Genomic DNA, 124,336 nt, shown 5'->3' with positions numbered 1-124,336 from the left:
CTGCTGTTATCAATTTTCAACAATATCTTTTCAGATTTGTATTTATTTTGTAAAACCTCAAAAACCTCAAAAACACTCATAAACATTGATATACTAATTATAAACTACTTTATATATTAATTATAATATAAGATGTCAATTAATCAATCTAATCAAAAAAATTATAAATAAAATTAATCAAATATAAAGAATAAGAATATTTAATGTATTCACACATTTCATCAAAAATAATAAAAAATTTCTAACTTTCCATTCTAAAACAAAAACATTCCAACTTTAAGTGAGCGCATTACGTATGTTAAATGGTAAGTGTTTTTATGGGGAGGCATGGCACTTAGGTAATGAAATTTTATATCTAAATAACATATCCCATCCATCGTTGTTTTAGAAATAATAAATCTGCCACAATTACCAAACTGTCAAAAAGTACTTTTTATTGACAATTAAAAAGGAGACGGAAGAAGTTGTAGTGACGGAATCGATGGCACTGGCTATGATCAGGTGCAAATATTCGGCCATTTAGCTACTGTCATAGGACACTTTAATTATTGTTCTTGGTTAAGTTTAAAATGAAAAGGTGAGTTTAAGAAATCAGAAGAGGTTGCCCAGTTTTGGGAAACAAAATACTACGGTTTAACAAGGTTTTGGCTATGGAGGGGCCTAAACACACCTACATAACTAATTTGTTTGTGTTTCTAATAAATTAATATTCATTTGTAAATTTTTAACTAATTTATAAAAGTACATTTTGGTCCCTACATAGACAATGTAGTTTGAGAACTTCCCCTCCTCCCCACCCTACCAAAAACAAGTGCCATGTTATTTTTTCAGTTTTGTAGATCATTATAATTTTAAATTCAATCTATTAATAAATGTTTTATTGGACACGATTAAATTAGTTATAAAATTAAATAATTTCAGTTTAAATTATATATAATTGTAATAATAAATGTAATATAAAGAAGTTTGCATTCAGATTTGAAGATTACTGTGTTGTGCTATGTGGGGAAAAAGATAACATGACGATGGATCCATGTAATATGATTTGGAAATTGGTATTAAATTAAACACAATTTAATCCTAAAGTTTTCGATAGAAACATGATCATATGGCTAAATGCTAGTTCTGAATCAGTATGCATGCCATGTGTTTGATTGAATGCCTAAAAGATAGTGGTATGATGGAATGCAAACTATACAAGGCATGCTCAGAATGGAAAACATGCTCAGAATGGAAATCTAGTTAAGTATTCTTCTTCATAATAAAAGGAAAACATTAGCTGCAAAATGTTGAATATCTCCAAAAAAACCTGACTTATTCAGAAATGGAGTGAAATTAGGGTTTTCGCCAAGGCATAAGGAAGGATCAAATGATACTTCACCTCAGGGGTCCAGAGCAAATAGATGAGAATGTCAGGAGGGTAGCAAATGCCAGTGATCATAAGCAGAATGCGGAGGTAAGAATGGAGGAACCAGATTACAATGTTGCATCCATGGATAGATGCAAGGTAGATGTGTCCTCTAGTGCAGATGAAGAAGCCAAAGCTCTTACTTAGGCTGCAATCGTTGTGTAGAATAATTGGTGGTAACCCTAGTGGAGAGGTGATTGGATCATTTGTCAGATAAAATTGGAAATATGCGATTAATACAAGTTCCATAACCCGAACACTTATTTATTGTGGAATTTGGATTTGAATCAGAAAGGGATGCAGTTGTGAAACTTACCCATGGAAGTTCAAACACAATCTTATTTGCTTACATAAATGGGATTTTTATTTCAACCCTTGATTGAAATCCCCTAGGACAACGCTTGTTGGATACATCTGTATAATCTGTCATTCGAGCATTGGAATGGAGAATGCATCATTCAAATAGGTTCAAAATTAGGGTTAATGATGGGTTTCGATGGGGTGAATGATGATTCAACCTTCTAGGTCAGAATCATCTTCTATCTATCGACCCTATCCCCAAATCCGTTCACCCTCTATCTACAAGGGGTATTTGGGAACAACCTGTGTATGCCAACATGAGAAAATCTCTTTGCAACCTCCACCCCTATGAGTAACACCAACAACCAAAAAATAATAGTTTATTGATCCACATTCAAAAACAAAACTACCATGTCCTTATTTCCTGACTTTTGACTAACATCTAGATCCCTATTCGCACAAATCAAAGGAACTAAAATAGAGTTATTTTCCTCTCAAAATACAAAACAAAACCCTTTCTTATTCTGCTATGAAGCAAAAATATGAAAGAAGAGAGGACTCATTTTAGTGTAAATGAGCCACTGTAATCAAACTGTCAACGTAGAAAATTTTCCATAAGAAGTTGAATTTGAAAACATTAATCCACGAGATGTGGTCCATATTATGTGTTATGAACTTTCTGCCAAAGACTTTTCGGAACCATTTTTAGTGATGGTAATAATTTTGTAAAACCTAGAAAACAACACATCCACAATAGAGTTTATTCAAATTTCATACACACCAATTATGAAAATGGATGCCTTCAATGTTCCAGTGTGAGCTCTGATAACAGAGGGGCCATGGAGATCCACTGATCCATCTTCAAAAAATTCGTCCAATTGGTGAAGTTCCTCCATTGCCTTTGATTCCTTTGTTAACCAGTTACAATACAAAAGTGTTTATTTTTGATGAAATTTAGAATTGGGGTTTCTTTTCAGAGGATGGGGAGGGGTAGTCTAGTTTTGAAGATTGTCTATTCATAGCTATTAAACACAAATAGAATTGGTGTAGACTGTGGTGTAGAATTTATCACAGATCATTTTTGTTGGGCTTCGTTGAGAACAATTTTTTTTAAATGAGAAAACTTATGGAATAGATTCCTCTTATAATGGGAAAAAAGTATAAATAAGAAATGATTGAGATTTTTTTTTTAATGGATGGTTAAAGAAATGATTGAGAATTTTTTTTTTTTAATGGATGGTTAAGTGTTTTATTTTCGTAAGCATCATGTAGATCTAATTAATGTTAAGTATTGATTTTATTACTCATTTTAACACTAAAATAATAAAAACTAAATACAAATTAGAATAGACTGTTAACAATTAATTAGGACATACAACAACCGACATTACAATGCATTTTTTTTTTAATAAGATAAAACATTCATCATAATGTTTAGAGTTAAATTTTTATTTTTCAATATAAATTTAGAGATTGTGTATAATTAGTTTGTTTTATATAGTTAAGTAATTTGTTCTTGTTCATTTTTTATTTGCATTTTTGTCTATTATGTCTAGATGTAAGAGGTGCAGTAAGATATATCTAGAGTACACTTCAATCTATTAATGGAATGGATGAATTAAAAACCATATGGGTAATTTGTTAATGGAATGGATGGATTAAAAAACATATAGGTAATTTGTACATTTGTCCACATCCTCTACAAATTTTACTCAAAACCACAAAACTAGTACGTCCAATTGATTGACCTAAGAGAACTTAACTGTTATGTTTGAGAAATTTCTTGAAAGATGTTTGGACACATGACCTTGATAACTCAAAACACACATAAGGAAAAGGTGAATACACTTATGTCGCAAGAATCATTATTGGACATCAAATCAAGGTTATGAGACTAGACTTGAACTTGGCGGCTTGGACCTAACCATAATCATTTATAAGGCTATATTATGCCATGGGGCATCTTCTAGACTCAGAGTGTGAACTTATGTACCATCAAAAATGTATTTAGAATGACATAAACATATATTCTCTACTTGTTAAAGCTAAGTGCATTTGCCCTCTTATTTTAAATTCAATTCATGTCTATTCTCCTAGCTTTGATTTAATCTACATTAATTGTATTTTATTCTTTAAATTAATTTATAGTTTAGATTATTTATGCAAAAATTTAAAGTAATTTTATTTCTTTATATTTTTTGTGAACTTGCTATATACTTCAAATCAACCAAACATTTGAATTTAGGGTTTAGTTTTCATATTGAATAAGATTCAAATTTGTTAGGATTGTGATATTTAATTATAATCATATGTCCATGACAAATGGACTCAAAGGCCCTCTAACTCTTATGTAGATGACAAGTAGACTAAAAGGGTCCTCTAATTTGTCCTCACTAGTTAGTGCCAAAAGCTTACATAAGCAATCAAAGACCACACAAGTATAATTAAAGACAATGTATGGGGTGGGAGCTCATGTAAGGATTAGAGTGGAATGCCTTAAAAAATGACTTTTTTAATGAGTACTTTTCATATTTTCTTGGATTATGGTTTCCGTACGTGTGACATTGTAATACTACATTTTACGTGCCTAGTACTATTTACTATTTGTATTTGCATGAGGTGAGGGGTTGTAGTATGAGTTGATTATATACTTCTTGAGTACACCAAGGATTTTTTTTAATCAATGCATCTTTCTTTGAAATTTGGTCCTTACCAAGTAAATGTGGATACCATGTTTGTTGTTGTTTTGTAGTACTTCTCATCTTTTTCTTGGATCATGGTTTTGGTGCCCACGGTATTGTAATACTATATTTTTATGTGTTTAGCAATATTTGCATTAGCATGAGTTGAGGGTTTGTAATAGTGAGTTAATTAGATACCTCTTGAGTACACCAAGATTGTCAAAATGCTATTAAAATTAAGGTAGAAAGTACATTACATGTATATCTCATATTTAATATTGATAAATACTTGTGTCTCTCATTGATGGTGAAGTTTTTCATCAAATAATTTCTCCATATTCAATAAGTGTTAATATGTTTATTTATTATGATTTACTCATTTATGTTTCCCTACATATAATCTCTAAATAGATAACAAAATATTGTGTTAATAAATATCAAATATGCATATTATTTGAAGTGTTCACACATGTAATAGTTTACCTTATTTTATCAACAAAATTTAACTATTTTCACTCATTTATTCTTTGCTTCCAAATGTGATTGGAGTTTATTTCCTTTTTCCTCTTCATGCTCTATTGTTAAATTATACTCTATGGTTTATGATTCATGTTGCTTATACCAACTTTACCCATCCTTTTATAACATATAGAGTTTCATTTTCAATTATGATTTTAGCCTAATTGTATCAATTGCATTTTAGATTTCTCAATGGTTGCATCAACCTTTTTTCACGCAAATTTTGTAAACTTATTTCATACAAAACTTCATATAAATATACAAAGGAAAATGTACTCTTAACTTCTTTTTTCGTAAGCTTGTATTTCCTATTTCAACCATAAAACTCTTTGACAATATAAATTAGTTATAAAAGAATACAACATATTTCTAAGAAAACACATATAAATGTTTGGTGTACTATACTGTTGTAATGTGATTCTGTGTGAGATCATGGCCCTCTCACTGCCTACTTAATAAAAATATTGGCGTTGTCTAGGGATTACTTTTTCATTTAAAAGGTAGAGAACTTCAAACTCTTTGGTTCAAACTAGTGCTAGATTCATTGGGAAATAGTGTCGAAGAAAATAGAGATCAAGGAGTTACTTGCAAGGGGGTACAAGGGAGAAAATCAAAGCCACTAAGCTAAACCAAAGCAAACTAGGCATAATAAAACTTGGAAAGCCAAAATATAATTCACAAATATGTACAAATAGGAAAATTCTACCTTAAAGATGGGGCTAAGAGTGACTCGAATAAAACCATTCATTGGCTAGGAGAAGTATGTGCTACTGCAAACATCTTCAGTTTGTGGATGACACGTCTTGTATGGACTTGGCTCGTCTTTTTGAAGCTAAATCTTTCAAGCATGACTTGGATATCTACCTCATTGCTTCAATCTAAAAGATTAATGAGCATAAGTCTACCATCTTCTTCTTCTGTAGTAAACCCAACTGGTTATAACTTCAACAAGTACCAAATTCTTCTCTAATTCAATTGTTCAACATTTTGTCAAACCCTTTGCAAGCAAGCTCTGATACCAATGTAATATCCTCTTACAATGAACTAATATGAAAGTGCAATTCTTTTGGTATTATTAGTGCAAATACATGGAAACTAGATGCAAAACAATTGACATACAATAATGACTACAGTAATGCCAAAATTTTGATTTTGAATTATCACAACAAAATCATATGCTGATGAAGTACAATGATAATAATGATGCCCGAGAATGGAAATGAATCAAACACAAATACTACAACGTGGCATCGTGTATGTGTACTATAGCAGCCAAAATCTTTTCTCCAATTAAGCATAAATAGAAATCCTAAATTGAAGCTCTCCTAAATTCCAAATTCAATGGATATCTCACCACCTCAAATGGTTGCAACACTGAAGAGTTGACGTTCTCCAATGGCTGACTAAAATCAGGAACCTTAGTTTCTTCTCCCAACTTGATATCAAATGCAATTCACAAAATTAGATGATAAACAATGAAGCTCTCACCTCTATTTATACTTTTCCTTCACTCTTCTAGAAGGAAATAAAATATTTAATAATGCATTCTCTAGAAGTTTCTCCCTTCCAATAATTAATGCACTTGCTAGAAGCTTCTCTCTTGTAATACAATAATTAGATAAAATATTTAATAATTGCAATTACTAGAAGTTTCTCCCTTCCAATGATTAATGCACTCCTAATTAATTAAATTAATTAAATATAAAGTCGCCTTTTTATTTTAATTTATTTAATGACTTTGTAAGAAATTATTTTAATCAATTTCTTCTTATTTCTCTACTTAGCCTTCGGAGAATGTCAAGGCTAAGAACTCCACTGAGATGCTAAAAGGATGGGGACATTACAGTCCGCCCTCCTTGAAATTGCCTGTCCTCAAGTAACTTCAAGTCTGGATGCTATAAAATCTCCTCATTCTCCTGTGTCACATCCTCTACTAGCAGGTCCTTCCATTTCACCAAATACTCCCTTATAGTACGCCGCCTCAAGTTTCTTTCCCTGACATCAATGATAGCCTCTAGCACCAATATCAATTTTCCCTCTTCATCCAAGGGTGGGAGCACTATAAAAGGAACAATATGATGTCCTAGTGCCTTCTTGAGGCATGACACATGAAAAACATTGTGCACCTTGCTCTTAGCTGGAAAATCTAACTCATAAGCCACCTCTCCCACTTTCCTGATAATCTTGAATGGACCATAGTATCATGGCTTAAGTTTCTCGGCACCACTCTTCTTGAGAGTGCTTTGATGGTAAGGCTGCAAAATAAGATACACCATATCTCCAACCTCAAAAGTCCGCTCTGTCCTCTTCTGGTCTGCATACTGCTTCTACTAACTTTGTGCCTTGGTTATATTATCCTTGAGAATCTTAACAATGTCTTGACTCTCTTGTAACAAATCACCTGCACTAGGTACTCTACTGTCACTCAAAAGTAGATCCATAAAATTAGGTGCCTCATACCCATACAGGGCCATAAAGGGTGACATCTAAATAGACATGTGATAAGTGGTATTGTAGCAATACTCATAGAGATAAAACTACTTTACTCATGCCTTCTATTGCCTTGCTATATAATTTTTGAGATATCCCTCCACCCATTTATTTACTATCTCTATCTCTGTCTGACCGTCTGTCTGAGGGTGGTAGCTAGTACTTGAAGTGAGCTCTGTCGCACACAACCTAAATAGCTCCTGCCAAAAATGACTCATAAACCTGTTGTCTATATCACTCACAATGCTCTGAGGTAAGCCATGTAGGCTGAATATCTCCTTGAAGAATAACTTTGCCACCTGTGTAGCAGTGTATGTAGCAGTGATCAGAAAGAGGTGTGCAAACTTCGTAAGGCAATCCACAACCACATATATGCAATCCCTACCTTGGGCTCTAGGTAGTCCTAAGATGAAGTCCATAGATAAACACTCCCTCTTTCTATCAGGAATCAGAAGTGGCTAAAGTAAATTGCCTCGATAGGAATGTTCCTGCTTATTCTGCTAGCAGGTGGGACACTCCCTAATATACTAAAGTACTTCTGCTTTGAGCCCTTTCCATGTGAAGCACTCTCTAATCTGCTAGTATGCCTTGTAGAAACCAGGATGTCCTACCATAGGTGAATCATGAAAAGATTTCAGAACCATCCTCCTCACTGTTGAGCCTGGAACCAAAAATATCTGCCCTTTGTAAATGATGAGCTCATTCACAAGGGTGTATCTACTATCTTGAATAGTTCCATCTATGAATCTGACAGTCCACGCATCCTTTGCATACTTTGCAAGGATCAAGTGTCTCTAATCCTCTAGCTCAAATGGGGCCTACATGATAAAGCATCAACAACTACATTATGTGTCCCTTTAAAATATGTAATATCAAAGTCATAGGACTGTAACTTGCTCACCAACTTCTATTGCCTATCATTGAGATCTCATTGCCCCAAAAAGTGTTTTAGGCTATTATGGTTGATTTTGATACCAAATTTTCTACCTAGCAAATATTGCCTGAATTTAGCCAAAGCATGCATAATGGCTAACATCTCTTTATCATATATGTTGAAGCTCTAATCTGGCCCTCTTAGTTCCCTACTCTCATAAGCAATAGGGTGCTTCTCTTGCATAAGCACCGCTCCAATGCCCTCTGACTTCCTCTATGCTACTTTGACCTCAACTTCACCATGCTAGAAGTGGTGAATCAAACCAATGGAACCCATCCAATACATCATGTTGAACCTATCACCACTTGGATCCCAAAACAACCAAACCCCACATCCATTCGCCACATAGTGATAAAAATATCTAGGAGTGTCTATAACACAACATCTCTCTACAACTCCCGCTAAACTCCCATGGATGTGATAACTAACCAAACCATCATGCCAACTGACACCATAGTCATCTTGTAACCATGTACCCATAAGAAAACTTTGTGACATAGGAGTAGCAAACCTTGTTGGATAGATATCAACATGATGTATAACTGACAAATGTCCTTGCAAGTAATCTCCCACAAACAGTTGAGTTGGATGCTTGCAGCTGCTAATCCCATCTTCTGAAGATGGTGAATACCCCTCCCACAAAGGATGATATAATTCTAGAACCAATCCATATCAATGCATCATCAAGTTCTCCGTGCGTGGGTCAAAAGAAAAGTGATGGGCACTCCTCACTATATATTTGAGGTAAAATGCGCCAACCTCTGCCAATGGCTCATCACTAACAACACTTGAATCAAGCAGTTGATCCCTCTGAAAAACAACAAGTTGGCATCCAAAATCAGCCTCATGGAATGAAGTGACAGATTTTATTCTAGGAGATGGAAACAAATCAACATTAGAGCCATACTCCCAACCAAATGACACTTTGTGAATGCCCTATGTGGATGACAGAGTAGTGTCATGTACTACCACACAGCTCTTAGGAGAATCCACCATTGTCATAGAAGAGCTACCAGTAAATTGTCTTGTATCAACTGTCACGGTGCTAACCTCAGGAGAACTCGATACAACCAAGATACTCATCCCAACTGAAACTTTTGTACCTATATCTATGATAGATGTAACCACATCCCCACTACAACCCGTGGATATAAGATCCTTAGCAATTGCCTCTGCATGTAACTGTACTATATTTGCAACTGGTGGAGACTGTGCCAAACTCAACTCCTCTGTAAGCTTTTCAATCTATAATTGTAACTCTTGAAGGGCCAACTAGGCACTCTGCAATGAATCCATAGTCACCTCAAGCTCATGAGTGAGCTTATCAACCTTCTCCTCCTTTCCTTGCAATGCAACATAACAAATGCAATCCCGCTCAAGAAGAAAATCTCTATCTATAAGTAGTTGTAGGTAATTTTTTTTCATCATTCCAATCACTTCTCGGAGAGCATGTATCTCTGCAAGGGAAAAAACAATATCATGGTGCTCATCTTTCAAAGGAGTACTCCAACCATAGGTGGCCAACATTTGACAAGCAACATTAAAATGCTCAATAGTTGTGGTAATCATCCTATCATTAACCTTCAATTGGCTTGCTAAATGATGATCCCCTTGTGATGAAACATTTCCACCCAAATCTTCCAATTTGTCATCTGCACTATGATATGTGGTTGAATCAATGTCACTCACCATATGATAAGCAACATTGTGTATGCTATCATCTATGCACACCTCAATATCTAGGGTTTAGTTGCTATGCACCTCATAGGATGGCTCAACTAGCAAGGTAGAAGCTGCTGATATAATAGTATCTTCAAGCACTTCCACTTCCAAGGTGACTGCATGTCCATCCACATCATGATCTTAGGATTCATTGTCATCAAATGAATTTTTTGATTCATTTTCGAAGGTTTGATTTTTTCTCTTTATAAGGTCAGTTGTATGATGATCACTAACTCCTGGGAATTCATCATAGAGGCTTCTAGATACTATAGAGACCTCTTGTTCCTCTTTCTCTTTATTCTGTGATGTAGTCCTCTTAAAAATGGAAACCATATGTCATACCACTTTGTCTAGTTTTTCAGGATCTAAAATGAATTCATTCATCCTTTTATGATTTTCATCCAATATTTTCAAACTTTGTTTAAGCTTCTCCATATTCTTGTCGCATTGCTTCTTGGTACTTGAAGTAAACATGATTAACTAACTAATTCAATGTCCAATTTACCCAATAGGATGACAGGTCAATAGCTCTGATACCAATGTAGTATCCTCAACTAGTTATAACTTCTTCAAACACCAAAAATCTTTATACTTCAGTTGTTTGACATTTCATCAAACACTTTGCAAGCAAGCTCTAATACCAATATAGTAACCCCAACTGGTTATAACTTCAACAAGTACCAGATTCTTCTCTAGTTTAGTTGTTCAACAATTTGTCAAATGCTTTCCAAGCAAGCTTTGATACCAATGTACTATCCTCTTACAAGGAACTAATATGCAAGTGCAATTCTTTTGGTATTATCAGTGCAAATACATGGAAACTAGATGCAAAACAATTGAAATACAATAATGACTACAGTAATGCCAAAATTTTGATTTTGAATTATCACAGCAAAATCATATGTTGATGAAGTACAATGATAATAATGATGCTTGAGAATGGAAATGAATAAAAACACAGATACTATAGCATGGCATCGTACATGTGTACTGTAGCAGCCAAAATCTTTTCTCCAATTAAGCACAAATAGAACTCCTAATTGAAGCTCTCGTAAATTCCAAATTCAATGGATATTTCACCACCTCAAATGGTTGCAACATTGAAGAGTTGACGTTCTCCAATGGATGATTGAAATTAGAAACCTTAGTTTCTTCTCCCAACTTGATATCAAATGCAATTCACAAAATCGGATGATAAACAATGAAGCTCTCACTTCTATTTATACTTTTCCTTCACTCTTCTAGAAGGAAATAAAATATTTAATAATGCATTCTCTAGAAGTTTCTCCCTTCCAATAATTAATGCACTCGCTAGAAGCTTCTCTCTTGCAATACAATAATTAAATAAAATATTTAATAATTGCAATTACTAGAAGTTTTTCCCTTCCAATGATTAATGCACTCCTAATTAATTAACTTAATAAAATATAAAGTCAGCTTTTTATTTTAATTTATTTAATGACTTTGTAAGAAATTAATTTAATCAATTTCTCCTTATTTTTCCACTTAGCCTTCGGAGAATGTCAAGGCTAAGAACTCCACTGAGATGCTAAAAGGATGGGGACATTACATCTTCAATACCCCCCAACCATTTAGAGGCATATTGTTGTTGATGTTTTAAATTTTAGATTGAGTCTTTCCCCTTTTCTTTCTTGGGTATTCCTTTTACAATTGGTTGACATCATAGTTTCTCATGGTAGACTTTGCTTGGTAAGTTACAAGATAATTACTTGATACATCGTTGGTTATCTTTTGTTTCTTAACTCTTCCAAAGTTAGTTATTCAAGCTCTTCCTATTTATAGATGTGTTTTTTAGGTTTCCCCTATGCATTTTGTTTGAGAATTTGATGTCATTTCTCATCAATTTCTTTGGAATTAGAACTTATCGACTTCCTAAATAAGCCTTCTAAGTGGGAAACTATGTGTAGACCTAAGAAAGAGGGTGGCCTTGGTTATTTTTAATGGGAAAGTTCTTGTTGCTAAGGTATATTGGTGCCACTAGTCAACATCAACCGTAGGCTCGTATCCTCACCTCTAAGTATCTTAATGGAGTTACTGAGTTTGATGTTCCCCACTCTCCTCTGATGGGAAGAGATTCTATGATTTGAAATACTTTGAAATTTGGGGTTCAACTACTTCAAAAAGGACTCTTTTGGATTTTTCATTCTCGATCTCAAGCTCATTTTTTGATGGATTCTTGGGATGCTTTTCCTTCTATTCTTTCTACTCACCCCCACCTTCATGCCATTTATGATATCTTTACTATCATTGGTTGGTATTCAGTTAAGCATTATAGGATTGCATATAATAGTGGTTTGATAATTTTTTAGTGCTAGAAACTCGAATCTGAATAAACTCCAAGTGGATCTGTGAATGACAGACAAGAACAGGCCCAAATTCTAACATCTAGGGAGTGTCCTAACTTGGCTAGAAATGGTGTTCTCACTTGGGCTAGCAATTATTTGTCTTGCAAGTTTTTTGTTGATTTAAGTTATGTTGATTTAGTGTGGCAGATTATTGGGGACATTCAAGTTTTATTGTGGAAACATGCTTGGTGTAGGTTCTCTTGGCCCAAGTGAACCTTTTTCATGTGGCTGGTGGTCCAGAATCAGTGTCTTAGTTAGGATAATCTTTGTAGGTGTGGCTTTTAGGGCCCTTCACATTGTGTGTTGTCCTATAAAAGATTAGAAACATACTATCATCTCTTTTTTCAGTGCTCCTTCACTGGACATATTTGGCACCTTTAGTGGGATGTTTGGAATCAAGCTTTTTGGCATGTGCCTTCTTTGCACGAGTTTTTTGTTTGATGGGGTAAGGTTCATGTCAAAATTTATTTTGGCATGTACAGGTCTTCAAGTTTTTTGGATTCTTGGCCCTTCTATTATTAATTAGTGTATATGGTTGGAAAGGAATTGTAGGATATTTCAAGATGTGGTGTTGGAGGTTCACCACGTGTGGGTGAAAATGATACATTCCGTAAGAGAAACCATTTCGATTAATGTGATTTGTTTGAAGTTGTGGATCCTAGTGATGTTATTTATTATAATTGACTTCATATTCATTCGTAGAGCTCACTCAAGTAATAAATGTAAACACCCTCTTCAAAAAATTAATAGGGTGGGTAGATGGAGGTTGCCTCCATGAGGTATTTTTAAAATCAACACAAATAGGACTTCTCGGGGAAACCCTAGTCCTACAAGTATTGGTGGAGTTGGTAGAGATAGTTTGGGGATTGATTGGTTTATGTTCTCTATTTATAAAGGCCATCATACTAACAATTTGATGGAGACAACTATTATTTTGTATGTTGTGGAGTGTACCTCTATTCTAGGATGGAAAAGGATCATTTGTGAGATGAACTCACCAGTAGTGGTGCATATGTTAACTAGGCAACATTCTAAGAATTTTTGTTGGTAGTTAGCTTTGGTTGTTAATCAGATTCTTAACTTGTGCTTCTTTGGATTATGTTACTTTTACTTACATTCTAAGAGAGTGGAATGGTGTTGTGGATTGTCTTGTGAAATAGGCTACTAATCACATGTAAATTTGCAATATTGTGGATAAGAGACATTTACCTTTGGGTTTGTCTCATCATTTTGACCACTTGGTGGATATTGATAAGGTTGTTTGATGCCCTTTCTCTATATTTCTATTGATTTGAATAAATTTGAACCCCTCTTTTATTGTCTACTAGATACAAATATTTTTCCAATGAACTAAAATAACAATTAAAAAGTATAGTTAAAATATCTAATGCTCAAGTTATAAATTGTATAATTCTTATTCAAACTACTTAAATCTTTAATTAACATTATGGCTATATATAAAACTTCTCTACCAAAATAGGTGTTAGAAGTAGAAATCTACTAATTTCATTACTATCAATGAACATTAGATAGTGAGCAACACAAAGTGACATAAAATGTAAACATATTTCTTCCTTTCAAGATTTTTTTATGATAGATTTTTTTGTTATTGAGAAGTGCTACAATTAATAAATTTTTTATATATTCTAAAAAAATTTATTTATTGGTGGTTGTGCGCTGTTTGAAAAAGTACATAGTTGAATCCTAATAACAATATGTCAATTTGAATATTTTTAGTGTTGTTATGTTCTTAGTTGGCAAATGATTAATTGTGGATTTAATTTTCAAATGGTGGTCACTTTTTTGAATGAATATTAGATGGAATTGTCTCACATGTTAGATTACTTAATGAATAAAGACAAGGTTGGATAGTACTCTTTTTCTATTAGTATGTTGACTCTTCTTGCTTTGCATATCTCTATATTGACACTTCTGAAAGAAAAAAAAAAAACACAACTGATACATATGTTTTAAAAAAAAAAAAAATTGATGGAGGTTATCCATAAACAAGTTTTAGATACTTGATACAAACCCACACATGCCTGAAACCTCTTCAGCTAAGAGATAAGGACTAAGGAGCATCAACGCTGCCAAATTCGCCTAGGACATGATCCTGGCCTCATCCCTTATGATGTCTTCGAGCCTTGTACACCATACCTAATTATTATTGTATTTACTTTCCACTTCAACCTTTCTATATTGAATTAATATACTCTTTAACTTTGTTAATTCAACTCTACTTAAGAACTTGTCAAAGGGTAAAAGCACAAACCTGTGTCACCCTTTGTGATATCCTTTGGCGTTTCGGCTGTAAGGATTTCGGCTGAATTTTTTTTGACCGTAACTGTTTCGGTCGAACCTACGTGGCGGTTTCGCGCACCTACGTGGCTTGTACTGTTCCAGTTGAAACCCGTTCGGCCGAAACTATTACGGGTGAAACCCCAAGCTATAATAAAATTGTCGTAAACCTCTTGCGGCTATCATTTTCACTATTGCAGTTCATAGATTTTTGGAGAGTGGGTCAAGTGTTTTGGCCGTAACTGGTTAGTGGTTTTTTCCTCCCCACTTTTTAATAGTTTTTTAACGTGTTTTTTGATTAATAGATGTTAGTTGTACTTAAAGTAGTTGTTTTTTAGCTATTTTATGAGTGAAATACTTAAAATTGTTTATTTTTTAATATGTTTAAATTATTTTAGATTGTTTTAGAATGGTATTTAAATTAATTTGTTAGCAAAAATGTAGTTAAACATGAGATAAAAACGTAGAAAAACATTAGGTAAAAGTGTAGAAAAACATTAGGTTAAAATATATAAAAACATTAGGTTAAAATATAGAAAAACATTAGGTTAAAATGTCAAAAAAATTAGTTAAAAAATATAGAAAAACATGAGGTAAACATGTAGAAAAACATTAGTAAAAAATGTAGCAAACCTTTAGGGGACATTGTTCAGTTTCTAACATAACCTGATGGATCTAGAGGTGAAACAATAATATCTTATGGTGAAATTAATTTTGACATTAAATACACCTTCTAACATAACCCTATATTAACTACAATCATAATCCATACCACATTCTAACCATAACATAGGCCCTCTACTAACCGAATGAACCACACTTAGATATTGATGATGTTCATTTTAACAACTAGTTATTGTTAGGTAATAATGAGTCTTACATTACCAAAAAACACATTAAGATCAGTGAAATGATATGTTTTTAGGTACGTTATCCATGCATCTATGTCTTAAGGGGACAGAGGAGTCGTAATAGGTCATACTATTTTTTATAGGTTCTAATAAGTCTTAATATGTATTATTAGGATATAATAGGTCTTATTAGGTAATGATTATTCTTACATTACCAAATGACACATAACGACCTCATGATACATTTCTAGGTATTTTTATCCATATATATATGTTAAGGGGACCTAGGGACTACTACTAGGTCATTACGTCTGTTATAGGTTCTAATAGGTATTCATATGTTTACTAGCACATAATAGGTATTGTTAGGTAATAATGAGTCTTACATTACCAAACAACACATTAAGATCACTTATGTCAACTGTGTTTTTCAGTTCGTTATCCATACATGTGTGTCTTAAGGGGACATATGAGTCATAATAGGTTATACTATTTTTTATAGGTTCTAATAAGTCTTAATATGTATTATTAGGATATAATAGGTCTTATTAGGTAATGATGATTCTTATATTACCAAATGACACATAACAACCTCTTATGATACATTTCTAGGTATTTTTATCCATATATATGTTAAGGGGACCTAGGGACTCCTACTAGGTCATTACATCTGTTATAGGTTGTAATAGGTATTCATATGTTTACTAGCACATAATAGACTGACCTTACTATCAACCTTAATAAAACCATATCCCATTTACTTTATTAACATTCTTAACTCTAATTCAAACTACTAAATTAAGTCAAAAGTTTTAAATTGTAAACTAACATTTGCTAACTAAACTCATTTACTTATCTAGTAACAAATTTTTCTATCCCTATGTCCTAACTCTCATCTACACTCCCCATAATCATCAAAGCATTTACATCAAAATCTAGAATTTAGTCAAGAATTACATTTTTTTATTGCATGTATACATGTGTACACTTAGTTATCATTTAATCAAGAAATTTTATTTTATTTTTATTGCATATACATGTACATGTACCAATATTTATTTTTCACATTTGAATGAGCACGTTACAATGTACATTAGATATGGTCTCTAAGATAATTTGTTTTAAAATGCATGTGTATGTTACATGATTGAATTTAGCACCATACATTTAATGTTGTGTATTTATATGTACACGTGTTTCAAATTAAATTTAACTTTTAATTATTTTAATTTAAATACACTTGTATGTTTATATTTGTATATATATGCATGTGCAAATCTCTAGATATTTATCACTCTTGTAGCTTCACATTCATATCCTCATATTTATTTTCATATATACATTATGGCATCTGGTTCTGGGGATCATGCTCCTACATCCTCAGGGGATGCCAGTGTTCGTGGTGGGGGTCAGAGTGCTGAGTTCGATACAACATGTAGATTGACCTCCTCCACTCATGATAGATAGCAGTTATTTAGAGATATAGTGCGAGATTATCTCGTGCTATGCAGGTTTTGGATACCTCACTTTCCTCTTCTACCACCCTCCCTAATAGGGAGAAGGTCACATTGATGCGAGAGGAGTTATTTTGTATGATTCAGACAATTGAATCATACAACCCTTTTGATGATATGAGCATTGAGACATTTTATTCTTCTTTATCTCACAGTGTCACTGGCATTATGAAGTACACACAGATTGACACTAAGGTTTCCACTGGCATAGTGAAATCCATGTTTCCATCTTATACAGATCGTCGTAGAGTCAGAGGCTACTCTGCGATGAAGTGTACTGATCCACTCGTCGCACCATTGATGTATCCTCGTTGGTTGGCTACTCATCATAGATGGCCACAGAAGGATGAGTTCCCTCTATATTTCTGCAAACAATTGTTTGCAGAATTTCATTTACACTATGATGTTGACTATATAGATTATCCAGGGCATGTTGGCCAGGGTCAGGGGAGACTTTCTGACAGATTTAGATCTGTGAACACTCCTGCGCCCGTTAACAAATGGGCAATGGTGGGTCCAAACCTTTTGGGTTATGTTGAGAGGTCCATGGATGGCTACTATAGGTGAGAGTGTTCCTGATGACACAATTAGGACACAAATTTTTTCGAGCATCACCACCGTCGCCACACAGTTACACGAGATTTCTTTTGATCGATGTGGTAGATATATGCTATGGTCTCGAGGTACCGCTCCCACAACTACATCATCTAGCACACCTGTTGATGATGATTATGGAGTTGCAGACATACCTTCTCCTGTAGACATTTGCAGTCTTAGAGGTGGATGCATTGCATCATTTGGCATCATATTTAGCATCTGATCTTTTAGATGCATATCGAGCATTATCTACACTCTCAAGGATTCCACTAAGTGACATGAGCTCTCATATTAGACATATTTTGTCACGTACAACAGTTCCAGAGGATTCACAGAGGCAGGAGGACATTCCTACACCTTCTACTGCTACATAGGCCCAAGCTACAACACCAACCCCAGCTACTCAGGACCCTACAACACCCCCCCCCTACTCAAGATCTCAGTGCCAGACAGCCTGGTCTATTTACTTCCATGCTTTCAGATCAGGGCCACACTATTGACTTGGATGCTGATACTATTTTTTCATTACATGATTTAGATATCAGTCAGATCAGCAAAGCATTACATAATGCTACGGTAATTATCTAAGTGTAATTAACTATATAATTTTAATGGTCGATGTACATAAGAATATAACATATACATGTACATAAGAACATATAAAGACTATGATCACCTAGAAAGAATGCATGAACTATAACATTTAATTTTAATAAAAGTTAAAATACATATGCATATGTTTTCAATATTCATGTTTATACATACATGTTACTATTTTTAATGCCTTAATTTAAGTTTAATTAACTATACTTAATGACATGTCTTAATATAAGTATAATTAAGTATATTTAATGACATGCCTTAATTAACTATAATTAACTATATTTAATCTAATTATATTTAATGTCTTAATAGTTAACTCTATTTAATGACATGTATTAATTAACTATATTTAATCTAACTATAATTAACTATATTTAATGACATACATTCTTAATTAACTATAATTAACAACATTTAATTAATAAAATATAATGTATGTAATATGTAACATAGTTCATATAACATATACATGTAAGAACATATAAAGAGTATGACCTAAAGAATGCATGTTACAACATTTAATTAGTAAAAGTTAATACATGCAAGAACATAACGATTATATACAAACATAAAAAATGTATCATATAAGAACATATAAAGATTATATGTACATAAATACATAACAACATTAACAATCATATGTAAGAAAACATAAACAATGTACATATAAATACATACAAATACTAAAGGGGTTGTCTTAAGGGGAGGTCCTAAGAGACCTGGTCTTAAATGAGATATCCATGTCGAATTTAAATAAAAATAACAATACATGTCTAATTTTGCATATCCAAAATAAATGATCCAATGTACAAAAATTTATAAAACAAATATCCTGTCAATATTAAATATGAAAGTATAAGAGCTATACAGGCATAACTCAACTAGAGCTCCACAATAAGTACATAGGTAAACTAGAGCTCCACAAACAATGTATTGTTAGGATCCTCTCTACTTTTTATTATCTCTAGAAGTTTTTCATGTTCTTCAATAGGCAATTTCCACTTTTGATTTCCACGACGCCCTTTTCTTTGTACTACTTCAAATTGTAATTTGGTTGATATAACATGGTTACTGTAGTGTAAAACCTTTTCTCTAGGCTTGTATTCAATAAATTCAATACCACTATCAATTACCCTTGTTTGTTGATAACATGTTCCTTCAATAAAAACTAATCCAATTGGATATGACTGTTGATCAGCATCTATAGTTCCTTCTAGCAACTTGTGTTTTGCTTTTGTGCATCTTAAAAGATAATAGTCCACATTTTCCGCATTATTTGGTAAGGCTTGAACTGCAAAAATATCTCCTGCATGTATATAAAAATATAGATAAATATAAATTAATTTTAAAACAAATATACATGTATATTAATTTATATATATGTATATATGCACACAAACCTACCATAACTAAATCAGAAATGCGCTCATAATCAACTGAATATACAGGATCATGAATGTCAATGTCAGTGTCAACATCTTCAAGAGGAGGCTTTCTAACTCTCTCCTTCAAATCCCAATGTGAAACATATCCATTCCCAATATTTTCACATGCACTCACTAGATTGTCCTTAATGCAGTCATCACAAAAACATGTTTTTTCTCTTACTTTAATTACTGGAAGTTTATGGTTTCCTGTAGTCATCACTTGATGTAAAATTCTAATTCCAGGAATCGTTTGACAATTGTAAGGATTAGATCGATCTATATCTGTTACAAATACAAAAAATAATTGTCATATTTCAAAATAAATATTTAATTAAAAACTCAACTTGATTTGAAAAATACATTAAAAATAAATATAATTTAGTTCACCTTTCACCTCCCAAAAGTAATGCTTATTGTATTTAATATCTCGAGTAGCAAAATGAACTTTGCACCATTCAACAATTTGATTTGCGCTCTCTATCATATTCCCTGTATGTACATACAATATGCATGTATATATAAAATTTAAAATATATGCTAAGTACTAGAGTATTAAACATGCATGTTTTAAAAATGCATATATTTACCTGCAAGTTCATGTTGTCGAAGCGCACGTTTTATACATGCTTCTTCTCCATCATGCTCCCCTTTTTCGTGTCCACTTTCAAAGAAATTCCATAAAAATATTACATTGGTTCTAGCATGTTGCATTGCTAACCAATTAAATGCTTTTGTAGATTTGAATTGTCTTGTGAATATGAAACATGATAAGTATCTACAATTATCCATGTACATATATCAAATAGAAATAGACATGTCCAAATAAATATAAGTTAAAATAAAGTTAAATAAATGTGTAACTATTTCGTGTATACTAACTTGCACATCCATCAGACCAAATCTAGTGCTCTGAAACATTTATTCCACGGTTTTTGAGATCTTCAAAGAACATTGCAAAACAATGAGCCACATAACTCCTATCATGAACTCTATCATCACTAATATAGAAATGAACCTCTTTGATGATGATGCGTTCATTTTCATCCAATCTTTCTATCTGATCCACCTCAAATTGTGCATGTCTATAGGTCACTTGCACAAATATTGCAACTTGTTTAGAATGATAATATTCGCTTTGGAGCTCTGTATGAGGTGCAAATGTATAATTCTCAGAAAAATTTACAACTGAAAGTATACAACTAGGTGGAAAACAATTTTTGGAATCACGAAATTGTTTAGCTTGCCATCGTGCACCATGGCAATGTTGGATATGTGGATATATTAATGGACGAAACTTGACCATGAACTCATCATAATGCAATTCACTCTCCTTCAATACAATTTTTCTAGATTCATCTCCTCTATTATTTTGGTATGTCTCATATTCATATCTCATCCATGAAACTAGTGTGGATTCATTAATATTCTCAACTTGCATAATTTCAGAAAATTTGTGTAAATCTGCACAATCTTCACACTGGTTTTTGATGCATTGCACTTTGAATTCATCTGAATCATCTAATTTATCACATAATATGGACCTCAAAAATTGTGTTGTACTGCTAGGGATGACCAAATTAGGATCAAGTACTGCCATAAATTTTTTAAATGATTGCAAGTGTAGACCAAATTCAACATGATTTCTACAACAACAAGTTTCACGCATCTTATTTATGCGTACAAAGGAAGGACATAAACTCTCAAACATTCTCTAACATATTTTGACATTTGAAAATTCTTGTTTGAATGCTTCAAATAATTCACTTTGAGTTAAATCTATGAAATGTGTTGGATGTTCAATTTTGGCCCCTGTTTCTTGATCTTTAATTTGTATAGTATCATGCCTGATGGAAGAAACACGAGAATGTGTGGTCCAAAATTCAATAACTTATCTTTTTACTTATTCAGAAATCTTGTCTTTTCGAGGAACTCTACAAATATTCACCCAGTTATTCTCAATGTTATCATCTAGCATATTTCTCCTCTTGATGTATCTCTGGACAGTTCTTCTAGATATATGTAGTACATCAAAAATTGCACGTACCTATTTTCTATGTGTCAATTTTCTACTAGATATAGTAGTCATCAATGCTTTGCGTGCATTACTCAAATCACCTCCTCGAGTTGTGTTGTCAATTTTGTTATAAGCATTTTGCAAGTTTTCAACTATTGTTTTATTAATATTATGGGCATGGCTTTTCCTGTTATCAACACCCAACAACTCTAAAACAGGTCTCATATCTTTTCTCCTAAATAATTTGACAAATAATTGTGCCTGTCCAAATATACTTTTATCCTTGAAACACTCATCCCACATGTTCTGAAAATGCTTTTTGATAGTGTTATCATTTATCATATCTTTAGATGGAATTTGGTTAAAAAGTAGTTCTTCATCCAAATCCATCAATTTTTTTATGCTTTCTAATTTGTCTCTATCAATAGAACTACCAATTTCTTCCTCTTCATTACTTTCATTTTCTTCATGAATCTCATCCTGTTTAGGAATTTCAATAGGTTGGTTTTGATTATGTTTTGTATGGTCTTTCATTTTGTCATCTCTTTTTCTATCATATTTCCTTGATCTTTTCCTTTTACTACCCATTGAATATTTCAATCTATAGAAACAAAAATAAATAAATTTAGATTTAATTAAATATCAGCTAATGGTTCAATATATAATACATAAAAATAAAAATAATTAGATGAGAAAAAAAACACCTTCAAAATATTCGATCCTTTGCAATATTGATTAAATCCGCAGAACAGTTGTTGAAAATTGCTTCAAAATTAATTGTCTATTGAAAACCCTCTTCCAATTTTCAATGTCCATGTATATTTAATTTTTAAAAAAAGAAAAAATAATATTTTTTAATATCAAATAGTAACATTAACCGCTGGCGGTTTATTCTGCCGACAGGGGTTTCGGCCGTAACTGTTTCGGCCGAAACTGTTCTGGCCGAAACAGTTACGACCGAAACTGTCTATGTGGCAGCCAAACAAGCAAAAATCAGAACTTCTATAAACATCTCACTTTGAAGGCCAATTTGACCCACTAAATTGAAGTTTTTTTTTGAAACTAAAAATATACTTTTGTAGTTCTTAGAGTCACGATTACGATCATATAATTTTTTTAAAATTTTGATTATGAATAATATGTTATAATTTGAAAATATTACAAGTAGGTATCTTAAGATTCAGGAAGATGTCCATTAAAAAATAAGAAAAAAATAGTAAATCATGTTAAAAAATTAAATTTTTTTATGTTGCACTAGAGGAGAGAGTCTTCTTCAAGAATATGTAATTTTTTTTAAAAAAAATGTAGATTTGATGGAAAAAGTTTGACGGGAGAAAAAAACTGTCAATTTCTGATAACTTTGACTTTGACCAGTTATAACTTAAAAAATATTAGCCGAATTTCAATTTTTCTTTTTTGGTGCACTAGATATACATGTTAACTCTAACATATTCCAAAATCAAACCAAAAATATGAAAATTTGCATACATTTGTTTGACGGGAAAAAAACTCTATATTTTTAGTATTCTTAAAAAATTAAAAAATACACTTTAAAAATTCAAAAATAAATAAAAATTTCACTCAATTTAAAAAAAAAAAAATTATAGACATAAACTTCATCCAATTTTACACATTTCATTAGTTTACATCATCTTCAAATTCTAAGCACAAATGCCACTTTTATTTCGTTAAAGTTGAAGACTTAAATTCTAATATCACTTCTCCTTTATAAAAAGTGACACAGATTTGTGCTTTTACCCTAAAATATGTATATATATACACACACTCTATTCGATAAATAGAGGAAGCTACTAATAATCTAATTAATAGCTTTTATTTATATATATATATATATATATATATATATATATATATATATATATATATATATATATATATATATATATATATATATATATATATATATAATGCCGAGAGTCATCCTTCTCGAGGCACCTATTTTAATTTAAATCGTAATGGTTTTTTTTGTGTTGGATACGATTTGAATTAAAATAGATGCCTCAAGAAGGATGACTCTCGGCATTTTTTTTATATATAAGCTAGTAGCAATCGCCGCGGATATGGAAGATATGATAGTAATTTTAATATTATATATATATATATTCTAATTTTTTATTTTTGATAAAATTAGTATCGATTTATTTGTTTATATATATATATATATATATATATATATATATAAGAGTATATATAAGTATATATATCTAAGTTTAACCCTAACCCTAACTCTAACTCTAACTCTATCTCTAACTTTAATTCTCCCCCTAACCCTAACCTTAACCCTTTATAATCCTAAATCTAATGTTAATTCTAACCCTAACCCTAATTCTAGCCCTAACCCTAAGCCTTACTATAACTCTAATCCTAACTCTACTTCTAACTCTAAATCTAACCCTAATTTAAACCCATATTCTAACTCTAACTCCAACTCTATCTCTAACCCTAACCCTACCCCTACCCCTAACTCTAACTCTAACTCTAACTCTAACCATCACTATAATTATAACTCTAACTCTAATTGTAACCCTAACACTAACTCTAACCCTAATCATACTCATAATCCTAATCCTAACACTATATATAATGCTAATACTAACCTTAACACTATATGTAACTCTAACTCTAATCCTAACCCTAATTCTAATCGTAAACCTAATCCTAATTCTAACCCTAACTCTAACTCTAAACCTAAATCTAACCCTAAATCTAACCCTAACTCTAGCCCTAACCCTAAATCTAACCCTAACCCCAACTCTATCTCCAACTTTAACTCTAACTTGATCCCTAACTCTAACTCTAATTCTAACCCTAACCCTAACCCTAACCCTAGCCTCAATTCTAGCCCCAATTATAACCCTAACACTAACACTAAAACTAACACTAATTATAACCCTAACCCTAATGCTAACCCTAACTCTAACCATAACCCTTATGCTAACCATAATCCTAGCCCTAATTCTAACCCTACCTCTAACTCCAACTCTTGTTCTAATTCTAATTCTATCTCTAAATCTAGCCCAAATCCTACCTTTAAATCTAACCCTAACTTTATTTGTAACCCTAATTCTAGCCTTAACCCTAATTATTACCCTTACCCTAACTCTAGCTCTAACTCAATCTGTAACCCTAATTATATTTGTAACCCTAATTCTAACTCTAACTCTAATTGTAACTCTAATTCTACCCCTAATCTTAACCCAAACCTATATAACCCTAACTCTAACCCTAATTCTAACCCTAACCCCAATTCTAGCTCTAACCCTAACCTAATTCTAACCCTAACTATAACTCTGTTCCTAACTCTAACCCTGACTATAACTCTAACTCTAATTCTTACCCTAACCCTAACCCTAACCCTAATTCTAACCCTAGCTCTAACTCTAATGCTAATTCTAATCCTAACCCTAATTCTTACCCTAAATCTAACTCTAACTCTAACTCTAACTCCAACTCTAACTTTATCCTTGATTCTAACCCTACCCCTAATTCTAACCCTAACTCTAACTTTGACTCTTTTTGTAACCCTAACCCCAATATTAACCCTCACCCTAACTTTGACTATAAACCTACCCCTAATCCTAACCCTAACACTATATATAACTCTAACTCTAACACTAACCCTAATTCTAATCCTAATCCTAGCCCTAACTCTTACCCTAACCCTAAATCTAATAAGGTAACTTTAACCCTAACCCTAATCTAACCCTGATCACAATTCAATCTCTAACTTTAACTCTAACTCTAACTTGAACCCTAACTCTAACTCTAATTCTAACTCTAACTCTTATACTAACACTAACACTAACAATACCTCTAATTTTAACTCTTACTCTAATTGTAACCCTAACCCTAATGCTAATCCTAACCATAACCCTAACACTAACCCTAACCCTAACCCTAATGCTAACCCTAACCATAACCCTAACACTAACCATAACGCTAACTCTAGCACTAATTCTAATCCTAACCTTAATTCTAACCCTAAATATAACCCTAACTCTAACTCTAACTCTAACTCCAACCCTTATTCTAACTCTAGTTCTAACTCTATCTCTAACCCTAACCCTAACTCTTATTCTAACCCTAACACTAACCCTAACTATATTTGTAACCCTAATTCTTACCCTTACCCTAACCCTAACTCTATCTCTAATCCTAACTATATTTCTAACCCTAATTCTAACCCTAACCCTAATCCCAACTCTAACTCTAATCTTAAACCTAACCCTAACCCTAACCCTAACTCTCTTTGTGCCTACTCTCTAGATACACCTCATAATCTCTCTCTCTCTCTCTCTCTCTCTCTCTCTCTCTCTCTCTCTCTCTACATAAAACATGCTTCTATAAGAAACATAATATGAGCTCCTTCTTGTCTACATATATGCTCTCTCTCTCTCTCTCTCTCTCTCTCTCTCTCTCTCTCTGGGTGTGTGTATATACATATTATCACTTATAAAAAGAAATATTATTTCTAGATACTTGTACATATAGGGTTAGGCTAAGGTATATAATTTACTAAATGATTAGTACAATCATATATAGAGTAAGAGTTATAGTTAGGATCCAAGGTTTACAATTTCATTTATATGACACTTAGTGTTATGGTTAGGGTTAATAAGTGGTTAAATGTTACACTAAAATAAGGGATAGGGTTAAGGGAAGTATGAGATTTAGGTGTAGTGTTGGAGTATTTGGAGTACAACTATGGTCAAATTTGGGATATATGTTATACAAATGACTCAAATAGTGGAAAAATTAATTCATGAAATGGAAGTTATAAGTCCCAACACAACAATTGAGATGATGTTAAAAGTGTGAAAGAATATATAAGAGTCAATTTGATGAAAATTATTTCTCCATGATGATCCCTAACTCTAACCCTAACCCCAACCCCAACTCTATCTCCAACTTTAACTCTAACTTGATCCCTAACTCTAACTCTAATTCTAACCCTAACCCTAAACCTAACCCTAGACTCAATTCTAGTCCCAATTATAACCCTAACACTAACACTAACACTAACACTAAAACTTACACTAATTATAACCCTAACCCTAATGCTAACCCTAACTCTAACCATAACCCTTATGCTAACCATAATCCTAGCCCTAATTCTAACCGTACCTCTAACTCCAACTCTTGTTCTAATTCTAATTCTATCTCTAAATCTAACTCAAATCCTACCTCTAAATCTAACCCTAACCCTAACTTTATTTGTAACCCTAATTCTAGCCCTAACCCTAATTATTACCCTTACCCTAACTCTAGCTCTAACTCAATCTGTAACCCTAATTATATTTGTAACCCTAATTCTAACCCTAACCCTAATTCTAACTCTAACTCTAATTGTAACTGTAATTCTACCCCTAATCTTAACCCGAACCTATATAACCCTAACTCTAACCCTAATTCTAACCCTAACCCCAATTCTAGCTTTAACCCTAACTATAACCCTTACACTAACCATAACGCTAACTCTAACACTAATTCTAATCCTAACCTTAATTCTAACCCTAAATATAACCCTAACTCTAACTCTAACTCTAACTCCAAACCTTATTCTAACTCTAATTCTAACTCTATCTCTAACCCTAACCATAACTCTTATTCTAACCCTAACCCTAACCCTAACTATATTTGTAACCCTAATTCTAACCCTCGCCCTAATTCTTACCCTTACCCTAACCCTAACTCTATCTCTAATCCTAACTATATTTCTAACCCTAATTCTAACCCTAACCCTAATCCCAACTCTAACTCTAATTTTAAACCTAACCCTAACCCTAACTCTCTTTGTGCCTACTCTCTAGATACACTTCATAATCTCTCTCTCTCTCTACATAAAACATGCCTCTATAAGAAACATAATATGAGCTCCTTCTTGTCTACATATATGCTCTCTCTCTCTCTCTCTCTCTCTCTCTCTCTCTCTCTCTCTCTGGGTGTGTGTATATACATATTATCACTTATTAAAAAAAAATTATTTCTAGATACTTATACATATAGGGTTAGGCTAAGGTATATAATTTACTAAATGATTAGTACAATCATATATAGAGTAAGAGTTATAGTTAGGATCCAAGGTTTACAATTTCATTTATATGACACTCAGTGTTATGGTTAGGGTTAATAAGTGGTTAAATGTTACGTTAAAATAAGGGATAGGGTTAAGGGAAGTATGAGATTTAGGTGTAGTGTTGGAGTATTTGGAGTACAACTATGGTCAAATTTGGGATATATGTTATACAAATGACTCAAATAGTGGAAAAATTAATTCATGAAAGGGAAGTTATAAGTCCCAACACAACAATTTAGATGATGTTAAAAGTGTGAAAGAATATATAAGAGTCAATTTTATGAAAATTATTTCTCCATGATGATGTGAGAACATTATATATTGTTGAATTTTTAATAATGCTAATGCAATTTTTATTGCAATGATTAAGAATTGTAATCAATAAATCTCCCTATCATTAAGGAATCTATTTAGACTTATGATTTTCTTTCTTAATTAATATATTTAGTAGCCACATATATAATCTAATTAAATAATGACAATATAAACTAAATATATGATTCGTTTATTTTAAATTAATCACTAACTTTAATAAAATACAAGTTTTATTGATAAGGTGACCTTCTTGTCCGCATCAACGATTAAATTTAATTATGAAACATTAAAAATATAAATATTTTGAAACATGCAAATATAAAACTATTATGAAACATACAAATCTAAACATGGAAACCAAAAGTATTTTGAAATATGCAAATCTAAAACTAATGTAAAACATGCAAATGTAAAACTAAATTGAAACATGCACATTAAAAATCTAAATAAGAAATGTATTAGCAAATATCTAAATCAAAAAGTTTTTGAATCCTAAATCTAAATCAAACATACAAGGCTAAACTATATGAAACTTTAATCTACTCCTGTTAAAAAACTCTAATTGCTCCAATAATCTCCATCTCTTCCTCCTTGCAAAAACACAAAATGAAAATGAAAATGAAATGAGGAGCATTTGTTTTATAATTTATGAGAGAACCCTGATATCCCCCAATAGATGTCTTTTGACATTCCATGAATTTGTTTCAAATTCCCCCACTCCTCACAAAAAAAAAAGCATGAATGTCGATGCAAGAATATATTTAACAAAAAGAAAATGTTTTATATTTAAAATTTTAATTAAGTTATTTCAACCCTATTTTCTTGCGTTCTATTTTTTTGGCCTTATTTTTTCAGGTTCTATTATTTCAGCATCCATTTGGCTTAAATATTATTTTGGCTAGCTATTATTTTGAAAATTTTATTTTATTTTATAATTCAATAATGTTAAAATATATATTAAATATATGATTTATCTACTTTAAATAAATCATTAACTTTAATAAACTATAAATTGTATTGATATGGTGGCATTCTCATCCAGATTAATGATAAAATTATGCTTTGAAACATGAAAATATAAATACTTAGAAACATGCAAATGTAAAACTATTGTGAAACATTCAAATGTGAAACATGCAAACCAAAACTATTTTGAAATATGAAAATCTAAAACTATATGAAACATGCACTCTTAAAATATGTAAATGAAAAGTAATATAAAATATATAAATAAAATAGATTTTGAATACAAATCTAAATCTAAATCAAACATGCAAGACTAAACTATTAAATGCAATCCTAAATAGTTATGAACATAATTCTAAATCTAAATGAAATTAATTAAAATTGAAATCTAAATCAAAGTAGAATATTATAACTAATTTTGAATTTCAATTTACATCTACATTTAAATCTAAATTAAAATGTAAATAAAAAATAGAAATCTCACCTGCAAAAATGTTACTCCAAAACTTCAATCTGCTCCTATTCAAAAACTCCAATCTAATCCTCCAATAACCTCCACTTCTTCCTTCCTGCAAAAACATAAAATGAAAATGAAATGATGAGCCTTGGTTTTATAACTTCTGAGAGGCTCCTCATATCTCCCAACAAACGTCTCTTCACATTCCACGAATTTGTTTCAAATTCCCCCACTCTCCACAAAAAATAAGTATGAATGTGTATGCAAAATTATATTTAACAAAAAAAAAATCATATTGAAATTATTTTGCCCCTATTATTTCGGCTAGCTATTATTTCGGCCAGCTATTATTTCGTTTGTAACTCTCACCAAATCTTTTTTCCTTACACGAATTATTCCTTGAAATATTCTTTGTACTGGGAATTGTTTCTCCTATTATATATGCCTCTCGGCATAACAAAACTATTCTAAAATCTTTAAATATCCAAATCCTCCTTGAATCATCACAAAATAGAAAAAAATAATAATAAAGATGGTATCCATTAGGAAGAAGAGCACATAGAGAATGAACGGATTTTTCAGGAAAATAAATGCATTCGAGTATGTAGGAAATATACATAGTGAATTTTTTAAGATAATATCTTGTCAGTGAATCGTAGAGGTAAACATTCTTCTTGAAAGAACTGAAGAATGATATGTAATACCAAAATTTGATATGGTTGATCGAAGCAAAGTATTCGCAACGTAATGATGCCTGTTTACCAACAATTCTTACATGTCAAGACGACGGGTAGATATGAGAGAATCAATTCACCAAGCATATTCAACCTGAGATGAATAGTTTTGACCGTAGAATTACAAATTAAGAGAAAATAACAAGTTTAATTTTGTAGTTATATCGATAAAATAACGTTTCAACTGATACAGGGGAAGCAAGGTGTAGGTATGGTTTTTGAGATGGAATTTATCGTGTCAACCCATATAATCTTTAGCTATTCATCTGGCCTCTAGTAGAATTTTAGAGTTTGAGATGTCCGCTTACATGCTACTTACAGAATGTGCACTGTAGGGATTTTAACCCAGTTCATAAATGTGGAAAGCACATTCTAATAAGAAATTACAGAAGTAGAAGTGATAGAGCAGTACTTGTGGAACTCTCATAACATGAAGTTACTTTTTAGGTAGAATTTTCTGTGCTTGAAGGTGCAGTCTTTTTGTATTTGTAGCAGCTGGCTAAGGTAATGAACATGCCCAGGCCGAGGAGACTCAAAGAAGCTAGAAGCCAATAGAAGTAATCTAAATGAGCTTTGTTCAAGTTGTCTGCAAACCAGCATTGATCCTGCTTTCTGCAAGTAACATTCTCAATGACCAAAATTAGGATACTGCTCAAAAAACTACCAACTCCTATGACACCCAAATAGACAGCAATACCCAAGCTTTTCATTGTGTCCGGCATCTGATCATAAAAGTATTCTTGCATTCCTACCATTGTGAACACATCAGCTGTGCCAAAAAGTACATATTGTGGAAGTAACCAAAAAACATTTATGATAACATTATCCTTTGCTGCCTTGAGCCTTTTCATTTCTATCACTGCAGCAACAATCATTGAAAGTGCAGAAAAAAATATACCAGTGCCTATCCTTTGGAGCAATGTTATACCCCTCTCATTCCCTGATAATCTTCTTACAATTGGAACAAAGAAGCGGTCATAGACAGGGACCAATAGCATAATAGATATGCTAATAAAACACTGCATACTTGCAGAAGGGATCTCAAAATGCGTACCAATTTTTCTGTCCATTGTGTTACCCTGTTTTGTGAAGAATGTGGAGGACTGTGCAAAGACAACACCATACATCAAACATGCCATCCAAATAGGTAACATACCTAGAAGAAGTTTTACCTCTTCAACCTGTTGGACTGTGCAAAGTCTCCAATTGCGTGTTGCTTTGCACTCAAAGTCTAATTCATCTTCAACTGTTGCTTTGTCAAGAAACCTGAGAAAACAAGAGTAGGGCATTCATTGAAAAGAATCTTCAAAATATATAGTGCTAAAACAAACACAAATGAGAACTTGAAGAATTTGAACTAGCATTATTCCCAAATACTATTGCTGTCTACACTGACTTCCTTCAGAGAGGTCAACGAATTGCATCCAGCATCCCTTTTGATTTGACTCCAGCGTGCCCTGGAATGGAAACGTTGTGGACATCTTGAAAAAGACGAAACAATCTCTGTTGCAATCATTTGAGCCGGAACTCTGAAGTACCATTCTGCTTAAATACAATGGCACCGGATTTTGGGCAAATAGTATCATGGATTCCTTACCTGAACTTGTTTGTTTGCAAGAGTCGTCTTCTTGACTCTGTTCTAAGAACCTCTGCTTCTTGAATAAAAGCTGGTTGATTGTGTTCTCGGAAAGGAATAGGGGCATTACGTTTGTAGAATGCTGCAACAAACACATGGATGACCTGAGTGAGAGAGCTTCCACTAGGCAATTTGTTTCGGTAAAACCTAGTCCCACACAAGAACACAAGAAGTGACATTGCCATGGTAATGGCAGGCGTGCCAAATCCCACACCCCATCCAACATCATCTTGGATGTACGCAAGCACAGTGACCCCTCCAAGGGATCCCAAGCAAATACCAAAATACCACCAGTTAAAGAATGAACTTTTGTGCTGCTTCTCTTTTGGGTCCTCATCATCAAATTGGTCTGCCCCAAAGGCCTGTAGGCATGGCTTGTGACCTCCTTCCCCCAAAGCAACCAAGTATAGTGAGAAGTAAAAAAAACCAATCTTGAAATTTGACGCTCTGGAGCCAGACTCGGAATTATAACTGCTTGATGAGGACTGGAGACTCCTGAGAGAAGCTGATAGAGTTACCAAGATTAGCCCCTGTTACATTCCATTATATGACATGTTACTTGGATATAACAAACATGATTTAAACTACAAGAAAATGCAATTTTATTCAGCTATTTTGAAAGCAAATGAACTTGAATTCAATTTCCACTTTCCAACATTTGGACAGAATATGATTTTCAGTTTCCGTAATCACAAAAACTCCCAAATTTGTAGGTATGTGTCCTCAGCCAAAAGAGTAAACGAGGTCTTCAGCAAGGTACCCATTTTCCTTGTTATCTATTTAGACATGCAAATGTGGGTGCTGAACCAAAAGACCAATCTGAGTTTTTGAGCTCGGTATCATCTTCACTTGTTATCACTTCATAGTACACACATATAACATACATGGGTTTGTATTCAAAAGACCTAACTGAGATCTTTAGCAAGATACCCGCTTTTATTGTTCTACACATGAGCAGGTTCTTTGTCATCAGAGTAAACAAGGCTCTTGGGCAAGACGAATTGTTATTTGTTGATATAGATTCCAACAGACTACTAGGGTTTGTCATTTGTCCTGTATTGCTTGAACCCAGAGTATAGGTTCAGTGCTCTGTGACTATGACTCTCAGGCGGTGATGTCTTCTAATGTCACTCTATGCAATCCGTCTGTCTTCAATATGAGTGTCTCAGTAAACACGTGCATGGTAGAAAGCAGCCAAAACTTTCCACTCCTGATTAAATTAGTTCAAGTGGTTGTACCATGATATTAGAATCTTTGGGGGGTTTGTAATTTTGCTGTGTCCTAAGGAGCCGAGGTGTATCTCCCTCACCTGTAGTATATAAAATAGCTCCATGTTTTGGCTTTCAATTACAAACATCATAAAATAGAGTGACATTATACTGGCTGAGGAATTTGTTCAAATTTACTCTACTCATTGATAATTATGACAAAATTAAAGGATTTTGTCAAGGAAAAGAATACTAACAACCAAATAGACGAGTGAAGCAAAGAGGATTGTCCAGTACCGGCCCAAATATGAATCTGCAACAAAAGCTCCCAAAAAAGGCAACATGGAAGCCACCCCTGACCATATGTTCACATTGCTTGCAGCACTCGCAGTGCTTTCATTTAAAACACTTGTGAGATAAGTTATCAAATTTGAAGATATGCCAACATAAGCAAACCTTTCCGCAATCTCCACACCTGTGATAACAAATAAGATTAACAGCTGTAAATAGATGGATTCATGAAAAGCAAAAAAAACAGAAAAGGATTTCTCATGTCGATGGAACAATCTGCATTCTCTGAGCATACAAGGACTTTTAGCTCAGTGTCATAGATATAAAAGGGCACCAAATGGGAGGAAATTGGTATGGTTAATAATTGATTCCTTCAAAATTTATCAGCTCAAAAAGATTTTATTCAACAGTCTCAGAAAGAACAACCATAAAATAATATTTTTTTACGATACACATGCAGAAAGAAAACAACTGTGTTCTATTCCCTCTCATTCGCTGACTTTTGAAACTGATACTCAGACCCCTCTTTGAACAAATTTAAAAGAATATAAGAGTTGTTTTTCTGTCAAAATAAAAAATAATCTACAATATGAGAGAAGAAAGGGCTCATATTAGGTAGCTCAACTACTGTAATCCAAATTGTCACTGAACTCAATTTGATTCCAAATACGGCTGTTATCAATTTTCAACAATATCTTTTCAGATTTGTATTAATTTTTGTAAAACCTCAAAAACACCCACAAAAGAGGGCATATTCATAATTTCATACACACCAATTATGAAAAGGGATGCCTTCAATGTTCCAGTGTGAGCTCTCATAACAGACCGGCCATGGAGATCCACTGACCCATCCTTAACAAATTCGTCCGATGATTGAAGCTCCTCCATTGCCTTTGTTTACTTCATTAATCAGTCCCTAGTTAAGTAGGAATTGGATGTTTCTTCGGGACGGAAGAGCCTCTGCATGGCTTTGGGCTTTTGGAGATATTCTTTGATTCAGTCTATTTCAGTCTATATTGTTAGTCTGTCTTATTACATTAAAAGTCCAAGTACATCACAATCGATTCTTGTTAGTGGTAGGACACGGCCTGGCTAAATGGTCGAATATTTGCACCCGGTCATAGCCAGTGCCGTCAGTTCCGTCACTACAACTTCCGTCTCCTTTTCAATTGGAATATTTTTGTTTTAAAATGGGAAGTTAGAAAATTTTGATTATGCTTTGATGAAATGTATTAAATATTCTTATTCCTTATATTTGATTTTTTTTATTACATTGATTAATTGACATCTTATATTTGTTAGAGTAATTATTTGTTCTAACTTATTAATTAAATCACTTTGATTTAATTAATTAAATTGCTTATTACTCTAGTTTGCTTAAGCTATCTTGTAGGTGCATATAATTAATATTTTATTAATTATATTGTGCAACTTTAGCTTTTTTAAGCTTTAGTTTCTTTTTTCAGGTTTCGTGATTTCTTTATAAGGATTCACGTCTTTGTATTTTATTATTCACTTATTGGATTATATGAGATATTGCTCTTTGCATGTCCATAAGATGGATCTGGCTTTTTGGCCTCCATGATATTTCCTTGCCTTTGTTCTTTGCTTCATCCATGTGATAGGTTTATGCATGCAGGTGTTCTTGGGAGATTAGTTTTTCACCTAATCTAACATGGTATCAGAGCTAGCTTGCTGCTCGCTGTTCGTGGTTTGTTGAAGCGTTTTAGAAGCTGCGTTTTTCGGAGCAGTGGGAGGCCGTACAGACAACTTTTTTGATTTTTTTGGGGGCACTTTGGGCTCAAACGGATGCTTCCATTAGATCCGGAAGGCCGTTTGCAGTCAAAATCCATATAAAATTTGTCCATTTTGGACACCGTTGGTCTGGGAGGCAAAAAAATTTTGTCCGACCCCTTGCACGCAGTATGATGCGTCAAAAATTAAAAAAATTACAAAAAAATCATTTTGCGGCTTATTTTTTGCCGCCGCGGTTATCTAACCGCTAGCGGCTCCACTGCGGTTATCGCAATGGTCACCAATAGTGGCCCGCTTAGCGGCTTCGGCAGCGGCTCCGTCGGCAGTTCCCACCACGGCCTCGCCGCGCCCCGCCCGTGGCGGCCTTCGCCCTCCCACCACCCGGCCACCGCTCAACCGGCGGTGGGGTGGTGGTGGAAGTTTTGTTTTTTTTAATTATTATTTTTATTTTAAAAAAATAATTTTTTCTTGCATTCCGAAGGCCCTGGAGGTTTTTTCTCCGTAACTTGAGCATACAGACGTATTTTTTCGATCCGAAAAATGTTCTGGAAAGATGGTTCTGAGAAGGAGATGTTGGTATAGGTGTTTTTGGCTTTTGATGTAGTTTGGTTGCCTGTTTTGGCAGTCAAAGCAAGATGTTTTGTTTTGCACTCCGACAGGTGTATCTTGAGCTTCTGATCTTCGATTTTGGACTTCTTTATATCACTGGAAAGCTCTTTCTGTGCTCTTTCCAGTGATGCTGGTTGTTGTTCCAGATTCTATTCCAGGCACATCTTATTCAGTCTTTTGCATTTTAGCATTCTGGTGGATATCCTGTTTGTTTCAGGTCCGGAGATCGATTTTGTTGCTTCAGTTGCTTCGTTTTGGGCTCTACCTTCTGTTGTTTCAGCCTAAATTTTTGCTGATCATTGTTGATATTCATTGTAAGCATCTTTATGCAACGCACTGAGATAAAGTGCCACTCTTGCGTTTCGGGATCCTTTTCATCATTGTGATTCGTTGTACTCGCACTATTTTTATAAAGTGCCATGGGGGGGATAGTTGTTTGCCGCTTATAGACCCTCTTTCTCTATTTTCTCATGCAGTGTCGATGACACGTGCCTTTATTGGTATTTGTACCTCACTCTCGATGTGTTTGGCTCCTGTGTTGTAGGAGATTTTTGGCCTATCTTTTCAGCTGCCTGTCACCTCACCTGCCTTAAGGGGAGGTTATATTGTTGTTCTATGCTTCTTTAGTTGATGGTTTGTGCCTTCTATTTCCATGGAGGTTCTACAAATCAGCATTTTGACAGAGTTTTGCGGTTCTTCATGCTTCAATGATTCTTTTCTGATCTCTTTGTTCTTCAATGATTCTCTTCTGATCTCTTCTGAAACATTCTTTGCTATCTCTTTTTGGAGTAGGGTTTTTCCCATGTGGTTTTCTCTATTTCTCCACTTTATAGAGATTTTGTTGTGATTGGGTACCTGATCAAGCCTTGTTGCCGGGACCCAATTCTTCTTTCATAGCTGTGCTAGGTTAGCTTACCTCCTGAGCTTCGCTTAAGGGGGGGTGTTAGAGTAATTATTTGTTCTAACTTATTAATTAAATCACTTTGATTTAATTAATTAAGTTTCCTATTACTCTAGTTTGCTTAAGCTATCTTGTAGGTGCATATAATTAATATTTTATTAATTATATTGTGCAACCTTAGCTTTTTTAGGCTTTAGTTTCCTTTTTCGAATTTCGTGATTCCTTTATAAGGATTCACCTCTTTGTATTTTATTATTCACTTATTGGATTATATGAGATATTGCTCTTTGCATGTCCATAAGATGGATTTGGCTTTTTGGCCTCCATGATTTTTCCTTGCCTTTGTTTTTTGCTTCATCCATGTGACAAGTTTATGCATGCAGGTGTTCTTGGGAGATTAGTTTTTCACCTAATCTAACAATATTATAATAAATATATAAAATAATTTATAATTAGTATATCAATGTTTAATTTGGTCAATTTTTTTAAAAAAAATTATTATGCTTCTATTTTCAAATATTAAATTATTTGATTTGAATATTTATTTTTCTAATTTCAAATTAAAATAGAATTTAATATTAGTATTAGTTTGTTGAGCAATTTTAAATATTACAAGAAGAAAAATAAAATATAATGAAATTAGTTTTTTTTAATAAAAAATATAATGATTGTATTGAAAGAAATATATTTATAATAAATATGTTTTTAAATTTTTTATAAAAATATTTAAATATTTTAAAATAAAGAATAATTATTAGATCTCTTTTACAATTCAAATGTTTTGTTGATTTTATAGAAATATAGATTTGTTTATTGGTTAAGAATTTTAAATCTTATTTATTTTAATTTGTTTGATTTTTTGTTAGTTTCTAGATAAATTTAAAAAATATAACAATTAACTAAAATAATAGAAATAATATATTTATTAAATTACTATTATTGAAATATAAATCCCAATATCCACATAAGTAAATTTTTTGAGATAAAAATAGTATTGTTGAGATGAAAAATCTTATTTTTAAGATAAAGTTTTTTTCATATTATTACAAAGACACCTAAATGTTACATGATTACTCTCTTGCCCATAGTAAAAATACTTCCATACCAAACTCATCTTTGTCCTACGAAGACAACTTTATATCCATACAACCTCTACTCCTTTTGACAACACCACAATGCAAATGGCAATAAGGTTAGCCTTGTAGAGATAGATAATTCAATTTTAGAGATTGCCTTATACAAACTCCTTTTCTTACTCTTTAAATTTCTATAGATAATTGCATGTGGCTAATCTTGTGAAACACATTAGGACTTGAAAGATATTGCAATTATGTCTATAAGAATGTTTATCAAACAATTATAAAGAAAACAAAAAGAGAGATCTTTTGAAATCATTTATATTTGTTTATTATAAATTTAATAAATTTTTATGTTTATATATAAATGCCTAAATTTAATAAATTTTCTATTTATCTATATATAATTTAATTTTTTTTTTCTAAACTCTATTTCAATTTGAAATTAGAAAAAAATAAAATTCAAATCAAATAATACAAAAGAAACATAATCAAATATTAAAACAATTAATTAATAGACATTTTGATCAAATTAAACATTGATATACTAATTGGGTAAGTGCAGAAAGTTGTGGTGTCAAAAGGGGGGTATAAGTGGACACCTTTTTCCTGAAATCAGCAAATTCTGGACTTCAACAAGAATTTGAAGATAGTTACGCTCAAGATTTTAAGATATGACAAAAACAAAAGTCGTAGTCCTTTGAATCTAGTTTCTAAACTACTAATTTTTTTTTCAAAATGGTTTAGTTTTAGGTCCTCAAAAAAGGGGGCCACAGAAAGTGGTACTGTTTATTCCAAAAAAACATAACATAGTACAAAGTGTGGCCCCCCTAAAATTTTAACTTTTTTTTTGAAATTCTTTAATCGCTCCAGTCAAAAGTTACCTAACACTATGTAGTTTATCCCAGATTTTTCGAGTAATTTTATAATGTGTATTTTCTTTTAATGAATTTTTTAATTAGACCCATCCCAAAAATGTGAAATATCTGTGTGCTCCCCCTAGAAATGATTGAAAACTAATCTAAAATCAAAACTTCTTTTTTTCAAAGTGTGTAGAATGGAGTCTAGTTTCTAAAAAACTAAGTTGTTACAAAATTCGATGAATGAGCTAAAATCTACAGCCCAATTAGTACATGGTGGTTTTTGACAAAAAATGAACATACATTCAAAAGAAATTATAGATGAAAGACTTAAAATAGTTCAAATTAAAAATAAATTATATGGTTAGATAGCTAACACAGAGACCTATAATGTTATGTAACCTGATCTTATCGATACCCAACCACGAGGAATCTTGAAGGGGAGCACACAAGAAAAATCAATCATTTTTTGTATGTTTGTTGGAAAACACGTCTCAGACCTGTTTATAAACTCCAAACCTTTGGGTTGGATCTCCAAGGCAAAACCAAGCCTTAGGCTTGGTTTTAATGCAAAGCTTTGAATAGCGCGTGCGCCCTATAGCGTGCACACGCTATTAAAACGCTATTGAATTCGAGGTAGTGCACATGCGCTATAGTGCACACGCACTATTGAGACCTAAATTGCAAACCAAAACCAAGAGAGAGCTAGGGGGTGGGGCGAGGGAATGGCTATTTGTGTGTGTGAGAGAAATAGAGAGAAAGTAGGGGATGGGAGAGGGGAGAGAGGAAGTGAGAAAGAGTAGGGGTGACAGAGAGAGTATAGGATGGGAGATAGAGGAAATGTGAGAGAGTAGGGGTGGCAAAGAGAGTACAAGATGCAAGAGAGAGGAAGTGTGAGAGAGAGAGTACAGGATGGGGGAGAGAGATTGAAAGTAGGGGATGGGAGAGAGAGGAAGTGTGAGATAGAGTACAAGTTGGGAGAGAGAGATTGAGAGTAGGGGATGGGGGAGAGAGAGAGTAGGTGGTGGGAGATGGAGTGGGAGAGGAAGAGCAAGAGAGAGGAGGATGGGAGTGCATGTGTGTGAAATAGAGAGTAGGGAATGGGAGAGGGGGAAGATAGAGTAGCTTGAGAGAGAGTAGAGGATGGAAGAGAGAGTAGGCGATGGGAGAGGGAGTGGGAGAGGGAGAGAGAGAGGGGGGATGGAAATGTGTGTAAGAGAGAAAGAGAGAGAGTGTGAAAATGTGAGAGAGGGTAGGGGGTAGCAGAGAGAGAGTAGAGAGGGAGAGAGTGAGAGTGAGAGAGAGAGAGAGATTGAGAGAGAGTGAGAGTAGGCAGTGGGAGAGGGAGAGCAAGTGAGAGAAAAAGTAGAGGATGGGAGAGGAGAGAGGGGGGATGGGTGTGTGTGAAAGAGAGAGAATAGGGAATGAGAGAGGGGAGAGAGAGATAGAGAGAGTAGGGGATGGGATAGAAAGAGAGTAGGCAATGGCAGAGGGAGTGGGAGAGGGAGAGAGATGGTGGATGGAAGAGAAAGAGATTAGGCAATGGCAGAGGGAGTGGGAGAGGGAGAGAGAGGGGGGATGGAAGTGTGTGTAAGAGAGAAAGTAGGGGATGGGAGAGAGTGTGAGAGAGAGTAGGGGTGGCAAAGAGAGAGAGTGAGAGTAGGGGATGGGAGGGAGAGGGAGAGAGTGAGAGAGAGAGAGAGAGAGAGAGAGATAGTAGGCGATGGGAGAGGGAGTGGGAGGGAGAGAGAGAGGGGGAATGGAAGTGTGTAAGAGAGATAGAGTTGGGGATGGGAGAGAGTAGGCAATGGGAGAGGGAGTGAGAGAGAGAGAGAGGGGGGGAATGGGAATGTGTATAAGAGAGATAGAGTAGGGGATGGGAGAGAGTGTGAGAGTTTGAGAGAGAGTAGGGGGTAGTAGAGAGAGCTTGTACAGGATGGGGGTGAGAGAGAGAGAGAGAGAGAGAGAGTAGGGGATGGGAGAGAGTGTGAGAGAGAGTAGGAGATGGAAGAGAGAGAGTGAGAGTAGGGGATGGGAGAGAGAAAGTAAAGAGGGAAAGAGAGTACTTGAGAGAGAGAGATAGTAGGTGGTGCAAGAGGGAGTGGGAGAGGGAGAGAGAGGGGGGATGGGAGTGTGTGTGACAAATCTAGAGAGTAGGGGATGGGAGAGGAGAGAGAGAGGGGGGGATGGGAGTGTGTGTCTATGAAAGAGAGAGAGTAGGGGATGGGAGAGGGGAGAGAGAGTAGGGGATGGGGGAGAGAAAGTAGGCAGTGGGAGAGGGAGTGGGAGAGGGAGAGAGAGGGGGGGAATGGGAATGTGTGTAAAAGAGACAGAGTAGGGGATGGGAGAGAGTGTGAGAGAGAGTAGGTGGTGGCGGAGAGAGCTCGTACGGGATGGGAGAGAGAGAGTGAGATTAGGGGATGGGAGTGTGAGAGAGAGTAGGGGATGGGAGAGAGAGAGAGTGAGAGTAAGGGATGGGATGGGAGAGAGAGAGAGCGAGTAGAGAGGGAGAGAGAGAACTTGAGAGAGAGAGATCTAGTAGGTGGTAGGAGAGGGAGAGGGAGAGAGATAGGGGGGATGGGAGTGTGCATGACAGATGTAGAGAGTAGGGGATGGGAGAGAAGAGAGTGGGGGGATAAGAGTGTGTGTGTCTGTGAAACAGAGAGAGTAGGGGATGGGAGAGAGTGTGAGAGTGTGAGAGAGAGTAGGGGGTGGAACAGAGAGAGAGTACGGGATGGGAGAGACAGAGTGAAAGGATGGGAGAGATAGAGTGAAAGGATGGGAGAGACTGAGAGAGACAGTAGGGGGCGACAGAGAGAGAGAGAGAGAGAGTACGAGATGGGAGAGACAGAGTGAAAGGATGGGAGAGAGTGTGAGAGAGAGTAGGGGATGGGAGAGAGTGTGAGAGAGAGTTGGGAATGGGAGAGAGAGAGTAAGAGTAGGGGATGGGAGAGAGAGAGAGTAGAGAGGGAGAGAGAACTTGAGAGAGAGAGATAGTAGGTGACCTGGGAGAGGGAGTGGGAGAGGAGGAGAGAGAGGGATGGGAGTGCGTGTGACAAATCTAGAGAGTAGGGGATGGGAGAGAAGAGAGAGGGGGGATGGGAGTGTGAGTGTATGTCTGTGAAAGAGAGAGAGTAGGGGATAGGAGAGAGTGTGAGAGTGTGAGAGAGAGTAGGGGGTGGCAAAGAGAGAGTACGAGATGGGAGAGACAGAGTGAAAGGATGGGAAAGAGTGAGAGAGAGAGTAGGAGGTGGCAGAGAGAGAGAGTACGAGATGAGAGAGACAGAGTGAAAGGATGAGAGAGAGTGTCAGAGAGAGTAGGGGATGGGAGAGAGTGTGAGAGAGAGAGTTGGGGATTGGAGAGAGAGAGAGAGAGAGAGTAAGAGTAGGGGATGGGAGAGAGAGAGAGAGAGAGTAGAGAGGGAGAGAGAGAGAACTTGAGAGAGAGAGAGAGATAGTAGGTGGTGGAAGAGGGAGTGGGAGAGGAGGAGAGAGAGGGATGGGAGTGCGTGTGAGCGATCTAGAGAGTAAGGGATGGGAGAGGGGAGAGAGAGAGGGGGATGGGATTGTGTATCTGCAAAAGAGAGAGTTTAGGGGATGGGAGAGGGGAGAGAGAGAGTAGCCCGAGAGAGAGAGAGAGAGAGAGAGAGAGAGAGAGAGAGAGAGAGAGTAGCGGATGGGAGAGAGGGGCAGATGGGAGTGTGTGTAAGAGAGAGTAGGGGATGGGAGAGAGTGTGAGAGAGAGTAGGAGGTGGCAGAGAGAGAGAATGGGATGGGGGAGAGAGAGAGAGTGAGAGTAGGGGATGGGAGAGAGTGTGAGAGGGAGAGTAGGGGATGGGAGAGAGTGTGAGAGAGTAGGGAGAGGGAGATAGAGAGAGGGGGATAGGAGTGCATGTGACAAATCTAGAGAGTAGGAGATGGGAGAGAAGAGAGAGGGGGGATGGGAGTGTGTGTGTGTGTGTGTGTGTGTGTCTATGAAAGAGAGAGAGTAGGGGATGGGAGAGAGTGTGAGAGTGTGAGAGAGAGTAGGGGGTGGCAAAGAGAGAGTACGAGATGGGAGAGACAGAGTGAAAGGATGGGAAAGAGTGTGAGAGAGAGTAGGAGGTGGCAGAGAGAGAGAGAGAGAGTACGAGATGAGAGAGACAGAGTGAAAGGATGAGAGAGAGTGTGAGAGAGAGTTGGGGATGGGAGAGATTGTGAGAGAAAGTTGGGGATTGGAGAGAGAGAGAGAGAGTAAGAGTAGGGGATGGGAGAGAGAGAGTAGAGAGGGAGAGAGAGAGATAGTAGGTGGTGGGAGAGGGGAGAGAGAGAGAGAGAGCAGCCCAAGAGAGAGAGAGAGAGAGAGTAGCGGATGGGAGAGAGGGGCGGATGGGAGTGTGTGTAAGAGAGAGTAGGGGATGGAAGAGAGTGTGAGAGAGAGTAGGAGGTGGTAGAGAGAGAGAATGGGATGGGGGAGAGAGAGAGTGAGAGTAGGGGATGGGAGAGAGTGTGTGAGAGAGAGTAGGGGATGGGAGAGAGAGAGTAGAGAGTAGGGGATGGGAGAGGAGAGAGAGAGGGGGATGGGAGTGTGTATTTGTAAAAGAGAGAGTTTAGGGGATGGGAGAGAGAGAGTAGCAGATGTAAGAGTGTGAGAGAGAGTAGGGAGATGGGGGAGAGAGAGAGAGAGAGTAAGAAGTGGGAGAGGGAGGATGGGAGTGTGTGTCAGAGATCTAAAGAGTAGGGGATGGGAGAGGAGAGAGGGTGAGAGAGATAGAGAGAGTAGGCGGTGGGAGAGGGAGAGCGAGAGAGAGTAAAGGATGGGAGAGGGGGGAGAGAGAGAGTGTAGGGGATGGGAGAGGGGAGAGAGAGTAGGAAGAGAGAGAGAGTAGGGAGAGAGAGCGAGTAGGGAGGGTGGAGAGTGATGTGTTCTCACATAGTGCGTATGCGCTATAGCGTGTACGGGCTATGTGAAATCACCTAAAAACAGTCAAAAAGAAACTTTGGGGCCTGTTTCATTCATTCTCTGCTTTTGTTCTGTTCTGCACTCTGTTATCTCGACAGAAATCGCGGGTTTCAACACAACAAACACACTTTCAAGGTGGAAGACACTATTTCAAGCTAACAAACACTATTTCAAGGTGGCAAACACTTTTGAAAGCTAGCAAACACCAAATTCAATCATTGGATACACGATTTGAAGACTTTTTGAATATTCCTTGTATAGAAAAGGTTAGTGCAATCTATTTTAATATTGTTTGTTGATATATAGATACAAATTTGATTATAATTTGACATGTTGTTTAATATATAGTGAATTCATTGAAATTTGTATGTTTCAATGAAATCTTATTTCGAAATGGTTAGAAATTTGACAAGTTGTTATATATATATATATATATATTGTGTATACATTCAAATAATTATAATTTTTATATGTATTTGAATAATTTGTAATTTACACATTTTAAGTAATTCAAATGTTTGAATAATTTGACATGTAGAAATCATCATCATGCCAAGGAAGAAACCAAAAAATCAAACAAATGAAGATAGGAAGAGAGATTTGGCAATTAAAAGAGATAAAATGAAATTACTATGTGAGCAAAGAAAATTGCAAAGCAATAATGAAGAATTGACTTTCGAAGAGGATCAAGAACCACCGGTACCAAGAAACAAATAGGAATAATTGGAAAGACAAAGAGAACGAATGAGACTGTTACGATCAAGAAGACAATTGAATTGTGAAGCTACACCATCTTCTAATGTTGAAGTCATATCGTCCGCTACACCATCTTCCAATGTTGAAGTCATATCGTCCTCTCATGTTGAAGAGACACCAATTTGTAGATCCGATGATATACACACTCCATCATGTCATGTTGAAGGCACAACATCAACACATCAAGTAGGTGATATTCCATCTTTTGCATCTTATTGCCAAGGCACATCATCTTCGGTTCAAGGTACGCAATACACTCAACCTTATGTTGATGTTCAAAATGTTGAGAGAATTGAAGAGATTATAACACCTTCTAGAATTCGTTTTAGAAGACCAAAATATTTGATTGATATTGATAGTAACATTTTGAAATCAATGCCTGACAAGATTAGCAAGCGTACTTATCAAAGAAAAGTTAATCGTATGTGGAGATTATTTTTTGATGAATTAAATATTACAGGTCAATGCCAATTATTTGTTTAAATGATGAGGAATTTAAAATTTAGGCCTATCATGAAGATTCTTGGGCTAAGAACGATGGATGATTCAAATGAAAAAAAACATTGTAAAGAATTTAATGAATGCTTATGACAAAGTGGGTTCTAAATCACGCACCAAAGATAGTAATATCGCAAGACGAGTACTTACATCGACAATAGTAAGTAGCCAAATGAAGAAAGCTCGACTCATGAGAAAGACAAGCAAAACATTAAAAATTGGTAGAGGTACTCTAAGGAGAGCCATTCTAAGGCGTGAGAGATTGGAAGATCCAACAAAAAATGAGTTATGGACATTTAGCGGTAGACTATCGTGAAAGGATAAAGAAATTAGTGAAGCCTTGAAATCATTGATCGAAGATTTTTGAAAAAATAACACACGTGTTTCCCCTAATCAAAGAGATGTTGTAAGAAGGAGGATTGGTAGCCAAAATCGCAAGCCACATGCGAAACATTTTTTGGACTCAACTCAGACACAATTTTTTGCAAAATTTATTGGTATGTATCCTCAAATTTGAATAAGTCAAATATTTTTTGAGATGGGTAAACCTTTTTATGTGAAGATAAATCACACACGCACAACTTGTTGTTGTAGGATACATATTGAATTTTCTAACCATTTTGATGTTTTTAGGCATATATGCGTAATTTTGCATTCTCAGTTTGTTTTGCAGGATTGTGACATAAATGAGCCACCAAGATCTTCAAGGAAATTCATATCCAACATTTTATGTGAAATAAGGGACGGCCAACAATTTTACAAGACATCATGCTTGGATGGTACGTGCTTATTTTGTGGTTCTTTGCAACTTTTATCAACTTGTCAACATATGGATAGTACACATGCAATTGGAAATGAAATAGTAGATTACGAAAAATTTAAGACAGTGACATATGCTCTAAAAGATGGGAAACATGGTAAAAGATGTGATTTAGTCATTGAAAAGATTCCAGTGTATGAGTTCATGAAGATTTTTCGTGAAAACATTATTTACGAGTATGCAAGGCATACCCATAGAGCTCGATGGCTGGATTTGCAATTCAAGTTGTGCAAGGATACGTTTCCACTGGATACCATTGTTTTGGTTGTAGATTTCGTAGAGAACTACACACTACAACCACAAAATGAGGTACAAGCAAAGTATTATACTTCTCAACAGGTTTCCATAGTTGTTCACATAACATTCATGCATTCACCTACAAGTACAGAGGATGACAGGAAGATTTTGAGGGAGTACCATTTTTACATCATCGATGATCGATCACATTCTACGGAGTTTGTACATGGTTGTTTTCAACTATTTTATGGAGATTTGGCTAACAGGGGCATCACATATCGTCGGCACATTATTTGGTCAGACAATTGTGCATCTCAATTCAAGAATGCACGGATGTTCTATTGGTTGAGAAGGATGCACAAGTTGTGTAGAATTCAATACATGTGGAATTTCACAGAGGCTGGTCATAGAAAGGGAGAGCACGATGGTGCAGGCGCATGCATCAAAAGAGCCTTAGCTCGTGAAGAACTAAAGTACAAAGATGGAGCAATATTGATAGATGCAAAATCCATCGTCCAGTGGTGTAACGCTACAATGGGTCCAGGTAAGGAAGGTGAGTCTACGGTTCGTAGATTTTTTTGGTTGATAGATAATACTAACATTGCACCATATCAGAATTGTTGCACACTAACAGGATCCAGTGAGTTGCACTCTTTTAGAAGCTCTGATGCAGGTTCATGGAGTATCCACACATGAAAAATGGCATGCTATTGTCCATCATGTGCAGAGGAAAATTGGGATGACTGTGAGTCAACTGAATGGGTGGACAAATGGGATATACGGGTTTTGGACCCAATTGACACCTATCATCCCCCACAAGCATTGGAACTGGTACAGATGGAATCGTCTATTGACTTTGATCGCTTGTCTGATCTAGTGCAACTTGGTAATATATATATTTATATATCTTTGTAATTTCAATATGTAACTTTATAACTTTTACGCAAGTATTTTCTGAATTAATGTCTGCATTTTGTACATTTGTCACTGCAAGCCATGTTTTTGCTGTTATTGCACCTGAAGACAATGGAGAAGGGATAGATTATTATTTGTGTCATTGTGTTCAAGCCAAACAAAAATTGGATCACTCGGTTATAGATGGTGAAGGTTTAGAGTACCATGTCGGTGCAGTGGTTGTAACCGGCACATGGCTTAGACGATATTGTATGAAGAACCCTAACTTGTGGTTATTCGAGGATTGGCAAACAGAGAGGAAGATTCTTCATTATTCAAATCTTGTTGTCGCATCAAATCTCCACTTGATAAAATATGGTGGAAAACCACATAATAAGAATCTTTGGAAAGTTCGCGAGTCAGACCACGAGGCAATACTTGAGACATTAAAATGTCAAGCAAATCCAGTTGGTTCATTAGATTGAATACAGAGAGAGGGAGAGAGAGAAAGAGTGATCAGCTGGATCCAAATACATTGTTGCAACCTCTTCCCCAAGACCATCCACATGACTAAGGTGGACCGTATTGTTATGATGCGTAAGTGATAAGATTTAGTTTAAATCATAGATTTTATGTTTTGATTTGTTTAGAATCTAGATTTTATGTTTTGATGTCTCCAATTTTTTAAAGCTAGAACGATATTTTTCATATTTTCTTATTGTGACAATATTTTTCTTTCATTGCATGTTCTCTTGGATGACAGGAGGGAGAGAAGAAAAATAAGTAGATTTCCAAACAGCTAGCCACCCTTCTTCATGTAATTTATTCATTTAAGGTAAAAGTCCCATTTCCTTTGTTTGGCTTTGGTATTTGGTTATTTAAAGTCATTATTCTAGTTGGACCTTCGTATGTTTGAATTTGGGATTGTTTAGTGTCTATTTGTTATGATTATACTGAATTATTAATTCTATGATGTTTCTATTATTTAATTATTTAAAATAAATTAAAAATTTTTGTATAAAATTATTATTTTTTATTTCTATCTATTTGTTATGATTATTTCTATTATTTAAAATAAATTAATTCTATAATATCACTATGATGAACTATTTATATTTCTAAACTTTACATATTTTAAATTAGATATCTCTTGACTTAATTTACCAAAAAAATTAATTAAAATTTTAGGCATGCTAGTAGTACACCATGACCAACAATCAAACTATTATAACAATACAAATACATTTAAATAGTAATGTAAGAATGGTTTAGTTCACATAAAAAATAAGTCTATCTTAGATATTCTAAATACATCACAAAACTTTATCGCTTCAAAAAAATTGGAATTTCTCCCATCTACTTGAGTTCCCATCAATTGTCCATAAAATTGGGAAAGGGAATAGGTGCTATGCTCCCAATCCCAACATCCTCTTGTCCACTACTAGGAGATGTGTGTAATGTAGGATTCAACTCCATCAACTTAGTCATTTTTTTCACTAGTTGATTGGGACTCTCACCATTTGTTGCCAACTATGGTGACAATGCTTGGGGTTACACTTATTAAGTAAGAATATTTCCTAATCTAGGGATTAGAGCATTGAACATATCAGAATGTGATTTATGCTATGGGAGAAGAGGTATGTTGGGCATACTAATTGATTCTAGGGCTAGTGCAATTACATCTCCTTCCACTAGTGTTGTAAATATAATTTCTATAGTTGTTGAAGGTGCACCTCCAATATTTGGTCTATATCTCTTTCAAACATTTAGATTATCCTCTCTTTCTTTCCTCTTCTATTCCTTTAGTGCAACCTTCTCCGCAACTCATTTTCCCCTCTCTATAACATCTAAGATCTCATTTCTTGCAATCTTTTCCTCTCTCCCATCTTTCCTATCCCTGATCTTCTCCTTCATGTAAAGTGCATTAGCCTCAAATAACTTCTTAGTCTCTCTTGTTCCTTAGAATTTTGTATCCTTTTCTTTGGTAGCTATAGGAATCTACTGGGTAAACCACTATGTTGTTTTCTATCTAGTGGCATGTAACGTATAAAATCAACATCTCCATCATAGTCATTTTGGGCTTGGGTATCAAAAAATTGTTTACTATTTATTTCATCATGGTTGCCACCATTTGCAAAGCATTAGATGACGTCCTTGGGGTCAACATGTGGTGGGGATGGAATTAAAAGGGAAACATTTTCATCCCCACAAGTATTTGGTTACCCAAGGTTTGTGACAACCTCCTACAACCAATCTGGTTGTGAATCTTGCATTAGCAAGCTTAATCTAATATCAATGTTTGTTGTATGCTCAAGGTTTTATATCCTGTAATAGTCCACTGGCTGGTTTAGGTTTTCTGGTTGGGTATTTTTAGGTGCAATTGTACCTAGTCCCTTCATATTTTGTCCATAACTCCTCAACAAAGTGTTAATTGGTTGATCTAATAAGCCATTGATTTTTAGGAAGGATTCAATAGTGATTTCCTCCCCCTCGCTTTACAACTCATCAATATTTGCATCATCTACAGTAGTTGTTTCTTCTGATCCACTACTTGTGGGTTGTGGTTTAGATCCCTATTTTCCATCCTCATCAACAATGAAGCACTTTCTTGGGCCTATATCATTCACTAAAACCTCCCTATTCAAAGACCATATCCCTATCCTATGGAAACCACTCATTATATTATCGGGTGTAAGTGCCAAATTGGAGGCTTTGCTGGATAACATTCCTAACTCCTCACGACCAATATTGATTTGAGGGTTCCTAGCCAACCACACATTCCAAATATGTTTTAAGTAAGATTTTAATGGTGAGAAAAAACTAACATGCAATGATTGACACCTATAGATGGTATACGCTACAAGTGACACACAATCTATGCCCAACTTCTTTGCTTTATCAATTATTTTCCATTTCATATGGATTCCATGATCATCAAATACTAGAAGACACCTTTTTGAGAGAAACACCCCACATGGAATTGTTCTTACAAAGTGGTCTAGCCAATTCAAGAATAATTATTTCATCATCCATCCATGTACTTGGACTGCCATGCAGGCCTTGAGATCATAATTGAAAATGTAGTTTTTTTATATGTCTCTTAGCCTTGAACAAATAAAAATTGGAATTCTCTAACCAACAGTAATGTAAGGAGACCCACCCTGCTAGTTTAGGCCACTATGCCCAAACTAACCAATGACTTCTTCTGATCCTATAGGGTTTCTTCCTGACCCTATTCCCAAGAGGATATCTCCCAACTATCCCCTTCCCTAGGATCTATGCACACCAATTGACTATGTCAACTTCAATCACCCCAATATTCAAATGAAGGCATTTTCTCTCTACTAGGAAAAATTGGACACAAACCCCAATGCAATATCTAGGGTTATTATATGGTCCTCAACCTGATATTTCCAAACTCTCCTAATCATCACAAGACTCCACTCACCAACCCAAATCATAGATGTCCTTTTCTTTCTTACTTGACCTACTAGGTCTAGAGCCCTAATTAGGCCAAAATTTTCAAACTCACTAGGTGCTCTTGCACCATTCTCCCCATGTGACAAAGAACTCATGGTGGATAAATCTGAAGGAATTTCGTAGGAATACCTTTCTTTCCAAAATCACTCTCATCTATCCATGTTACTTCAGATTCTAGTTGATCCTTCCATTTGATAAGATGCTCCATATAGGTGCCATGACAAGTCTTCTTCTTGATTCTTGAATCCATAACCTTTTCAGCTTTTGGCTGAGATTATAATGGGATAGTGACTTCTTCAACCTTTGATTTTGTTTGTCCTTCTATGAATGTAGGCCCTTTATATTGAACTTAGTCCTTGACATTAAAGATAAGGTAAATTTCCAAGTTTGGTGGGAGTTCTATTTTGTCGGCATTAGAACCATAATTTGCAAGTACCTTACAAGGTCCTATCCTATGCATTTGTAGCTTGGTTGGAACACCCTATGCAAGTACCAGAACTTGTCCTTGGCATCATATCATGGCCTCAACACCTTGGATCATCTCAAAACATCTCATCTAACATGTTACAACTCCTTGCACACTCTCAACAACTCATCTCTTACACTTTCTCAATTTTGCCTCTTCTAGGCTTGTTCCAACTAGCCCTTGCCAGTCAGTAATTTGTTGTTTTCTCAAAAATTTTCCACAGAACTTCCTAAACTATTGAGTGATTAAAATACCCTTTTCCTCACTCTAAAACATACTCCAAAACCAACTACACTTGTTTTGTAAAATATCTCTCAAAATTGGCTATTTCAGTCTGCCAACTAGGCCTAGTTTGAGGTCATTTACAAAGAAACTCACAATCCCTTGACTTTTGGAACTCCCATGACCCAAAAAATTCTTAAGACATGACTCAAATGCAAGGATTCTTCTATTTTTTTGGTCTCATGATCAACTTTACAATGGTTTTTACAAAACCCTCCTTTCTAGCCCCTTTACCCTAGGGCTTTCTAGAACTCTTACTTTGCAATGTCTCTAGAACCCCAAAATGGTTCAAAAACCTTCACTTTGGTTATATTAGATGACTTCAAACATAAAATGCAACTCTTGTTTGGAGAAAACACTAAATCCACCTTGGGAGCAATCACATACCCCTTTTTATGCACTCAAATTTTAGGGAAAACTATGCAAATACTTCTTAAATGGTTTCAACACTCCACTTTTCAGATGGAAATGGTTATTATAGACTCAAACCAACAATAAAAATCCCAAACTTGAGGTTTCTCAACACTCAACAATCAAATTTGAAAACTGTTACCAGCACTTACTACTAGGACAATTTCTAGTTTTAACGGTCAAACTCCCAAACCATACAAAGGACCCCCCGCTGTTTTTTGCATTTTTAAACACTCTTTTTGGAGATGAACAATAACCTCTCTCACTTTTTGGAGATCACACTCCGTTTTCATTTTACGACTCCATCTCGGGTGATGCTGAAACTTGCAATGTCGGCTAGTACAAAGTTGTCAACTGCCAAATCTCTCTCACCTTTCCTTGTGGGATCGAACTGTCTGCTCCCTTAGCTCCGCATGGCTGGGTAAACCCTATCCCCAAACTCATTCTATCCCCTTCAGTGCTTGAACGTTCTCAGGCACGCCAATCCAGAATGTCCCCAAGGGTCACTAAATGCCATAGGGCTGCGATCTTTGACAGGGTATATCTTGGAGCTCGTGTGAGGTATGGATGTGATTCTAGTTCCTACAGGACCATGTTGCAGAGACCTACAATAACCTCTCTCACTTTTTGGAGATCACACTCCATTTTTGTTTTACAACGCCATCTCGGGTGATGCTGGAACTTGCAGTGTGGGCCAGTACAAAGTTGCCAACTGCCAAATCTCTCTCACCTTTCGTCGTGGGATCGAACTGTCTGCTCCGTTAGCTCCGGGTGGCTGGGTAAACCCTATCCCCAACCTCATCCTATCCCCTTCAGTGCTTGAACGTTCTCAGGCACGCCAATCCGGAATGTCCCCAAGGGTCACTAAATGCCATAGGGGTGCGATCTTTGACAGGGCATATCTCGGAGCTTGTGCAAGGTATAGATGCAATTCTAGTTCTTATAGGACCGTGTTGTAGAGATCTACAATAACCTCTCTCTCTTTTTGGAGATCACATTTTGTTTTCATTTTACAATGCCATCTCGGGTGATGCTGAAACTTGTAGTGTTGGTCAGTACAAAGTTGCCAACTGCCAAATCTCTCTCATCTTTCGTCGTGGGATCAAACTGTCTACTCCATTAGCTTCAGGTGGCTGGGTAAGCCCTATCCCCAACCTTGTCTTGTCCCCTTCAGTGCTCAAATGTTCTCAGGCATGCCGAACCAGAATGTCCCTAAGGGTCACTAAATGCCACAGGGCTGCGATCTTTGACGGGGCATATCTCGAAGCTCGTGCAAGATATGGATGAGATTCCAATTCCTACAGGATTGTGTTGCAGAGACCTACAATAACCTCTCTCAATTTTTGGAGATCACATTACGTTTTCATTCTACAATGCCATCTCGAGTGATGTTGAAACTTGTAGTGTTGGCCAGTACAAAGTTGCCAACTGCCAAATCTCTCTCATCTTTCGTCGTGGAATCAAACTGTCTACTCCATTAGCTCCGAGTGGCCAGGTAAACCCTATCCCCAACCTCTTCCTATCCCCTTCAATGCTCAAACGTTCTCAGGCACGCTGAACCAAAATGTCCCTAAGGGCCACTAAATGCCATAGGGCTGCGATCTTTGACGGGGCATATCTATGGACTGTCAATACTTCGACTATACTTTAAGTCAACGATTATCAATATGTGAAAAAATAGAACTCGTTGTATTTTGAAGTACTTAGAAGATGGCCTTGCCCTTCCCCAGGAGTTTCAGAAATGGGAGACATTAGGTAAGAGAGTGAAAATGTTACTATCGCTTCAACGCACATGACACAATTGGAAATGCAAATTTTGATGGTAATCATTTTGTGATAAGGGAGAGACTAGGGATGATCATTTTTACTATCTCTTTAGTAGTGGAATTTTGTTTGCTCTTGAATTTGGTGGTGGGGGATCAGTGGTAAGTCTCCTTGGATATTCCTTCTTATGATGTTAGTGACAAGTGTTGCTCTTTGAAAACACTTGTACAATCTTTTTTAAATTATTAGATAAAAAAAGAGAATTGTAAGTATTAAACATGATTAGCCTTTAGTTCCTAGAAGATCTTTATTTCCCCATCAATGCATTTAGAAAGTTAAGTTTTAAGAAGATCATAAATAGAAAAAATTAGAGAAGCGATTTAAATATTTATATTGATTGGAAACACGTGAGTCTTGAGTTTCCTCTACCTTTTAAAGAATGTTCCTTAGCTAGCAGACCTAATTCCACATTCCATAAGTCTGTCATTGCGCTAAAGATTTAGGAAACCAACTGCTCTAAGATAAAGCTTCCCGGTCAATAGTAATCTAGCCTATTGAGGTACATAATACTTCTCAATTAAACTTGTGTTAATTCAGTATTAATTTTGTAGTTAACTACAATTTCAGTATCTGTGTACAGGGGGTGACTGAGAAAACTATTTGACGTCCAATTTAAAAATATATTTGTAAGGATCTCGACCAAGGTTCACAACTTCGATGATTAATACATTCATTCAGGCCAGAACCTCACTACAAAAAAAAATATATAAAAAAGGTAGTGAATAACGTCATGTCTAGACCCAAATCAACCAATGAAAGTCAAATTAGCATAATGTGGAACAACAATATATGCATTGAGTGGGTTGTCATAAAAAAGCTTCATAATAAAATTCATGTCTAGAATTAAAAGACCTTAAAGAACATTTATGCTTGTAACACAAATGGCCATTCAAAACTGAATATGATTACAATATGTGAAATAGCATTACAAGAACTTGTAATGCTCTTGTGAACATCGTGTTAACTCTTGTAAGAATCCCTAAGATGCTTGTTATAGTCAAAATTTTGTTGAAATTGAATTAATTTTTATCCTGTCGGTTAATTGGCTTAGGGTGATATATGCTTCTTGGATGGAATAATGAGTTCGTGATTAACTCTGTATTAAGATTCATAGCATCTTCTAGTTATTTGCAAAGGAAATTTATATCTATAGTAGATACTACATGATGTTTTAACAAATAAAGTAATGCGTTAAAGACTATTATTTCCAAGGTATTATGTCATAGTATTTTAATTGTAATGATCTTAGACTAATGATATTCTTGAAGGTAACTTCGACATGTAGCAAGAAAGACAACCTACAACGAAGGCTATATTGTGCCTACAACCAAAGCCATAAATGCTCACAGCCAAAGCCACTAGTGCACATAGCCAAAGCCATGGATTCTTATAGCCAAAGTTACAAGTGTTCGAAGCCAAAGCCATGAGTACATGAAGTTGATGATCACAATTGTTTACAACTATTCACCAGAAACAACTTCTTTGCAGTTTTTGAGAAATACTAATAAAGCAAAAAAAAACATCTACTAGTTGGTAGACATAATGGCAACTCTCTAGCAATTGAATTTAATTTCATACATGCACATATCTAATTTAATGTCATACACGAACATATCTAATTTAACGTCATACATGAACAAACATATAATATAAAATGATAACCAATAATGTCATATACATTAACAAACACATAATATATTATGATAACCAATAATGTCGTATATGAACAAACATATCATATATTAACCAATAATGTCATACATCAAATATAGAATGTCATATGTACATCAAATGTGTATTGAATATGTCTCTCAGATGCCTATATATATACATGGGGAAGGAAACAAGTCTCTATATATATGTATCAAATATCTCAACTACATCTTTTCCTTCCCACGAGGGGAAGGAGACAAGTCTCTCGACATCCTCTACTGTCGTGTGGAGGGAGACAGTGGAGATGACGGGGCCCTCCTGACACGCTCACTTGACCTCTTGTTGAGGCTCTTCTCCAGGTCCAACTGATACAAAGAAAGTAGATATGAATCAATATTTATTATACGTTGAAATCAAATATATGTACTCACAAAATCAATTATTTTCTTACCGCCAACAAATAGTCACTCTGTAAGTCCACCTCAAATGCTCGTGGACGATCAGGCATGACAAGACCCTACAACAATTCAATAAATATAATCACTTATAAATAACATTATAAATTTTGAGATTAACTATTATAAACAACAACTAAAACGAAGAAAATTCTTTCATACCTCCGTCAGTGGCTGTGAGCTAGCCATAGCTGCGGCCACTCCACTATCAATAGACTGTCGCAAATGAGGAGGTGTGTCCGACATCATGAGCTACAGGTCATACAATACACGTTATATCTAACATGAAACATGGAATAAATATAATCAAATGAATTAAATTAACATGAAACAATTGTACCTGTGTGAAGCTCGTATGATGTCTCTGCTCTGCGTTTGTGGTAAAGGTTGAGGGTCCTGTGGAGAACTGATGCACATGCATATTTTTTTTGGTCAATCCTTAATATGATTACGTAATAAATATATGTATTAATTAAAATGATTAAATTGATACATACCTCAGGACTCATCGAAGTGACAAAAAATGGGCCTGGAGGATCGCTGCTAGGCCTAGGAACACTTTGACCCTAAATTTTGAACAATGTCAATAAATCCTAATTAATTAATCATTCACTATACGTATGAAATGTGATCAAATTAGTAATTTACCTGTGTGCCAATGCCAAATGTATCGTTTAGGAACTGATCGGTGACAAGCCCATCATCTACACCATCTCCGACATGAGTGCCAAATGTGCATAAGGATCCGCATGAAGTGCACATGTGACCACGATGTATAGAAGGCTCCCCCTCAACTAATGGGCTTGTGGAATGGATGAGGGTCTGCGTCAAAGCATTAATGGTCCATAGAGTGCTGGCCTCTACATGTTCCTTCACAACTGAAGGAATAATCACATGCTCGTGCTATGGATGGACCACGACTGCCCTAACTACATTAGGGTCACGACGTGCTCCTGGCCTCTCAAATGTTGACGCCCCACCTCTACCCTAGGAGTCTAACATATCAAAATAATTGGGGATCTCCCCAAGGACAAACTCACAATATAATTTCTTCAAAAAATACATGGGGACCTCGTGATTGTTGCAAGGAGGGGCATCAAAAACCATCCACCATCTATCCCAAAAATTATTTCTAATAGCATCATGTATGCACCAATGGATGGGGAATCGTTTAGTACCTTCTCTAACAGTATTTTGCTCACCAGGTTTTCTAAATAATGCACATATACTACCTTTTGGTATTTCTTTTTTTCTAACATCTTCATATGACAATTTATTTGCATAAAATCTTCTTTGTTCATCCCTCTTAGCCCGCCAAATATCTAACTGCCCACTAACTGAGGCTATTTGAGTGTTAATGGATTCGAGGGATGATGCCAATTGAGCCCTCATTGGATTGGTTTGTCCAGATTCTTTCAACCGAGCAATGATTCCTTCTAATTCAGTTTTGCCTCTCTCTATTTCATTTCTTATATTTTCTTGTGTGCCTGGTGGAGGTCTTGCAATTGGTTTGGGTTGTGAAATTTGTTCTTCTTCTTGAGGAGGGTTTTGGTTTTGGGGTTCTTGAGGGTTTTGATGTTCTTGTGGATTTTCTGGTTGATTATGAACATTTCCTGATAAAAAATCAATTGAAATTCAAATAAATAAACAAATCTAAATGAAATTTGTAAAAACCCTACAAAAGAATATAAAAAACTTACAAAACAATATGAAAAATATATCAAACAATGCAAAGTTAGGTTTATATCACTTACGGCGTCGTCGTGGGTGCGCTTGTGGTCTTGGATTTCATCGACGAGGAGGCATTTTGGCAAATGGTGGTGCAAATGGTGAGTCTTCAACTCGCGTACGCGCTGCTCGCTGTAGGAGTAGAAGAAAATGCTGATGAAAATGATGAGCTACGGGTTTGCAGCCCATCATATATACTTTTTATTTTTTTAAAGCACGCACTATAGTGCGTACGCGCTTTTTAAAATAGGAAAAAAAAATTTCCTTGTCACCTTTTTGGCACCACAACTCGGTGCATATGCCCAATTACAAATTACTTTATATATTGATTATTATATTAAATGTCAATTTAATCTAATAAAAAAAAAAATAATAGTAAAAATTTCTAATTTATCACACGTATACAAATGTAAAGAATAAGAATATTTACGTAAGTGAGCGCATTATATTAAATACAATCTTTATATTTGAAAAAAGAAACATAATAAAAAAAAATTCAAAAAATCTAATTGACAAATGTTTTGATCAAATTAAACATTGATATACTAATTATAAATTATTTTATATATTAATTATAATATAAGATGTCAATTAATCAATCTAATCAAAAAAATTTATAAATAAAATTAATCAAATATAAAGAATAATAATATTTAATGTATTCACACATTTCATCAAAAATAGTAAAAAGTTTTTGACTTTCCATTTTAAAACAAAAACATTCCAACTTTAAGTGAGCACATTACATATGTTAAATGGTAAGTGTTTTTACAGGGAGGTGTAGCACTTAGGTAATGAAATTTTATACTAGCACTTGCACCAGAAAGAGGTGCAAGAGGTATGTTGATAGGTATTTAATTTGAAAGTACAATTGAACTTTTGCATGGTAAAATATAGAAAGCAATCTACTAAATAGTAGTGTTAAATAGAGTTTGTGGCTCTTGTAGGTTAAAAGCACTATACTAAAATACATGGAAGAAAATTGTTTTGTTCCTAATTACAAATTGTCTCTATTTCAGAAGGTGAACTTTTATAATTCGTGAGTGAATATTTTTTATGAATTAAAGAAACAAAGTAATTTAACAATCAATACTTTAAAAGTGAGTGTAGAGCTCATTCTCTTAGTCTGACAAAATATTTAAATGTAAAATGCAAAATCAATGAGGAGTACAAGATCAATACTAAAACCAATCAATGCTTACCGAAATTGATCACATAAGGTTGCAAAACATAGAAAACTAAGCCCATGCGCAATAGATTTCAAGAGTTAAAAGATAGTATCATTTATTCTATTGAAAGAAATACTAATAATGATATAAAAAAAGCTTAATGAACTATTGGCATTGATGTATTTCTAATAACCTTGAAGTCTATAAAGGTTTCATCTATATAGGTTTCATCCACATACAAGTTTCTATCACAAATATGTCAATGTATAACCTCCCGATTTCAATTTATCATGCAATCTTTTTAAAAAAGGAATGTTGAACAATCTATTTTTTTAAGAAAGAGATTTGTGATGTAAACCACTCCATTATATGGAAATGATATTCCATCAAATCTAAGAAAAATTCCACCACAGGTGTGATGCACATGCATACATAGCTCAATAGAATACTGCAAAATGATAAAATTGCATCACTTCTACCTTAAAGATAGGAAACAAAATTAAACAAAAAGGTTTTTCTCTTGTATATTCTTCTCTTCCATAAAATTTTATATCACCAACAATGTGACTTCTTGAAATTTTTGATTTGGGTCATAAGAGGAAATGTGAGTTCTAGACCAATGCTCATAGAAGAAAGGTGTATACATTCTTTTACACCTAAAATTGTCCTTTTCACTAAGATATTGATTTTCTATGACCTCAAGGTTTATTGTCATAAATCCAAACTACATTTTATGCTTATTATTGAACGAGACTCTTGAAAGATGGAGACAAATCTAATTAATTATTTTTTGTTGATATAGGATGTGGACATTGTGATCCCTACTATGTTGAATAGAGGTGTAGATGTAAACAAAGATGTCCATCTACCTTAGTTTGAGCCCATTTATCTCACAAAGACTGAAATATATTTGATCATTTCTCAAAGTGATAATATTGCATATTAAACAAAAATAAATATCTAAGACAAGATGACTATTTTTTTTTACTAGCCTAATAGTGAATTTGTATCCATTGTGAATCTCTCCTAACTCCAATAGAAAAAAACTTTATTTAACCAAATGACACATAATTAAATACAATTTTAGTAAAAGATAAAGTGACTAAAAGTGGACAACCCTTCACGATGTTACTTCACTGAATTAGGGTCAAAAAATTAACAGGCTTGAAGTTGGTACTAGACCAAAGCTACTTCACACCCAATTTTATTAGCCATGGGTTTATCATAGAAAATAATATTTTATTAATTGTACAATTAAAATGTTCAAAATTCAGTATGAGTTAGCATGAAAAGATGCTAACCTTAACTAAGTTTATATTAGAGAATCCATATTAAGTCTTTGTGCTTCAAAATTTGTGTTATTTATTGAAATTCAACATTGATTTTTAGCAATATTGTATTAGTTTGTCAAGGTGTAATATGCCTTCCTTTGTTTGTTACTATGTCTGCCTTGAAGTGGTTTGTTAATATGTTTGAAAATATAAAAAATTACAGAGTTTGAAAAATAAGAAGATCTAGAGTCCTCTATTTTTGTTACTTTCTTAAAGAAGTATTTGGATGGAGGAGTTGGTCTCATGTCTACCACAAGAGCTTCATTTCTGCTCAAGAAGACTTCAACTTGATGCCTTGTAAGCTGTGATTTTTCTTAACTAGACTGGTGTGACTATTATGAATTGTAAAGGTTAGAAGATAGATCTAACTAGTGTTGAGATTTTTTTAACTAACTGTGGTTACTCTAAGAATATCTGAGAGACATATTTGCTAGAGTTCAAGATATTTTATGTAGACTAGTGAGCCTACTCTAAATTCTAAAGCTCAAAAGATTAATCTATCAAACATTTTTTACTTTCAAATATGTAATTGTTACAAGCTTTGTAGACATTTCCTTATTGTCTTCAAAATTTTGCAGTTATGAGATTCTTGGTTTTTCAATATTATTTGATTACAGTTCATAGTTCTATAATATTTTTAAGTTGGTGTTAAAAAGTTTTGAGATGTAGTTTCCAAGGCATTCCCAAAAATTTGAATAAAGTAATGGGATAGTGCCTCAAGGGGTAAAGGGAAGTGTGGGTAAGCGCACCAAGTTGTGGTGCCAAAAGGGGGGTATAAGTGGACACCTTTTTCTTGAAATCTACAAATTTTGAACTTCAACAAGAATTTGAAGATAGTTACACTCAAAATTTTAAGATATGACAAAAAAAAAAGTTGTAGTCCTTTGAATCTAGTTTCTAAACTACTATTTTTTTTTCAAAGTGGTTTAGTTTTAGGTCCTCAAAAAAGGGGGCCACAAAAAGTGGTACTGTTTATTCCAAAAAAACATAACACAGTACAAAGTGTGCCCCCCCTAAAATTTTAACTTTTTTTTTGAAATTCTTTAATTGCTCTGGTCAAAAGTTACTTAACACTATGTAGTTTATCCTAAATTTTTCTGGTAATTTTATAATTTGTATTTTTTTTTGAATGAATTTTTTAACTAGACACATCCCAAAAATGTGAAATATTTGTGTGCTCCCCCTAGAAATAATTGAAAACTAATCTAAAATCAAAACTTATTTTTTCAAAGTGTGTAGAATGGAGTCTAGTTTCTAAAAAACTAAGTTGTTGCAAAATTTGATGAATGAGCTAAAATCTATAGCCCAATTAGTACATGGTGGTTTTTGACAAAAAATGAACATACATTCAAAATAAATTATAGATGAAAGGCTTGAAATAGTTCAAATTAGAAATAAATTATATGGTTTAGATAGCTAACACAAAGACCTATAATGCTATGTAACCTGATCTTATCGATACCCAATCACGAGGAATCTTGAAGGGGAACACACAAGAAAAATCAATCATTTTTGGTATGTTTGCTGGAAAACATGTATCAAACCTATTTATAAACTCCAAACCTTTGGGTTGGATCTCCAAGGCAAAACCAAGCCTTAGGCTTGGGTTTAATGTAAAGCTTTCAATAGCGCGCATGCGCTATTGAAAGCATTAGATTCTTAGTAGCGTGTGTGTGCTATAGTGTGCATGCACTATTGAGGCCTAAATTGCAAACCAAGACCAAAAGAGAGCTAGGTGGGGTGGGGGGTGGGCGGTAGGGGAATGCCTATATGTGTGTGTGAGAGAGACAAAGAGATAGAGAGAGTAGGCGGTGGGAGACAAAGTGGGAGAGGAAGAGCAAGAGAGAGGAGGATGGGAGTGCATGTGTGTGAAAGAGAGAGAGTATGGAATAGGAGAGTGGGAAGACAAAGTAGCTCAAGAGTGAGTAGGGGATGGAAGAGAGAGTAGGTGATGGAAGAGGGAGTGGGAGAGGGAGAGAGAGTGTGGATAGAAATGTCTGTAAGAGAGAAAGAGAGAGAGAGAGTAGGGGATAGGAGAGAGTGTGAAAATGTAAGAGAGAGTAGGGGGTAGTAGAGATAGAGAGAGAGAGAGAGAGAGAGTAGGGGGTAGCAGAGATAGAGAGAGAGAGAGAGAGAGAGAGAGAGAGAGAGAGAGAGAGAGAGAGAGAGAGAGAGAGAGAGAGAGAGAGAGAGAGTAGGCAGTGGGAGAGGGAGTGGGAGAGGGAGAGCGAGTGACAGAAAAAGTAGGGGATGGGAGAGGAGAGAGAGGAGATGGGTGTGTGTGTGTGTGAAAGAGAGAGAGTAGGGAATGAGAGAGAGGAGAGAGAGATAGAGAGAGTAGGCAATGGCAAAGGGATGGGAGAGAGAGGGAGGAAGAGAGAGAGAGAGAGAGAGAGAGAGAGAGAGTAGGCATTGGGAGAGGGAGTGGGAGGGTGAGAGAGATGGAATGGAAGCATGTAAGAGAGATAGAGTAGGGGATGGGAGAGAGTAGGCAGTGGAGAGGGACTACAAGAGAGAGAGGGGGGGGGGGAACGGGAATGTGTATTTATTTATAGGAGAGATAAAGTAGGGGATGGGAGAGAGTGCGAGAGTTTTAGAGAGAGTAGGAGGTCGTAGAGAGAGCTCGTACGGGATGGGGGTGAGAGAGAGAGAGAGAGAGAGAGAGAGAGAGAGAGAGAGTAGGGGATGGGAGAGAATGTGAGAGAGAGTAAGAGATGGAAGAGAGAGAGTGAGAGTAGGGGATGGGAGAGAGAAAGTAGAGAGGGAGAGAGAGTACTTGAGAGAGAGAGATAGTAGGTGGTGCAAGAGGGAGTGGGAGAGGGAGAGAGAGGGGGGATGAGAGTGTGTGTGACAAATCTAGAGAGTAGGGGATGGGAGAGGAGAGAGAGGGTGGGATGGGAGTGTGTGTGTGTGTAAGAGCGACAGAGTAGGGGATGGGGGGAGAGAGAGAGAGAGAGAGAGAGAGAGAGAGAGAGAGAGAGAGAGAGAGTAAGGGATGGGAGAGAGAGAGTAGATAGGAAGAGAGAGAACTTGAGAGAGAGAGATAGTAGGAAATAGGAGAGGGAGTAGGAGAGGAAGAAGGAGAGAGATAGGGGGATGGGAGTGTGTGTGATAGATGTAGAGAGTAGGGGATGGGGGAGAAGAAGAGTGGGGGGATAAGAGTGTGTGTGTCTATGAAAGAGAGAGAGTAGGGGATGGGAGAGTGTGTGAGAGTGTGAGAGAGAGTAGGGGGTGGTAGAGAGAGAGTACAATGATGGGGGAGAGAAAGTAGGTGGTGGGAGAGGGAGAGAGAGAGGGGGGATGGGAGTGTGTGTGTAAGAGAGACAGAGTAGGGGATGGGAGAGAGTGTGAGAGTGTGAGAGAGTAGGAGATGGGAGAGGAGAGAGAGAGTAGGGGATGGGGGAGAGAAAGTAGGTGGTGGGAGAGGGAGTGGGAGAGGGAGAGAGAGAGGGGGGATGGGAGTGTGTGTGTGTAAGAGAGAGTGTGAGAGTGAGTAGGTGGTGGTAGATAGAGCTCATACAGGATGGGAGAGAGAGAGAGTAGAGAGGGAGAGAGAGAAATTGAGAGAGAGAGATAGTAGGCAATAGGAGAGGGAGTGGGAGAGGGAGAGGGAGAGAGATAGGGGGGATGGGAGTGTGTGTGACAGATGTAGAGAGTAGGGGATGGGAGAGAAGAGAGTGGGGGGATAAGAGTGTGTGTGTTTGTGAAAGAGAGAGTAGGGGATGGGAGAGAGTGTGAGAGTGTGAGAGGGAGTAGGGGGTGGTAGAGAGAGAGAGTATAGAGATGGGGGAGAGAAAGTAGGTGATGGGAGAGGGAGAGAGAGGGGGAATGGGAATGTGTGTGTGAGAGACAAAGTAGGGAATGAGAGAGAGTGTGAGAGTGTGAGAGAGTAGGGGACGGGAGAGGGAGTGGGAGAGGGAGAGAGAGAGGGGGATGTGAGTGTGTGTGTGTGTAAGAGAGATAGAATAGGGGATGGGAGAGAGTGTGAGAGTGAGTAGGTGGTGCCAGAGAGAGCTTGTATGGGATGGGAGAGAGAGAGTGAGATTAGGGGATGGGAGAGTGTGAGAGAGTAGGGGATGGGAGAGAGAGAGTGAGAGTAAGGGATGGGATATAGAGAGAGAGAGAGAGTAGAGAGGGAGAGAGAGAACTCGAGAGAGAGAGATAGTAGGTGGTAGGAGAGGGAGAGGGAAAGAGATAGGGGGGATGGGAGTGTGTGTGATAGATGTAGAGAGTAGGGGATGAGAGAGAAGAGAGTGGGGGGGATAAGATTGTGTGTGAGATCTAAAGAGTAGGGGATGGAAGAGGAGAGAGGGTGAGAGAGGTAGAGAGAGTAGGCTGTGGGAGAGGGAGAGGGAGAGAGAGAGTAAAGGATGGGAGAGGGGAGAGAGAGAGTGTAAGGGATGGGAGAGGGGGGAGAGAGTAGGAAGAGAGAGAGGGTAGGGGATGGGAGAGAGACTAGGGAGGATAGAGAGTAGGGAGGATGGAGAGTGATGAGTTTTCACATAGTGCGTACGTGCTTTAGTACATACGCACTATGTGAAATCACCTAAAAATGGTCAAAAAGTAACTTTGGGGCCCATTTCATCCATTCTTTGCTATTGGTCTATTATGCACTTTGTTATTCAGATAGAAATCATGGGTTTCAACATAGAAAACACTATTTGAACACTTTTGGAAGCTAGCAAATACCAAATTCAATCATTGGATACATGATTTGAAGACTTTTTGAATATTCCTTGTATAGAAAAGGTTAGTGCAATCTATTTTAAATATTGTTTATTGATATATAGATACAAATTTGATTATAATTTGACATTTTGTTTAATATATAGTGAATTCATTGAAATTTGTATGTTTGAATGAAATGTTATTTCAAAATGGTTAGAAATCTGACAAGTCGTTTGATATATATTGTGTATTCATTCAAATAATTATAATTTTATATGTATTTGAATAAATTTGTAATTTACACATTTTAAGTAATTCATATGTTTGAATAATTTGACATGTAGAAATCATCATCATGCCAAGGAAGAAACCCAAAACTCAAACAAATGAAGATAGGGAGAGAGATTTGGCAATTAAAAGAGATAAAATGAAATTACTACGTGAGCAAAAAAAATTGCAAAGCAATAATGAAGAATTGACTTTCAAAGAGGATCAAGAACTACTGGTACAAAGAAACAAAGAGGAAAAATTGGAAAGACAAAGAGAACGAATGAGACTGTTACGCTCAAGAAGACAATTGAATTGTGTAGCTACACCATCTTCCAATGTTGGAGTCATATCGTCCACTACACCATCTTCGAATATTGGAGTCATATTGTTCGCTACACCATCTTCCAATGTTGGAGTCATATCGTCCACTACACCATCTTCCAATGTTGGAGTCATATTGTTTGCTACACCATCTTCCAATATTGAAGTCATATCGTCCTCTCATGTTGAAGAGACTAATTTGTAGATCCGACGATATACACACTCCATCATGTCATGCTGAAGGCACAAAATCAACACATCAAGTAGGTGATATTCTGTCTTTTGCATCTTATTGCCAAGGCACATCATCTTCAGTTCAAGGTACGCAATACACTCAACCTTATGTTGATGTTCAAAATATTGAGGGAATGGAAGAGATTATAACACCTTCTAGAATTCATTTTAGAAGACCAAAATATTTGATTGATATTGATACTAACATTTTGAAATCAATGCCTGAAAAGATTAGCAAGCGTACTTGTCAAAGAAAATTTAATTGTATGTGGAGATTATTTTTTGAAGAATTAAATATTACAAGTCAATGCCAATTATTTGTTGAAATGATGAGAAATTTGAAATTTAGGCCTATCATGAAGATTCTTGGGCTAAGAACGATGGATGATTCAAATAAAAAAAATATTGTAAAGAATCTAATGAGTGCTTATGACAAAGTGGGTTCTAAATCACGCACCAAAGATAGTAATATCGCAAGATGAGTACTTACATCGAAAATAGTAAGTAGTCAAATGAAGAAAGCTCGACTCATGAGAAAGACAAGAAAAATATTAAAAATTGGTAGAGGTACTCTAAGAAGAGCCATGCTAAGGCGTGAGAGATTGGAAGATCCAACAAAAAATGAGTTATGGACATTTAACAATAGACTACCACGAAAGGATAAAGAAATTAATGAAGCCTTGAAATCATTGATTGAAGATTTTTGGAAAAATAATACACGTGTTTCCCCTAATCAAAGAGCTGTTGTAAGAAGGAGGATTGGTAGCCAAAATCACAACCCACATGCGAAACATTTTTTGGACTCAACTCAGACACAATATTTTGCAAAATTTATTGGTATGTATCCTCAAATTTGAATAAGTCAAATATTTTTTGAGATGGGTAAACCTTTTTATGTGAAGATAAATCACACACGCACAACTTGTTGTTGTAGGATACATATTGAATTTTCTAACCATTTTGATATTTTTAGGCATATATGCATAGTTTTGCATTCTCAGTTTGTTTTGCAAGATTGTGACATAAATGAGCCACCAAGATCTTCAAGGAAATTCATATCCAACATTTTATGTGAAATAGGGGACGACCAACAATTTTACAAGACATCATGCTTGGATGGTACATGTTTATTTTGTGGTTCTTTGAAACTTTTATCAACTTGTCAACATATGGATAGTACACATGCAATTGGAAATGAAATAGTAGATTACAAAAAATTTAAGACAGTGACATATGCTCTAAAAGATAGGAAACATGGTAAAAGATGTGATTTAGTCATTGAAAAGATTCTAGTGTATGAGTTCATGAAGATTTTTTGTGAAAATATTATTTATGAGTATGCAAGACATACCCATAGAGCTCGATGGTTGGATTTGCAATTCAAGTTGTGCAAAGATACGTTTTCACTAGATACCATTGTTTTGGTTGTAGATTTCGCAGAGAACTACACACTACAACCACAAAATGAGGTGCAAGCAAAGTATTATACTTCTCAACAGTTTTCCATATTTGTTCACATAACATTCATGCATTCACCTACAAGTACAGAGGATGACAGGAAAATTTTGAGGGAGTACCATTTTTACATCAGTGATGATCGATCACATTCTACGAAGTTTGTACATGGTTGTTTTCAACTATTTTATGGAGATTTGGCTAATAGGGGCATAACATATCGTTAGCACATTATTTGGTCAGACAATTGTGCATATCAATTCAAGAATGCACGGATATTCTATTGGTTGAGCAGGATGCACAAGTTGTGTAGAATTTAATATATGTGGAATTTCACAGAGGCTGGTCATGGTAAGGGAGAGCATGATGGTGCAGGTGCATGCATTAAAAGAGCTTTGGCTCGTGAAGAACTAAAGTACAAAGATGGAGCAATATTGATAGATGCAAAATCCATCGTCCAATGGTGTAATGCTACACTGGGTCTAGGTAAGGAAGGTGAGTCTACGGTTCATAGATTTTTTTGGTTGATAGATAATACTAACATTGCACCATATTAGGATTGTTGCACACTAACATGATCTAGTGAGTTACACTCTTTAGAAGCTTTGATGCAGGTTCATGGAGTATCCACACACAAAAAATGACATGCTATTTTCCATCATGTGTAGAGAAAAATTGGGATGACCGTGAGTCAACTGAATGGGTGGACAAATGGGATATACAAGCTTTAGACCCAATTGACACCTATCGTCCCACAAGCACTGAAAATGGTAGAGATGGATTCATCTATTGACTTTGACCACTTTTCAGATCTAGTGCAATCTAATAATATATATATTTATATATCTTTGTAATTTCAATATGTAACTTTATAACTTTTACCCAAGTATTTTTTGAATTAATGACCGCATTTTGTACATTTGTCATTGCAGGCCATGTTTTTGCTATTATTGCACCTAAAGACAAGGAAGAAGGGATAGATTATTATTTGTGTCATTGTGTTGAAGCCAAACAAAAATTGGATCACTCATTTAAGATGCTAAAGGTTTAGAGTACCATGTCGGTGCAGTGGTTGTAATAGGCACATGGCTTAGACGATATTCTGTGAAGAACCCTAACTTGCGATTATTCGAGGATTAGCAAACAGAGAGAAAGATTCTTTATTATTCAAAGCTTGTTGTCACATCAAATGTCCACTTGATAAAATATGGTGGAGAACCACATAATAAGATTCTTTAGAAAGTTCGTGAGTCAGACCATGAGGCAATACTTGAGACATTAAAATGTCGAGCAGATCCAGTTGGCTCATTAGATTGAATATGGAGAGAGGGAGAGAGAGAAAGAGTGATCAGTTGGATCCAAATACAATGTTACATCCCCAAGACGATCCACATGACTAAGGTGGACCGTATTGTTATGATGTGTAAGTGATGAGATTTAGTTTAAATCATAGATTTTATGTTTTGATTTGTTTAGAATCTAGATACATTATTTGAATTTATATTAGATTCTTTAATAGGACCCATTTTTAGATTATTCATTTGAATAAGTGAAAGTTTAGAATTTTTTGTTTAGATCAAAATGTAATGAAAGAACATGAAAATTGTTAGAATGTGAATGCTTTGTGATGTAAAGTCATGATTGTGTGCATGTAACCAAAAACTTCAAACTGGTGAAAGCAAGGATACAATGGGAGAATTTTTGAATACTCATCAAGCAAGGGTTATCATATAACTCAGAAAGCAAGGATTTCTACAAATTGATAATTCTTAATGACAAGCCAAATTAAATTTTTGTCATTCTCTAATTTTAGTGGATTAATCTTATCTTAGATTTTTTACTGTGCTAATTCTTCATTTGCAGGTCACCAAAGAAGAGGGCTAATAAAGTCGAAGCACAAGTGATAAAGGGTGAGATGCCAAAATCATCTGTGAAATGGTATTATCAATTCACATCCTCAATATTTATTAGTGTTCTTTGTTCAAGTACCATTGTATGTTAATCATCTTATGCCTGGAATTGCAGAGGATCACAATCATCAAAAAGTAAGAAGGAAAATAGGTCTCAATCTGATGATAATGGGGCAGTTACAGATATAGTTCTCTTTAAGGATAATGTTGATCAGCCGATGTTTAGGTTGAGAGAACCAAAAGACTATTTAGGTCTACTAAAAAGAAATCGAACTTTTGATATTTTAGGATACAAAATGTATATTGATGGATTTGACAAGAATTAAAAGTATACAGACAATCAATTTAGTCTTCCATAAAATGGTTCTTATATTAACAAATTTTACTGTATTTATTGATTTTCTTCTAGCATTTAATGTGATTTAAGTGATGCAGGTATATATTGGGTAGGTTCAACGTATGCTTTAAATGATTTATCCATGATCATCATGAGATGACCATCTCAAAAGTGTTTATTAAGCTCATTTTCCTGGCTACAAGACTAATTTACTCTTAATTTTCTTCCAAACCATGGTTTCTTGTAATAGATACCCAAGAATACTTGCAATCATTGCATTCCAATTTGTTAGACTTTGACTCATTATTATCATAAAGTTGGAATGTTGGAAATGGTTAATACTTGATTATGTATATTCATCTCATGTGTGTTCCATGAGGTTTTTACTATTGTAACATTTTAAGATTTAATTTTGTGGATTTTTCCCTCATTTTTTACATGATAAGTTTTTTCAAGTGACAAATGATGAGGTTGTCTATACAATGTAATGATTGAGTTGAAGTGATTTATGAAGTAAAGGGCTATTTAATGTAGCTATTTAAATCATGCATATTTGATGGCCATTTCCCTCTATTTTGTAGTCCTTTTTCACAACACTATTTCTAACATGGTGTTAGTTGTTCAAGTTCATGAATGATCACAATATCTGTGACTATACAACAAGTGTGTGTGTTTGATGCAATGCCCTCCTATATTCCCTTAGGAACCACAACTCAACTCTGGGATTCTCTTGTATTCTTGGAATCTACCCAAGGAATTAGACTCTACTAGGGTTCAAGAGGAGGTCTCTGACTTGGTAACATCTTCCTACAACCATGTCTAAGAGGTTATAACCAAAATCTTTAGTTTGTCTTCTAAACACTCACATTGTTCACCATGCACCTAGTGTACCCTGGTGCCTCCAACATACCAAAACTTGTCCTTGGCTTCATACCATGGCCCCAACACCTTGGATCATCTCAAAACATCCCATCTAATATGTTCCAACTCCTTGCACACTCTTAGCAACTCATCTATTACACTTTCTCAATTTTACCTCTTCTAGGCTTGTTCCAACTAGCCCTTGCCAGTCACTAATTTGTTGTTTTCTCCAAACTTTTCCATAGAACTTCCTAAACTATTGGGTGTTTAAAATACTCTTTTCCTCACTCTAAAATATACTCCAAAACCAACTACACTTGTTTTGTAAAATATCACTCAAAAGTGGCTATTTCAGTCTGCCAACTAGGCCTAGTTTGAGGCCATTTACAAAGCAATTCACAATCCCTTGACTTTTGGAACTCCCATGACCCAAAACAGTCTTAAGACATGACTCAAATGCAAGGATTCTTCTATTTTTTTTGGTCTCATGATCAACTTTACAATGGTTTTTACAGAACCCTCCTTTCTAGCCCCTTTACCCTAGGGATTTCTAGAACTCTTACTTTGCAACATCTCTAGAACCCCAAAATGGTTCAAACACCTTCACTTTGGTTATATTAGATGACTTCCAACATAAAATTCAACTCTTGTTTGGAGAAAACACTAAATCAACCTTGGGAGCAATCACATACCCCTTTTTATGCACTCAAATTTTAGGGAAAACTATGCATTCATTGGTCAAACTTCAAAAATATTACATTATCAATCAATTTAGACCATCCAAACTTGTCTACCACAATGGGTTTGCAAGTTAGGATTCCATCTTGCTGAAACTCTCAAATTTGGAGTAAATATAACCTACCTACACTAAAACTGATATAACTTTTTCCCTATACAAGATAAAGACCTCAAACCAATTTAAATGGAATCCTAACTCAACCCTCTATCCAACCATATAAGATTTCTACCACCACCAATCCGTACAGGCTGTACATAATCAAAAAAATAGTAAAAAAGACATAAATTATGAGTTTTTAATTCACCACTGTTGTCTACTATCCATACAATGACCTTTCCCATGTGTGGGGATCTTAAGTACATGCCTTCAAATAGTTATAACTTCCATTTGGATGGTTGGAACACCATACAATCTCATTTTTAGTTTGACAACTATTATTTGCAAAAATTGCTCTTTAGCAACTTTTTGTATTTTGCAATATTTTGCACTTTTTTAGGTTGGTTTAGTGATTTTGAGTCCTATAATAATCATTTGGAATGATTAAGATTCATTTAGATTGGTGGTTAGTTGAAATTCCAAAAAGTGCAAAAATTGCAAAGTTGCATTAGCAACTTTTGCAACAATTTAGCAACTTTTGGGAAATAACCATAAAACTATCTATATCCTATATTCTTTTGAGGTTTTATTGTTGCCGAACCTTTTCTAAGTCATAGAATTGGAATCAAGTGAAAAAAATAAAAATTGCACTTTTTGTGCAAAGTTGCATTGTTGAAAGTAGTAAAAGTTGCTCAAATTTGCAACTTAGAGGAAAAAGGGTCATGGGATTGAACTGTCTACTCCATTAGCTCTGTGTGGCTGCGTAAACACTATCCCCGACCTTGTCCTGTCCCCTTCAATGCTCGAACATTCTTGGGCACGCCAAACCAGAATGTCCCTAAGGGTCACTAAATGCCATAGGGCTGTGATCTTTGACAGGGCATATCTCGAAGCTTGTGCGAGGTATGGATGCAATTATAGTTCCTACAGGACCATGTTGTAGAGACCTATAATAACCTCTCTCACTTTTTAGAGATCACACTCCATTTTCATTTTACGATGCCATCTCGGGTGATGTTGAAACTTGCAGTGTTGGCCAGTACAAAGTTGCCAACTGCCAAATCTCTCTCACCTTTCGTTGTGGGATCAAATTGTCTGCTTTGTTAGCTCTGAGTGGCTAGGTAAACCCTATCCCCTTCAGATCTCGAACGTTCTCAGGCACACCAAATCGGAATGTCCCTAAGGGTCACTAAATGCCATAGGGTTGCAATATTTGACAGGGCATATCTCGGAGCTTGTACGAGGTATGGATGCGATTCCAATTCCTACAAGACCATGTTGTGGAGACCTATAATAACCTCTCTCTTTTTTTGGAGATCACACTCTATTTTTTTTTACAATGCCATCTTGGGTGATGCTGAAACTTGTAGTGTTGGCTAGTACAAAGTTGCCAACTGCCAAATCTCTCTCACCTTTCATCGTGGGATCAAATTATCTACTCTGTTAGCTCCAGGTGGCTAGGTAAACACTATCACTAACCTTGTCCTGTCCCTTTCAGCGCTCGAATGTTCTTGAGAACACCGAACCAGAACATCCCTAAGCATCACTAAATGCCATAGGGCTGTGATCTTTGATGGGGCATATCTCAGAGCTCATGTGAGGTATGAATGTGATTCTAGTTTTTATAGGACCGTGTTGCAGAGACCTACAATAAAATCTCTCAATTTTTTGAGATTATGCTCCATTTTCATTTTACAACGCCATCTCGGGTGATGTTGAAACTTGCAGTGTTGGCTAGTACAAAGTTGCCAACTACCAAATCTCTCTCACCTTTCATCGTGGGATCAAACTGTCTACTCCATTAGCTCCGAGTGGCCAGGTAAACCTTATCCCCAACCTTGTCCTGTCCCCTTCGAAGCTCAAACATTCTTGGGCACACCAAACCGGAATGTCCCTAAGGGTCACTAAATGCCATAGGGTTGCAATCTTTGACGGGGCATATCTCGGAGCTCGTGCGAGGTATGGATGTGATTCTAGTTCCTATAGGACTGTGTTGCAAATATCAAGAATGACCTCTCTCACTTTTTGGAGATCACACTCCATTTTTTTGTACAATGCCATCTTGGGTGATGTTGAAACTTGCAGTGTTGGCTAGTACAAAGTTGCCAACTACCAAATCTCTCTCACCTTTCATCGTGGGATCGAACTATCTGCTCCATTAGCTCCGGGTGGCTGGGTAAACCCTATCCCCAACCTTGTCCTATCACCTTCAATGCTTGAACGTTCTTAGGCACGCCAAACCAGAATGTCCCTAAGGGTCACTAAATGCCATAGGGTTGTGATCTTTGATAGGGCATATCTCGGAGCTTGTGCAAGGTATGGATGCAATTCTAATTCTTACAGGACCATGTTGCAGAGACCTACAATAACCTCTCTCTCTTTTTGGAGATCACACTCCATTTTTATTTTACAATGCCATCTCGGGTGATGCTGAAACTTGTAGTGTTGACCAGTACAAAGTTGCCAACTGCCAAATCTCTCTCACCTTTCATCGTGGGATCAAATTTTCTACTCTGTTAGCTTTGGGTGGCTGAGTAAACCCTATCCCCAACCTTGTCCTATCCCCTTCTGATGCAAATGAAAGTATGATGAGCCCTTCAGACAACCCAAAATAAGCAAAAGTGTAGAAGTGTTCCAAGAGACCCTTCTAGGTCTTGATAGGCAAAATCTACAAATAGTCAACTCTAAGAGGTTTCAAAGCATCAATAAGTTTATTTTGGCATATCTAACTTGTTCCAATAAATACCTTTCAGTTTCAATACATTCTAAGCCAAAATGCTCAATGTACCAAAATGTTGTCAATGCAAGTTTTTCCAATTTTATGACAGTAGCAAGACAAATTGATCAATAAATTTTTGTTTTTCCCAAAAGAATCTTTGAAGAAATTGATCTTTTGGATACCCTTTATCCTTGCACAAAACATATATAAAACTTAGATACCCTTCCTTTGGAAAATATTAGAGATCCTTCACGCTGCCCCTGTTTCCAACAATGTAAGAATGATGCAATTACAAATCAACTAATAGGAAGACTTAAGATCTGGTATGTTGATATCAAAGGTAGATTTGGGGCCATTCTCCTATCTAAAGTTAACTAAAGGAATATCTTGATTGTATCACTTCATATGTACTTACGAAGAATTTCATATGTATGAATTGATGTAGTGGTATAATCCATTGAGGGAGAAGTCTTAGCATGACTTAGAGAGAATTCTTAGCATGACTATGGGAGAATTCTTAGTGTGATGTTGTAATGCAAAGATAAATAAAGAGAAAGAAAGTTATAATCAAGAATAATAAAAAGTAAAGGGGCATATATTATGAATGATTTGTTACTTTTGGATTTTTTGTCAAAGTGGGGGAGATTGGTTATAGGGAGATTATTTATATGGAGATGAAGATAAAATATTGAATGGACCTATATCAAAGGTAGTGATGTAAAAATAGGAGATATGAGTTAAATGGGGAGAAATGAACTATTGGTGAATGCTACTCAGGGAGAGAAGTGTTATAGTTAAGATATGAGTCAAGTAGAGACATGAAGTAGAGAAGTGTTGCAATCTAGTTCTATGAGTATTTTCATAAGGGGGAATATATAATAGAAAAAAGTGGAAACATTATTGTGTTTCATCATAATTTGAAGATGATAAATATTGGCAAGTATTGAAGAATATGAGTGTACTCATCTATGAATAAGTCAAGAGGATATGTGAGTATTGTCATGTTGTAGTGTTATGATATGTAATTGTTTCCATTAATGTATGTTTTAAGATGAGTGTTTCCATTAATGTGAAAGGGGGAGATTGTAGGCATAAATTATGCAACACTGTTACTTGATTTATTGATGGATATTGGCATAGATTTGATAATATGTGAATCCATTTTTTGGTTGTCATTAACATTCAATATTTTACTTAGTGTTTTTAGCATGTTACTAGATATTGATTGAATAAAGTATGCATTGTAGAATGTTGTAGGAGTTTCAATCCTATAGTTTGATTATGCTATGTTTATGATAGTACCTCTTAATATGAATAATTGAGTACGTTACGATTGATGAGATCAAACTAGGTAATTGCTAAAATAGTTATTGACAAGCAATAAATTTATTTCAATATTATAAATATCAGTAACATATTAAATAGGTTTGTTTTTGCATATCTAAAATTTTCCAATCAATACCTTTCAGTTTGAATACCTTCTAAGCCAAAATGCTCAATGTACCCAAATGTTGTCAATGCAAGTTTTTCCAATAGCAGCAAGACAAATTGATCAATAACTTTTGTTTTTCCCAAAAGACTCCTTAAAGAAATGGATGTTTTGGATACCCTTTATCCTTTCACAAAACATATATAAAACTTAGATACCCTTCGTTTGGAAAATATCAGAGATCCTTCACGCTACCCCTGTTTCCAACAATGTAAGAATGATGCAATTACAAAGCAATTGATAGGAAGACTTAAGATCTAGTTTCCAAAATTTGCACAGTCTCTTAAAATGTCTTTAATTAGGAGATTCCACACTCAGTTTCAATCTAAGAGTTCCCTAACCCCAGAAGCCCCAATTCACCCTTTTAGAACCCGTGTTCATAGGGCTTGGTCAATCCCACACGTGCCAACACTTTTTTGACCAATTAAAGATGCAAACATCAATTTTTTTTCATCAAAAGCATGTTCCCAAAATCAAACACTATCCTTATTAAGACAAATCTCCTACTATAGGTATGTCCCCTGAACTTTAGCCTTGTTTTCACAACCTTCTTGCTTGGTGGCCACCAATTCTTCAGATTACATGCTCATTACAAGGTTAGTAAGCATGATACATGTTAGAGAAGTGTCTACATAGATATGGAAAAAATGGAAATATAAAGAGGCGGTGGAATAAGAGAGAGTGAGATACAAGGATAGAGTGAGATACAAGGATAACATGAGCCAAAACTACCAAATTGCAGTGCTTGAATCCTTCATTAGAAAATCAACACCCAAATTTGAATACGAGTCTACAAAACAACATGTTCCTTCCACTTGTCATACTCTTTAATTTATTTTTAAAGATGCTCTATGATTTTCCATAACATGCATTGTAAATTCGTTAACAAGTATAGCTCCCTCTTACAAGTATCTTATGTGTCATCTTAGATTCGTCCCCCTCTCATGTGAGATATCTCTCTTTCCTATACATCACAACTATTTATTAAACTTCTATTTTTACCTTAATCTAGTTACTATAGAATAATAACAACACATTCCAATCAACTGGTGATTATGTTACAATCATTAATTTATGAAAACACATAAAACTATTATGATTATGTTACATTTATGATTTTTAAAATGATTTTTTTTGCAAATAATCCATCTTTTCTCTACTATCTCTGACATTTTTTAATCGATGATAAAGAATGGTGGTTATGTATTGAAGCTTAGCAAATGGAGAGCTTCTCAAGCTATTGATTTCTTTCATGGAGTTCCTAATAAATCTCAAGGTTCTCATTTAGGTGACCAATTGCTAGGAGGTCCACGAATATTGCCTGATAAAGTTTATTGCTAGGAGGTCCTAATCGATCTTGACTGATAAAGTTTATTGCTAATCAATATTGTATCAAAAATTCAAACTAATTAGGTATTGCATTAAACTTGATAAACAAATGATAGAGAAGGAAAACTTTACACATGAACAAGATCATAAATCATATGACGATGACATATTGCAAATGATTAACTTATGCTTAAACAGTGATAAATTTTATTGTTAATCAATATTCTATCAAAGTTTCGAACATATTAGGTATTGAATTTAATGTCATACATAAACATATCTAATTTAATGTCATACATGCACATATCCAATTTAATGTCATACACGAACATATCTAATTTAATGTCATACATGAACAAACATATAATATAAAATGATAACCAATAATGCCATGTACATTAACAAACACATAATATATTATGATAACCAATAATGTCATAAGTCGAATAATGTCATACATCAAATAAATATCATACATCAAATATAAAATGTCATATACATTAAATGTGTATCGAATATGTCCATTGATGCCTATATATATATACATATCTAGATCAACTATATCTTTTCCTTCCCACGAGGGGAAGGAAACAAATCTCTTGACGTCTTTTTTCGTTGTATGGAAGCAGATGGTGGAGATGACGGGGTCCTCCTGACACGCCCATTCATCCTCTTGTTGAGGCTCTTCTCCAACTCGAGCTGATACAAACAAAGTAGATATGAATCAATATTTATTATACGTTGAAATCAAATATATGTACACACAAAATCAGTTATTTTATTATCGCCATCAAACAATCACTTTGTAAGTCCACCTTGAAAGCTCATGGACAATCAGGCATGATGAGACCCTACAACAATTCAATAAATATAATCACTTATAAATAACATTAGAAATTTCGAGACTAACTATTATAAACAACTAAAACGAAGAAAATTATGTCATACCTCAGTCAATGGTTGTGAGCTAGCCATAGCTGTAGCCACTCCACAATCAAAAGACTGTCAGAGATGAGGAGGTTTGTCTGACGTCATGAGCTACATGTCATACAATACACGTTACATGTAACATGAAACATGAAATAAATATAATCAAATGAATTAAATTAAAATGAAACAACTATACCTGTATGAAGCTCGTACGATGTCTATGCTCCAAGTCCGTAGTAAAGGTTGAGGGTCCTGTGGAGAACTGATGCACATGTATAATTTTTTTGTCAATCCTTAATATGATTACTTAATAAATATATGTATTAATTAAAATTATTAAATTGATACATACCTCTGGACTCGTGGAGGGGACAAAAAATGGGCCTAGAGGATCACTGCTAGGCCTGGCAACACTCTGACCCTAAATTTTGAACAATGTCAATAGATGCTAATTAATTAATCATTCACTATACATATGAAATGTGGTCAAATTAGTAAATTATAATTGTAATTTACCTATGTGTCAATGCCAAATTTGTCATTTAGGAACTGATCAATGATGCGCCTATCATCCGCATCATCTCTAGCATGAATGCCAAATGTGCATAGAGATCCGCATGAAGTGCACATGTGACCACGACACATAGAAGGCTCCCCATCAACTAATGGGCTCATGGAATGGATTAGGGTCTGCATCAAAGCATTAATGGTCCCTAGAGCGCTGGCCTCTACATGTTCCTTCACAACTGAAGGAATAGTCACATGCTCGCATTATGGCTTGACCACAGGTGCCCTAACTACATTAGGGTCACAACGTGCTCTTAGCCTCTCAAATGATGACCCCCCACCTCTACCATGGGATTCTAATATATCAAAATAATTGGGGATCTCCCCAAGGACAAACTCACAATATAATTTCTTCAAAAAATACATGGGGACCTCGTGATTGTTGCAAGGAGAGACATCAAAAAACATCCACCATCTATCCCAAAAATTATTTCTAATAGCATCGTGTATGCAACCATTTAGTATCCTCTCTAACAATATTTTGCTCACCAAGTTTTCTAAATAATGCACATATTCTACCTTTTGGTATTTCTTTTTTTTTAACATCTTCATATGACAATTTATTTGCATAAATCTTTTTTGTTCATTTCTCTTAACTTGCCAAATATCTAACTGGTCACTAACTGAGGCTATTTGGGTCTTAATGGATTTGAGGGATGATGCCAATTGAGCCCTCATTGGATTGGTTTGTCCAGATTCTTTCAACCGAGCAATGAGTCCTTCTAATTCAATTTTGCCTCTCTCTATTTCATTTATTATATTTTCTTGTGTGCCTGGCGAAGGTCTTGCAATTGGTTTGGGTTGTGGAATTTTTTGTTCTTCTTGAGGAGGGTTTTGGTTTTGAGGTTCTTGAGGGTTTTGTGGATTTGCCGGTTGATTGTGGACATTTCTTGATAAAAAATCAATTGAAATCCTAATAAATAAACAAATCTAAATAAAAATTGTAAAAACCCACAAAACAATATGAAAAACATATCAAACAATGCAAAGTTAAGTTTAGATCACATATGATGTCGGCATGGGTGTGCTTGTGATCTCATATTTTTTCGGTGAGGAGGCATATTGGCAAGGGATGGTGAAAATGTTAGATTTTTCAATCCACGTGCTCACTGCTCTTCAGGAATAGTAAAAACCTCTAATGAAAATGATAGGTTGTAGGTGTGCAACCCATCATATATAAAAAAATTATTTTTATATAAGCGCATATGCACTGTTGAAAATATGAAGAAAAAACAAACTTGTCACCTTTTTGGCACCATAACTCAGTGCATATGCTTGTGTATCATCGGTCTTCTTTTTATCCAGGAAGAGACCTCCTATGTAATTTTGTTGTAATATAGACATTAGCTGTCCTATTCCTCAAGGTAATATGAGATGCATTTTCAAAAAAATTAATGCTTTGGTAAGTCTTGTTTGTTTGTTTTATTGATATCTAGCTACAGTTCACTGTAGGTTTGAATAGAGAGTTAAACAAGGTGTAGAGCCATAATTTCATATCTAACAATGCTCCCAATTCAAAGAATATCAAGGTACTTTCAGCTGAGTGAGACTGAGTTGAGTTTTCTACATTTCTTGTAGAGTATTGCACTAGATGATCTGCTTTACAGTTATTCACTACTCTAGACTTTTTAAACTTATTTTTTGAAGCAAATAGAGCATGTCATTCTTCATGTTGTTATGATGCATAGTTTTATTTATGTATTTTGTGAGAAGATATGGGTCAGAGTGAGGATGCCACTTTGTAAAATGACACCTCATGGAAGGACAATGAGGATGCAAGTAAGTCAAAGAGGAAGAATAATCGCTACAAAGGTTGAGGCAGCCGAGAAGCAAGGCTTTTAGAAAAAGACCTAAAAATAGGTGATGGATTCATACTTGCAATTATGCCCCAACACATTGTTAAACTTCCAAGAGGTGATAACCAAGAGCAACATGACTTCCATTTCTTTTTACCAAAGAAAACAAGGCTAATCTCCTTCATCTCCACAATATTACCATTCTCCTTCTCCTTCCCCTTCTCCTCCTCTTCAGTAACATTACCATTCTCATTCCCTTTCTGCTTCTAATTGGTTGAAATGGTGCCGCCATTACCATCGCAGGCATAGATACCAATCATCTTCAACTAAGAGGTCACAAGATCGAGTGCGACTATCACAATTATCCAAAGAAATCCATTTGAGCTGTAGCAGAGGCCGAGAAAGACACAACAAGCATCGCCATGAGTATGCTTCAAGGCCTCGAAGAGATTACTAGAGCAAGCATAGATCTTCTCATTCTCCTCCTCAAAAATGACACCGCCATTACCATAGGAGGCACAGATCCCCATCATATTCATATGAAAAACGGTCACGATATCAGATTCCAATCCAAAACAATCTCGTAGAATCTGGCACTGGGTAAACGACAGAATATTTGCACCGCTATAGCTAGTGCCACAAACTTGTCCATAGATCTATATGAACGTCCTTTCTCTACTTGTTGAACATGTCAAAAACTACATGTCAGAAACTATGAGAATCGGTCTATCTATGCAACGGACTTTTATGAATGATTTTAGTTTTTAAAATAATTGTATTATCTTTTCATTTTTTCATTTACAAAATTGCGATTTTTAATGTTAAAAAATATGATTGTCTATTTAAAGACATAAACTTTGGAATGTAATTTTTTTGTTTTAAAGTATTTATTTAGTTTATAAATTAGTTTTATTATTTATATAATCTAGAACATTAAATTAAAAGCTACAAATTGAAAATCTATAAATAATATATATATATTCTTAATCATTTTTGTTAAATAATAATATAAATATATTCATAATATATTTAAATTATTTTTAAATATCTATATTTAATATCTTATATATAAAAATATTTTATATTTAAACTTATATAAAATATAAAGATAAATTATAATATATGTATAAATTAATCAAAGAGTTTGATATAAAAAAAATTTCTCTTCAATACATTATATATTTTTCTAAGTTGACTTTATTTCAAATAGATATATTTATTCGATTGAATAGATTTACTTAATAAATTTGTCTTGATATTTTTAAAACAATTACAAATCTACAAATAAAAATTATTCTAATGTAATTTAAATTTGTTTTTTTTTTAAAAACAATAATCATAATTGATGCTCGATAAAAAATTAAAGAGTTGACTCTAATATTTTTCTTAATATTCTCTTTGTTTCTCTAATTAACATTTTCTATTCAATATTAAATCTGAATTGATTTTAAGATTATATTTAAATATCTAGTGGAAAGAATACTGAAGCCATGTCCTCTGCTTTGGGAGTGAGTTCTTCATTGAATGGTAAATCAGTTTCTGTATGTGATGCATCTGCCGGATATGTTGCTATGCCTGGTGGTGGTCCTTTTGTACGGTCTGAAGTTTCACTCTCTCCTGGTGGGAGCGCAAAGGATGTTTCTGGAATAGAACAGAATCTTCTTCATGAGCTACAACACATGGGTTTCAAAAACAAGGGATTGAATGCGGAATTCCTTAGAAAGAATAACTATGATATTCAGAAAACTCTTGATGACCTGTTTGCTGCAGCTAAGTGGGATCAGGAAACTCCTGATGACGTGTTTGATGCAGCTGAGTGGGATCCAATGCTTGAGGAACTCCAAGAAATGGTGAGTGATCGTGAATGATGTTTCAATGAGAATTTAGATTTATCCATTTGCTTTGATAGCAGTGAGATTGTAGTTTAGCAGATGATTGTGTGAGTAATGACTTTTTATTGACAATTACAAGGAGACGGAAGTTGTAGTGACAGAACTGACGGCACTGGCCATTTAGCCAGTGTCGTAGGACACTTCAATTACTACATTCTTGGTTAAGTTTAAAATGAGAAGGTAAGTTTAAGAAATAAGAAGAGGTTGCCTAGTTTTGGGAAATGGAATGCTACGGTTTGACAAGGTTTTGGCTATGGAGGGGCCAAAACACACCTGCATAACTAATTTGTTTGTGTTTCTAATAAATTAATATTCATTTATAAAATTTTAATTAATTTATAAAAGTACATTTTGGTCCCTACATAGACAGTGCAGTTTGAGAACTTCCCCTCCTCCCCACCCCTTCCAAAAACAAGTGCCATGTTATTTTTTTTAGTTTTGCAGATCATTATAATTTTAAATTCAATCTATTAATAACTTTTTATTGGATACGATTAAATTAGTTATAAAATTAAATAATTTCAATTTAAATTATATATAATTGTAATTTAATAAATATAATATAAAAAAGTTTGCATTCAGATTTGAAGATTACTGTGTGAGGAAAAAGATACATGATGATGGATCCATATAATATGATTTGGAAAATTGATATTAAATTAAACACAATTTAATCCTTAAGTTTTCGATACAAACATGATCATATGGCTAAATGCTAGTTTTGAATCAGTATGCATGCCAAGTATTTGATTGAATGCCTAAAAGATAGTGCTCTGATGGAATGCAAACTATACAAGGCATGCTCAGAATGGATCTTTGAGCGAGGGTTTACAAATCCAGTTAAGTATTCTTCTTCATAATAAAAGGAAAATATTAGCTACAAAATGTCGAATATAAAAAAAAAACCTGACTTGTTCAGAAATGGAATGAAATTAGGGTTTTTGCCAAGGCATAAGGAAGGATCAAATGATACTTCACCTCAGGGGTCAGGAGCAAATGGATAAGAATGTCAGGAAGGTAGCAAATTTCAGTGATCATAAGCAGAATGCAGATGTAAGAATGGAGCAACCAGATTACAATATTGCCTCCATGGATAGATGCAAGGTAGATGTGTCCTCCAGTGCAGAGGAAGAAGCCAAAGCTCTTACTTAGGCTACAATCGTTGTGTAGAATAATTGGTGGTAACCCTAGTGGAGAGGTGATTCGATCATTTGTCAGACAAAATTGGAAATATGCATGCGATTAATAAAAGTTCCATACCCTGAACACTTATTTATTGCAAAATTTGGATATGAATAAGAAAAGGATGGAGTTGTGAAGTTACCCATGGAAGTTCAAAGGCAATCTTATTTGCTTACATAAATGGGATTTTTATTTCAACCTGCGATTGAAATCCCCTAAGACAATGCTTGTTGGATACATCTATATAATCTGTCATTCGAGCATTGGAATGGAGAATGCATCATTCAGATAGGTTCAAAATTAGGGTTAATGATGGGTGAATGATGATTCGGCCTTCTAGGTCAGAATCATCTTATGTCTATGAACCCTATCGCTAAATCCATTTGCCTTCTATCTACAAGGGGTATTTGGGAACAACTTGTGTAGAGAGATGGGCTGAGGTTCTTTTGTCTGAGATTTAGCAGTAGAAATCATTTCGAAAACAAATGGTCCAGTTCCAGTGCCCAAAATAGAGCATGAAGGGCCAAGAAGAACAGAAAGAAAAACACATAGTGGAAGGAACCTCAAATACTAATAAGATTGAGTGAAATTCAGAGCCTACGCAACCCTAAGAGCAAGTAAATTCAGAAGAAGGGTGGATGAGGGAAGTAGAAAAATAATTTGTGTTGCTCCTCAACAAGATGTGAATGCAGTTGAGGCATCGATCCTCCCCAATATGTGAATGCAATTCCAGTTCCAGATGATTCATCTCATTTGCAGTAGATGTCAGATAATAAATTTGGGGATGGGGAGATCATGGAAATGATGTCAGGGGATACACCTAATCCAATCAACATAGGAAAAGATATTTTGATGTAACATATTGGATTCCCACTGATGGACACTAATTTGGCCTTAACTAAATTGCAAACTGCTGATTTAGACATTGGGCTATAGATAGTGATCAACAATACTAGTAGGATGAAATTGACATCCTTTGATCCTAGGTGCATTAGTTAGTCTATGAAAAAAGATCCCCACTGAAGCATTAGAGTGGATATATGAATATACAATTAATCAAAATTGTTTTAGTGCAGATTAAGAGTGAAAATAAGTAAACTGAATCAAGCTGACATATGAGGAAATCGGTCTACAACTTTATTAGCGAGGATTTTAATAGAAAAAAAATTGTTTTAGTGCAAGAAATAAAATTATGAGCAAACAAAAGCTCTTTGTGAGCTGGAGTTCTTGTCTTTTCGGATATTATGTTGGAATTTTTGTGTGGAAGCCCAATGGTGAAAGATTTCAAGATGATTTGTTTTTACAAGGAGTTTAAATAGCATTCTAGCCAAATACAAGACAAACACCTCAAAGAAAATAAATAAAAACATGTTTAACCCTTTATTTTATTGAGCTATTGTTGCTATTTTTCCTATTTAATTTAGTTTTACATATTTGAAAACCATTTCTAATAAAACACTCTACCAAAAATTATCTTTATTTCAAGGTAATATTAATGTCTATAAGTGATCTCGGTACTTTTCTACCCTCTTTTCTGAGGACTCTCCTCCTGCTGATAATGAAGAAAATATTATTTTGTCTTGTATTCCTTCCCTTATCACTCAGGAAATGAATGATTATCTCATGCGTCCAATATCTTTGGAAGAGTTGGAGGAGGTGGTCCTTGGCATGCCTAAGGGGAAGGCTCTTGGTCCTGATGGCTTTCTAGTTGAGTTCTTTCAGGAATTTTGGGACATCATTAATCATGATTTTTTGGAGGTGGTTAAGGAATCCTATTCTAACAAGCAGATGCTTCGGGCTTTGAATTCTACATTCTTGACTCTTATTCCTAAGAGAGAGGGTGCTAATCAATTGGAGTTTTTAAAACCAATTGCCTTATGTAATGTGGTTTACAAAGTTATTACTAAGTTGATTGCTGAGAGAATTAAAAAATGGCTTCCCATTATTATCTCAGAAGAACAAGGTGGTTTTGTTGTTGGAAGACAAATTTTGGATGGGGTGGTTATTGCTTCTGAGGCTATTCACTCTATGGCTACTTCAAGGGAGAGAGCAATGTTTGTTAAGCTGGATATGGCTAAGGCCTATGATAGAGTTAAATGGAGTTTCCTAAGGAGTATTCTTCTTTCTTTTGGATTTAGCTCTGACTGGGTTAGTTGGACTATGAGTTGTGTTACTTCTGCCTCTTTTTCTGTTCTTATTAATGGGCAACCTTCTCAGCTATTTGGTGCCTCTAGAGGCCTCCACGAGGGTGACTCCCTCTCCCCATATCTTTTCATCATCATGGATAAAGGCTTGGGTAGATTCATTAAGTATCAGGTGTCCCAGAATTCTATTCAAGGGTGGCGGTGGGGTAATGGCTTACCTTCTCTTTCCCATCTTCAATTTGTTGATGATTCTGCTCTTGCGAGTCTTGCTAGGATCAAGGAAGCTGAAGCCTTTCAACATGATTTGGACATTTATTTGGCAGATTCAGGCCAGAAAGTTAATGAGCACAAATCTTCCATTTACTTTTTTAACACTCTTGATTCTATTCAGCATAGGATTGTTGGTATCTTGCGGTTTCAGATTGGATCACTTCCTTTGACTTATCTTGGCATTCCTATTGCTGTTTCTAGGTAGCCACGTCTCTTCTGGAAAAATTTGATTACCAAGCTTCAAGATAAGGTTAATCATTGGACTCATAGATGGCTTTCTACTTCTGCCCAGGTTACTCTTCTTCAAGCTATTATCCAAGCTCTTCCTACTTATAGATGTATGGTTCAAGCTGCTCCTATTTACTTTCTCAAGGAGTTTGATGCTCTCTCTCGACAATTCCTTTGGAGTGGTAATTTGCGTAGTATTAAATGGAGCTTGATTATTTGGGCAACTATTTGTAGGCCTAAAAAGGAGGGTGGTCTTGGTTTTCGATTTGCTCTCTTGAGTAGTCAAGCTTTGGCTGCTAAACTTTATTGGTGATGGTGCTCTAGACAACATCAACTTTGGGCTTGTATTATCACTCATAAATATTTTCATGGTGCTGATCCTTGCTTTGTTTCTACACTTCCTCTTGAAGGTCATGGCTCAATGGTCTGGCATGCTTTGAAGACAGGTGCGGTGTTAGTCAAGAGGGGTTTGTTCTAGATTTGTAAAGGAGGTTCTCATGCTTTGTTTTGGTCTGATGCTTGGGATGGATTCCCTTCCATTTTATCCATGTACCCTCATCTTCAGTCTCTTTGTGACTCTTTTCATGCCGCTAGATGGGATAAAGTGGCTCATTACAAGACTCCTTATCAATTGGGACCTGTTGTTGGCTACAGATGGAAGCATTCTTCTGATTGGCCTCCTAGAGGTACAGACGTGGATCGTTAGCAACTTTCTCAGATTCTGGCCTCTAGAGAGTGTTCCTCTTTGCTCGGTCCAGATGTTTTGGCTTGGGGAGGTACCTTGTCTGGTAAATATCATGTCTCTGTTGGGTATCAGGAGATAACTAGACAATTATTTGGGGATGTTGAGGTCCCTTGGTGGAAGCAAGTATGGAATAAAGTCTCTTGGTCCAAGTGCAATTTTTTCATGTGGCTAGTGGCTCACAACTACTGTCTTACATGGGATAATCTTTGTAAACGTGTATTTCAGGGCCCCTCTTTTTGTGTTTTGTGTGGTAATGGGGAGGAGTCTATCTCCCATATGTTCTTCCATTGCTCCTATTCTCTTCAGCTATGGCACCTTTGGTGGAGTGCTTGGGGTTGCTCTTGTAGGCATGCTTCCTCTTTGCCTGAGTTTTGGGCCCGCTTGGGAAGTGCTCCCTCCAAGTCTTCTCCTCTCCATGCTGCTTGGATTGCTGGCCCATCATTCTTGCTTTGGCATATATGCTTGGAGAGGAATAGTCAAATATTCCAAGATGTTCGGCTTGGTGTTTTGCATGTTTGGTGGAAGATTTTACATTCTCTTTAGGAAACTATTCTTATGAAGTGTGAGCTAGATGGGGGTATGGATCTGGTTGATCTTGCTCTATGCAATCGCCTCAATTTTCATCTTCAGGATTTGCCTGCAGCTCAAAGGTTTCCTTCTATCTCCAGGAAGCTTCAACATCAAAGGAAGGGTCATGTAAATTGAGATGGGCATTGGACCCCTCCTCCCTATGGAGTTCTGAAAATTAACATTGATGGTTCTTTCCGGGGGAATCCAGGCCCTGCTGGTATTGGGGGAGTGGCTCGTTGTAGTTCTAGTGATGTTAAATTCTTTTTCTCGGTTCATAAGGCTGATTTCACTAACAATCTCATGGAAGCTCAAGCTATTATATATGTTGTGGAACAGTGTTGCTTGCGAGGATGGAGTAAGATTATCTGTGAATCTGATTCCCAGGTGGTGGTGAACTTGCTTTCTTCGCAGGAGCTTGAGGATGTTAGTTAGCAACTGGCCACTGTTCTTAATCAAATTATTCTCTTCTCTACCTCTTTTCAATTCATTCGGTTCATGTATATTCCTCATGAATGGAACAGAGTTGCTGATTGTTTAGCCAAATGGGCTTCTAGTCATGATCTGGGTTGGAATATTGTGGATAGGAGGCAACTTTCCTTTGAGATGGTGCAAGAATTTGATGATCTTGTTGCTCAGGATTGAGCTCCTTGGTGAGCTCTCCTTGTTGTATTCCTTTTTGTCTAAATAAATTTTTACCCCTCTTTTCCCAAATGTCTATAAGTGATATTTAATATATGTCAATAGGTCACAAATGAATTGTAAAATATGTCAAGCCTTTATAGAGATTAATAAATGAATGTCTTGACATTTTATTGAAGTTGTAGTTGACTACACCACATTTTAAAACTTTATAATTTTCAACAATCATTTATCTCATGTAATAGTTTTAAATTTTCTTAAAAATTTTAAAATTTAAAAAATCATAAATTTAATATGTTTAAATTTAAAGTACTATTAAAATGATAATTGACAACATAAATTATTATACTTGTATAAAATAATAAATTTATAGCGTCAAATTCTAAAAGTTTTTGTAATTATTCTCACAATATTATTTTTATTTTTAAAAATATATATTTTGACTTAAATTTTTACATTTTAATAAATTATATTTTCCTAAGAATTGTTTTAAAAATGTTGTGAAAACATTTTTATCTATCGTAAAAAAGTCAAAAAGTGCAGAAAGAACATACCAAAAAATACATTTTGTGGATATACATTTAAAACAACATGCACTAAATATAGGTGTTGGATTATAGTTTTTAAGATTGCTATTCTCACATGCTTGTGCGTGAACCAAATGGAATACATCCGCACCCTGAGGAAATTAACCATAGACCAATAAGAAATTAGAATTTATCATTTGGAAAAATAGTTTTTTAAATCTAATCTTTGCCAATTCCAAATATGACATATGATATCTTTAATCTCACACATTATTCTTTAAAAAAAATAAAAATATATACATAATTATGAATTTTAAAATTTATTGTAGCTTGTTACACGTAGAGCTATGTTTTAGTGATAAATAGAATCCAATGCAGGATATAAGCTTCGTATTATTAATATAGTTTTTTAAATACTGAAATGATCATTGACAAACTGCTATATCATATTTGTGAAATACTCTATTAAGATTTTCAAACAAAATCCCACCCGACGGAAAGTCTAATGGTACAAGATAATTCTTGAACAGTAAGAAAGACTTATGTCTATGGAAACCATCTATACAACTATTTTTTATTTCTCATTTACTTGGAACTATATAAGCTTATGACCTTTTTACTTTCACCCCTTCTGCAATAGGCCTTGCAAATTAGGATATAAAATATATCCTTGAATTAATGGCTACTGAATGGGGCGTGTGATTCAGATAATGGGGCGTGTGATTCAGTCTTTCTTCCTCGAGATGATAGATGCCCTGTCTCATATAACCTCCCTCGAAAATATAAAATACTAATGGAAATTGTACGTGGATGGTGATGATTCAATCTGGCCAAGCTTGGAGAATAACATGCATTAAATGTAATTAATGCTCTCTTTGATATTTTTTCTTATTTTTAGAACTTGAAAAATAATATAAACCCCAAGAAAATTGAAGGAGACCAATCAAAAAATGTAATAATTCAACATAAATTAATTTAAAAATAAAAGTTTTGTCAAACATTAGAATTTGAAATTTTGGGAACTGCATAAATTAATAGAGGGGGGTATAGTGAAAGCATTATTTCCTTGCTTATTTATAGGCAGGGACTAACAAGCAAAGGTACTTCTCAAACATTGCAAATGTTGGTAGAGCCTTTTTATGGAGATTGCAAGTGTTTTTCTAGGTGGTTTGGGGATTTTATGGAAAGAAAATAAAGCTAGCATATATTTTATCAACTATTATTTAGAAAGATATAGTTAAGAGCCTTATCACCTCCCTCACAAATACACAAACGATTAATGTTTATGGTCCAACCAAATCTGACGATAAGTAAAAGTTTTGGAATGAACCGAGTTGTGACTTTAAGGAAATTATACCTTAGGGGAGGATCTCAGTGTCATATTAGATATATAAGATAAATTGCAGGTGTTGATAGTATAGTTCAAGTACAAACGGATTGTGTACCTTACATTTTTTAGAATGGTTAGGTTGATTGTGTTTCATCCAATGGTAATTACACTTGGAATAATAGAAAAATCCAGCTCTTAACATCATAGAAAGGTTGGATGTTTTCTTTTTCTAAAGGAGTGGTTAGAGTGGTTGATCTTACCTTCTTCTCAACTATGATTGATCCCCATCTTTGATTGGTTTGGAGTGGAGACTAAAGTTATGGAGGAAACATGACGAACCAAGTTTGAGAAAATGTAGTGAAGGCACCTAAACCCATTAACAAAACTAAAACAATGGTGGGAAGAGCTACCATGGGATAAGGGCACTAAAATGTACATTTTCCAAAACAAGATGCAAAGGATTGAGGAGCATCTTAGATCTTAAAACAAGGAAGTCTTTGGGAACATCTTCCAAGATAAGAAAAAGACAAATTGAGGAGGAGATGTTTGCCCTTAGTGTTGTGGTGATAAAAACATGTATGATTCAAGTGGAGCACACCAAGGGGAAGACAATATTGGTTGATTATTAGGAAACACTAGCAAGGGTACACTACTATTTAGAAATCCAAATCTCGCAAAGTATGACTAATTGAAGGGGACCTTGATACTAATTTTTTTCATAACTCTTCCAAGATTAGGCAAGGGATTAGCATGATTGTAAATGCTACTTGAGTTAATGGTAGCATGTCAACAAACATTTCAAAAGTAGAAGTCATTGGACTTGCCCACTTCCAAAATTTGTTGGGTAATAAAGGGGAAAGAGAATTTCTTTTGTATGGTTTCATATAATGCATACCTAGGGTGATTTATGATGTTGAAAATTCCTTCATGATAAAGTTAGTCTTGACTAGAGAAGCAAAGAAGGCAACATTTGAGTTACACCCTCACAAAGCACCTGGACTAGATAGATTCTTATTCTATTGAGTCTATCAAGACTTAACTAGATTAATTTTTTGACAAGTCATAAAAGATTCTTGATCCACAACAATTATTCTCAAGGATATCAATAAGATCAATATTGCTCTTAATCGTCAAAAAGGTTTATTGCTCATCTTTTTCTAATTATAGACCAATCTCCCTTTGCAACACAATATATAGACTATTTCCAAGATCATAACTAAGTTGAAGTTACTAATAGTGTCACATGTATTTCTTCCTATTAATGAAAGGATTAATGTAAGTGGGCCATTTATCCCTTGTTCTATATGTGATTATGATTAATGCTCTTTGTAGAAAAATCATAAGGTTGAATACTGTTAGATAGTAGAAAGGCATTAAAATCATTTAGGATCTCCCTTCTTTCATTCACCAATCATTCACTGATGAGACTCCAATATAGGGAAACAATATTAGATGAAGCACACATTAACAATATCATCACTAAATACTTTGATGTTTTGATTCAAATCATAAATGAAGAAAAAATATCCTTCTACCACATCCAATAACTTTCAACAAAGAATCACAACAATACTTAGATTTTACAACAAGTGCCTCCCATCTCACTATATATACATCCATTATTCTTGGGTGTTTTCAAGGGTGGTCATTGGAACCCAATGATGGACAAATGCATTAAGAAATTAGATTATTGGAAGGTTAGATGGCTCACTTTGTTTGGTACAATTACAATGCTAAAATATGTTAGATATGCAATTATAATTTATCATCTTTCATGTTTAGAATAGTCAATATAAGGCATGGAACTAATGTTTTTGGTTGACCCCTATCTATTTAATTTTAATGGCTAATCAAATGTAACATCTCTAAATTTAAAAGGTTAGATTTAAAAAATAATTATCAATTGCTAATTGCTAATTTTTTATTGGTCTTGGAGGAATTTCCTAGGGTTTTAGCGATTTTTTTGGATGAAAAAATTAAGAAAAAGCATTTGAAAAGATAGTGGAGACATTGATGCATTTATTATTTATCTGGTCCTGAAAAAAATCTATCTTAAAAAGGAGAGGAAATTAATAGCAATAAATCTGATAGAATCTAAGTTCCACCCACACACTTATTACAACCATAGATTTTGTTCAAAAAGATGGCTAAGATCTGTTATTATTAAACAAAACCAACTGATATGAGAAAAAAGGAAAATTGGTCATGCTCTCATAAAAATAAAATAAATATATGTTGAATGGTGTGAGTTTTACCACAAACAAGAATAATTAAAACAATATTACTAATAATTCTCTCAATTAAATTTAATTTAGGAATTAAGTTTAATTTAGGTAGAAGTGCATGTCATTTTGGGCTCCACCTATGATACTAGGCCCTACCTCAGCATAAATTTCCTTTGACAAAAGAAGCAAAACCTCCCACACCATTAGAATTAGGATTGTATAGGGATATAAATTTACACAAGAAGTAATAGGTAGTTTAGTATTAATAACATTTGTTTTAAAAAAATAAAGATTTATTTTCTACATTTTCCTTTTTAAAGAATGAGATTAAAAGTTGGTATAATTAATATTTTTTAAAATATGATGAATTTAAATGAATAATCACCTTGGTAAAATAATGTATAAAAAAATCAATGTATCAAAATATGATGAACATTTATAAAATAAGGAGCCTAAATATATAGAAATTTTACACAAGAAAATATTTTTCAAATTTGAGAATAATAATATTATTAAAGAATGTACATATATTTTGGATAATAAGTAAAATTTAGTAATATAACTATGAATAAAATAAATTAGATTTAACTCTAGACCTTGAAATTACTCACAAATCTAATATTTAAGTGTCAAATAAAAGGTTAATTCATGAATAATTAATAATTTTTTGTCAATTGTTCCTACACTCCTCAATCACAAAAAGTGTGGCTTAGAAGAGCTAATCAATGGTAGATGATTTCATTTGAGGGATTCCTTGTAGATTGTATATTTTTAATAGTAATACACTTCAACCTGTACCCAAAACAAAATATTGTTCAAGTACAAAAGGAACCTCATTATTTACAATTACAAATACAAATATGTTACATTTATGTACACAAGATATTCATTTACGAATATGTGTAAATGCAATTAAAACTGAACTCTCTTGCCTAGGTGGAAGTTGTTGTGTGTGGAAGACTCTAATGCAACAGTCAAGTCTCAGTGGGCTTTGGAAAAGGTATAAGCACCACTAATAGTCACTTAAGCATCTCACACATTACTCAATAGATCAAACTTGCTTATCACAAGAATCATTCTTCTCTTTGATCTAATTGTCACACAAGGCAGGGACTCCAGCTCACCAGAGCTCTTGTTGATGGATGGTGAAGTGTTTTATTTTTGTAAGAATCATCTAAATCTAATGAATGTTAAATATTGACTTTATTACTAATTTTAACACAAAAATAAAAACAACTAAATACAGACTAGAATAGACTATTAACAATTAATTAGAACATACAACAAGTGGCATTACAATGCATTTTTATTTTATTTTTAATTAGATAAAATATTCATCATAATATTTAGAGTTCAGTTTTTATTTTTTCAATATAAATTTAGATATTGTGTATAATTAGTTTGTTTTATACAGTTAAGTAATTTCTTCTTGTTCATTTTTATTTGTATTTATGTTTATTGCATCTAGAACATAAAAATTGCAATAAGATATATCTAGAGTACACTTCAATCTATTAATGGAATGAATGAATTAAAAAACATATATGTAATTTGCAAATTTGTCCACACCCTCTACAAATTTTACTCAAAACCACAAAACTAGTGTGTCCAATTGATTGACCTAAGAGAACTTAACTATTGTGTTCTAGAAATTTCTTGAAAGATGTTTGTACATGTGACCTTGATAACTCAAAACATGCATAAGGCAAAGTTGAATACACTTGTGTAGCAAGAATTATTATTGCACATCAAATCAAGGTTGCGAGACTAGACTTGAACTTAGCGCCTTGGACCTTACCATAATAATTTATAAGGCTATATTGTGCCATAGGGCATCTTCTAGACTCATAGTGTGAACTTATGTACCATCAAAAATGTATTTATAATTACATAAACATATATTGTCCACTTGTTAAAGCTAAGTGCATTTGCCCTCTTATTTTAAATTCAATTCATATCTATTCTCCAAGCTTTGATTTAATCTACATTAATTGTATTTTATTGTTTAAATTAATTCATAGTTTAAATTATTTATGCAAAGCATTTAAAGTAATTTTATTTTATATTTGTTGTGAACTCGATATATTCTTACAATCAACCAAAGGTTTGACCCTAGGGTTTAGTTTTCATATTGGATAAGATTCAAATTTGTTAGGACTATGATATTTAATTATAATTGTATGTCCATGACAAGTGGACTCAAAGAGCCTTCTAAGTCTTATGTACATGACAAGTGGACTAAAAGGGTCCTCTAATTTGTCCTCATTAGTTAGTGTGAAAAGCTTACACAAGTACTCAAAGACCACACAAGTATAATTAAAGGTAATATATGGGGTGGGGGCTCATATAAGGATTAAGTGGAATGCCCTAAAAATATGACTTGTTTAATGAATACTTTTCATGTTTTCTTGGATTATGGTTTCCATACATGTGACATTGTAATACTACATTTTTATGTGCCTAGTACTATTTGTATTTGGATGAGGTGAGGGATTGTAGTAGTGAGTTAATTATATACCTCTTGAGTACACCAAGGATTTTTTTAATCAATGCATCTTTCTTTGAAAATTGGTCCTTACCTAGTAAATGTGGATATGGTGTTTGTTGTGCTTTTTTATTACTTTTCATGTTTTTTTGGATCATGGTTTTGGTGCCCACAGTATTGTAATACTATATTTTTACCCATTTAGCAATATTTACATTAGCACGAGGTGAGGGTGTGTCGTAGTGAGTTAATTAGATACCTCTTGAGTACACCAAGGTTGTAAGTAGAAAGTACATTACATACATATCTCATGTTGAATATTGATAAATACTTGTGTCTCTCATTGATGGTGAAGTTTTTCATCAAATAGTTTTCTCCACATTCATTAAGTGTTAATATGTTAATTTATTATGATTTGTTCATTCATGTTTTCCTACATATTATCTCTAAATAGATAACAAAATATTTTGTTAATAAATATCAAATATGCGTGTTATTTGAAGTACATTAACACATGTAATAGTTTACCTTATTTTATCAACAGAATTTAACTATTTCCACTCATTTATTCTCTATAATTTTCAAATATGATTAGAGTTTATTTTGTTTTTCCTCTTCATGCTCTAAATTGTTAAATTATACTCTATGGTTTATGATTCATGTTGCTTATACCAACCTTGTAATGCCCCACCAAGGGATCCAAAAGAAATAACCTAAAGTTTTACTAAGTTTGCCAAACATTTTTTTTTTAAAGCAAGAAAGATCAATCATACACAACAAACACATAGTAGCAGAAGCAATAACATACAATCAACTAAAAGCATACATAACAGGTTACACTCCTTAAGGATCCCATGACGTTGAATCACATTTAAATATAATTAATACTAAGTCTAACAACTACCACATCCATATGAAAGAATAATCAAAAGTCCAAAGTCCATAATATACATTCATTCTAAATGCCTCTTGGCAAATGAAATTTAGAATGCTCATTCATCCACTGTACATGTCACAGGGTATGAAAGGCTAAAAGAATATACATATGTAAAAATATAAATACATCATCCTCTTCGGATCCATGATACAAAGTACAATAAATTAATGAAACCATCCACCATACATGATACATCCATCCATCATAAAATACAACTATCCATCATAAAACACAACTAAGTATGTGGTTCCTCCCAACCATCAATAGCATCATAAGACCATCATGGGCCCTAGCCATCCCCCGTGCGTAATCTCCCAAGCCACTGATCAGATCATCGGTACTATTGTAATAGGGACGTCACTGCTAAAACATGCTACAACATAAGCAAAAGGAAATCTAACATGCTAGAATAAAGCATAAGATGATCCTACAACGTAGAAAACATCACCTATCACATGCTAATCATCAATATAAGGAAATGCATTAGTAAATAATATCATTTAAACTTGATAAAAAAGCATCCCAAGAAGCTCCAGCCACGGTGACTACGGACGAATCTCAATGGTAAGAGTAAAAAGCACTACCACCTGACCGCGTGGAACCTAAATGGCCCACTCCCACCGCACCCCACCGCACTAAGGAGATAGTCTCAAGTCCCAAACAAGATATCAAATCACATAATACAAATACTCTCTAAGTTTAGGAAATCCTAAAAGCAATCTAACTCAAAGGTTCTAAGATAGATCGACATCTAATTCCCAGAGACACACAAGACACGTAGGAAACCTCCTATGTAAGCGAGCAAGTGTCATTGGATGAATCACATTGGAGTTACGCTAGTAGTCTCTTAGGACCCCAGGGTCCCTAGTGATCCCTATGTGGCCACTAATATCCTCTCATATTGACAAGGCATACTACGGAATACAAGGTCGCAACTAAGCATTCTCTCTACTCCCATCCTATTTTGTACTAGCACTCGAGGCATGGGCAAGAACATACACAGACTCTTATTAGGTTCATTTTAATCCCCATTTAGTGTAATGTTTTCACTTATTAAACAACTTACAATGAGTTACCCTGACAGCCACTTAGGGCCCTGACCCCCATTGCAAGCCACTTCCTGACACTACAAGTAGATAACCTACCCTAGGCTCATGAAATCATAGATCAAAGAATCATAGTAAAATCACCTCAACCCTATACAAGCGACTGGAAAGCACCATAAAGATAATCATAATAATCACATCAATTCTTTGTGAGCAACTAGAAAGCATCCCAACATAATTCACAATATCCATCAATTCTCAACGAGCAACCAGAAAGTATCCCAATAATACTAATCAACAACTCAAAATGGTTAAGTTAAACATGCCACAACATGACATCATCAAGAACAAAGCAAACACTTCAGTCCCATCAAGGCAACTAGAAAGTAACCCAAGTATAACTGATCGAGGACTCAAAAATGGTTAAGTCAAATATCTCATAAACATAAATCACGCTATCCCAGAAGGCACTAAAAATAGTAACCAACAACATAAACAAACTCAACATAGAGCATACCATCACATTACCATGGTTGGGTTAAAAAAGATCAAGATCAAAATATTAGCATGACATCACAAACACATAACCCCCAAGCCTCTGGTAACATCCTACGACTGGTCAAACTAGGTCAACCCCAAAACATAAACAGTACAAAAAAAATAGAGCAGTCTTATAGTTTGGTTTGATTTGGAAAAATACAAAGTTGAGTTAACAATAAGGTTTTCAATTTTTGTTTTCAATGTGTATTTTATATAGTTGAAATTTCCAAATTTTCTCCACCATTTAACCCATTTTAATATGTGAAAAGAATATTAAATTTACCCATATTTGATGCCTAAATTTCCTAAAATAATCTAAGGGTAATTGTTTGTTTACTCAAATCATTAAGATTATAACTAATTATCTTTCCATAAATATGATTTCAATTTAATAGGAAAAAATATCATTATCGTTATAAATGAATCTCAACCTGTTACTAAATTAATAATTATCAAAATTTATTAACAAATTCGTTAATTATCATAAATTTAATTTAATTATACATATATATAATTAAAATGAATTTAATTTAATTAATTATATATAATAACTAAATTATTATTAATAATTAAAATTCAATTAATAAAATTATTTATAATAATAATAATTTAAAATTATTAATAAATATCATTAAAATTAAAATTAAATAAATTTAAATTTGATTAAAAACTAATTTTTTAAAAAAAAAAAAAAAAACATATAACATATATATAGAAGGGCCAACGACCTTCCCTTAAAGGGTTGGCCGTAGCATACCCTGGCTGCAGCGTTACTACGTACCACTGTTACCGCAGTCTGCAACAACAGTCGCACGTAGCTCCACGGTGGGTGACAGGTAGGTAAGGGGGATGGGGTGGGGTAAAACCCCCCCTCCCAAAGTATATTTTTAAAAATATTTTTAAAAATATTTTTTTAATATAATCTATTTTTATATAAAAAAAATCATTTTTGTATAAAAAAGACCTCCCCGCCACACCCCCCCAAACCACCAAAACATCTAGGATTTTCATTTCTAAATTCAACCTCTTCCCAAATTGAATACAATTTCTATCATCTAGAATGAGGGTTTCCAATTAGGTTTTCTCTTGATCTCTTTGCACACAGAAGGAATCAACAGGATTTTCCAAAAATTACAAGATTGAAGGATTCGTTGCAATGAAATACAAACAATCAAATTCACAGTCACGAAGAAGATAGGATTATCTAAATAACATAATTTAACTAGGTGCATAAAACTCAAGAACCTACCTGGTTCTGAAGCTAAAATCGCAACACTCAAAAGATTTGTGAGGGAATTCTCTCCTATCCAAGAACTTTTCTCTAACAATTTTCCCAAAATTTCCCTTCCAAAATTCGCTTCCAAATTTGCTTCCCAAAATTCACGTCCAAATTTGTCTCCCTCAAAAATGAACCTCCCAATTGAGATAAAGAGTCCTCTCCTTAAATTGGGGCACTAAATGTGCGTTCACCCGGGAGAACTCCGTGCTCACCAGAATTCCACTCCTATTAACTTTTCTTAATCTTTCCCTATCTATTCCATGCACGTTAATTAAATCACTTTATTTAATTTTCACTTGACTTCGCTTTTAATTAATTTATTAACTTTTAATCTCATGCACGCACTTTATGAAATTAAAATATCTTTATTAAATTTACTTGTTTTATCTTTTTAATTAATTCCTTATATTCTAGTCTCGTGCACGCATCATGCAAATTTAAAACTTTTAATTAATTAATATATTTTCATCTCATGCATACATCATGCGATCTAACAACTTTTAATAAATAAATTTCTTTTCACTTTTTAATTTATTTTAGAAACTTAATTAATAAAATATTTATTAACTTAAATAATAATAATATTTAGCATTTATTTAAAAATGAACTCCAAATATATTATTATTAAATTAAATAAATATTATCACATTATAAATTTATTCTTATAACTTTTTTCAAATGTAATTCTTTTTATTTAATTAGTTTCCCAATTAATTAAATATAATTAAATATTAAAATATCATAATAATTTTTTATTAAATTAAATCATTAATTTAATCTTTTAATTAGACTTAATTAATAGAAAATTCACCAAAGACTCATAAAATAAAATACAAAAACCCATCATAGCAAAACGCATACAAAATCAAACTAAAGGGTTATAATCATGAATCAACATCATTTGATGCATTCAAAGGGTACTCAACTTAGATACTTGTCCTAATTTTCAATTAGGACAAATGGCTTAAAGGTTTAGGATTTGGACTTAAGAATTTATCTCCCCTCACTTACCATTGAGATAATGCGATAGGGTACGCTCATCCTAGCAATTCAGGAAAGTCGATACCCAGTACTTGCAACCTGCATAAAATTCATGCATGTACAAATACAATATTCTAAGCTAAACATGCAGTGGTAGGAAGTGGTGCATCGTGTAGATCTCGACTTGTAGGTGAGTACGACTCCCTTCCTTAACCACATCAGAAATGTCATTCATAAAGAAAACAAACACGCACACCATACACATGCAGTGTGGGGTAAGTATCCATAAGAGAACACATAGGATAATAAACCATCTAACTAATCACCATCAATAATTGAAAACACTATAATAATCATCATGCATACATGAAGTATAAAGTATCGAGTAATCTCATCATAAATCAACTAAATGTGAAACAATATCTGATAATCTCTAAACAATGGTACTAATAATCCAAACATAAAACTATACTAAAAGAGTTTGGCAATGACAACAGAAATGTGAACTAGGGGTAGGCACTACGAACCTTACCCATCCTTTTCTAACATATAGAGTTTAATTTTAAATTATGATTTTAGCCTAATTGTATCAATTGCTTTTTAGATTTCCCAATGATTGCATTAACCTCTTTTTTTCACAAAGTTTGTAAACTTATTTCATACAAAACTTCATATAAATATACAAAGGAAAATATACAAAACTTCTTTTTTTTGTTAGCTTGTATTTCCTATTTTAACCATAAAACTCTTTGACAATACAAATTAGGTATAATAGAATAAAACATGTTTGTTGTAATGCCTACCCCTACTTGAATTTTCTGTTGTAGTATCTAATTCTTTTAGGTTAGTTTTTTGATCATGTTTTATGATTAATGGTGGAGGATTGCCAGAATTGATTAATTGTATTTCATATTTAGTTAATATATGTGTTGAGTTACTTTAGTATTAGTTATTTCATGATTGTTTCGATGATGATATATATGTTCATTTAGTGATTTTAAGTTATTTTATGAGTCTTTTAGTCACGAAGGAGTTAGGGATAGAAGGAAGTATAGATGTGAATTTGCAGAGCTAGAGCTGCGGTTTAGGAACTATAGGATCTCTTGGTGGACTTGTGGCTACAAGTGTGGATTCTTCTTGGTGTTCTTATCCAGTTGTGTATCTGGACTAGTTGAGATGGGTTGTAAGTTGGATCATGTTGGATCTTGGAGAACTGATTTTGTAATTTGCTATTTGCATTTGGCCTTGACTCGAAAGGCCTTATAGCTAGGCATTTGCATGTAATTAGTTATATATCTATGAATCATGAATTGTAATTTGGTATTAAATCTTGCATTATTATGTATTGTTGTTTTGTTTCTGATACATGGTTGTATAGCTGGGGGCTAGGACATCTCCTTTGGGGATTATTCTTTCCCTACACTACATCAGGTGGTATCAGAGCGAAGGTTATGTTGGAAATCTGATTGAAAAGGTTTACTGTCAAAGAGGGAAATTGTTGATTTCAATCATTGTTTTGTCATTGATGTCAAACCTACTATTTGTAGGAATGACAATTGCTTATAAGATCCAAACACTATCACTTAGTTGATTGATGAAGAGGATTTGATCAACAAGATGTAACAAAAGCACCTAAGGGAAGGTTGAGTTATTATTTTGTAATGAAGTGCAAGGATCAGTTAAGACAATGGTTAAATGATGTATTGGTAACTTACTTGAAGATATAGAGGTTGGTCACACTTAGAACCATTCGAGGAATAAGTTGTAATAAGGTTGACTACAAAACTTAAACTAATTTCATTAGTGGATGCCAAGCAAGCTAGTTTAAGCCGAGAAAATTCTCAATTGGAGCTGAGCAAATGTAAAATTTAGTGTGTGCCGAGTGAAGTTTAGGTGTCGAGCATTAGAAAATCTTAATTGGTGTCGAGTGAACTTTAGGTGTTGAGTGAAGTTCAGGTGGTGAGCATCAAAAAATCTTAATAGGTGCCAAGTGAACTTTAGGTGCCGAGCATCAATAAAATGTAGTTGATGCCGAGTAACAAAGTATGTGCCAAACATCAAAATTTCAATAGTACCGAGCTGCTACATTATTGGAAATGACAAAGATTCACTGAATTTGAGCCAAAAAAGTTGTTACCTTGAATTTTGTGAACCAGTTGGAGGATAAGGATGATGAGCTGGTGGCACAAAATTTTATGTAAACCATTTTTGAGTGAATTCAAGAGGATTCTTCATGATGTTTCTAGAAGGAACATAATATGGGTTAGATTCAATGAATCCTACCTAATCCATACGAATTGAAATTAAAGGAGGGAAGTATCAAGCAGGAAAAGGAATTCTAGACTTATATTTAAGAAGTCACAGACCAAGAAGCAAGAGTTGCTGGATTGCAAAATTGTGAAGTGGTTAGAAGGGTGTCAAGGAGAAGACATCTAGGAGAAGGAAGAACAAAGAACTGAGACTTTGCTTCAACAAATGGTTAGAGAGAGATGATTGCACTGGTACATTGAGCATGGAGACTCAAGGAGACAAAGCTTGAAGGGAGGGCAAGCTGTCAAAGTTATAGAGATTGAAAGCTAGGAAAATGAAGAAGAGTTGAGAAGTGATCTGAGATCTACAAGTTGAGTTGTATTCTATAATCAAGTCAAAACCCTTTATTTTTACTCTCTAGCAATTGTATCAATCAGGGTAGAAGAAAATCCTATGGACTTAGGTTGGTCTAACAACCATCTGTAAATCCTTTAACAGGGTGACATTCCAAGTGAATGTTCTAAAGTCCTCTAACCAAGCCCACTTCTAATAGGGTGGTTAAATCCTTTAACCATGTCACATTTAACAGTGTGTTGTAGCCTTTAACAAGGTAGACCTTTCACAGGGCATCACTTTAGAAGAGTGACAATTGAGTAGCATGTTACTGGTGGTTTTGCCCAAATTTGGTTTCCACGTAAATCACTATGTTATGTGTTGATCTTTTTATGTGTTATGCTTGCATGTTGATTTACAGTAACCTACTGAATAGGAAAATTAAAGCTTGGATGAACAAATAGTTAAATGGGCACACTTTACTTGATGAAAAGTTTGAATAGGATAGTTGGACCTTAAATAACTGATTCACCCTCCACCACTCTCAATTATTCTAAAGAATTTCTAACAATTGGTATCAGAGCCAACTTCTGACTTAGTTTCAAGGTACTAGAAGCAGGAAGATCAAGATGTCCAGAGAGAAGTTCCCAAGCTCAAAAAATACAACTTTGTTGCATGGCAGAGTTTGATGAAATTGCACCTTGGATCAATAGGCGACTATGCAAAAACCTCAATTGGAATAGAACATGTAAACCCAGCTGGACCTCTTACTGCAGATGATTTGAACAAAAGGAAGGAGCACAATCAGGCAATGTTAGAGATTGCCTCTACACTCAGTTATGCTGAATTTGATGACATCAAAGCATGTGGCACTACATTCAAGATGTGAAAATCCTTGTCAGATATCTATTGAGGAGATCAGAATGTTCAGAGAGCAAAGAGAGAAAGCCTCAGAGGAAAGTTTAATGACATGAAAATGGAGGAAGGTGAAAATACTGCTAAATATGGCTCTAGAATGAAAGAATTGGTAAGTGCAATAAGAAGTCTAAGTGGTCAATTGGAAGAAGAGATTGTCAATAGAAAATACTTGAGAACCCTGCTCCTTATCTATGCTATTAGAGTTTTAGCCATCCAAGAGCTAAGGTGTGTACAAGGAAACACACTAACCTCTAAAAGAATGGTAGGAAGACTTACTGCATTTGAATTGTCCAACTTTGACAACTATAGACCTGAGAACTTTGAATCTACTTTCAAGACCAAGCTAACATTGAAAGAAACTGAGGAGGTGATATCAAGGAAAAAGAGTAGAAAAGGAAAACATGCATCCAGTGATAGTAGCACAGATGAGGAAGATGTGGAACAATTAGAAGCACTACTAGTTAGAAGATTATATAGAGGCAAAGGTAAATTCAAAGGTAAGCTACCTATCATTTGTTTTAATTGCAATGCTACAAGGTGTACACAGAAGAAGAACTACAGAGAAGGAAGCAAGTACAAGAACAAGAGAGAAGATGATAGCAGAGATTACAAGGACAAAGGTAAAAGATGCTACATTGTTGAAGAAGATTCTGATGAGAATGATGATGAAGCAGTCTATGTAGCCATGAAGGATGAATTAGATGAAGATGAAGAAACAACACTGGTGACTTGTGTGAACAAGAATGACAAATGGATCATAGACAGTGGTTGCTCACATCACATGACAGGAGATAAAAGTAAGTTTATTACCTTTACTCAATATAATGGAAATAGTGTTAGATTTGGTAATGATGCTCCATGTCAAATCAAAGGAAAAGGCTCAATTAAACTCATAGAGAAAATTTCATGTGACAATGCATACTATGTTGAAGGACTGAACTATAATTTGTTGAGTGTATCACAATTAGGCAATGTAGGTTGCAAAGTTGAATTTGGAAACAAATTTGCCAATATCTATGATACTGATGGAAATCTGATAGGAAAAGGTGAACAAACAAGAAGTAATTTGTTTTACCTAGATATAGAAGATGCAACTTGTCTTGTTGGTAGACTTGATGATGTGTGGTTATGGCATAAAAGATTGTTTCATGCTAACTTTAATAATCTGATTAGCATCAGCAAGAAGAAGAAAGTCAGAGGTTTGCTTAAACTAAAGAAGCCTGAAAACACAATGTGCAAACAATGTCAACTAGGGAAGATGACTAAGTCTAGTTTCAAAAGCAAAACATATACTTCCAAAGAAGTACTAGAGTTAGTCCATACAGACTTATGTGGTCCAATAGAAGTGCAAAGCTACCTAGGAGACAGATACATAATGCTATTTGTAGATGACTACTCCAAGATGATGACTGTCATGTTTTTGAAGCAAAAATCTGATGCATTTCAAATGTTCAAGTGGTATTTGACCAGAGTTGAGAAGGAAATAGGTAAGAGTATGAAATGCCTAAGATCAGACAGAGGAGGAGAGTTTACGTCAAAATAATTTGAAATATTCTGCAATGACAAAGGTATCAAAAGGAAAACATTAGTACCAAGCACTCCACCACATAATGGTATTGCTGAAAGAAGAAATAGGTCAGTAATAGATTGTGCTAGAACCTTGATGATGGAGAAAAATGTTGCTCTAAAGTACTGGAGAGAAGCTGTAAGTACTATTGTTTACACCTTGAATAGAGTCCAAGTCAAGAAAGGTACAAATGCAACACCTTTTGAATTGTGGTATGGTCACTCACCTAATGTAAAACATTTCAAAGTCTTTGATTGTAAATGCTATATTCTTAAAGACACTAGAAATGACAAGTTTGATGCAAAAAGTGATGAAGATATATTCTTTGGATATTCCACTAGAAGTAAGACATATAATTGTTTGAACACTAACACTAACAAGATTGTGTAAAGTGCAAATGCAAACTTTGATGAGCATGCAAAAGTCTAAGTTGATGATTCTAGGAAATCAAAAGATTATAGATCTTTTGTATACTTCTATGAAGGAATGACTATTGAAAACAATGCTACCAATCAAGTTGGGAATCAATAACAAATCTCAATATCAGCCGAGTCACAACCAATGAATGTCGAGCTACATTTAGAAGCCGAGATGCAAAATGAAGAAAATGCACATTTTGATTCTGAAAATAGTATACATGAAAGAGATGATGAAGTGCCAGATGGAGAAGAATAGAATGACTTTGAAGATGAAGGATCAAACATGGAAAGAAGGAAAAAACCAAGACTAGCCAAGTATGTGAGGAGACATCACCCTGCAGATCAAATCATTGGTGACAAGGATGCAAGACCAATGACAAGGAATAGACTAAGAAATGAATCATGTCTGTTGAGCAAGGTTGAGCCTAAAAAAGTGAAAGATGCATTACAAGATGATGACTGGTATACAACTATGGAAGAGGAGATAGATCAAATTGAAAAGAACAAAACCTAGACCCTAGTTCCTAGACTAGCTAACAAGAACGCAATTGGTACCAAATGGGTGTTTAGCAACAAACTTGATGATAATGGTGAGATAACAAGAAACAAAGTCAGATTAGTTTGCAAAGGCTATGCACAAGAAGAAGGACTGGATTATGGGGAAACATTTGCCCCTGTTACAAGAATGGAAGGAGTAAGAACACTGCTTACAAAGGTTTCAAAGTCTACCAAATGGCTGTAAAGTCTTCTTTTCTGAATGGTATATTGGAAGAGGAAGTCTACATAGAACAACCAGAGGGATTTTTTGATGACAACAACAAGGATATGGTCTATAAACTACATAAGGCACTTTATGGTTTGAAGCAAGCACCTAGAGCATGGTATGAGAAACTACACAAATATCTTGTAAATATAGGATTTGAGAGAACAAATGACAACAACAACTTGTACATCAAGAATAAAAAAGGTAAAGACATTTTGATATCTGAAATCTTTGTTGATGATATAATATTTGGAGGAAAAGATGTTTTATGCAAAGATTTTGGTGATCAAATGAAGCATGAGTTTGAGATGTCAATGTTTGGAGAAATCAAATTCTTTGTTGGATTACAAGTACATCAATTGAAGCATGGTATATTTGTGACCCAATCAAAATACATCAAGGAGATACTCAAAACATTTGGATTAGAAGACTCAAAATCAGTTAGTACACCAATGGTGACAGGACATAAGTTATCAAAGAATGATGAGTTAGCTGAAGTGAATCAGACATTGTATAGATCAATGATTGGAAAGTTGTAGTATGTTGTACATAGAAGATCAGACATTGCATTAGCTGTTGGAATAGTGGCAAGATTTTTTGCAAATCCAAGAGAAAATCATCTGATGGCAGTAAAAAGAATACTGAGGTACCTAAAAGGAACTGATGACTTTGGTTTGTACTACAAGAGAAGTGAAAAGTTTGAGCTAAGAGCCTACATTGATGCAGACTAGAGAGGTAATATTGATGATAGAAAAAGCACCAGTGGAGGAGCACTTTTCTTAGGAAGAAGATTGATTACATGGACCAAAAAAAAGAAAAGTTGTACCTCATAGTCAATAGCAGAAGCTGAATATGTTGCAACTACTATTAATTGCACCAATATTGTATGGATCAAACATTTGTTGCAAGGTATGAAGGAGGAAGTGAATGAGCATGTGATACTTTATTGTGATAATACAAGTGCTATCAACATATCCAAGAATCCTGTAATGCATGCCAAAACCAAGCACATTGCAATCAAGTATCACTATGTAAGAGAATTGGTGGAAGATAAGCAAGTGAAGATGAAATACGTTAACTCCAAGGAACAGATTGCTGAAATCTTCACAAAAGCTCTACCTAAAGATTCTTTTGAGTATCTTAGAGGTAAGTTAGGGGTGATAACCCTAGCCAAGGCTACTTGAAACAAAATCAAGACTGCCCTACATCAGATGAATTGATTTTTGAAATATTACACACTGATGCAGAGGATATTTACTTTAAGATTCATGCCTGAAGTAATCAAAGTGTAGAAGCTACAAAATCAATCACAAGCAAGGTGACAAAGGGAGAAATTGAATGAACTTGCAAATGCTACATTTACATGTTAAGATGCTGAAATAGTATGTGTTTGGCATTGTTGTCAAAGAGGGAGAAATGTCAAGAAACTGATCAACAACATTTGATCAACAACTGAGGGAGAAGATGGATCAATAGCTGAGGGAGAAGATGGAGAAACTGATCAGAATAGAGAATAGTAGAAGATGAGCAATACATACAGAGGGAGAAAATGTAAGAAGGAAGAAAGGAAAGAGAAAGGATACAACAACTAAGAGGGAGAAGTAGAAATGAAGCAATTAGAATAGTAGATTAAAGGAGGGAGATGTGAAAACTAATGCACAATTACTTTTTGGCATTTGACTTACTATTCTAACCTAGTTAGCATGTTGATAATTTAGTTGAATAGTTTGGTCTGATGGTTGATTAGTTTGGTTTGCCATCAATGCCAAAAAGGGAGATTGTTGGAAATCTGATTGAAAAGGTTTACTATCAAAGAGGGAAATTGTTGTTTTCAATCATCGTTTTGTTATCGATGTCAAACCTACTATTTGTAGAAATGACAATTGCTAATAAGATCCAAGTACTATCACTTAGTTGATTGATGAAGAGGATTTGATCAACAAGATGTAACAAAAAAACCTAAGGGAAGGTCGAGTTATGATTTTGTAATGAAGTGCAAGGATCAGTTAAGACAATGGTTAAATGATGTATCGGTAACTTACTTGAAGATATAGAGGTTGGTCACACTTAGAAACATTGGAGGAATAAGTTGTAACAAGGTTGACTGCAAAGGTTAAACTAAGTTCATTAGTGGGTGCCAAACAAGCTAGTTTAAGCCGAGCAAATTCTTGGAGGGAGCCGAGAAAATGTAAAATCTAGTGTGTGCCGAGTGAAGTTCAGGTGCCGAGCATCAAAAAATCTTAATAGGTGCTGAGTGAACTTCAGGTGTCGAGCATCAGTAAAATATAGTTGATGTCGAGTAAAATAGTATGTGTCGAGCATCAAAATTTCAATAGTGTCGAGCTGCTACATTATTGGAAATGACAAAGATTCGCTGAATCTGAGCTGACAAAGTTGTTACCTTGAATTTTGTGAACCAGTTGGAGGATAAGGATGATGAGCTGGTGGCACAGAATTTTATGTAAACCATTTTAAAGATAATTCAAGAGGATTCTTCATGATGTTTCTAGAAGGAACATAATATGGGTTAGATTCAATAAATCCTACCTAATCCATAAAAATTGAAATTAAAGGAGGGAAGTATCAAGTGGGACAAGGAATTCTAGACTTCTATTTAAGAAGTCACAGATCAAGAAGCAAGAGCTACTGGAGTGCCAAATTGTGAAGTGGTTAGAAGGGTGTCAAGGAGAAGACATCTAGGAGAAGGAAGAACAGAGCACTAAGACTCTGCTTTGACAAGTGGTTAGAGAGAGATGATTGCACTGGTACATTGAGCATGGAGACCCAAGGAGACAAAGCTTGAAAGGAGGGCAAGTTGTTAGAGTTGTAGAGACTGAAAGCTAGACAAATGAAGAAGAGCTGAGAAGTGATATAAGATCTACAAGTTGAGTTGTATTATGTAATTAGGTCAAAACCCTTTATTGTTACTCTCTAGCAATCGTATTAGTTAGGGTAGAAGAAAATCATATGGACTTAGGTTGGTCTAATAGCCATTTGTAAATCCTTTAATAGGGTGGCATTCCAAGTGAATGTTCTAAAGTCCTCTAACCAAGCCTACTTCTAATAGGGTGGTTAAATTCTTTAACCATGTCACATTTAACAGTGTGTTGTAGCCTTTAACAGAGCAGGCCTTGCATAGGGCATCACTTTAGAAGAGTGAGAATTGAGTAGCATGTTACTGATGGTTTTTCCCAAATTGAGTTTTCACATAAATCACTGTGTTATGTGTTGATCTTTTTATGTGTTATGCTTGCATGTTGATTCATAGTAACCTGTTGAATAGGAAAGTTAACACTTGGATGAACAAATAGTTAAATGGGCACACTTTACTTGATGAAAAGTTTAGAAACTGGGCTTGAAGAGAATGAGACATCCTTATCCTTATAGGATTGGTTGGTTGCAAGGTGAGCATGCTTTGGAAGTGAGGGAGCAATGCCTTGTTGATTTTTAGATTGGGTAGTATAAGGATGAAGTGTTGTGTGATACTGTGGATATGAACAGTTGTCATGTGTTACTTGGCAGACCTTGGTAGTATGATTGCAGCGTTGTGCATGATTGTGTTAGGAATATGTTTACTATTGAGAAAGGTGGTAGGAAGTTTTCCCTGATTCCTTTGCAGAATGAAGAGCTTGGTAGGAGGAACCTGAGTATTGGCAGCCAAGTTGAGTTGGCAGATTCTAAGAAGGTTGGAGATTAGCATGGAAAGCGGACTTATGGAACACCTTTGGTGGATGTGAAGAAAAATAAGAGAAATAAGGGAAAGAGCGTACAAGTTGAAGACTTGGAGGAAGTGTATGTGAAGAACTAATTTGAGATTTATGTGCTGAACCCCAGAAGATGTTTTTCCTATTACTAGAACATTTCAAACCTGGGGTGTCTGATGCAAGAGCATCCTAGGGTTTCCTGCAATCCTGCATGTTTGGAGGGATTTTGGTTAAGTGTCGAGGAGCATCGAGCTTGGATTTTGGTGGAGTTATGTTTTTGTGGTTAAGGATGTGTTGGAGACACATTGGGGAACCTTTCCTCATAATTTCATAGAGATTGGATGGATTGAGTTGAAGTTTGAATTGTTTGAACCTTCCTACTGGAACTGCATTTTTCTAGTTTCTAGATTCTTGTTGCAGAGCGTGTAACTAATTGTCCTTAATGAATGAGAAGCTATGCACATTAGGGATTGAAGAGGGCCTAGATTAATTCCTTGTGTCGAGTGCACAAGTTCTAACTCTTTATAGATTGGAAGATATGACAATTCTCCTACAATATCGATTTCTGGCAGACTATGCGACAGGTTTCTGTGTGTGACTTTTGGAATGGATGCACACTTTTTCTTGGTGAATCAGCCCTGGAAAATTTAAGGGTTTGTAGAGGACCTAGATTTCTACCTACAGTTCGAAACAAGAGTTATAATTCAATCGAAGCTAGGAGATATTGCAATTTCACTCAGATATTGATTTCTGGACATTTAATTGTTGTTGCAGGCCGACTTGTGGCATTTAATTTATCTATTTGTATTTAATTTGTGTTATGGGATGACTTCTAGCTTAGATTAGTATAATTAGGGGTCCTAGGGAGTCTTTTAGTCATGAAGGAGTTGGGATAGAAGGAAGGATAGATGTGAATTTGTAAAGCTATAGTTGCGGCTTAGGAACTAAAGGATCTCTTGGTGGACCTGCGAGTACAAGTGTGGATTCTTCTTGGTGTTCTTATCCAATTGTGTATTTTGTAATTTTCTATTTGTATTTGACCCTAACCCGGAACGCCTTACAGCCAGGCATATTGCATGTAATCAGTTATATATCTATGAATCAAGAATTGTAATTTGGTATTAGATCTTGCATTATTATTTCTTGTTGTTTTGTTTCTGATGTGTGGGTGTATAGTTGGGGTCTAGGACATCTCCTTTGGGGATTCTTCCTGCCCTGCACTGCATCATTTTTCATGTGGCTGGTGGTCCAAAATTAGTGTCTTAGTTAGGATAATCTTTGTAGGTGTGGCTTTTAGGGCCTTTCGCATTATGTGTTGTGCTATAAAAGAGTAGAAACATGCTCTCATCTCTTTTTTCAGTGCTCCTTCACTAGACATATTTGGCACCTTTGGTGGGATGTTTGGAATCGAGCTTGTTGGCATGTACCTTCTTTGTACAAGTTTTTTGTTTAATGGGGTAAGGCTTGTGTCGAAACTTATGGCATGTACCTTCAAGTTATCTAGACTCTTGGCCCTTCTATTATTAATTAGCATATATGGTTGGAGAGGAATTGTAGGATATTTCAAGATGTAGTTTTGGAGGCTCACCACTTATAGTGGAAAATGATACATTCCATAAGAGAAACCATTTCGATCAAATGTGATTTGTTTGAAGCTATGGATCCTAGTGATGTTTTTATTATAATTGTCTTCATATTCCTTCTTAGCAGAGCTCACTCAAGTAATAAATGCAAACACCCTCTTCAAAAAATTAATGGGGTGGGCAGATGGAGGTTGCCTCCGCGGGGTGTTTTTGAAGTCAACACAAATGGATCTTCTCGAGGAAACCCTAGTCCTGTTGGCATTGGTGGAGTTGGTAGAGATAGTTTGGGGATTGATTAGTTTATGTTCTCTATTTATAAAGGTCATCATACTAACAATTTGTTGGAGGCAACTGTTAGTGTATGTTGTAGAGTGTGCCACTATTCTAGGATGGAAAAGGATCATTTGTGAGACAAACTCGCAAGTAGTGGTCCATATGTTGACTAGGCAACAATCTGAGAATTTTTGTTGGTACTTAGCTTTGGTTGTTAATCAGATTCTTAATTTGTGCTTCTTTGAATTATGTTACTTTTACTCACATTCCTAGAGAGTGGAATGGTGTTGCGGGTTGTTTTGCTGAATGGGCTACTTATCAAATGCAAATTTACAAAATTGTGGATAAGAGGCATTTACCTTTGGGTTTGTCTCATCATTTTGGTCACTTGGTGGATATTGACAGGGCTCTTTGATGCCCTTTCTCTATATTTTTGTTGATTTGAATAAATTTTAACCCCTCTTTTACTGTCTACTAGACACATAAATATTTTTCCAATGAACTAAAATAACAATTAAAAAGTATAGTTAAAATATCTAATACTCGAGCTATAAATTTTATAATTCTTATTCAAACTACTTAAATCTTTAATCCACATTATGTCTATATATAAAACATCTCTACCAAAATAGGTGTGACAAGTAGAAATCTACCAATCTCATTACTATCAATGAACATTAGATAGTGAGCAACACAAAGTGAAATAAAATGCAAACATATTTCTTCATTTCAAGATTTTAATTTTTTTTGTAGATTTTTCTCTCATTGAGAAGTGCTACAATTAATGATAGTTTTATTTATATTCTAGAGTTTTATTTATATTCTAGACAACTTCATTTTTGGTGGTTGCGTGCAAACTAATTTTTCTATCGATAAGTAGGAGATATTTTCCATATCAAGTCAAATTGTGATATTGCTATCGTGATTTGAAAAAGTACACAGTTGAATCCTAATAACAATATGACAATTTGTATATTTATTAGTGTTGTTATGTTCTTAGCTGGCCAATGATTATTTGTGGGTTTAATTTTCAGATGGTGGTCACTTTGTTGAATGATTAGCAAGTGGAATTGTCTCACATGTTAGATTACTTAATGAATAAAGACAAGGTTGGATAGTACTCTTTTTCTATTAGTATGTTGGCTCGTCTTGCTCTGCATATCTATATATTGACACTTCTGCAAAAAAAAAACACACAAACTGATTTATATGTATTTTTTAGACAAGCACACCATACCTAATTATTATTACACATTATTAATATTTTCATTTACTTTCCACTTCACCCTTTCTATATTGAATTACCATTTCACCCTTTCTATATTTAATTAATATACTCTTAGCTTTGTTTATTCAACTCTTCTTAAGACCTTGTTAAAATGTATATACACACACACTCTCTGTTCGGTACATAGAGGAAGCTACTATTAATCTAATTACCAAAACGATTCTAAAATTTTTAAATATCCAAATCCTCCTTGAATCATCACAAAATAGAAAAAATTAATAAAGATGGTATCCATTAGAAGAAGAGCACGTAGAGACCGAATGGATTTTACAGAAAAAATAAATGCACTCGAGTTGGTGGGAAATATACATAGTAAATTTTTCTAGATAATATCTTGTCAGTGAATCGCAGAGGTAAACATTCTTCTTGAAAGGAAAGTATTTGCAAAATTTGATATGGTTGATCAAAGGAAAGTATTTGCAACATCATGATGCCTGTTTACCAATAATCTTACATGTCAAGATTACGGATAGATATGAGAGAACTAATTCACCAAGCATATTCAACCCGAGATGAATAGTTTTGCCCGTAGAGTTACAAATTAAGAGAAAATAACAAGTTTAATTTTGTAGTTATATAGATAAAATAACGTTTCAAGTATAACTGATACAGTGGAAGCAAGGTGTAGTTCTGGTTTTTGAGATGGAATTTATCGTGTCAACCCATATAATCTTTAGCTATTCATCTGGCCTCTAGTAGAATTTGAGAGTTTGAGATCTACACTTACATGCTACTTACAGAATGTGCACTGCTGGGATTTTAACCCAGTTCATAAATGTGGAAAGCACATTCTAGAATAAGAAATTACAGAAGTAGAAGTGATAAAGCAGTACTTGTGGAACTCTCATAATATGACGTTAGTTTTTAGGTAGAATTTTCTGTGCTTGAAGGTGCAGTCTTTTTGTATTTGTAGCAGCTGGCTAAGGTAATGAACATGCCCAGGTTGAGTAGACTCAAAGAGGCCAGAAGCCAATAAAAGTAATCTAAATGAGCTTTGTTCAAGTTGTCTGCAAACCAGCATTGATCCTGCTTTCTGCAAGTAACCTTCTCAATGACCAAAATTAGGATACTGCTCAAAAAACTACCAACTCCTATGACACCCAAATAGACAGCAATACCCAAGCTTTTCATTGTGTCCGGCATCTGATCATAAAAGTATTCTTGCATTCCTACCATTGTGAACACATCAGCTGTGCCAAAAAGTACATATTGTGGAAGTAACCAAAAAACATTTATGACAACATTATCCTTTGCTGCCTTGAGCCTTTTCATTTCTATCACTGCAGCAACAATCATTGAAAGTGCAGAAAAAAATATACCAGTGCCTATCCTTTGGAGCAATGTTATACCCCTCTCATTCCCTGATAATCTTCTTGCAATTGGAACAAAGAAGCGGTCATAGACAGGGACCAATAGCATAATAGATATGCTAATAAAACACTGCATACTTGCAGAAGGGATCTCGAAATGTGTACCAATTTTTCTGTCCATTGTGTTACCCTGTTTTGTGAAGAATGTGGAGGACTGTGCAAAGACAACACCATACATCAAACATGCCATCCAAATAGGTAACATACCTAGAAGAAGTTTTACCTCTTCAACCTGTTGGACTGTGCAAAGTCTCCAATTGCGTGTTGTTTTGCACTCAAAGTCTAATTCATCTTCAACCGTTGCTTTGTCAAGAAACCTGAGAAAACAAGACTAGGACATTCATTGAAAAGAATCTTCAAAATGTATAGTGCTAAAACAAACACGAATGAGAACTTGAAGAATTTGAACTAGCATTATTCCCAGATACTATTGCTGTCTACACCGACTTCCTTGAGAGAGGTCAGGAAATTGCATCCAGCATCCCTTTTGATTGGACTCCGGTGTGCCCCGGAATGGGAACTTTGGGGACATCTTGAAAAAGACAAAACAATCTTCGTTGCAATCATTTGAGCCTGAACTCTAAAGTAGCATTATGCTTAAATACAATGGCACTGGATTTAGGGCAAATAGTATCATGGATTGCTTACCTGAACTTGTTTGTTTGCAAGAGTTGTCTTCTTGACTCTGTTCTAAGAACCTCTGCTTCTTGAATAAAAGCTGATTGATTGTGTTCTCGGAAAGGAATAGGGGCATTCCGTTTGTAGAATGCTGCAACAAAGACATGGATGATCTGAGTGAGAGAGCTTCCACTAGGCAATTTGTTTCGGTAAAACCTAGTCCCACACAAGAACACAAGAAGTGACATTGCCATGGTAATGGCAGGCGTGCCAAATCCCACCCCCCATCCGACATCATCTTGGATGTATGCAAGCACAGTGACCCCTCCAAGGGTTCCCAAGCAAATACCAAAATACCACCAGTTAAAGAATGAACTTTTGTGCTGCTTCTCTTTTGGGTCCTCATCATCAAATTGGTCTGCCCCAAAGGCCTGTAGGCATGGCTTGTGACCTCCTTCCCCCAAAGCAACCAAGTATAGTGAGAAGTAAAAAAAACCAATCTTGAAATTTGACGCTCTGGAGCAAGACTTGGAATTATAACTGCTTGATGAGGATTGGAGACTCCTGAGAGAAGCTGATAGAGTTACCAAGATTAGCCCCTGTTACATTCCATTATATGACATGTTACTTGGATATAACAAACATGATTAAAACTACAAGAAAATGGAATTTTTATTCAGCTATTTTGCAAGCAAATGAACTCGAATTCAATTTCCACTTTCCAACATTTGGACAGAGTATGATTTTCAGTTTCCATAATCACAAGAACTCCCAAATTTGTAGGTATGTGTCCTCAGCCAAAAGAGTAAACGAGGTCTTCAGCAAGGTACTCATTTTCCTTGTTATCTATTTACACATGCAAATGTTGGTGCTGAACCAAAAGACCAATCTGAGTTTTTGAGCTCGGTATCATCTTCACTTGTTATTGATTCATAGTACATACATATAGCATACATAGGTTTATATTCAAAAGACCTAACTGAGATCTTTAGCAAAAAACCCGCTTTTATTGTTCTACACATGAGCAGGTTCTTTGTCATCAGAGTAAACGAGGCTCTTGGGCAAGACGAATTGTTATTTGTTGATATAGATTCCAACAGACTACTAGGGTTTGTCATTTGTCCTGTATTGCTTGAACCCAGAGTATGGGTTCAGTGCTCTGTGACTAGGACTCTTAGGCACTGATGTCTTCTAATGTCACTCTATGCAATCTGTCTGTCTTCAATATGAGTGTCTCAGTAAACACGTGCATGGTAGAAAACAGTCAAAACTTTCCACTCCTGATTAAATTAGTTCAAGTGGTTGTACCATGATATTAGAATCTTTGGGGGTTTGTAATTTTGCTGTGTCCTAAAGAGCCGAGGTGTTAGCATCTCCCTCACCTGTAGTATATAAAATAGCTCCATGTTTTGGCTTTCAATTACAAACATCATAAAATAGAGTGACATTATACTGGTTGAGGAATTTGTTCAAATTTACTCTACTCATTGATAATAATGACAAAATTAAAGGATTTTGTCAAGGAAAAGAATACTAACAAGCAAATAGACGAGTGAAGCAAAGAGGATTGTCCAGTACCGGCCCAAATATGAATCTGCAACAAAAGCTCCCAAAAAAGGCAACATGGAAGCCACCCCTGACCATATGTTCACATTGCTTGCAGCACTCGCAGTGCTTTCATTTAAAACACTTGTGAGATAAGTTATCAAATTTGAAGATATGCCAGCATAGGCAAACCTTTCCGCAATCTCAACACCTGTGAGTAACAAATAAGATTAACAGCTGTAAATAGATGGATTCATGAAAAGCCAAAAAAACAGAAAATGATTGCTCATGTTGATGGAACAATCTGCATTCTCTGAGCATACAAGGACTTTTAGCTCAGTGTCATAGATATAAAAGGGCACCAAATGGGAGGAAATTGGGATGGGTAATGATTGATTCCTTAAAAATTTATCAGCTCAAAAAGATTTTATTCAACAGTCTCAGAAACGACAACCATAAAATGATATTTTTTTACGATACACATGCAGAAAGAAAACAGCTGTGTTCTATTCCCTCTCATTCGCTGACTTTTGAACCTGATACTCAGACCCCTCTTTTAACAAATTTAAAAGAATATAAGAGTTGATAAGTAGGACATGATTTCCACAGCTAGTCAAATTGTGATGTGAATATCAGGATTTAACTGTGTGATTTTGAGTCAAACTCGATGACCCATGTTTCATGAGTAGTGATTCAACATGAATCCATCTCTCATGAGAATAAATGGAACACTTAGCACTCATTGGATCTAGGTGATGCTCACAGGGGTGAAGCACCGGGACTTCCCGGGAGGTCACCCATCCCAGTACTACTCCAGCCTGAGCGCGCTTAACTACGGAGTTTCCTCCATAGTTAAACCCAAAGCTTGCAACCCCATTTGCAAAACCTTCACCAAGTGTTGTGCCATATGAACCATTCATTAGAAAGCCCCTTAAGCTCATCAATTGATAAGTAGGACATGATTTCCACAGCTAGTCAAATTGTGATGTGAATATCAGGATTTAACTGTGTGATTTTGAGTCAAACTCGATGACCCATGTTTCATGAGTAGTGATTCAACATGAATCCATCTCTCATGAGAATAAATGGAACACTTAGCACTCATTGGATCTAGGTGATGCTCACAGGGGTGAAGCACCGGGACTTCCCGGGAGGTCACCCATCCCAGTACTACTCCAGCCTGAGCGCGCTTAACTACGGAGTTTCCTCCATAGTTAAACCCAAAGCTTGCAACCCCATTTGCAAAACCTTCACCAAGTGTTGTGCCATATGAACCATTCATTAGAAAGCCCCTTAAGCTCATCAATTGATAAGTAGGACATGATTTCCACAGCTAGTCAAATTGTGATGTGAATATCAGGATTTAACTGTGTGATTTTGAGTCAAACTCGATGACCCATGTTTCATGAGTAGTGATTCAACATGAATCCATCTCTCATGAGAATAAATGGAACACTTAGCACTCATTGGATCTAGGTGATGCTCACAGGGGTGAAGCACCGGGACTTCCCGGGAGGTCACCCATCCCAGTACTACTCCAGCCTGAGCGCGCTTAACTACGGAGTTTCCTCCATAGTTAAACCCAAAGCTTGCAACCCCATTTGCAAAACCTTCACCAAGTGTTGTGCCATATGAACCATTCATTAGAAAGCCCCTTAAGCTCATCAATTGATAAGTAGGACATGATTTCCACAGCTAGTCAAATTGTGATGTGAATATCAGGATTTAACTGTGTGATTTTGAGTCAAACTCGATGACCCATGTTTCATGAGTAGTGATTCAACATGAATCCATCTCTCATGAGAATAAATGGAACACTTAGCACTCATTGGATCTAGGTGATGCTCACAGGGGTGAAGCACCGGGAATTCCTGTGCAATTGGGCTGGAGTAGTACTGGGATGGGTGACCTCCCGGGAAGTCCCGGTGCTTCACCCCTGTGAGCATCACCTAGATCCAATGAGTGCTAAGTGTTCCATTTATTCTCATGAGAGATGGATTCATGTTGAATCACTACTCATGAAACATGGGTCATCGAGTTTGACTCAAAATCACACAGTTAAATCCTGATATTCACATCACAATTTGACTAGCTGTGGAAATCATGTCCTACTTATCAATTGATGAGCTTAAGGGGCTTTCTAATGAATGGTTCATATGGCACAACACTTGGTGAAGGTTTTGCAAATGGGGTTGCAAGCTTTGGGTTTAACTATGGAGGAAACTCCGTAGTTAAGCGCGCTCAGGCTGGAGTAGTACTGGGATGGGTGACCTCCCGGGAAGTCCCGGTGCTTCACCCCTGTGAGCATCACCTAGATCCAATGAGTGCTAAGTGTTCCATTTATTCTCATGAGAGATGGATTCATGTTGAATCACTACTCATGAAACATGGGTCATCGAGTTTGACTCAAAATCACACAGTTAAATCCTGATATTCACATCACAATTTGACTAGCTGTGGAAATCATGTCCTACTTATCAATTGATGAGCTTAAGGGGCTTTCTAATGAATGGTTCATATGGCACAACACTTGGTGAAGGTTTTGCAAATGGGGTTGCAAGCTTTGGGTTTAACTATGGAGGAAACTCCGTAGTTAAGCGCGCTCAGGCTGGAGTAGTACTGGGATGGGTGACCTCCCGGGAAGTCCCGGTGCTTCACCCCTGTGAGCATCACCTAGATCCAATGAGTGCTAAGTGTTCCATTTATTCTCATGAGAGATGGATTCATGTTGAATCACTACTCATGAAACATGGGTCATCGAGTTTGACTCAAAATCACACAGTTAAATCCTGATATTCACATCACAATATAAGAGTTGTTTTTCTGTCAAAATAAAAAATAATCTACAACATGAGAGAAGAAAGGGCTCATATTAGGTAGCTCAACTACTGTAATCCAAATTGTCACCGAACTCAATTTGATTCCAAATACGGCTGTTATCAATTTTCAACGATATCTTCTCAGATTTATATTAATTTTTGTAAAACCTCAAAAACACCCATAAAAGAGGGCATATTCATAATTTCATACACACCAATTATGAAAAGGGATGCCTTCAATGTTCCAGTGTGAGCTCTCATAACAGACTGGCCATGGAGATCCACTGACCCATCTTTAACAAATTCGTCCGATGATTGAAGTTCCTCCATTGCCTTTGTTTAATTCATTAATCAGTCCCTAGTTAAGTAAGAATTGGGCGTTTCTTTGGGACGGAAGAGCCTCTGCATGGCTTTGGAGATATTCTTTTATTCAGTCTATATTGTTGCGTGGAGTGCAATCAGAAGTCTCTTATTACATTAGAAGTCCAAGTACATCACAATCAATTCTTGTTAGGTGGTAGGACCTTTCAATTACTATTCTTGGTTTAGCATATGAATAAATTTAAGAAATGCGAAGAGGTTGACTAGCTTCTGGAGATGGAAGATTAGGTATTTGAACTTCACCTACCTCCCCACCCTTCCAAAAACAAGTGCCATGTTGTCTTTTTAGTTTTGCAGATGATTATAATTTTCAATTTAATTATTAATAAACTTTTTATTAGATACGTTTAAATTATTTATAAAATTATATGATTTAAACTTAAATTATAAATAATTGTAATAACAAAAAAATTGGCATTCAGATTTGAAGATTACTGTGCTGTGAGGTGAAAGAGATACATGAACATATTATTAAAGCTAGTTTTGAATCAATATGCATGCCAAGTGTTTGATTGAATGCTAGTTTTGAATCAATATGCATGCCAACTGTTCGATTGAATGCCTAAAATGGTCCGGTCTCACGGAATTCAGTGATACAGGGCATACTCAGAATGGATCTTTAAGGGAGTCTTTACAAATACAGTTAGCTATTCTTCGTCAAAATAAAAAGAAAAGACATTAACCGAAAAATGCGAATATCTCAAAAAAAACCTGACTTGTTCAGAAATGCGGTGAAATTCAGGTTTCTACCAAGGCACAATGAAGGATCAAATGATACTTTACCTCAGGGTCAGGAGCAAACAGATAAGAATGCCACGAGTGTGGCAAATGTCAGTGATCATAAGCAGAACGCGGAGGTAAGGATGGAGGAACCAGATTACAATGTTGTGTCCATGGATAGATGCAAGGTAGACGTGCCCTCCAGTGCAGAGGAAGAAGCCAAAGCTCTTACTTAGGCTGCAATAGTTGGTGGTAACCCTAGCAGAGAGGCGATTCGATCATTTGTTGCACAAAATTGGAAATATGCGATTAATGCAAGTTACATACCCCGGAGACTTATTTATTATGGAATTTGGATCTGAATCAGAAAGGGATGCAGTTGTGAAAGTTCAAAGGCAATCTTATTTGCTTACATAAATGGGATTTTTATTTCAACCCGCGATTGAAATAGAGAACGCATACTGGATACATTTGTATAATCTGCCAGTCGAGCATTGGAATAGAGAATGCATCATTCAGATAGATTCAAAATTAGGCTTAATGATGGGTTTCGATGGGGTGAATGATGATTCGGCCTTCTAGGTCAGAATCATCTTCTATCTATGAACCCTATCCCTAAATCCGTTCGCCTTCTATCTGCAAGGGGTATTTGGGAACAACCTGTGTAGAGAGATGGGCCGACGTTCTTTTGTCTGAGATTTAGCTGTAGAAATCATTTCGAAAACGAATGGTCCAGTTCCAGCGCCCAAAACAGAGCGCAAAGGGCCAGGAAGAACAGAAATTAAAACACACAGTGGAAGGAACCTCAAATACTAATAAGATTGAGTGAAATTCAGACCAAGAGCAAGTAAATTCAGAAGAAGGGCGGATGAGGGAAGCAAAAAAATAATTTGTGTTGCTCATCAACAAATGTGAATGCAGTTGAGGCATCAATCCTTCCCAATATGTGAATGCAATTCCAGTTCCAGATGATGTCAGATGATAAATTTGGGGATGGGGAGATCATGGAAATGATGTCAGGGGATACATCTAATCCAATCAACAAGGAAAAGATATTTTGACGTAACATATTGGATTCCCATTGATACACACTAATTTGGCCTTAACTATATTGCAAACTGATGATTTAGACATTGGGATATAGATAGCGATCAGCATAACCAGCAAGATGAAATTGACATCCTTTGATCCCAGGTGCATTAGTTAGTCTACGAAAAAGATCCCCAGCGAAGCGTCAGAGTGGATATATGAATATACAATTAACAATTAATCAAAATTGTTTTAGTGCAAGAAATAAAACTACCAACAAACAAGCAAAGGTACTTCTCAAACATTGCAAATGTTGGCAGAGCCATTTTATGGAGATTGCAAGTGCTTTTCTAGGTGGTATGGGGATTTTATGGCAAGCAAATAAAGCTAGCTTATATTTTCCCAACTATTCTTTGGAAAGATATAGTTAAGAGCTTTATCACCTTTCTCACCGATACACTAATGTTTAATGTTTATGGTCCAACTAAGTCTGACAATAAGTAAAAGTTTTGGATTGAACTAAGTTTGTGACTTCAAGTTTAATGAAATTATATCTTAGGGGAGGATCTCAGTGTCATATTGGATATATAAGATAAATTGGGGGTATTGATAGTATAGTTCAAGTACAAAAGGATTTTGTACCTTTCATTTTTTAGAATGGTTTGGTTGATTGTGTTCCATTCAATGATAATTACACTTGGAATAATAGAAAAATCCAGCTCTTAACATTATAGAAAGGTTGGATGTTTTCTTTTTCTAAAGGAGTGGTTGATCTTACTTTCTTCCCAAATATGATTGATCCCCATCTTTGATTAGTTTGGAGTGAAGACTAAGGTTATGGAGGAAACATGATGACCCAAGTTTGAGAAAATGTGGCCAAGGCACCTGAACCCATTAACAAAACTAAAACAATGGTGGGAAGAGCAGATAAGGGCACTAGAATGTACATTTTCCAAAACAAGATGCAAAGGATTGAGGAGCATCTTAGATCTTAAGACAAGGAAGTCTTTGGGAACATCTTCCAAGCGAGGAAAAAAACAAATTGAGGAGGAGATACTTGCCCTTAGTGTTGTGGTGCTAAAATCATGGATGACTCAAGTGGAGCACACCAAGGGGAAGACAATATTGGCTGATTATTAGGAAATACTAGCAAGGGTACACTGCTATTTAGAAATCCAAATCTCACAAAGTATGACTAATTGAAGGGGACCTTGATACTAATTTTTTCACAACTCTTCCAAGATTAGGCAAGGGATTAGCATGATTGTAAATGCTACTTGAGTTAATGGTAGCATCTCAACAAACATTTCAAAAGTAGAAGACATTGGACTTGCCCACTTCCAAAATTTGTTGGGTAATAAAGGGGAAAGAGAATTTCTTTTGTATGGTTTCATATAATGCATACCTAGGGTGATTTATGATGTTGAAAATTCCTTCATGATAAAATCAGTCTTGACTAGAGAAGCAAAGAAGGCAACATTTGAGTTACACCCTCACAAAGCACCTGGACTAGATAGATTCTTATTCTATTGAATTTGCCAGGACTTAACTAGATTAATTTTTTGACAAGTCATAGAAGATTGTTGATCCACAACAATTATTCTCAAGGATATCCGTAAGATCAATATTGCTCTTAATCGCCAAAAAGGTTTATTGCTCATCTTTTTCTAATTATAGACCAATCTCCCTCTATAAAATCCAATCTCCCTTTGCAACATAGTATATAGGCTATTTCCAAGATCATAAATAAGTCGAAGTTACTAAAAGTGTCACAAGTGTCTCTTCCTATGAATGAAAGGATTAGTGTAAGTGGGCCATTTATCCCTTGTTCTACTTGTGATTATGATTAATGCTCTTTGTAGAAAAATCATAAGGTTGAATACTTTTAGATAGTAGAAAGGCATTCAAACCATTCAGGATCTCCCTTCTTTTATTCACTAATCATTCACTGATGAGACTCCAATATGGGGAAACGATATTAGATGAAGCACACATTAACAATATCATCACTAAATACTTTGATGATTTGATTCAATTTGTAAATGAAGAAAAAATATCCTTCTAACTCATCCAAGAACTTTCAATAAAGAATCACAACAATACTTAGATTTTACAACAAGTGCCTCCCATCTAACTATATATACATCCATTATTTTTGGGTTTTTTCAAGGGTGGTCATTGGAACCCAATCATGGATAAATGCATTAAGAAATTAGATTTTTGGAAGGTTGGATGGTTCACTTTGTTTGGTACAATTAGAATGCCAAAATATGTTAGATATGCAATTATAATTGATAGTCTTTCATGTTTATAATCGTCAATTAGTGTTTATTAGAAGTTTAATACCCAAATAAGGAAATTCTTGTGGAAAGAGTCAAATGAGAAAATGAGGATTCCATTATTATATTGGGAAAAATTAATATTGGGGGCTTACTTTGGTATTTTAAAACAATCGGAAGCATGGTGGAACTACGTTTTGAGGTTGAAGTACCTAGATAATGAGAAGCCCAACCAAATTATATCCATCAAGGTAGGTGTTCCATTCAGTCTCATGAGAGATAGGTTCTTGTGATCCACTACTTATAAAACATAGGTCAATGAGTTTCACTCAAAATACAACATAGTTGAATCTTGATAGCAATATCACAGGGTAAGTGCACCAAGTTATTGTGCCAAAAGGGGGTATAAGTGGCCACTTTTTTCTGAAATCAACAATTTTTGAACTTGACAAGAATTTAAAGATAGTTATGCTCAAAATTTTAAGATATGACAAAAAAAAAAGTAGTAGTCATTTGAATCTAGTTTCTAAACTACTAATTTTTATTCAAAATGGTTTAGTTTTAGGTCCTCAAAAAATGGGGCCACAAAAAGCGGTATTGTTTTTTCAAAAAAAACATAACATAGTGCTAAGTATGCCCCCCCTAAAATTTTAACTTTTTAAAAAAAATTTCTTAATCGCTGTAGTCAAAAGTGACCTAACACCATGTAGTTTATCTCATATTTTTTGGGTTATTTTATAATATGTAGTTTTTTAATGAATTTTACAATTGGACACATCCCAAAAATGTGAAATATCTGTGTGCTCCCCCTAGAAATAATTTAAAACTAATCTAAAATCAAAACTTCTTTTTTTCAAAGTGTGTAGAATGGAGTCTAGTTTCTAAAAAACTAAGTTGTAGCAAAATTGGATGAACAAGCTAAAATCTACACCTCAATTAGTACATGTTGGTTTTTGACAGAAAATGGACATACATTTAAAATAAATTATAGTTGAAAGGCTTAAAATAGTTCAAATTTGAAATGAATTATATGGTTAATAGCTAACACAAAGATCAACAATGTCACATAATCTGGTTTTATTGATGGTCAACCATGAGGAAACTTGAAGGAGAGCACACAAGAAAAATCAATCATTTTTTGTATGTTTGCTACAAAACATGTTTCAAACTAGTTTAGAGACTCCAAACTTTTGGGTTCAATCCCCAAGGCAAATCCAAGCCTTAGGCTTGGTAGAATCCAAAGCTTTAAATAGTGCATGCATGACATAGGGTGTGCACATTATAGGGCGTTTGCATTATGTAAAGCACTTTTAAATTCAGGCTCACATAGCGCGTACACACTATAGTGTGCACACACTTTGTAAGCCTAAATTTCAATAGAGGGGGAAGGAGAGAGGGAGGGATGGTAGAGAGTGAGAGAGAGAGTAGAGGATGGGGAGAGAGTAGGAGATGGGAGAGGGTGGGATAAGGAGAGAGGGATGAAGAAATGGGGGGAGAGAGAGAGAGAGAGAGAGAGAGAGAGAGAGAGAGAGAGAGAGAGAGGGAGTAGGGGATGGGAGAGGGAGAGAGTGAGAGAGAGGGAGAGTAGGGGATGAGAGAGGGTGTGATAGGGGGGGGGAGGGAGGGAGGGAGGGAGGGAGAGAGAGAGAGGGTAGGGTTGGGAGAGAGGGAGAGAGAGTAGGGGATGGGAGAGGGTGGGAGAGAGAGTGAGAGAGATATAGAAGGATGGAGGGAGAGAGAGAGAGTATGTGGTGGGAGAGGGAGAGAGAGAGAGTAGGGGATGGGAGAGGGTGGGGAAGAGGGAGGGAGAGAGAGAGAGAGAGAGAGAGAGAGAGAGATTAGGGATGGGAGAGGGTGGGATAGAGAGAGTGAGAGAGGATGGGATAGGAAGAGAGAGATGGAATAGGGATGGGAGAGGGTGAGAGTGAGAGAGAGAGGGAGAGAGAGAGAGAGAGAGAGAGAGAGAGAGAGAGAGGGAGGGAGGGAGAGAGAGAGTACGGGATGGGAGATGGTGGGAGAGAGAGGGAGGGCAGGATAAAGGGGGAGAGGGAGGGAGGGAGAGAGAGAGAGAGGGAGAGAGTAGGGGATTGGAGAGTGTGGGAGAGAGAGGGGGGAGAGAGTAGGGGATGGGAGAGGGTAGTGGAGAGGGAGGGTGGGAGGG

General features: G+C 35.2%; 1 protein-coding gene across 1 annotated transcript; it reads right to left on the bottom strand.

The window, feature by feature from the left end:
• Window positions 1-30,522: 30,522 nt before the first annotated feature.
• On the bottom strand, window positions 30,523-118,647 carry LOC149541848 (uncharacterized). Its single transcript, XM_089796930.1, has 10 exons — window positions 117,982-118,647; window positions 114,941-115,158; window positions 113,433-114,001; window positions 112,368-113,101; window positions 111,303-111,304; window positions 56,115-56,141; window positions 34,202-34,280; window positions 33,395-33,612; window positions 31,891-32,459; window positions 30,523-31,559 (listed from the first exon to the last, which is right to left on the bottom strand). The coding sequence occupies exons 1-10, from the start codon at window positions 118,094-118,096 to the stop codon at window positions 30,737-30,739; spliced, it is 3,354 nt and encodes a 1,117-aa protein (XP_089653056.1). The 5' UTR covers window positions 118,097-118,647; the 3' UTR covers window positions 30,523-30,736.
• Window positions 118,648-124,336: the final 5,689 nt, after the last annotated feature.

This window comes from Cupressus sempervirens, chromosome 8, assembly GCF_028749045.1.
Source record: "Cupressus sempervirens isolate cs-2001-9-10 chromosome 8, ASM2874904v1, whole genome shotgun sequence".
Classification (NCBI taxonomy): domain Eukaryota; kingdom Viridiplantae; phylum Streptophyta; class Pinopsida; order Cupressales; family Cupressaceae; genus Cupressus; species Cupressus sempervirens.
The sequence above is the reverse complement of the archived record's forward strand: the minus strand, read 5'-3'. Positions and strand labels throughout refer to the sequence as shown.

Bases quoted from the DNA above. Each gene is read 5' to 3' on its own strand.
- LOC149541848 (XM_089796930.1), bottom strand. From the start codon at position 118,096: ATGGAGGAACTTCAATCATCGGACGAATTTGTTAAAGATGGGTCAGTG. The intron at 113,102-113,432 runs GTAAGCAATCCA...TTGTTTTCTCAG, and splicing joins TTGCAAACAAACAAGTTCAG to GTTTCTTGACAAAGCAACGG. The intron at 34,281-56,114 runs GTCACATGTGCA...GAATTTGTTAAG, and splicing joins GGAGCCTTCTATACATCGTG to GATGGGTCAGTGGATCTCCA.